Consider the following 141,491-nt stretch of genomic DNA (forward strand, 5'->3'; position numbering starts at 1 on the left):
CGCCTGCCTCTGCCTCCCGAGTGCTGGGATTAAAGGCGTGCGCCACCACCGCCCGGCTTGGTTTGGGTTTTTTAATACTGGTAACATGCGCCTTCCACTCCAAAAGCCAGTCCTCCTGGAATGGAATGTGTAAATCCTCTTTCCTTGCCTGGTCAGTATGCGGGGTGAGGTCATAGGGCCCTCGGCCTCCAGGGAGGACACATCTCTAGCAGCTCTCTGGACAGTGGGGCTGGACTTCTTCTCCATTTATTTTGGAAAACTCAGTTGAGGTCAGCTCTTCTGAGCCAGAGGAAGCTCCTCTTGGCAGTGGGCTGCAGGACGGCATAGCTCTGGGGTGCTGGCTTTGCATCTTGTAACATACAATCTAGAGGTCATTTTTAGTTCCATCCGGATTTGGGTCTTCACGCAGTACTTTAATTCTCGGTGCCCTTTGCTCTCTGGAGATCTCATCTTTCCATGGCTCTGTGCAGGGCTCCACCTAGGGCAGAAGCTCAGCTCTACTGGCCCTAAAGTAGCCAGCTGGTGACTGAGTCAGGGGCCCTGGGAGGAACTTCTGACCCGGTTCCCACCCTACCACCTCCCAGCTTCCCAATGCTGACTTGGCTAATTGAGCTGGAGATCTTGCCAAAAAAAAAAAAAAAAAAAAAAAACAGCCCTGAGGCCTGGGAGCCAAACCCTGGGGCTGCTGGAGGGCCCAGCTGGGTTCAGCTGCTGGGACTGCCGAAAAGAGAAACGGCACCATGGCCTGCGGGTGACTAACAGTGGCTGCTCAGGGTGTCAAGTCAGCTGTCAGGGAAGATGAGGGATCACTTTAGCCTGCGTCCTCAAGACTCTTCCCTGGAGGCTGATAGCCTCACTCACCTTCCAAGCCGGCTGCAGGGGGCCCACTTCTGACTTTGCCAGTGGCTCATGGTGCAGTATTCCCTGAAATCCAACTGCAGGGTAGCCAAGATCAGGTATGGTGGTAGAGCACGTGCTCTAAAAAGAAACTTCTCTCCCTGCAGGGTGGAGAAGCTCACAGGTGGATGAGGAAGGACAGGTTGAACACTTGCAAATTTGACAAGAGCAGGAAAACTGTGGTCTTTGGAGTCTGGAGAGCTACCTCCAAGTCCCAGCTAGCTGGGTGCCCTTCCATTGAGTAGGTAAGCTTCTCCCGACCTCAGGTGGCCTTGTTTCGGAAATGAGGACACCATCTTCGCCACCAGGGGTTACATGGACAAGTCAGCAACCCAATTTTTAACCCAACATCGGACAAGTTATCCTTGGCTGACTCACACACACAGCAGATCCTGCCTGCTAGGTGCTGGTCTGTGCAGAACTCGCCTCTTTTAAGAAAAACAAACAAACAAACAAATGGTGAAGAAATAATACATTTGCTTTCTTTCTTCCTTCCCTCTTTTTTTTTTTTTTTTTTTTTTTGAGATAGGCTCTTGTTAAAAGCGCAGTATAGCCTGAACAATCACTTCTCCTGCCTCTGTCTCCCAGCTGATCCCAGGGACGGCCTTTACCCCCAACAAACATGATCATTGTTAGACTGCTGTGGATTAGTGTTCTTGTTGCTATGACAAATGCCTACTAAGAAGTGACCCGCCCCCCAGGAGGAAGGCTTTACTGGCTCATAGTTCGAGGACCGTGTTCATCATTATCAGGGAAGGTCTGGAGGAGGACGGAGCTCCAGGCTGAGGTAACAGGAAGTCGAGGTTCCTTGATCACATCTCTGGGGACACGACAGGCAGTGAGCAGGGCTACAGACCTCACTGTTAGCCCCCTAGGGATCCTCTTTCTGCACCCAGACTCCAACTCCTTAAAGGTTCTATAACTTCCCCAAACAATGTCACCAGCTGGGGACCAAATGTTCAAACATGGGAACCTGCAAAGGACACTTTGCATTTAAGTCATAGCACACTCCTCTCCCGGGGACCTTTTGTCCTCAAGTCTGGGGCCACCAGCAGTGATGACGGTGGCTTTCTCCGGACATACTCCTGGGTAGCCCTGCTACAGGCCTGGCCTGCAGGGCCCCACCCTAGCACACATGGAGATGTTTTCTGTCCTAATCTAATTAATTTCCACACCCATGTGGCAGTGAGTTCTAACTCTCTGGGAGTTCCCCAGCCCCCTGGAGAGCCTGCTCTCTCAGTGAGGATAGGGCAGCTGAGGTGGGGTGGGAGACCTCCATATTGTCTGATGTGATACACGTTTGCCGAGAACCTCCTGTGTGCCAAGACTTGAGGAAACTAAATGTGAGCAAAGAACAGGCTTTGCCCTGAAGAAATGTATAGGAGATGGGGTGGTGAGATGGCTCAGTGAACAAAGGAGCTTGCTGCTAAGACTGAAAACCTGAGTTCAGTCCCCAGGACCCACAGTGGGAAAGGAGAGAACTGACTTCCACACGTTGTCCTCTACGGATGTACTCTGGCACCCCTCCCATACATAAAGAACTGTAAAATCATAATAAAGATAATGTGTAAGAGAGGGAGCAGCCTGGGAATGGCACAGGGCTTGCCTAGTGTGTGCAAGGCTCTGGGTTCTTTCTGCATGGCTAAAGGATACAAAAAAAAAAATACAAAAAAAAAAAACAAAAAACAAAAAACAACGGATTAAAGAAGCATATACTGATGCAACCACAGCAATAAAACAGAACAGAAACGTGTGAGGGAGGCGGGTGTGGGGCTCTGCTTGTAGTTCCCGCTTCCCAGGAAGCTGAGGCTGGAGGATCTCTGATGTCCAGGAGTCTACAAGCCAGCCTAGAAAAGAAGGGAAGAGGGAAGAAAAGTACAAGAAGTTCTTTAAGTTTCTTTAAGTTCTGAAATCCTAGGCTGAACTAGCAAGATCTTAAACTCACTGCCGACCGACCCCGACCACCGCGCTGGGAATCACTGTCTCAAAAACAGTCAAACCAAGAAGGCTTCAACAAGAAGTGTTTGTCTCTCCAGACCGTAATAGGAACCTCTTAACGTTCAGTGGGCTTAAGAAACAAAGTAGCAATCGTCCATGGGCTTAAGAAACAAAGTAGCAATCGTCCAGGCACACCAAACGTTCGGAAAGCCTCGGTCAGGGTTCAGCCTCAAGTGTAGGACACAGAGGTGAAATGAGACCCGTGGTTTGCGTTTGGTACAAGGAGGGGCTGGAGTGATGGCTCAGGTGTTAGGAGCACTAGTTGGTCTTCCAGAGGACTCAAGTTCGAGTCCCAGCACCCACATGGTGGCTTACAAATGACTGTAATTCTAGTCTCAGGAGATCCAATCCATCACATGTGGTGTGCAGACACACACGCAGACAAAACACCAATACTCGTAGGAAAAAATGAAAAAAAAAATTCAGTACAAGACGCTCAAGCTAGCGGTTTTGGAGGAGCATGGAATGGCATATTGTGGGGGGGGAGTGGGGGTGGTCTGTTCCTGGGAGGACTTCCTAGGAAATGAAGCCTATGAAAGAGGACCCTAGCCACGGGAAAAGGCACCCCAGGTGGAAGGAAGGCCCCGGGGAACTGCATCATGACTCAGATGGCATGATGAGAATGAGCATGACCGAAAGCATGACCTCACCACTGTAGAGGTGACCTTACTCACCCCCTGCTGTCCCCAGTGAAGCTGGGATGCAGAGGCTGGAAGGACAGCCCAACACTACCTAACTGCTTAGAAGCAGCTTTGACTGGAACGCGGCCTCCTCATGCCCTGCAGGACTTTTCCATGTTGGGAAAATGTTAGGTATCATATACAAATATAAGGCTATCTGCCTCGTGCTAGGTCCCAAGTCATTAGACCTGTGTTCCTCCTATGTAAACTGGGAGCAGAGTGGGAAGGACTAACGTCTACTGGGGACAGTACTTTACAAGGTGCCAGGCACATAGTAGGTGCTCACTAAACATTCCTGTCCTCTAAAATGGCGGGGTGTTGGGTAGAGTCGCTTGCTTCTCAAAGCACGCACAGATGACAGCTGGGGACCTCTGACGTTGGAGATGAGGTTTTGCGAACGCGCTGACCAAATTTGAAAGCAAAAAATTTCCAGGTATCTGTGTGACTCAGCTTGACAGGGCAGTTCATCCTGGAAATGACCGCATGTCACCTCCAGCCAGACTGCCCCCGAGTGGTTGCCCCTTGGGTGGTTACCACAAGGAGGGCTTCTCAGTCATTCAGGGCTTTCAGTTTCTAAGACAGAAGGCGATGCTGAGACCCCAGTGTCGTTCCGTCTGATAGCTTCTGCTCCCTGGTTCTCACAGAGCTTCTGGACTGATGGCTAGTGGGACTCCGTTTTCTGCCCCCCCTTTTCTTCCTTCAAAAATGTATTTATTTATTTATTTACTTATTTACTTATTTATTTATTTATTTATTTATTTATTTATTTATTTATTTATTTATTTTTTGACAAGATCTCACTCTGTGGCCCTGGCCAACCTGGCCTCTAGAGCAAGTTCCTGGCCTTGAACTCACAGAGACCAGCCTGCCTCTGATCCCCAAGTATTGACATTAAATGTGTCCACCGGCGTGCCTGGCCTCTGTCCTTTCTCGACAGCGGGTGACATTTCTAGTCTCATCTCCACAAAGCTCTGGGTTCCATGTCACGCGCCTTATAAAATGACCATGGTGGTACACTCCTATAATCCCAGTATTTGGGACAAGGAAGCAGGAGGATCAGAAGTTCAAAAAGTCATCCTTGGACAAATAAGGCGTTCAAGGCTAGCCTGGGTTACGTAAGACCCTATCTCAAACAGAGCAAAAGAAAACAATACTTTAGGTCAAGGCCTGAGGCTACAGCTTCTGGTATGAGTGCTTGCCTAGCATTCATGAGGCCCTGGGTTCAACCTCTACACTGCAAAACCAAGACAAGTGGATTTTTTTTTTTTTTTTTTTGTGCTGCCTTGGAAAGTGTGAACAACGATTTTTAAGGAATTATTTGGGTGTTGCCAAATACGTGGTGTTTTGTTTTGCTATCGTGTTTTGAAATTTTTAGTTGTGTGTATATGCGCTCCTGTGTGGCCATGTGGAGGCCAGAAGTCGACCTCTGGGGTCCTTCATGAAGAGCCCTTCACCTTGATTTTCGAGGTAGAATCTCTCACTGGTGCTTGCTGATTGGGCTAGGTTGGTTACTCAGGGAACTTCCGGTCTCTGCTTCTTCCACCTTGGAAGTACAAAGAGATTTACAAGCCATCACCACTGTGCCCAGCCTGTTCACGTGGGTGTGGAGATCAAACTCAGGTTCTTACGCCTGTGTGGCAGGCATCTTCCTGGGTGAGCCATTCCCCAGCCCTGATTCTGTTTTTAAAGGAGGCAGAGGCGTTGTTTGCTAGCTATGGATGCTGAATGAGGGATGATGTGTGGGATTTGCTTTAAATAACCTGGGTGTGGAGGGAGGGCTAGAACTGATGTAATACTGGCCAGTAGAGCCGGACAAGGAGAAAAGACTCGTGCCATTCTACCTTCATTTACCTCAGTTTGCGTATCTGAGTAGTAAAGCACATGGGTCACTAAGAAACCATCCCCTCTCCCACTGAGCCTGGTCACTACTGCATCTGGCGCAGGGCTGTTATTCTGTGACTAAGAGGGGACAAGCCTGAAGATGAGACTAAGCACTGAGTATGGCGTGTGGAAGGAGAGTTGAAAAATATAATATAGAAGTGATATATATATATATATTTGTGCATCCACATGAAATCTAGGCTGAGCATTTGGGGGGGGGCACTTGGCATTTGTCCTTCTGAGTCTGGTTTATTTCCCTTTCTATGGTGATCTCCAGTTCCTTCAGTTTTCCTGCAAATGACATAAGTCCTTTCTTCTTGGTGGCTGAATGAACCTCCATGGTGTATATGGACCACATTTTTTTTCTTTTCATTAATCTGCTGGTGGACAAGTAGGCTGATTCCACAATGAGTGAATCATTTTTAGGTGGCAGATTCATCAGGTCAGGAACTGGCTTGCTTTTAGATTTTTGTGTGTTTGTTTGTGTATTGTGTGTGTGTATGTGTGGGGTGCATGTTCCGGCGCACTTGGGAACAACTTCCCGACTTCTGCCATGGGGATTCTGGAAACTGAACTTAGGTTGTCAGGTTTGGGGGCAAATGCCTTCACCTGGCTCCTCATCTTACCAGCTTGGGATTCCTTTTTATGAGATGAGATTTAACGTTAGAAAAAAATTATTTGGCTACAGGTACCCTAATTGTTCTAAAAAAAAAAAAAAAAAAAAAGAGCAATATGGAGGCCTGACCCTTCTTAGCTGCGGGGTACCACATGACATCTGAAAGGGCACCAGGGCTTGGAGAAAAGCTTGTGGGAAACAGACAGACTCTCTAGGGCTCCAGGAAGCATGAGAAGGCTCTGTTTTTTTTTTTTTTTTTTTTGCTTTATTGCTGTCCACTGGCCTCTGGGGAGGAGGATGCCCACATCCCAATCACAGACCTTACAGTTTCTGAGGCGGAAATCACAGACCCAGAGCCGGGAAGGACAGCTGTCCGTTCCTGGCCTCCCGCCCACGGGGACAAGGAGACTTCCTTTCTCTGAGCCCCTCAACACGGAGCGGCCGCGCCATGCAACGATCACACACAGGGCGCAAACAGCGTTGTTTCTAACTGACCTCATGGCCCAGCTGCTCTGGGGGGGATGTCCTCCGTTCTGTAATGCAAGACAAGTCACTGTGGTTAGCTGAACCCAGCCGGGTCGCCTAGATACGGACATTAGACAGTTGCCAAAAATGTGCGGAGGAAACGCTGGGGAGAACAAGGGGGAGGATGTGGAAAAAGGCCACGAGGCACGATTCTCTCTGTGTCCTCTGGATGCTCATGGAGTTCTGCCTGGGGCCTCTGGGGCTCAGCTGTGCTCCAGGCCAGGCCTTGGAGATTGGGATGGCTGAGGTCCGGTAGCCAGGATGAGTGGCAGGTCACAAGACTACGTTTATTCTTGGTCCTCATCGGCTCCAATTTTTTAAGGCCTTGTTTAGTAGAGCTGTAATCCTTAAATTTGAACAGATATCAGAATCTCCCATAGGGCACTAGCGGCTGGGCCCACTCTCTCAGTTTCTGATCCAGCAGGTCTAGGGTGGGGCCTGAGAATCTGTATTCTAACCAAGCACAGGAGCGTGCTGATTCTGCCAGTAAGGTTCCTTATTTGACAACCACTGGCTTTAAACCCTGTAAGACCCTGGTTCTCCGGGAGAGGGAGGAGAAATTTCCAACTCTTCACTCTTTTCACTTCGGCTGAATCAACCATAAGTGGCTCAAAGTGGTCCTGGGTAGGAGCTGAGGACTCACATTATGTTTGGTGTGTTAAATTTTTCTGTAGTGCTGGGCACTGAACCAGGCTCTCATGAATGCTAAGCAGTCTACTCCTGAGCTACAATCTCAGCCCAGTGGGGCAGGAGGATGCTCGAAAGGCACTGGACAAGGAGCCCAGAGAATTAGAGGGATAGATGCTCTGAGTGACCTCACTGTGTGGTCTTGAAAAGTTACCTGTCCTCTTGTGGGCCTCAATGTGTGCCCCTGTAAAAGAAGCAATCGACACTTTTCTGTATGTATTATTGTCTTCATTAGGGTTACTGCTGCTGTAATGAAACAATGTGCCCCAAGCAAAGAGTTATTTGGCTCCATCCCTGAAGGAAGCCAAGACAGGAACTCAAGCAAGACAGGAACCTGGAGGCAGGAGCTGATGCAGAGGCCATGGAGGGGTGCTGCTTACTGGCTTGCTCCACATCGGCTTGCTCAGCCTGCTTTCTTGTAGAACCCAGGACCACCAGCCCAGGGATGGTCCCACTCATAATGGGCTGGGCCCTCCCCATCAATCACTAATTAAGAAAATGCTCCACAGGCTTGCCTGCAGACCGAACTTACGGAGGCATTTTCTTAGTCAAGGTTTCTTCCTCTCAGATGACTCTAGTTTGTGTCAATTTGACATCAATCTAGTCAGCACAACTATTTTGAAAACTAAAAAGGAACACAGAGAGGCCGCATCTTATGGGGGAGAGTGTGCTTGCAAGCCTGGTACATGGGATACTACCTGGGCGTGGATGTTTGCCAGCTGTAGGTTCTGGTCTGAGCTGCCTGACCTGGCAGAGCTCTTAAGAGATGGAGGAAGGCGTGTCAAGTGTTAGCTCTGATGACTACGTCTATTTTCAACATCTTTTAAGATTAGGAAGCCAGGAAGATCTCTCTTCTTCCCCATCCCTGTCCCAGTGTGGAGCCTGGAGACCTTCAGGGCAGACTCAGAGTTCCCATGCATGTCTCGAGTTTTCCCCTGGAATGATTGATTGTTCTGGGAAACACCCGAACCCTCGGAGTCTCCACGGATGAATCCTTCTCTGACTCCCATTCATTTGATTATTTCGTATTTGTGAGGGCCTACTATGTGTCCAGCATGGGGACTGAGGACACAGGAGCTTAAAAAGCCCTTCCAGGTCCCTGCTTCCTATGGAAGATGGGAGAAAAAAGATGCTGCTGATCTCAAAATCACACAAGATGGCATCAGAAGGCAGTCAGAACTGGCTAGAAGAAAGAAGGTAGATCTCCCAGAGCAGAGGGAGGAGAAGCCTTGCAGAGGTCCTGAGGCCGGATGAGCATGGTGCCTGCAGGGAGCTAGGCTGGTGGAGGGCTGTGGAGGCAGGAGGATGCCGAACAAAGGGTCTGTCCTTTATCCTAGGACTGATGAAGGCTTTGGAAGTCTGACAGCAGAGAGAGCCATGAGATGCAAGGGGTTATCTCTTCTGGATATAGCTGGAGAAGATTCCAGGGACCAGAGAGGAGATCTGTTAGAAACACAGCATGGTGCTGTTCAGGAAGAGAGTGCTGTGGTCTGAGTGCTGTGGGTATGAGTGTGTCTTAGAAAGAAGACATCGTATTTGGAAGATTTTTTAGAGTCTGCTCCATGAATGTAGAGGTGACCTGGGAACCCAGCTGCCCGGTGTCCTAATTGCCCAGGTGGATAGTGGCGGTTTGCCCTGAGCCCTGGTGGGACTCTCCCGCTCTCTTGAGAATTTCAGGACCACTGGTTGTGCTAAGGATTTTAAGATGAGAACCCTCTTTCTGTGTTTTGGGGTTTTCACCTCCTCCAGGTGGTCATGAGACATGTCATGTCTATAATAGCAGCCGACACTCAGCAAACCACAGCCACCTGCTGGACATATTCTGTGACAGCATTGCCTCTTTCCTCAAACTCACACCCTTGGGGGCCATCAGGCACTCCCTAAGGCAAAGACATGTTGCATCTCAACCTTGAGACAGATACCTAAGCTGCACCCCGGACCACAAGCAGGAGGGAAGGAAGTGGTACTTGGCGGAGGCATCAGGGACCTTGGTTGTCTAGCAGTAAAAATAGAGGGGAATTATTGAGCTGGAGACTGGCCCCTGTAGACCCTAACCTCTGGGATTTTGGGTGCTCGGAGGAGCTCAGGCTGGAGGTCGAGCACATCCTTCAGTCCACTCCGTGGCTCTTCCTCACACTGGCTGCAGTGTAACTTCTCAGAACCACACCACCACCCCCTTCCTCTCTCCTTCTGGGTGACTAGATCTTGGCATCTAGCTAATGCCGCCTTCCTTCCGGGTGGGGCACTCACTTCAGGCAGGTTGGTCCACCCCCACCCCCACCCCGCCCCCTCTCTGCGCCCAGTCCCACTCCCAGCCAGGATGCGTCCTTCCCTCCATCTGGCTTTCCCTATCTTTCCCCAGGTCCCTTCTCCTCCCAGATATCCCCTTGTCCTTGCTTGCCACTCTGCTCCTCTATCCACTGCCATTTCTCCGGCCTTCGCTCACCTGGCTCACAGCTTACCGGAACATGAGCCATCCCTTCTGACTGGTCCCTGGTGACAAATGACACCTTCGAGCATCTTCCTCCCTGGAACCTTGCACTGAGCATTGGATAAGTGTGGGAAGGCCACTGCCCAGAGAGGGCCACCCACCCTCCCCAGCAACCCACTCTCCCCTGCACAGAGTCCCGAGGCATCAGCTGGGGAAACCCAGAACTTGCCTTCGGAGGAGGGTCTCCAGGCTACGGCAGTGGGTTTCTTCACATGGCCCTGTCCGTGTGCAGAAGCAGGGCTACCCGGCCGCCTCCTCACCTTTTTTTGTCCCCATCACCCTCTCCCTAACAAAAGCCTTTCTCAGTGGAAAAGGGCCTGGTCACATAATCCTTGGCCAACACAAGCAACCATTGTAGCCTTAGGGAAAGGGGGTGGGGGCAGAGAAGTACGATGAGGTTTTGATTTCTCTTTGCCAAAGCTGGCTCCAGGGAAGGCCCCAGCCCACAGCTCATGACTCAGACTTTGGGGCCCGCAGCTGCAGTTTGTACCTCTTGACTTTTGCTCTGCTGGGGGGGCAGACAGGAAAGAGGAAGCTGAGCGGGACCACGGTGCTTGAGCTTTCCAAAAGAGTCTTCTCTGGGATGGCTTCTCCCATAGGGAGCAACGTGAACGATCCTTAGGTCGCTTTGTCCCATCTGCTCCCCACTTTACAGCTTGGAAGACTGAGGCCCTGGGAAGGCAAGCCATTCTCTTAGGATCGTTGAGTAGATTTGCAGAGATCTGGAGCTGAACCTTTGCAGTCTATAGCCTGGTCATCTCTTTACCCCTCCTTCAAGCCTGACCCACTTCTGCCCCATCAACTTCACACAGCCCCCCTGCCCTGTCTTGACCTCACTAGTCTTAAAGAGAAAGAAACGAGGCACATTCGATTCATGTGGTGGTTGGTGCGGTTTATAACTGAGTGCTTCAGTGTCTCTTGGACTATAACGGGTATCAGCGCTCCGAGCTGACTTCAGAAATGAGCTGGCCTCCCCAAACCTCAGCGTCATTTCAAAGCCAGAGCCACAGCTCTAAACACAACAAGAAAACAATAACAATAGCGAAACCAGCCGGATCCTCCTTCCTCTAAGTCTCCACCTGTGAGTCGTTTGAATTATCGTCTAATTTCAAATGACTAGGAACACACTTGTAAAAGTGAAGCAAGAGCATGGGATTTTCTGTTGGGCTGTGGGCTCTGACGGTGCAACTGGTCTCAACAAGTCTGCTGTGCCTGCAACACACACACGCTCTGTTCTTTGCGCTGCAGGCTACCGTGTGCGGGTCCTGTGCCCAGGGGGGACATGCTGGGCACTCATCGTTTATTGTGTGTCTTTTGTGTGCTGTGGTTAACGGTTATGGCACAGGTGAGGAAACTGAGCTCAGCGCTGGGATTTCCTTCTGGGCAGTCGGGCTGTATGGCCCTGAAGGGCCCCCCTCTTCTTCACCTCCCTGTGCCCTGCTCTTGATTAGGACACAGGACAGCGGAAGTACTCTAGGGTCCATGGCGCTGTCATCTGCAGAGTGGGAAGATGTGAGGGGTCAGGAGCTAGCAGGGCATCCTGGGATGGGGGCTCTTCATCCTCACCCTCAAAGTGCGGTGCCCCCCCCCCCCCCCGCCAAGAGCGATGGCTCTGGAGCAGTCACGGAGCCCGCAAAGGGGGGCGGAGCGGCTATGGGAAGCTGTGCAGGCCGTCGCTCCGGAAAGCTCTGGCGTCTGAAGGGACGATCGCTCCGTGCGCCAGGAGCCCCCGCGCGGGCTCCGCGTGGCACTTCCGATCCGGGCCGCACGCCGTGGCTCGCCAGGCCCGCCCCCGCCCCCAGCGCCCGCGCCCCCCGCCCGAGCCTCGCGGCCCGCCCTGCCCGTGTACCCGCCCCGCGCGCCCCTAGCCGGTCTCGCCGAGTCCGGGCGGGCGGCTCGGGACAGCGCGGGCGGCCAGAGCGGCTGCAGCTGGAGCCAGCAGTGCGGGCGCCGTGCCGTGGGGTAGCCGGGATCGGGCCGGCAGGAGGCGGAGGCTGCCGGCTTGTCTGCGATCCGGCAGTCCGGGGACTCGGGTGTCTGCCCGTCCCCGTCCCCCCGCGCGGCCACATGGCTCGGCTCTGCGCGCTGCTGCCCTGCCTGCTGCCCTGGTACTGCACGCTCTGCGCCGCCGCGGGCAGTCAGACCCCAGGTGCGTGCGGGCCGGTCGCGCGGGGACGTGGGGTCTCTGGGGGTGCGAACAGCCAGAGTGGCCCCAGGTTGCAGGAGCCAGCCTGGCAGGGTTCGGAGAGGGGTGGAAGGCGGCGTGCCTGGTGCAGGCTTGAGTTGCTTGGCTTTGGCTGCTTTTAGTGATTTCTGTCCCTTTCTGTCACTGGCGGGGATTGGGAACACGAGTCTCTTCCGGTGAGAAAGAGTCACAGTGAGCCCACCTTCCCCCCTTCTCTCCCTCCACTTCTCTTGATCTTTTAATGCCTTGTCTCCAACTTGGGTGGCACTTGTGGAATTGTGTGCATGTGCGTGTCTGAATGTGCATGTCTGGTTGTCCCACACGGAATCCGGCTAGCAGGTGACTGCTTCCCATAGCAGAAAACTGTGGGCACTGTTGCTTCTGACCAAAAAAAGAGGTTCTTCCCCTATTTCCCTCCAAGCCCCCCACAAAGCATCCCCAGACACTGCAGATTGTCTCCCCGGCACAGACCAGAGACACACCACATACATCTTACAATATGGGTACCCTTCCGGTGCTTTGGGGCATACAGAAGAGGTTGTCATTTCCAGGCAGGGTTCATGTGCCCAAGGGGGGGCCCCTTTTGCACATTCTTGGGTTCCTTGGCTATCACAGCTAAAAGATAAAAGGGGCACAATGCCCACATGCAATTGCCTGGGGGATTTGAAAGGCGCATCCGTCTGTCTCCTGGGTGTGTTTGATCAGTGCTGTGAGCTGGGGAGGCGAGGGATAGGATTATGGAGAAGTGGACATTCCTTCCAACTTGTATCCATGAATCACCGGCCCGGGAGCCAGTGAGCTGTCATTCCTGCCTGGCTGTGCACAGGGATAGAGCTGTGTGAGGATGGGGCCCACTGACTGGCAAGTGGCCTGCAGCATGAGGCCATGACCTCACACTTCAGTCAGCCCAAGTGGGCAGGTCACCCCCTGTGTCTCTTTTTATTTTGGAAGCTCTATATTTATCCTGCTTGGGGCTGGGCAGTGGAGAAGTCTCGCAGCCACTCTGCTGCTTTAAAAAGTTTCCTCTCTAACCTCGGAAAAATATATAACGGTGCATTCCCTCGCTCCCTTCCCCAGCCCCTCCTTTCTCTGTGTCAAGGGCCAGGATCCCCTCCCCACCCCCCGGGGGTTCCTAGGTGTGTTTGTTTTGGCAGCTGCCTTCTTGGGAGCTTGGCAAGGCCCCTGCCCCAGGCTGGTGACTTCAGTACAGTGGGGGAGTTGAGGCAGATCTGGAATTTCAGCCCTTTCTAAGCCGTGCTCAAGGTTGGAAGGCTTGTTGCTATGGTGACGGGACTCTGTTTGACATCATTTGTTTACGTCTGCTAAATATAAAAAAGACCGGACAGCGACGGAGAGAATGGACGTTCACAAATTTATGTCTACCTGGATGCCATTGGACTGAGCACAGGGTGACTGTGCAGGCTTAGGAAGCAATGGGGAGATAATGAATGAACTTGGGCTAAGGGATCTGTGATAAGTGATGCTCTGCGCTGCCTGTCCATCTCCCCCAGCTCCCCGACAGGGGATGCCCAGATTCCTCTTACCTTAGTACAGTGAAGTGACTCTGTGTGTTTACCTCCAACAGACCTGCACCTCTCTGGGAAACTCCGTGACTATGTCGTGACTGTGCCCTGCAGCACGGATTTTCGGGGACGCTTCTTGTCCCATGTGGTTTCTGCCCCCACGGCACCCTCTTCGCATAGCCACCTCCGGGTGGTTCGCAGCCCCCCGAGACTGGAAAGAGAGACTCTGCGGCCTGGTGGCCCAAGGCACCCCTTCCTCTATTTCAATGTGACCGTCTTTGGGAAGCTGCTTCACCTGAGCCTTCAGCCCAACCGGAGGTTGGTGGCCCCAGGGGCCCCCGTGGAATGGCAGGAGGACTTTCGGGAACTCTTCCGACAACCCTTGCAGCGGGAGTGTGTGTACACCGGACGTGTCACCGGAATGCCTGGGGCAGCTGTTGCCATCAGCAACTGTGATGGATTGGTAAGGGACAAGGTCTTCCCTCCTGTCCGGCATCCAGTCCCTTTCACAGCCCCCAGTCCCCGCCCCACCCCCGTAGGTTTGGGGTTTCTGAGGACATGGTACACAATGTCAGTGGCCTGACTGTCTTCCAGACGGGCATTGTCATTCTCTTACTGGCTGCCAGACTCTGCCAAGTGTGAGGTGGCCATAGTGGGACCTTTCTAATGCTTTCATTCACCAGGAAACTACCCATAAGCTACCTGCTGGGATCTCTGGACCCAGACTAAAACAGGGCTAGGAAGGTATGGTCTAGGGCAGCGGTTCTCAACCTGTGGATGGTGACCTCTTTGGGGGTCGAATGACCCTTTCACAGGGGTCACCTAAGACTATCTGCATGTCAGATATTTAAATTATGGTTGATAACAGCAGAAAAATTACACTTATGAAGTAATGAAATGAAAATAATTTTATGGTTGGGGGGGCGTCACCACAACATGAGGAACTGTATTAAGGGTCACAGCTTAGGAAGGTTGAGGACCACTTGTGGAGTATGCCAGTGGCTGCACTGGAAAGCTGTGCAGATTTGGATGAGCTAATCTGTCTTCTTTCCTCATGCTTAAAATGGAGACCCACTTATTTATTTACTTATTGAGACAAGGTCTTGCCATGTAGCCCTCCAACTTGAGGACCCCCTCCCCGCCTCTGCCGCTTGGCACTGAGATTATAGACTGGAGCCCCTACACCCTAGCGGGCTTTGTTTACCTAGTCTGCACATAGTTCCTATTCTAGATGCTGGGGCTGCAACCTGGTCCCTGCCCCTTACTAAACTGATGTGATACTAGTACTGTGTGACCTCGCTTCCCAGCCAGGATCAGACAGCAGGAGTCACCCTGTGCCTGTGTCACGTGGCACATCTTTCTTTTCTTCCCCATGTCTCCTCTCTAAGCTCCCTGCTTTTCATGGACTCTTCCGCATGGTCCCTCATCCCCCAGATGGTGGGGATATTCTATACTTTACTGTTCATCTCTCTCTCTCTCTCTCTCTCTCTCTCTCTCTCTCTCTCTCTCTCCCCACAATCACACCCCCCCCACATACATGTAGTGTATATGGTCACCGGCTGCCTGACCAGTGAAGCCCTGGGATTCAGGGTACCACCACGCCTGACTTTCACATAGGTACCGGGGGTCAGAACTTCAACCCTCCTGCTTACATAGTAAACACTTTCTCACTGAGCCATCCTCCTAACCTCTGGGCTTTGACTACTTTTGCCCCCCTTTCTCCAAACAATTTTCATGCTACCATAGGCAATAGGGTCACCAATAAGATGGGGAGTTGAATGCCCTGTCTTCAGAGATACAGTGTCTCCCTCTCCAGGGTGGGACCCAGGATCTGTATTGTCGACCAGACTCTCCAAGTGATCTGGGGCGAGGTTATCCATAGGTTGATTTTGAGAAACTTGGGTTGTAGGGGTCAGTGGGAGAGACGTAGGAGCTTGCCCAGATAACGGTGGGTACTGAGTCTGTGTGTCTGCCCACCTGGACTGAGGCATGGGGAGATGCTCCATCTGTGCATTTTGGGCCTCAGCTAAGGTATGAAGGGGGTGAGTAGCACCATTCAGACCTCCTCAGAAACTGTTCTTGTCACTGAACCAGTTCATCGGTCTGCTGACAAGTGGTTATCTGCCAGATCTGCAGGGGCCAGGGCCACATGGCCCTGACATAGGACTTAGTGGGGTGTGCCTTACATGGCCACACGGTGCAGTGTGCTTAATGACATGTGTGCCTGGTGGCTGGGGCTGGTGGATGGTAGGGTTGATGGGTGGGCCCGGAGCTGAACATGCCTGGCATGGTGTTGCTCATTGCTGTGGCTTCTGTGTAAATAGTCTCCTTAGCCATGTTACCTTGGAGAAGTTGTTTTCTGTGTCTAAGATTTACACTTAATTTTTTAAAATTACCTTTATTTATTTGCTGTGTCCATCCCCAACGACATGCATGATATATTGTATCCCAGGTGCCCACTGGGCCGGATGGTAGAGTGGGTGATGAGGGTCACTGCCTCTGGTGTAGGTCACGGGTCAAATGAGGATGGAGCCCCTGCTTAGACGGTCTTTTCACAACAGCAATGAAGTTGGCTGTGGGTCTGTCCACAGAGAGGGTTTTTCCTACAACAAAAGGAGCGTTAGATCCGGAGGGTCAAACTCAGGATGGGTCTTGCTGTCCTCTGAATCTTCAGTCTAGCCCAGGCCTTGCACAGTTCTGGTCTTGTGCTCCAGTTAAGGGTGGGGAGGAATCCGCTATGGGTTTCTAGAGTCTGGCTTTGAACACTCCAGCCAGGCCTGCCCTGCCTGGGTCATAAAATACTAAGGCTGAGCTGAACAGGGCTTAGGAGAGGAGGCACCATTGCCTCAGAGCTGTCCAAACATCACCAACAGGAGTGCATGTGCTGGGCTCTTGATGGCAGAGTGAAGGACTGACTCGGGAAGGGATGTAGAAGGCTCAGCCTGCCTCCTGGGGAGTGCTTCCTCGGAAGCCGGCAGCCTGGGACACTTTCAAGCCCAAGGGTCAAGATTGGGAATGATTCCAGGTGACTGCAAGTGACCCAGTATGTTGCTTATCATGACTACCGATGCTCTGTATCTGGAGGAACATGGGATTGGGTAGAGGCCAATTCTCTGTGGGTGCTGGAGGGGCTGTGGGATTCAGAATGGGGGTGTGTGTGTCTCTGCTTCTTGGTCAGGGCTGTGTCCTCACTGGATCTACTCAGAACCCAGACTATCAGCTGAGTCCTGGGCCTCAAGGCCATGTGCCGGGCTGGTGAGGGAACTGACTTACACAGTGCCCCCCTCTGCCTTCCGTGCCTCTGTGAGCCAAGGTCTGTGCGGAAGTGGCCACACGTGTAAGATTTGTCACATCTGGTTCTGTTTTCCCGCTCTGCAACCGCTGCATTTTTAGGGGCACAGGGTGGGGTTGGGGGGCCCCCCTGAAGGCGGCAGGATCCAACCCTCCTTGTTCTCCGACCCTTAGGTCCCAGCAACCTCTGAACTAGAGTCCTTTCGCCTTTAAATCGGGGCTGCAGTGGGCGGGGAGATGGCTTAGTCTCTGGTTAGGGGCTTGCTGGGCAAACATCTGGACCTGAGTTTGGATTCTTAGTGTCTCCCTAAAAAGCTGGGTGTCATAGTGCACACCTGTGACCCTAGTGCCGGGGAGGTCAAGACAGGAGATGCCTGACTGAGGAGCAGGCTTAGTGAGACGCTGTCTTGAGAGAGTGATGAACAATTAAAAAAGACGCCAGCCTGCACATACATGTATGTATCTGTGATATATACATCACACACACCACACATACCCACACATATACCACACACACACACCACACAGATATACCACACACCCGCACATATACCACACACACACCACACACATATACCACACCCACACATACACCACACACACACACACACCACACATACCTACACCCACACAAACACCACACACACACACACACACACACACACCACACACATATACACACACCACACACCCATACCACACACCACATACACATACATTACACACACACACACACCACACATACCCCCACATACACCACAATACACACATATACCACATACACACATACACCACACACACACCACACACATATACCACACACCACACATAACACACCACACACACACACCACACACATATACCACACACCACACATAACACACCACACACACACTACACACACCACACACACACATATACACACACCACACACACATACACACACACCACACACCCATACCACACACCACATACACACACACACACACACACACACCACACACACACACACACACACACACACACACACACACACACACACACGCGCGCGCACACACACTGCCACAGTGGCATGCACTCTGGGGAGAAGAAAGGGCTGAGACGTGAATGCTGCTGCTGTGGGCACATAACTATGCCTATCTGGAGAAGCAGGACGTCACGAAAGCTGTACCTTTCACAATGCACTTACACATGTGTGGACTGTATTTAATCACATAATTATGGAAAGTACCTGGCCTACAGAAAGGCCTGGAAAGGTCTTGCTGGCAGCCATCGTGAGATGGGAAGTGTAGTCTTTTCAACTCTGGTGCCGATGGGCTGTGTGACTTGGACCTTTAGTAAGTTTCTAATGGTCCCTGGATTTAGGGTCCTCATCATGTGAGTTTATGGTGGGTCTTGAAGGTGGGGCTCAGTCCAGTGGTTTATTTTCGTGGCCACCTAGACCACCTGGCTCCTCAGGCTAGCTGGGCCCTCCACCCACCCACACCGTGGTAGCTTTGTGGGGTTGGGGGTGGTATGAGCGATGCTTGCCCAGCTCGAGGGAGCACGATTATGACACCACTCAGACACTTTCCCAGGCAAGGGAGCATTCCAAGGTGCGGCACTGTTAACAGTCCGGGGGGCCTTGCACAGAGCCAGGCTCCGGCCAGGTTCTGGGGTTTCAGAGTTGATGCTTGACGTTCTAGTACACCGTTTAAAACAAACTGCGCTCAGCCCCAGGGACTGCACTGGGAAGGAGGGGTGCAGAGGTACAGGGGCTCGGGGGATTGGAACACGTTTCAAAGGGTGAATGGCAGGCATCGCGCAAGGGAAACAGAGACAGGAAGGAAGGAGGGCCAACAAGGGCCAGGGAGTTGCTACCAGCCCTTTTATAAGGTGGCTAATCTAAAAGTCCCCTTTCTGAGGACTCCATCCTCACGACTTCATCACATACTAAAGGCCCCACCTTTTAGACAGTCACATTTATGACTAGATTTCAACACTCAGGTACTGAAGGATCTTCAGCCCGCACTAGTAGGCTGCGCAGTGTGTATTTGGAATGAGGAACTGGTCTACTTGGGGTGAACTTCCAGCTCTGCCCTGTGCATGCGCTGCGACCCTGGCCAACTCCCTAACCTATCTCTTCCCCAGTCTTCTTATCTCGAAAGCAGAGGTCATCATAGCTTCCATTACTTCCTAGACTTGTCAGTGTGCAAAGGGCCCCTCACAGACCTGTCAGCAATGACCGTCTGCTGGTGTATCCTCGTCATCTGCGTTTCCTAGTCTGAGTTGGTGGCAGGCAGGATGATGAAGTCAAGGGCATCTTATTTGTCTGAAGGCCACCCAGGGGTCTGCGGGCTTCATCTGGTAGTCAGAGCCCACACTGATCTAACCTCACCCAGGCCCTCTCCTGGTGGTCCTTATTCTGACTGTCTCCTGGGCCTTCTCTTGAGGCTGCCGGGTGGGCTGGCTGGAAGGTCCCCTCTGGCCTCTTCCTCATACCAGCGTGGTGCTGGCTATAAGTTACATGGCCTGAGTTCTCCTCCCTCTGTGGCCTCTCTTCCTCCAGCAGACAGCCTGGCTCTTTCCCCACAGTCTCCAGGCAGCGTTCCAAGATGGGGAAGGCAGAAGCCATAGGGCCTCTTAAGGTCCAGCCTTGGAAGCTTTGTGATGTTCTTTGTATTGGCCAAGCCACACTATAAAGCTAGGGGAGATTTTCCCAGGCAAGGACATGGACTCTGTCTCTCAAAGGGATGAGTGGCAATGTTTCCCTGCAAAGAATGTACACACAGGGACAGGATTGAGGACATTGTCATCTTTGCAAATTCTCCTCCACACAGAGGGACTTGACCTCTCTAAGCCCATTTCTGCACCTATAAAGTGATGTCCTTACCTTCTTTGTTTTTGAGATAAAGTCTTATATAATCCAAGCTAGCCTCAAACTTGCTATGTAGCTGAAGATGAACTTGTGGTTCTTCTGCCTCCATCTCCTGAGAGCTGGGATTCAGGCGTGTACCCCCGTGCCCTGTATGTGGTGCTAGGGAAGGAACCCAGGGCGCCACACTTGCTAGGTAAGCATTCTACCGACTGAGTTACATACACCCCCAACTACGTTGTAGTTTTGTTGATTGGAAATGATGCACTTGGCACTGAAAAGCTCTTGTTGCTCCTCCAAGACCTAAGTTGGATTCCCAGCACCCACACTGGGTGGCTCTCAACAGCCTGTGACTCCAGTCCCAGGGAGTTTGGCGCCCTCTTCTGGCCTCCTAGGGCACCTGCACACATGTGTCACACACACACACACACACACACACACACACACACACACACACACACACACACACCCAGGCACACACGATCTTTTTAAAATGCTGCAGTTAAGTTGTTGCTCAAAGTTGGGGACAGTGAATGGGAACTTGAATGAGCAAGGACAGAGTGGTGAGGTGTGCAGCAGGTTCCCTTATAGACTCCAGGATGTCCTGTCTGCTCCAAGTCTGACCTCCTGCTCCTGGGAGGGCTCTTTCCTGTTGCTTCTGTTTTGGACTACTTGGTCTGTGTGAGTGGAGCAGCCCGGCTTCTGGGACTTTCCAGCCCTTGAGGAAAAGTCAATATCACAGTCTTGCTGTCCTGGTCTCCCCACAGCCCTGCCTTGCTGTCAGTCCTGGGTTAATAACCTATTTATGATATGGAATAAAAGCTAGACATCACCTCACTGCTGTTGCTCACTCTCCTCCCAGCGAGGCTTGGTTTGATTTTCCTTCCTCAGCTGTGTCTCCAGGCTGGCTAGAGGGAGGGGTGGCTGGGGCTGGTGGAAGGCTGGACTTGCCTGCCTATCTGCCTCCTGGTCTCCATGGGAGAGACCCGGGTGGGCTCCCAGTGAGTGCCTGCAGGAGCTCCTCCAGCTCGGCAGTGGAAAGTTCTTAAGTTCCTGCCAGCTCCCTGGCATGGGGTTAGCAGCACGTGGGCCTTGCCCTGCCTTCAAAGCCCTAAAACTGCCACCGATGTCCACATGACGTCTCAGCCCTGGCAGGTCAGGAGTGGCTGTGACAACTACTCCTGTGTCTGAAGATGGCCCTGTCACAACCATTCCTGTAGTAGGTCTCAGCTCAGAACAGTCCCTGTCCTTGGAGAAAGTATGTCTGGAAGAGGCTCTGGAGCCTCAGTGCCCCTCTATTTCCTAGCTAAGAAGGCCAAGGCCCAGGGATGGGAGGAGACTCAGGGTACATATGGAAGTGACTGTCCCCTCAGGGAGATGCCAAGGCACCTCCCACAATCCCTCAGCCCCTCCTGACTCAATGGAAAAGGATAAAGTTCACATGAGTGGTGACTCAAGGCCAGAGATGGCCAGTGAGATGGTAGCCATGGTAACAGCTTCAGGATGCGGGATACTGAAAGCCACAGGGCTGTCCTCGGGACTCCTGGACTTGGCTGGGTCCTAAAGGAGGTTTATTAAAGGCTCCTGATCCAAGGGGTGGACTTGCCCGCTTCTGCATAGCATTGTCTTCCTTAGAACTCGGAGGCCAACAAGGAAAAGTGAGTGGGCTTTCGCTCCAATGAAACTTTCTCGTTTTTCAGCCTCAAATCACCATGGCTGCTCTCCTATCCGTTTTCAGATCTTGGAGTGGGTGGGCTGCTGTGAAATGCTCACTGCATGCCATAGAACACAGCAAGCCTCGTGGTCTGCTTAGCTTCCAGTGACATGGTGCTAGGGAGCTGTAGATAGGCTGGCTTGAGACAGAGGTCTATGGGTGAGAGCATCCATCAGGATACAAGCTGCTTCCAGAGCTACTGGCCTGGAGATGTGGAAGCTACTGGGTCCCCGTAGTTCCCCATGGCCACTGTTGTGAGAAAGCAGATTTGTTGTTATTATTTAAAGTTTAATTTTATGTGTGTGAGTGTTCTGTCTTCACGTATGTCTGTGTACCATATGTGTGCCTGAGGAGGTCAGAAGAGAGTGTCTGATCCCTAGGAACCAGAGTTACAGATGCTTGTGGACCACCATATGGATGCTGGGAACTGAACCTGGGTCCTCTGCAAGAGTTCTCACCCATAGAGTCATCTCTCCAGCCTCAAAACCAGATCTCTTATAAGGGCCACAGTCCAACCTCAGCGGGCTTGGTGGTCCATGCCTGTAATTTCAGCTCCCTGGGAAGCTCAGCCAGGAGGATTGCTTCAAGTTTGATGTCAGTCTGGGTTATCTAGTGAGTGTCAGGCTACCTAAGCTACACCGTGAGACCCTGTCTTATTTAAAAAGAAACAAATAAAAGCCTGTCTGAGTTCAAGGCCAGCCTGGGCTACTTAGTGAGATCCTATCCCAAAATTTAAATAAATCAAAAAAGGGCTAGGGATGTAGCCCAGTGATAGACTTCTTGCCTAGCATCCACAGGGCCCCAGGTCCAATTTCTCAGTGCCACAAATAAAATTTTAATCTCCAATGGCCTTTAGACTTGTTTTATATCATCTACCACTGTCTCCTTTGGAATGCTATAGTTCTACGGATGTGTTTGTTGTCTGTCTCCAGCTCAGTGAAGTGGTAGCTCAGTGTGAAGATGAAGTGCGTGCGTGCGTGTGTGTGTGTGTGTGTGTGTGTGTGTGTGTGTGTGTGTGTGCGCGCGCATGCATTGTATTGGGAGTATTTAGAATGGACCCTCTCTGATGAATGATTAGACAAGTAAATGAATGAATGAATGGATGCGTGGATGAGGGAATGAATGATATTGCAGATGAAGAGGCCTTATGGCTGCGGCACGGAAATGTGTGCCGCTGGTAACTAATAGACACAGTGACAAGGTGTCAGAAGCCTGGCAATATGGAGCATTCCAGTGGTGCAGTCCCCACGGGGGCGGGGGGGGGGGCTTTATTTGTATTTTGTCTGCTCTTGCACCTCTGTAAAGGAAACTGGTATTTCTGAGAGGGTCGGTGTGTTGTTAGGGCCACTGAGCTGGAACCCGTTGACATGGGATTTGGGTGTGTGACGTGCCCCACTTCCTCTTCTCCTGTGCTTCCCTGTCTGGCACAGGAACCTTCTTCTCCTAGGCTGCCACAGAGCTCATCCGTCACTTGCCGCAGACCGACCCTGTATCAGAGTCCGAGATGGACATTTATTTACGCTTGTGACCTAACGCTGGGGAGAGAGGTGGCTTACAGCCGAGGCAGGACCTTCTGGGCTCTCTCTTGGCCGGCTCTCCCAGGCTAAGGGGGCCGTCTATACGCTTTCCCTGGAGCTTCCCCAAGTGCTCTGGTTGGCATCTGAGCCGCAGGGTGCAGACTGCGGGGCCTCCGTGCAAGGAGCTGTTCTCAGTTCAAGGCTTGGCAGGCACTCTGCCTTCTGGCACTCAAGGCCTGCTTCCTGTCTCCTCGTCCTGAAGCCACAGCCGCTGCCAGGACTGGGAGCCAAGCAAGGGGCCAGGCAGAGCTCCCAGCCCGATCATGGTGGGCTGTGGCGATGATGGAGTGGGATAGGGGAGCCTTGGAGCCGTGTGGCTTCTGGGCATAGGAAAATGAAAACATGGGTGGCTTCAGCCCCCCAGGGGGAAGTGCTCGGACTCTGGACGGGTCCCAGGGCATGGTTTGCAGAGGAAGGGGGAGGCTCAGGACACCTTTTGGTGTGAGCCCAGCCCCGCCACCTACATCACGACCCCTCCCTCCGGAGAGGGGATGAGGTGGAAGAAAAACAGCCACCCTTCCTTTAAGTGTGTTTACCAAGCTGTTAATGACATAAACCAACTGTGTTCTGGTTGGCAACAGAGGACAGTTAATTATCACCACCTCTGTCATTGTCCTCCTTATCATCATCACCATCAAACCCACGGAGGGACTTGGACTTACCGGCACTGTGGACGTCCCCACCTTGGGTAACCACTGACATCCCTTACTTGCCATTGGCTACTGCAGATCATAACCCCTTGGCCACTTCCTGGACCTCAAGACCCTCATGGTCTTTGGGGGCAGTTTTGGACAGGGTTTTGTTTTTTTGTTTTTGTTTTTTTTCCCCCAAAAACAGGGTTTCTCTGTGTAGCTTTGCGCCTTTCCTGGATCTTGCTCTGTAGACCAGGCTGGCCTCGAACTCACAGAGGTCCACCTGCTCCTGCCTCCCAAGTGCTAGGATTAAAGGCTTGAGCCACCACCGGCCTGCCTGGCCAGTTATTTTTCACTCGCAGAGGCATTGTCTTTGTGGGGAGGAGGGAGTGAGGTCCTTGTGGGGAGGAGGGAGTGAGGTCCTGAGATGGCTGAGGCACTGATAGAGTGATCTCGAGAATCCTTGGTCACTCCCTACAAGGGTGGGGATGCTCCCAATGCCAGAGGCATGCAGAACCACCCTGGCTTGGCTTAACCCCACTCAGGGCAAGCACAGATGGTCCCCTGGAGTTTCTATTTCCCGTCCGTTTTCTGCATTTATTCTGGCTACCCCCATGCTGACCTGCTCATCTTGTGAAAAAGACCTGGAATGCCTCAGTCATCCCTTTGAGGACCGTCCCATGGACCAGGAACCTTCAGTTTGGGTGTGTAATTCTTGGCCCTGACCATGTGTGTGGGAATCACCTGGGTAGCTTTTAGGGCATATGATGTCCGAGCCCTTCCAACTGAGGTATGATGTCATGGGTCTGGGGTGTGGCCTGGGCGGCAGTAGATCTGCAAATTCCTGGGATGATTGAAATGAGCATCCAGGAGGGAGGACAGTTGTCCTAGCCATGTATTTGACAGAGAAATGAGGGTCAGGTCGTGGAGGATCAGGAAGGCTGGGCCCAGGAAGGAAAGAAAATAAACCCCCACCCTGCTGACGTCAGACCCGGGGAGGTATTCTCCTGTCCCTCCTTCATTTGATCTCCCCAACCCTTTGGCTTCAAATGTGGAAATCGAGGCTTGGAGAGGACCTGTGCCACCTAGCACTGTAGGGTCTCCGATGCGTCACTTCCCCGTGGAGCCTTACCACCACTTGGCAGGAAAGTCCCATGGCAGAGGAGGAGGAGTCCATTGTTATTGGTGCTATGGTCAGAATCTAGAATGTGCCCCTAAACGCTCTGGTGTTAAGGTCTGGTCACCAACTTGTGCTGCTCCTGGGAGGTGGAGGATCCTTTGGGAGGTACAGACTCATGGGAGTTAGGTCATCGAAGGCAAGCCCTTGGAGGGCATATGGAGCCCCCAACTGCTTCCTGGCTACCATGAGATAGAGCGACTTTGCTGTACCATAGGTCCTCTGCCATGCTGCCCTCTGCTGCCACAGACTCAAAAATAGTAGCTCCAAACCACCATGGATTGATACCATGGGCCAGATAGATTTTCCTCCTGCTGAACTTGATTTTCTCAGACATTTTGTCACAGCCACGAAAAGCTGGTGAACACAGTCTCCTTTTTCAAACTGCTTTAGGGGAAGGGAGTTGTAGACATCTGTGTAGAACAGGATTGCCTTTTGAGATAAGGGAACCATAGAAAAGTAGAAAACAGAAACAACAAACAAAAAGAGTATTTTAAAGAGAAAGAAATCACACCTGAGTAAAGTTGCCCTCTGCCAGCCTCCTATTCTTGGCAGGGACTTTTCCTACCCAGTGGGATTTTTTTTTCTCCCTCTTCTTGGGAATGTCTTCCCAATTACAGGCAGAGGATCTGAGCAGGTAAATCCAGTTATGGCAGAGCCAGGAGTCAGAGACAAACCTTTCTGGGGTTCAAGGACGGTGCTCCCATCTCAGCCCACCATCCCCTTTCTGAGCCCCCAGGCTCTAAAACTGGTTCTCAACCTGTGGTTTGTGGTCCTTTGTGGGGGTGTCAATGACCCTTTTGCAGGGATCTCCCAAGGCCATCAGGAAACACAGATATTTATATTGTGGTGCATAATAATAGCAGACTACAGTTATGAAATAGCAACGAACGTAATTTTATGGTTGTGGGTCACTACAAAAAATATGTGGGGCCGGGCGGTGGTGGCGCACGCCTTTAATCCCAGCACTCGGGAGGCAGAGCCAGGTGGATCTCTGTGAGTTCGAGGCCAGCCTGGACTACCAAGTGAATCCCAGGAAAGGCGCAAAGCTACACAGAGAAACCCTGTCTCGAAAAAACAAAAAAAAAACAAAACAAAACAAAAAAAAATATGTGGAACTGTATTAAAGGGTCACAGCATTAGGAGGTTGAGGACCACTGCTCTGAAACATAGTTTTGAGTGGTGTTAATGGCAACAACAGCAACTATAGCTGCCACACATCTGTCACTGGAAGGCAGAAATGATGTCTGGCATATGTATTACCTCTTTACCAGAGAAGTGCACAGAACGTCACCTTAGCCAAGATTACCTGTGAACAGCAAAGCCAAGATTTGAATCGGGGAATCACTGAACTTAGGGTCCCTGCATTTCCCCATATCACCCACAATATTGCTGCAGATAGGCTAGGTTTAGCCCCTCTCAGAGTCTGCAGAGGTCATGACCCTGAACACAGAGACTCAGTGGTCATCCTGTCCCAGGCACTGGCCCCAGCTGACTCCTGATGTTTCTTCCAGCCTGTGTCCGGTCCTGGGAGTCCTCCTGCTGCTGGGTTGGGGTGTAGTAAAGCCCACCCATTGGGGACAAGGCTGGCTTTTTCAGCCCCATCCTGTAAGGGTTCCATGCATCAGCCCCGTCTGAATCAGCCTGCAGACTTTCCTGGGCTCAGGCCGAGGCCTTGGCTGCCCTTGCCTCTAGCAGATCTCCCGGAGTTGGGGCCTCACATCAGGTTTGAGTTTGCAACATCCCTGGGCTTTTCATCTGAGCCGTACTGACTCACACTTCAAGGAAGCAGGCAGCTTGGTGCTGCGCGTGTGTGTCTCGGTCTCCCTGAGCACGCAGCCGCCTTACTGAGATGTGATTCATGCACCATGGAGTTTACCCGTTCAAAGCACACAGTTCAGTGGATTTTATTTTTCTCTTCTCTCTCTCTCTCTCTCTCTCCCCCCCCCCCCTCTCTCTCTCTCTCTCTCTCTCTCTCTCTCTCTCTCTCTCTCTCTCAGTTTGGTTTTTCAAGACAGGGTTTCTCTGTGTAGCTCTAACTGCTATGGAACTTGTTCTATAGACCAGGCTGGCCTCGAACTTAGAGATTTGCTTGCCTCTGTCTCCCAAGTGCTGGGTTTAAGTGTGCCACCACACCGAGCTTTCAGTGGGTTTTCTTTAGACAGGGATGCATAACTGTCTCCATATTCAACACAAAGTTTTCGTCAGCTCGTAGAGAAGTGGATATCCCTTACCTCTCGCCCAGTCAAATCCCTCCTCCCTGCAGCCACTCACGTGCTTTCTCCACACATTTCCCCACTCCCTTTCCTGGAAAGGTGCTCACAGGCCTGTCATCTTTTGTGTCTGGCTTCTTTCACTTGGCACAGTGCTTTTTCAGGCTCATCTGCTCTGTGGCGTGTGTCGGCACTTTATTCATTTTTATGGCCAGGTAATACTCCGTTGTGTGGATATGTCATAGGTCGATGGTCGGCATCTGGGCTACTTGCACTTTTCGATGGCTATGAACAATGCTTCTATAAGCGCTGGGATTCGGTGCGTTTCTGGTTTGCTATGACGAAGCGTCTGACAGGGTTTAAGAAGAGGTACAGTCCTTCATGGCGGGGGAGGCATGGTGGTGGGAGTGTGAGGCGGGCCGCCACTCTGCATCTTTGTTCAGGCAGCAGAGAGAGGTGAGCGCTGCTGCTCGCGTCCCCCGTTTTTCCCTTCTTACTGGGGCCGTGAGGTGATGCTGCCCACATTCAGGATGGGTCTCCCTTCCTCAGTTAGGCCTATCTGGAAATGCCTTCCCAGACACGTTAAGAAGTGTGTCTCCTAGGTGGTTCTCGATCCAACCAAGTTCCCAATGAAGGTTAGCAGTCCACGGACAAGTTTTTTTTTTTTTGTGTGTGTGTGGACGTATTTTTGTTTGTCTTGGGTCTGTACCTAGGAGGGGACTTTCTGGATGCTGTATTAAAGCTGTTTAATCGTGTGAGGAGCTGCCAGACCGCTTTCCAGCGGCTGTACGTTCTACGTTCCCACCAGCAGTGTGCAATGGCTCCAGTTTTCCCTCCTTCTTGCCAACACTTGTTATTATCTTACGTTGATTCTAGCCAACCTAGTGGGTGTGAAGCTGCATTTCATTGTGGTTTGGATTTGAGGTCCCCCGCTGACTAATGACCCTGGGCACCTTCTCATTGGCCATTTAAATATAATCCTTGGAGAAATGGCTACTCAGATCCTTTGCCTATTTTTAAATTGGGTTGTTTGTCTTAATTATCAAGTTGTAAAAGTTATATCATCCAGATATAAGTTCGTTAAGACTAGTAGAGGCTTGTCTCCCCCTACCCTACCCCCTTCACGGCTCCCCATCATGCCTGTGCACAGAGGAGCCCTGACAGGATCTCTGCCCTAAGGTGGTGGATGGCACTTCTCTCATGTCATATCAGAGACAGTAGCCTAGCATGGCTCCTCAGGACCTGGGCCCTAATGGACCCTTGGATGCTGCATGCAGTTGAACTGACTGCAGGGTTAGGGTATCAGAAGTTGCAGGTCTTGAGTCCTGGACTACCTTGATTTCTGCCCCCCGCCCCAGAAATGGGTAAAATAAAGAAGAGAGAGCAGGTCTGGACACAGCCTAGAGTTCTCTGAAGTTTGCCTGCCTGGGGGAAATCTGGGTCTCTATCTATCCAGGGGGTTGTTGGGTAAACATGAAAAGAATACACATATGTATAAGGAAGGAGTTGGGATGGTTGGTATGATCAGGGATTATCTGCCAGCAGGAGGTCTTCTAAGCCAGGATCAGGGATAAGCTTAGAAAGAGAATGTGACCAGAGGAGACCAGGCCAGGGCAAGGAAGGGACAGCCAGCTTTGGCTACAGGGTAGTCACAGGTGAGCACCTTTCAGGAAGTGCTAGCTCCGGAAGCCCATTTGTGTGGGTAGAGGGAGGCAGGGAGATGGTTAGGCCGCTCTTTCCCACAAGGCTGGAGCAATGGCTGGGTAGGGAGGGGAGGTACTTGAAAGGGCTGGAGTGTTGAGGGCAACACTCCTCGAGCCGAGGAGTCTGCTCATGCCAAAGAGACCGCCATGCTTGCAGGAGCCGAGTCTGGCCCTTTTCACCTGAGAACGTATTTCCCAGGCCTTCCTGTGGCCACCCTGGAGGTTTGTCTGCTGTCTCAAGGTCGCCTTACCTCTAGATCTCCATGCACATACATACAAAGGCACACTTATGAACTAATTTCCAAATAATTTTGCTTCTGTTGTCTACTAAGATGTCTGGGACTTTGTCCTGACAGTAGACTGCTACCAGTCATGAACTGAGCTTGCTCACTTAGGTCCATAGCAGGTCACAGGTGATTTCTTTTCCTTCTTTCTTTTCTTTCTTTCTTTTTTATTTTTCCAAAGACATGTTTCTCTGTGTAACAACTGCCTGTCCTGGAACTCACTTTGTAGACCAGGCTGGCCTCGAACTCACAGAGATCTGCCTATCTCTGCCTTCCCCAGTGTGGGTATCAAAGGCGTGCGCCACCACCGCCCGGCTTTACACGAGGTGATTTCTAAGCCTTACTCCCCTCCTCAGTTGTCACGTGACTACTTCTTCAGGTGCTCTGGGATTCACGCTGACATTGAGAGTTCTTCCCCACCTGGGCAACTGGGGCAAACCTCAGCACGGCCTGGAGGCCTCTGGGTAGAGACAGAAAAAGCCGTTGCCTTCGCCACTGAAGGGATGTCACTGGAAAAATCCAAGTAGAACCTCTGCCCCGACTAGCGTACACCTCTCAGGAAGGACACTTGAGAATTAGCCACATTAAAGGGAGTTTGGTGCAAGGCTAGGGTGGCCCGGCCTTCCCTGGAGGGTTTCCATCCTGAGCGGGCGACGGGCTGAGGGCCCACCTGGTATGTGGCTCTGCTAGACGTAACCAAGGATTCATTCTCTGTTTTGTTTTTTGTTGTGTGAGGAACCATTTTTTTTCGTGTACATTTCCTCCTTATGTACTCTTTGTGACAGAATAAGCAATGGGTGGGAATCGATAGGGCCGACGCTGATTTTTCCAGCCTTCCACAAATAATTTTTCCCCCTCTTCTCCTTGATGTTCTATCCAGAAATTTGATTTGATTTTAGTACTTTAAAATTAGCTACCACTTTTCAGAAATATAAACATCTCATAAACTGAGAGACGGGGTGATTTAGTGAGGAGGCAGGGTGCCAGGAAGCTCTGCTTGCCAGGCTGTCTGCCTTGCGTGGTGCCTGGCTTCCTGGCCAGGGCAGTGGTTCCAGGGAACTTGCGCCAAATCTCCCTGTGTGTAAAGGAGGAGAACAGAGCTGGTGGGGAAGGGTCAGCGTTGGTGCTGCCCGGGTGGCTCACACCCTAGAGGTAGGTCTCCATGAAGGTTAGGAATAGCTGGAGCCATTGACAGCCTTGCCTCCTCATCCTCTCTCCAAGAGAAGGGTCTCTGAGGCTCGGGGAGAGCCCACATCTGGCCCAGGCCTAGGCATCATACCCCAAATGGGATAAGAACCATCTTTGGAGAGGCTCTGCTCTTGATCTCTGGGGACCAATGAGACCCATCGTCACAAGGTGTGTGCCCCTCGTTACGGGGTCCAGCTCTTTCGTCCTACTTAGTAAATTGGTTTGGGAGACACTCTTCAGCTCGGCCCTGGGGCAAGGCCTGAGGTCAGGAGCCGGAGCCGGCGGGACTGAGGAGTCGGAGGTGATGGAGAGCTGCGGGTGTGGTAGGAAGGTTAGTGTGGGCTGAGGATCCTTTCTGGTTGAGATGGGAAGTCACCTGGGGAGTGGGAGGGCACTGCTCCCTTTATGAACCTTGAGTCTCCTCTGCTGTCACACTCGTGGTGGGAGGTGTCCATGGCAACAACTGTCCAGAAGTGACATTGAGCAGTCTTGTTCTGAAAGGCCAGATCCCAACAGAAGCCAAGAAAACCCCAGGTGGGACTAGGAAAGGACCCCAAGGGCAGATCCCAGCCCAGACGAGCCAAGGTTATATGGTGTATCAGTTACAGACCACACAGACCTGGGCTCCTGTTCAATACCTCACTGGGTAGCTTGAACATGTTGTTTTACTTTCTGAATGTCTAAAACTTATTTATGAAATGAGTCTAGTATGAGGAGAGTGCCTTCATATAGGGCTGTGAAGGTGAAAAGGCATAAGACAATATAAGGTGTAGGGACTTTTTCCCCCCCATTTTTATGAGATGAATTTTCTCTGTGTAACAGCTCTAGCTGTCCTGGAACTTACTTTGTAGATGAGGCTGGCACCGAACTCATAGAGATCCACCTGCCTCTGCCTCCCGGGTGCTAAGATTAAAGGTGTGTGCCACCAAGCCAGGTTGTCTTAGGGTTTATATTGCTGTGAAGAGACACCATGACCACGGCAACTCTTTTTTGTTTTTGTTTTTTGAGACAGGGTTTCTCTGTGTAGCTTTGGAGCCTTTCCTGGAACTCACTCTGTAGACCAGGCTGGCCTCGAACTCACAGAGATCCGCCAGCCTCTGCCTCCTGAGTGCTGGGATTAAAGGTGTGCGCCACCACTGCCCAGCCCCTGTGGCAACTCTTTTTTTTTTTTTTTTTTTTTTTTTTTTGGTTTTTCGAGACAGGGTTTCTCTGCGTAGCTTTGCGCCTTTCCTGGAGCTCATTTGGTAGCCCAGGCTGGCCTCGAACTCACAGAGATCCGCCTGGCTCTGCCTCCCGAGTGCTGGGATTAAAGGCGTGAGCCACCACCGCCCGGCCCCTGTGGCAACTCTTATAAGGAAAACATTTAACTGGGGTGGTCCACTTACAGTTTCAGAAGTTCAGGCCATTTTCATCATGGAGGGGAGCATGGAGGTATGTAGGCAGAAACATTGCTGCCTACATCTTGGTCAGAAGGCAACAGGAAGTGGACTGAGACACTGGGCGGTATCTTGAGCATAGGAAACCTCAAAGTCCACCCTCACAGTGACACACTTCCTCCAACAAGGCCATACCTAGTCCAACAAAGCCATACCTCCTAAGAGTGACACTCCTTATGAACTTACGGGGGCCAATTACATTCAAACAACCACACTGACTTACTGGTACTACTTTTTAATAATAACAGATAATAAGGCAGTTTATAAAGCATAGAGCATAGGGATGTATTCTAGTTTCCTTTCTGTTGCTGTGATAAAAACACTCTGATCAAAAGCAACTTAGGGGATAAAAGGGTTCATTTGGCTTACAATGTGAGGTCACAGTCTTTCGCTGAGGGGAATCAGGGCCAGATCTTGAAGGTAGAAACTGTGGAAGAATATTGTTTGCTGGCTTGCTCAGGAGTATGCTTAGCTAGCTTTCTTATACAGCCTAGGACCACCAGCCTAGGGGATGCTGCCACCCAGAGGGAGCTGCACCCTCCTCTGACAATTAACAATCAAGGCAATCTCTCACAAGCATGTTTTTAGACCAACCTGATAAAGACAGTCACAGAGCTGAGACACCCTTCTTGGTGACTGTAGGCTGTTGTCAAGTCGATATGTGTGGAGCACCCCTATAGAGACTTTCATGCATCATGAGAGAGGAAGGTTTTTGTCACTGGAGACACCCAAGCATAAGTTAGAGGCCCCCTAGCTGGTTTTGTTATTAAGTTAGGAACTCTCAATCTGGAGCTTAAACATGTGGTCAGTGACTGTGGGCTGAGCAGTCATGATGGCATCCAGATCATTCTAGAACCTGCCTCTCTGCTCTGAGCCACGTGGAACCACGTGGAACCAACCACATGGAACCACGAGGCAGGAGGTGTCAACGTTTGAAAACTTTGCTTTGTGCAATTGGTTAAACAAGTCGCAGAATAGAAGAGAGGATCTGGGCCACAAGGGCCAAGGCATGAGAAAGGTGGGTGGAATCTTCTGCCTACTGGTCTAGGGAATTCTGTTCTGCCAGGCTGCTTTAAGAAGCGTGAGGGCTGAGATGGCACAGACCACCCGCCCTGGGCAAGCCTCGTTGTATGGACCTTGGCCTGCAGGATAGACCGGCGAAGGGATGGTTTCTTTGCTTGCACCAGGAACGGCTCCTCTCTAGTGGATGGGACATAGGAAGGAGTATGGAAAGTGGTGGTGGGCTGGCCTGGTCTTTCTCATTAGTCCTGTCAAGGCTGCCCAGCTGCAATAGCTTTGAGGCATGTCCTTGCTTGAGGCCACCAGCTGTCCCTTCAACCCTGCATCTTTCATGTGCCCTGGGTTTCTGCAGATATACAGTGGTAGAGGCCCTTGAGTTTGGCCATTGTCTTAGAGTTTCTATTGCTGTGAAGAGACACCATGACCACAGAAACTCTTACAGAGGAAAACGTTTAATGGAGTGGCCTACAATCTCAGAGGTTTAGTCCATTATCATCATGGTGGGACATGGAGGCGTGCAGGCAGACATGGTGCTGGGGCTGAGAGTCCTTACATCTTGACTTGCGGGCAACAGGAAGTGGTCTAAGACACTAGGCTGTATCTTAAACATAGGAGACCTCAAAGCCCGCCCCCACAGTGACGCACTTCCTCCAACAAGGCCACACCTCCCAATAGTGCCGCTCCCTTTGGGGGCCATTTTCTTTCAAACCACCGCAGCCATTATTCCTTAGCCTTGCTCAGCCTCTGCCTGCGATCCTCAGTGCCTCTCTGGTCTATGGCACAGTCCATGCCTCCATACACTGCCCAAGGTCCCCATCCACCTGGCATGCCCTATCCATCTTGGGTGGCTTGGGTCTTTGACTACCCTACCACTTTCCTCCTCTCGTACTTTCATCTCCCTCCATCGAGCTGTGGGGTCTAGCCCAGGCAGCCTGTCTCAAGGTGCCTGATTGACAGCTGGGGTCACCATAGCTCTCCTCAGACTGCATACAGGCCTTTGAGGGAGGTCGCATTGTCTAATGGCAGAGTGGAGATGTGCTGCCAACATGGGAGAGAATGGCGCTGGTGCCAGGAAGCCGAGGGCACTTGAGCCCCTTCCTGCTGGTCTCTCTTCTTGCCAGTATTTCCATGGGGCCAACACAGGCCGCTTCGGGCAGCGGTGTCAGGTTGTGTGTTTAGCTCTTGTAACTAGGTGCCTGGTGCACACCTATCCCTCAGGGCCGCACCTGCCCTGGTGCTGGGCAGGGTAGGACATTCCTCATCCTTGGCTCCTTCCCAGAGCCAGAGGCTGAGCCTTATTTACCAGTTTCCCAGAGCGAGTGGTAGGTGCTGAGTCTTTTGAAGGAATGCTAATGCTGGCATTGCGTGCGTGCGTGCGTGCGTGCGTGCGTGCGTGCGTGCGTGCGTGCGTGCGTGTGTGTGTGTGTGTGTGTGTTACAAGCATGTGCAGATGTGCACGAGCCATAGTGTGCATGCAATCAGAGAACAAGCTTGGGTCCAGTCCTCTTCTTCTTCCACCTTGATTTAAACAGGATCTCTTGTTCACGGGGCTTATGTCAGGCTGGCTGAGATTTTCCTGCCTCAGCCTCCAGTCCCCCACCCAGGCGTGCTGAGACGATGGGGGTAGCCTGTGCTACTGGGTCTAGCTTCTATGTGGGTTCTGAGAATCTGAATGCAGGTGGTCGGGCTTGTGTAGCAAGTGTTTTACACTGTGCCTTCCCAGCCGGAGAATTCTGTCCCTGACATTCTAACAAAAGCATCAAGATTTTCTCAGACCATCCCATGGCCTGGTAAAATGGAGCCTTGGGGAGGCCACACACCATCACAGTGCCACCATTTTCCCCTGGAGCATTCCCTCGGCCTCCCGAATGGGTCTGTAACGAGGTGTGAAGGCGACCATCTTGGTCCTGACCGTCTTGGTTTTCTGCTTCACTAACAAATGGGAAGGGCCTGATGCTGCAGGGGCAGGCGCACTGGAGCCTTGGAAGGACTTCCCTGAGACACAGCTCCCCCAGACAGGCCGAGCTGGGGAGGTGGGCAGAATTGAAGGTCGTGCAGTGGCTGCTTTAAGGAGGGGATCTCTGGTTCAAATGGAGAAGTCCCGTCAGCTTATAGAAATGTGCCTTTGAGCACGGCTTTGTGTTCACAGCTGGGCTCCTGGTGTCTGGGATGCTGAAGGCTTTCAGTAGGTATCTGTTAGAACAAGTGAATGAATTCAACAAATACTTATTTATTAAACATTATCTGCTATATTCCGTGTACCGTGGTAGGTGGGTGGGCCTACTTTATAGAGATGACGTGGGTGCGTCTATATACATTTGCAGGCACATGCATATTAACACACGTCTCTTTATATGCTTTATTGGCTTCTTTCATTATGGTCTTGGTTGGTGGCTAATAATACATTTTTCTGGGTTTGGCCAAGGTTAGATTTTTGTGTTTTGATTTCCAAGGCCAGCTCTTGATTTTATTTTATTATTTTATTTTTTTAGGCAATATTTTGATGTGGACAGAATGTGAGATTGAAAGGGGAGCCTGCCCCCTTGGTACACCATCCTGGCTAGGTTCCTGTGGGGCCCCTAGCCTCTATTCCCCCCCCCTCCACCCCTCCCACCCTAACCCCGGCTGTACCATGCATGTATGCTTTAGGTCTGAAACAATAACCTTTTGTCCTGGAGCAGGGTCCACACCTATCCAAGGGCTGATTTCCCTTTGGTTCTGGGGTTTTCCCTCTTGCCTTTAGGGGGAGCAGCATACTGTCAGAATGTTGTGCCTGACTGTGTGCGCCCCACTTACCTTGAAAGGTAAAAATAGAACTCTTAGTTCACAGGAAGCCTCAAATGACCAGCACAAGCAATGCAGGTCCCTCAGTGCTTAAAATGGGGGTCCTCCCCCTCCCATGATCGGCCTCCCTCCCTCCCCTGCGCTTCCCTGTCATAGGACGTCCAGGAGTCCCAGGGCTTCCCAGGCTCTGGAGGAAGAGCCTTCACATGTGCCTGTTTTGTGTCCCACGTTCTCACCTCTTCTGTCTCTCACCTTGCCCCTGCTCTCCCTGGCCCGCAGGCTGGCCTCATCCGCACAGACAGCTCCGACTACTTCATCGAGCCTCTGGAGAGAGGGCAGCAGGCCAAGGAGGCCGGCGGAAGGACACACGTGGTATACCGCCGGGAAGCGGTCCAGCAGCAGTGGGCAGAGCCTCATGGGGACCTTCACAATGAAGGTAGGCTATGGGAGGGGGCCCCAGGAGGCACATTTGTCCCTATCTTTGGGGGTGGGTCACTTCCGGTTTAAGCTCTTAGTACCTGCCCTCAGTCTTCTCGTTTGTGAAATGGGCCTGGGCGATGAGGAGCGGCCAAGCCCTAGTGGGTCGAAGGGGCTGCTAGAACTGGCCAACACCAGGTGCTAGAGAGAGCCACTTGGGTCTAGAGCAGGGGTCCTCAGGATCCCAGCATCTCCGAGGATGCTCCGTGTTGCCGATGAAAGCTGAAGCAGAAGGTTGAATGGCCATTGGTTCTTTCTCCCTTGAAAATCAACCCCACTGTGTGGGAGCCACAAGAAGATCCTTACAGTCCTTGCCGGTCAGTTCCTGGTGTCTGGAGCAGCGGGGATAGCTTTGTGTCCAGTGCGCCTCTTTGAATTCTTGCTCTGTGACCCTAGGCAAGTGCTTTACGGTCTCAGAGCCTCGTTGTCCCAATGAGTGAGGTGAAATCAACCAGTGCCACCTGCGGAGGCTGTTCCGGTGTGTTGCTGAGTGCACACTAAAGTCTGCACAAAGCCGGGCAAACGGCAGGCCCTTGAGAAATGGTGGGGTCTCACCGTAGTCAGTGGAGTGGCCATCGGCAAGCTCGGGTAGGAACCCCTTAAAAAGCAGGCGCCAACTGGCTCCCTGGTGAACAGTACTTGGTCACCGTTGTTGAGAGAAGGATGTAAGGAATGTGACAGGTGCTGTTCTCTTGACAACTTCACAGTGAGGCTTCGGCTTTGTCATGGAGTTCCTTTGGCTGAGGAACAGTGCGGAGGGCTGGATGAATCTGGTCTTGAGTGGCCACACCCTCATGCCAGGGTCCCGTGGGGTGGGGCCTCGTGTGAAGGAATGCCCAGAGACCAGCTGTTCCGTAGGCAGTGGCTTCTCCGAGGTTCCAGCTGTTCTCCAAGCGTTACTTGTAAGAACTGCAGGCCTGCAGGTGGGAACGAGGAGCTGGTGGACGCTCTGACCAGTGTGAGTGAGGCTGGGGTGGGCACAGTACCTCCTCTCTAAAGAGAACATTAAATCATACTTGGGATTTTTTTTTTCTTTCCCAATTCTGAACCAAAAGGCCATAGATCTGTCTTTGAAGAGAGGCTTGGCGAAGCCTAGCTCCTCTCCATTAGCCTGACCCCAGCCTCCTTAGTAGCCACGCAGATGGCGGCCCCAAGGCCAAGCTTGCAGAGTTGAGGTATCAGCCCAGGGAGCTGTGTCCGGTGTCCTGGACCACAAGCTACTTGGGTGAACCCCCAGTGTGCCAGCCAATGGTCAGGACCTGGCCACCCAAGGCCTTGGGTCAGTGACCAGGGATGATAGAGCACTTTATTGGGCACCTGTGACTCTGAAGCACGTGATAGGAACACTTCTTGTGAGAAGATCCCAGATGTGCCTGTCCCCTTGTGACAGGCAAGCCGAAGGCTTCTCTTAGGCCTGCTTCCTGGGTGGCCTGTGGGGAATCAGCTCTGAGCCTGGCAGAGGCGCCCCCCCCAGCTTGAGCCACCCCGTATCTGCCTGGCACCCCATTCTGTGTGGGGGCTCCTCTCCTACCCACTCCCAGTCAGCACTGCTTCCCACAGGTCCATCTTCTGCAGAGGGTGGGGTTCCTGAGGGACAGACCCCAAGGTTTCCTCATCTTTGTATCACTCCTATGGACTCTTATCTCTGTCTGTGTGTTCGGGGTGTCCAGCTGTCCCGGAGGAAGACAGACAGGAGGCCTGAGGGGCTTTATCGGGTGGGCCTGTTACTCAAGCTGTTTCTGGAGGGGCAGACCAGCTCCGAGCTTCTCTGTAAAGGGGTATAGTGTTCACCCATGAACTTGGAGTGGAGGGTACTCTTCCTCTAGGGTCTCAGGGTGTGACCTTGGCTGCAGCTTCTTGAAGAGGGTATGTGTGCAGCATTCACATTCCTGTGCACCTACACACTGTTACTGTATACATACACAAACATGTCCTCATGTACCCCCATACTCACCTCTGTACGCTCACACGTTCTTACACACTAGAACACCCACCAGAGTAGCATCTCCCCTCATATGAACCAGCACACGTTCATGCTTACACATGTAAATACCTCTTCCACTCTGAAGCCGTGCGCCCACACTTCTTCATCCAATGCACAGGTCCTCACACTTTTCGCCCACTGACACTTGAGACTTGTGTCCCCCAAGAATTGCTAAGCAATGCTCTCTTCCAGGGCATGGTCCAGCCGCAACTGCCCGCCTTCAGAGTTGTGGTGTTGAAAACCACGAGCTAACACTGAGATGCTGGAAAGTAAAAATTTCATCATGGCTGGGTCATATTTTCAGTCTCCCATAGTAAAAAAATGAAAACAGCCCAGGTGAAATGCATAGCCTCTTTATACCAAGTGAGCAAGTGCTTGAAAGTAGAATTTTGCACTTATTATTTTTTTTTGTGATCACAGGAAAGATACGTGTTAGGGGTTTATGGTCAGACAGTTAACATACCACAAAACATCTTATGATCAGTCATTTCTCAGAACAATGGAAACAATTTACAATGTGTAATTCACAAGTTTATTGATTAGTCACAAGAACTTGTCAAACAAGTTGACCTCTAGCGAGGGACATGACCAGAGTCTAACATTGCTTAACTAAAAAGAAAATGGAGTCAGCTGTCCCTTACCATTCAGAAGTCTGAACTGCCTAGGCCAGGCTGTTGGGGTACGCTCCTATGTCTGGCTGCACCTGAATGCCCAGCTCCCTGCTCGTCCCCTAACACTGCGCTCATTTTCAGCCCTGGCCTGCCCCGTGCCTGCTTCCTTCCTCCCACATACTTTGTGAGAGGCAACTGGATGTAAACCAGCATATACTGCTATGGCAGAGCTCAGGGCCTCGGCCATAGGCATATGTATGTCCATGTGTGCCCATGTGCGTGCTCTGCTTATGTGTGCATGAGTGGGTACTTGTGGGAGTGTGTGCATGTGACTGTCTTCCTTGAGTGTGCTTTACCTTATTATTTTTTTTTTCCGGAGCTGAGGACCGAACTCAGGGTCTTGCCTTGCACTTGCTAGGCAAGCGCTCTACCACTGAGCTAAGTCCCCAACCCTGTGCTTTCCCTTATATACCGAGGCAGGCTCTTTCACTTGGATCTGGAGCTCAAGGATTTGGGGAGTCTAGCTAGCTAGCCTGTTCTGAGAAGAGTCTGACTCTGCCTCCCACATGTTAAGACTACAAAGCAGGCAGCCACACACCCTCAGTATTTATCGGGGGGCCAGGGATCCAACTTTGGGGCCACACATTCGTGTAGAAGCCCTTTCCCAGCTGCGCCATCTCCTCGGCTCTCAAACTCATCATCTAAAATACAGAACGGTGTGGCTTTACGCTGTCTTCACCATGTGTACAACCAAGACCCTTGTTTAATTCCAAAACATCCCTGTCACTCCCTTTAAAATCTCCCGCCCTCCCCACAATGAGGGTGGATTCCTCAGAACAAGGCCTGTGGGATGCCTTCCCTTTAGCGTTCAGGCTTCACATTGCAGCGGTCTTAGCATGTCACTCATTTTCATGACGCAGTCGTGTTTTCTGGCTTATGCCCACACGCCTGTGTCCGCACACCTTTGGGGCTGCTGTGACGGGGCTGGTCTGAACACGTGCATGCGGTTCTCTGTGAATACAGCTGGCTTTGGGTGTGGTCTGCGAATGGAATCCGTGGGTCCCTCTAGGTTTCAGGGGTTGGAGATCGTTGATGGTTTTGGGAAGCTGTACATTTTCCGTTCATTTGGAGCTTCTTGGGTGGGCTCCCTCATAGCTTTCCGCTCTGGCTCGCTGTGCCTGGAGGGTCATGAAGAAGAGGGTATGACTGAGGTCCCTATGACACCCCCATTGACATAAGACTCCCCTTTTCTCATATCCTGAGAGGGAAATTTGGGTGGTCCCAGACTGGGTGTGGTAATAAGGGAGGGGAGAGAAACTCAGGATTATAGTTTGGGCTCCTGCCGTTGATTTGCTGTGTGACCTAGGGTGAGTTAGGAAACCTTTCTGAGCCTCCCTTTAGCAGACATGGAGGAAAGGGCTCCAGGGTTGTTGAGTATCTGAGTGCTGCTCACACATGCTGGGGTGACTGTTGCTCCCCTCTCTTGGAGAGAGTCCTTGCTCCTTACCCCTGCCTGTCTCCACCGCCCCCCCCCCCCGGGGGGGGGTGTTCCTCCCTTCTCCCAGTGACCTGCCTGAGCTACTGGAATCATTGTTGGGCTTAGATGCCGGGCTGCTGGGAATCTTCACTGTTTTGGAATTTGGAGCATTTCCAATTTGGGATTTTTGGATCAGGGCTGCTCAGCTGTCCCAGTGTATGTGAGTTCCAAGGTCTAAAAATGCTGGTCTGAAGTACTTTGGATAAGAAGCCCTCTCATGGGGGCTGGAGAGATGGCTCAGCGGTTAGGAACACTGGCTGTTCTTCCAGAGGTCCTGAGTTCAATTCCCAGCAACCACATGGTGGCTCACAACCATCTGTAAGGAGATCTGGTGCCCTCTTCTGGCCTGCAAGGATACATGCAGACATTACACTGTAAAATCAATCAATCAATCAATCAATCAATCAATCAATCAATCAATCTTAAAAAAAGAAGCCCTCTCATACTGTATGTTGGCAGCACCCCATTTCTGTTACCCAAACTAAACTGTAGACTCAAGTGCAGCCCCTCCCCATTATCACCCAAATACCGTTTGTCCGTCTGTCTCCCCATCTGGCAGCCGTTAGCAGGGTGATTGTGGGGTCTTTTTTTTTTTTTTTTTTAAAGATGTATTTATTTATTATGCATACAATATTCTGCCTGCATGTGTTCCTGCAGGCCAGAAGAGGGCACCAGATCTCATTACAGATGGTTGTGAGCCACCATGTGGTTGCTGGGAATTGAACTCAGGACCTCTGGAAGAACAGTCAGTGCTCTTAACCTCTGAGCCATCTCTCCAGCCCGATTGTGGGGTCTTTATGCCCCCAGCTCTGGGCCCACTCTAGTGGATTTCAGGTAAGCGGGTTCTTTTGTGTTTCGAGGAACGGTCTGAGGGGCTGGGGATACAGCTTCACGAGAAGAGCGCTTGCCTAGCGGTCAGGGAGCCCCGGGGTCACCAAGCTGCCTCTCATGAAATGGTCTGGTGGCACATGCTTGTCATCTCAGGAAGTGGAGGCAGGAGAATCAGAAGTTCAAGGTCATCTTCAGCCCAGACTGGTCTACAGGAGGTCTACAGGTGGTGGAGGTGCACGCCTTTCATCCTAGCACTCAGCGGGCAGAGGCAGACAAATCTCTGAGTTCAAGGCCAGCCTGGTCTACAGAGTGAGTTCCAGGATGGCCAGGGCTACAGGTTTCGAGAAAAAAACCAAAAAGAACCAAAAAAAGAAGAAGAAAAAAGAAAGACCGATTCTACATGTGTCTACAGTCTCCTACTCTTTCTATCTGGTTCCAGCCTTTGGCCTGGGTGACCTTCCCAACGTGCTGAATCTGGTTGGGGACCAGCTGGGTGACACCGAGCGGAAGCGGCGACATGCCAAGCCTGGCAGTTACAGCATCGAGGTGCTGCTGGCCGTAGATGACTCGGTGGTTCGCTTCCATGGCAAGGAGCACACGCAGAACTACGTCCTCACGCTCATGAACATCGTGAGTGCCCCTGTGGCCCGGGTGGCGTGGGTGAGTGGGTGGGTGGGTGGGTGGGCAGCTCCCAGTGCTGATGTCTCAGGCCTGGAGCTCCTCAGAGAGGGTGTGGGGGAGTGAACACTTGTAACTTAGCAGAGGGAAGTGTGAGTGCTGCCAGTCTGGCTGGCCACCGCCTGGTGGCTTCTTCTAGCCTAGTAGGTGGCTGGAGACACATAAACTAATTCCGGGAAGAGGAAGTGAGGATGGCCATGGGTGTGGACGCACCTACCTCCTCGGAGTATTGACTGCTTAACCCAAGACTAGAAATTGGCAGGTCCAGCTAGGACCACATACATGGCGGGGTGTGGTAGGGTATGTAGGGGGGACCAGCTGTAACTTGCTCGTCTCTTGTGGGGTGGGGAATCTAAGTGCTACTGTGTCCACTCAAAGCCTGGCCTCTGATGGTGGCCTTAGGCCAGGTGGTGTCCCGTGACTGGTGACCCAGGTGTGTGGGTGTAGGGGGTGGGGGGGTTGGAAGAGGATTTCTTCTCTCCCTTCTTATGTCCCATGTCTGAGACAGATTAGCAAGAGGAAGTAGTTTACCAGATCCTCCGATGTGGGGTAGGGGTGTTATTTTGAGTAACTCAGATGAGTAAGTTACTTAAAGGAGTGGCCTAGTCTGGAAATTTTGCTTAGGTCAAACAGGTTCTGTTAAAATTATATTGTGTGTGTGCACACGTGTGCGCGCGAGTGTGCGTGTGCGTGTGTGTGTGTGTGTGTGTGTGTGTGTGTGTGTGTGTGTGTGTGTGTGTGTTACAGAGGGCCTGTGAGGGTCAGAAGACAATCTATGGGGGGTTGGTTTTTCCCCTTCCGCCATGCTGGTTTCAGAGATTGAACTTAGGTCTTCGTGCTTGGCAGCAAGTGCCTTGGCCTGCTGAGCCAGGATCTCTCAGACCCTCAGATGGCTTCTTAAAGGGAGGAGAGCAAATGGAGATGAGGAAGTTTGTGCTTGGTGCTCAGTCAGGCCCCCGGTTCTGTCTTCATGGTGTGAAGTTTTCCAAGGGGATTTTCTGTGGCCCCATCTCCTGGAAATTGCTGCTGTTTCAGTAAGGGAAGTTCCAGAGGTTTCTTGCTGTATCTGTTCAAATGTTTTCATCTTAAAGTATTCCGACCACTCTGGGGTTCCCAGTGGGTCCCCAAGGTCCAAGAGCTGCTCCCAGGACATGCAAGTATGTCCTGGAAGGGCCTTTGAACCTCTGCTGGGTCACCGAGTCATTGCTTAGGGTGGTACCCATGGGTGTGGGTTCTGGGATATGAGAGGTGGGCTTAAATGACCAGGGGATGGAAACTGGGAGGCTCAGGGCTGATGGGTGATGGGAGGATGAGAGGATGGACAGGAACTTGGCACCAGCTGGATCTGGGGCTTCCCTTGAAAACAGGAAAGGGTCATGCATATTTGTTGTTGTTTTACATGTATTTATCTTCTTTTATGTGTCTGGGCATTTGGCCTGCATGTATGTACGTGTACCACACGTATGCCCGGTGCCCTAGAAGTTCAGAAGAGGGCGTTGGGTCCCCTGGGACTGGAGTTATGGATGGTTGTGAGCCACCAACTCAATGGGTGCTGGGAACCGAACCTGGGTCCTCTGTAAGAGCAACAAGTATTCTTGACCTATGAACCATCTCTCTAACCCCTGTTTTTAATTAATTAATGTGAGATTGGGTTTCCTTTGTGTAACAACACTAGCTGTCCTGGAACTCACTCTGTAGACCAAGCTGTCCTGGAACTCGCTCTGTAGACCAGGCTGTCCTGGAACTCTCTCTGTAGACCAGGCTGTCCTGGAACTCTCTCTGTAGACCAGGCTGTCCTGGAACTCGGTCTGTAGACCAGGCTGTCCTGGAACTCGCTCTGTAGACCCAGCTGCATGCCCAACTTAGCCCCCGTTGTTTGGAGAGCCGCTCTTGCTAATCAGCTCAAGCTGGTGTTTCTTTTTTCTTCCTTTTCCTTTTTGTTGTCCTGGGGAATTGATCCTAGAGCTTTGTGCAGAGCTCTGACCCCAGCTCCTTGCTTTTGACTTTTCATTTTGAGACAGGCTCTTGCTAAGTTGCCCAGGTTGGCCTTGAACTCACTCCTGAGTGCTAAGATTAGGGCCTGGGCAATCATCACACCTCATCCAAGGTGAGGAAGAGATCCTTGGATGAATCATGAAGAGGCCGTTCCTTTCTAAGGGCAGAGCACTTCTGAAACTTGATCAGAGAGTGTCATCTGGTAAACCCTTTGGAAGGTTTCAGAAGGATCCTTCTGGTTCAGAAGGATGTGGTAAACTCCTCAGATTGGGAGCTCCAAGGGAATGCCATTGGAGTGGAGGGGAAGGAATGGGAAGTTCTTTCTCAGACCTGGTGGTTAGGTGTGTGGAGGTCAATGTCCCCATACCCTCCTCTCCCAGGCCCTTCTGCACTTCTCCATATTTTACTGTTGGACAAAGCAGGTCTGTGGCCTGCCCTGGTTCTCTTGGCATGTCCAATAACTATGCTCTGATTTTTGATCCTTGACCCCTAACCTGTGGCTTATACCCTTGGCCAGGAATCATTGTTAGCTCTGAGGGACTTCTTTGAAGACTGCTATGTGGGTAGCCTGGGTTTATTCTTTTTTCCTTCTTTTTCTCTCTCTTTCCCCCCCTTCCTCCTTCTATCCCCTCCCCCCTGTTTGGCTTATCTATTTTTGAGATGGTGTTTTTCTGTGTATCCTTGAACTTGGTATATGGTCCAGGCTGGCTTTGAACTCGTGATCCTCCTGCCACCTTCTCCCAAGTGCTGGAATTACAGGGATGGGCCACTGTGTCCAACCTGGGTTCAACACCATGGGCTGGGCTGCTTGCTCACTGCTGCCTCGCCACATGGATAGGAAACACAGGGCCTGGGATGGTGCAGCTGAGGCCATGCTTCCCATGGAACCCAGCTTCCCGAGCAGGGATGCTCATGGTACACACACACAGGCTATGGCTTAAGGGATGGCCATACATACCTGCCACTGCCATCAGGCAAGCTGGTTGTGTGGGGCTGTGACTTAGCCGAACAGAGGATGGGCAGCCAGACTTCCTGCCCCTGGAGGTGAGCAGATGGGCAGCAGACAGCCTTACCCTCCCGTGGGACCCCCAGCTCATCCTCTTCATTGTGTGAGGCTTTTATTTGGTTGGGATGCCGGAAGCATGGGCACCCCTGGGGAGACTTCATGAATCCAGGTACACGGGTGTTGTTTTACTTTTGCGGTGAAGCTCTGCCTACCCGAGCAGCCTTGTCTCTGCCAGGGCTGGCCTGGTGGGAGCGTGGAAGATAATCTGGTTGCCAGGATGGATGCTTTTATTGTGCTAGTGCATGGGGGCTGGGGTGGAGTCGGGGGAGAGTCGGAGCAGATTCAGAGAGTGAAGCAGTCACCATCATCCAAGGAGATCCTGTCCCCAGAGCAATCAAGCCTGCACAGAGGGTGGCGGGCCACTCATGCCAAGCCTAGCCTGCTTTCGGGTTAATTCTGCACTCACGGGGGTTGTTAGAAAGATCCACAGCTATGGGTGATGGACAGGGCCTGCCTGCCTCTTTATTCTTCTGTCTTCTGATCGTAGGCTTTGGATGCCTGATCTTTCTCTGTGCCTTAGTTTACCCATTTCCCTGGCCCCTGTCCTTAGGGCTTCTTCAAATCTCAGTGCTAGGGAACGCTTTGATCCCTGAAACATAACGAGCAGTTATTTTCAGGATGTAGCGTGCACCTGCCGGGAGCCTGTCAGCAGAGCCAGACTCTGGTTCTCAAGGCTTCAGTCTGGCTGCACAGCAGAGCCTCAGTGCTCTGGGATGGTCAGGACCATTGAGGACAGTGCAGAGGGGGCTTAGAGGACACAGAGGCCCAAGAGGCAGGCTCACCTGCCCCACGCAGCAACAGCCTGAGCATTTTATAGCTGGCTTGTTGGCCCCCTACCTGTAGCCGTAGGAGGCCACATCCATTAATTACCTCTAGGGCTTGGAGGAGTTAAGCAACCAGCTCAGAATCTATACAGCAACTAAGTGCCAGAGATAGGCTTCAGACTGAGACCTGTCTGATTCCAAAGTGTGTTTCCTACCCAGCGCTGCTGCCCTTGCAGAACCTGACACACACACACACACACACACACACACACACACACACACACCACTGCCTTGAAATGGGTTTGCTTTTAACTTTTAGCAAAAACAAAACAAAAACAAAAACAACCAAATTTAAAAAACAAAACAAAACACAGTGGGTTTGGGGAGATATAAAGAAAATGAAAGGGACAGAAGAGAAGGAGCAGGCAGCTTCTGGCTGTATTTCTTTGTTATGACAACCGAAGGAGGTGGGATGCTGCTGGCATCTCATGAGTAGAGACCAGGAGAGACCCTGAGGATCTATCGTACAGTGCATGAGGCAGGTCCCTGACCAGTGTCAAGTTGTCCACGGTGGCGGGTGAAGCCCCTGCTCTAAGCTACACAGGTATGGACGTTTTCTAAGCCTTCCCACCCTGAGAGGAAACAACTGTCACCTCAAGAGAAAGCACAATAAAGATGCTGCCCCCCAGCACGGGACTCATGCTCCCCAGCACAGGACTCATGCCCCTCCCCCAGCACAACTCATGTCCTCTGCCAGCACAAGACTATGTCAGCAATGAGTGAAGAGGACACTGCTGTCCCCAGAGCACTTTCACACATAGCATTCCACTTTATCAACCGCAGAGGAGACTCCCGACATTCTATTTCTGGGGTGACGTAATGGGCTCCCAAAGTAGAAGGTTGTTTTAAAACTAACAGATGCCATCGACTAAGCCCAGGCTCCCGAACTGGACATCTGTCCCTCTTCGTCCTCCACACCGCAGAGAGGCACAGTGGCTTCCCAAAGCTGAGTTCAGGAGGCAGGAAGTGTGGAGCTCCAGGCCTGCCAGGTCTCCTCGTGCCTCCGTTTATACGCAGGCAGGCCGGCCTGGGACATCAAGGCTGCTGTGTTTCCTAAGTAGGTTGCGGGGGGAATAAATGCTGAGCGTTGTGGATTGATGAAAAGGACTCTGTTGGGCTGGGTGGGTCTGTCCCAGTGCTCTCGGAGCCACCCTGCACAAACAACCTGGATCTGAGGTGGACCAAAGAGCCTGATCCCAGGGGAGCTATGCAGGCCAGCCCTTGGGCTCTGGGGAGCCTTGGAGACACCACTTCCCTTAGTGTGTGCCGATTGGCAGGCAGGGGACACCACTCATGGGGAGACCACACCAACCCTTTGAAATAAAAGGTCATGGTCATGAGCTTGGGCCAGGGGACAAGTTAGGAGACTCAGCAGCCTCTTTTCACCTCCTTGCTGGTGACTGGAGGTAGGGTTTGTTGATGTGGCCCATGAGGAAGTGTGGCGCCTTGGCAAGGTGTGCTCTGAGGGGACAAGCTTTTGGCTCCAGGCCGGGCAACTATGTGGGTCAGGCTGAGCACCAGGGAAACAGACTGATACTGGGGAATCGTGTGTTGAAATCTGGCCTGGGCTACCTAGTGAAACCCTGCCCCTGCCCTCCTCATAGGGAAATGAAAGAAAAGGGAAAAATATATCTGCTACACCCAAATTGATCGACGGTCTCTAAAGTTCCAGGGTAGTTCTCCACAAAACCATCAAAGCCACCAAAAGCCAGGAAGGGCTAAGAAACTGTGGCCAATGTGTGACCTGGTGCATTATTCTATCCTAGATGAGGTCATCCCCCGCCCCCCGCCCCTCCCCCCCCCCCCCCCCCCCCGCCCTCCCTCCTCCCCTGCAAAATAGGATGTTAGAGGGAAACTGGAGGACCAGAGTGGTAGATGTACAGACTTGAGTCAATAATTGCCAAGTGTAGGCTGGCTCATCCTGACAGCTTGAACCATCCTTACACAAGATGCCAGTAGTGGCAACAGATGGGTACAGGGTACATGGGATGTCCCCGCTACCCTGGCAAACCTAAAGCTTCTCTATACGGGGAGATTCCTTACAAGTTGAGTATCTCCTCTCTGGAACGCTTGGGACCAGAGCGTTTGGGGTTTGGAATGTTTGCAGGTCATCCGCAGCAATCTTGGGGAGAGGATTCAAGTTGAAACTTGAAGTTCACATGTGTTTCATGTTCACCTTAGATACACAGCTGGAGGGTAATTTTACGTGTTATTTTTAGTGCACCTGAATTTTTGACAGTGACCCATCACAAGCCCAGGTGTGGAATTTTCCACTTAGAGTGTTACTCTGGCACTCAGAAAAACAACAACAACAAAAACCTAAAAATTTGAGCCCATTTCCAGATTTAGGATGGTCAACCCGTAATTCAAAAGAAAACAGGCCTATAACATCTACACAACACTTCCTGCCTCCTGAACTCAGCTTTTGGATCCCACTGTGCAGGCAGGCAAACAGGCCTTCCTCTGCTGTCTGGGAGGGTTGCTGGGATTCAGGGAGGGAGGTGATGCAGGGAAGAGCCTCACAGGCCGGGTCAGCACTCAGTGGTACTTGGTACCTTTGCCTCGGTGTGAGCACAGGTGGCCGTAGACTCCAGGGTCTTGCCTCTTGGCACTGTCCTGACTCCTATCTCCTGAAACCTGCCTGAGCCCTCTGACAGAGGTGGACAGTCTGTCCTGTGGCTCCTCTGAGCATCGTCCCTCAGGAGAGAGGGAGTGCGGATTGCTGGCCACTGTGCTCTCTGCCGCTCTCCGTCCTAGCTGCCGAGGAGAGGCTGGACTTGGTGTGGAACACGAGGCAAGACTGCCCACAGCCCTCTCATGTTCTCCTGGGGATCTGGTTTACCCCTCCAGCCACAGACTGAAGCTGGGGCTCTCCTACCTCTCAGGCTCAGAGTCTGAAATGTATAGTTCTCATACCGCAGGGCTGTAGGGGCCTGATACCCCCAGGGTTACAGGGTGATGGGGAGGTGGTGGTGGGGGGGTCTTTGCTACTGCTTGGGTGGCCGCGTTGCTCTCCACTGGGCTGGGAAACCCAGCCCCAGCCGCTTTTGCAACCTGGGCAGTCTTCTGTGATCGAGAAGTCAGGCTGTGTGTTTTGGGAAGCAGGAGTTGTTCGGGAGAAGGTTCCAGGAAGCTCAGAGGGTCCTGGCTCAGTGTCCCCTTCCCCGGTGGCCTCTGTTTCACCCCTCCCTGTCACCGAGGATGCTTTCTCCCCACATCTGTCCCTCTGAAGCCTGCTGTGTTCAGGGCTCAGGTGCATGGCGCTCCCATGGTTTCCCCATCACATCTCCACGAATTGCAGCTCATGTCAGTGGGACTGCCCAATCGTTGGGCAACAGGGTTTCTATACAAACACTCCCTCCCAGAAGCCATATTTCTGAAAGGAGGCCTGAGGAGACACAGCTGGAGAGGCTGTGTGCTGCTGCCACATCTGTGGCCCCGGCCAGGACCACAGTTCCGCTTCCATCTGTCTCCTCCTGGTGATACCCTCCGCTGGCTCAGAGCTTCAGTGCCGGGAAAGGGCTGACTTCGTCCTCTGAGCTCTCCTCTTTTGTACTGGGCTGTGGGAACTACTCATTGTCACCCAGAAACTGGACAGTCCTGAGTGTAAATAGGGGCCGCAGAGTCACGGAGATCTGTTTAAATCCCAGCTTCCCACTTCCCAGATGGGGGACCTCGGACAGTTACTTAGCCTCACAGAATCTTGCACCTCCTCCCTCTCTCCTCCCTTCCTCTCCCTCTTTTCTGTCCTTCGACAAGATCTTATGACATAGCTAAGGATGCCCTTGAACCTCTCTGATCTTCCTGCCTCAGCCTCCTAAGAGCTGAGAGCACCAGGGCGCTCTCCACGCCCCGTTTACTCGGTCCTTGTGCGGACTCTGCAAGTACTCTACCGCGGAAGCTCTATCCCCAGCCCCTGGGAAGCTTGTATTCTTTGTAGGCGCTGGGGAGAAATGGTCGGTGGGTAAGAATGCTTGCTGTTGCAAGGGTCTTAGTTCAGGCTTTCTTTGGCTGTGACAAAACGCTGACCGAGAGCAACTTGCAGAGGGTTAGAGTGTAGTTCATCTTAGACTTCCACATCACAGTCTGTCATCAAAGTCAGCCAGGGTGGCCGGGACCGCGGAGGCAGGAGCTGAAGCAGAGGCCACGGAGGAGCACTGTTTAGCGGCTTGCTCTCCATTGCTTGCTCAACCTGTTGATGTACTCTTGGATCACTTGCCTGGAGGTGGCAGCTTCCACAGTGGGCTGGGCTCTCCCACGTCAATCAATAATTAAGAAAATGCCCCCATAGGTCGGGTTGGCGCACTTTCTCAGTTGAGGTTCTCTCTTTCCAAACAACCATAGCCTGTGTCAAAGTGACCTAAAAACTAGCCATTACCGCAAGCATGAGGACCTGAGTTCAAATCCCCGGTACCCGCATAAAAAGCTGGGCGTGGTCTTTAACCTCAGTACTATGGGAATCAGAGACAGGAGGATCACTGGGCCTCGCTGGCTGGCCACCCAGTTTCCAGTTCAGTGAGGGACCCTGTCTCGTGGGAATAAAGTGGACAGTGACAAAGCTGGACATCCAGTGTCCTTTTCTAGCATGAGCATGTACACTTGCACATGGGGCGCGCGCGCGCACACGCGCGCGCACACACACACACACACACACACACACACACACACACACACAGAAGAAATGAAAGAATGAATGAAAGAAAGAGAATCTTGTTTTCTTGCTTCTAAGAGTGGAAGAGTCCCGTTCTCTAAGGTGGTCAGGAGGTGGAGGAGGAAGCCTGGGACGGAGCCTGGCACACAGCGGTTATCTGGGGGCAGCAGCTCGCCCCTCCGGCCCCAGCACTCCCCACCTGCGCCCTCCCTTGTGCTGTGCGGTCTCCCTTCCGCCAGCACTCCGACCTTTGCTTGTTTTTCTCGCACACACCCAGTGGCTATCTCGGGCCAATAGGTGATGTCACACCCTCACCTAGGAGTCCTGGCAAAGGTGGCCTTGAACTTGGCTTAGAGGTGAGAGGCCAGGAAACCAGATGCACTGTTCTTCCGGCCCTGTGGGTGTGTCCTGTGGCCATTCTGTGTCCAACCGTGGGAAGCCATTTCTGACTGCTCCCTGGCCACCCCTCTCCACAGCTGTGGAGGTTGAGGGTGCCCGGCCAGGCCCTGGGTGTGCAGCCAGGGTGGAGCTTGTCAGAGGACCTCTGTGAGCGTGTCCTAGGGAGGATAGGTTCCTGGGGCTGCCAGGTGGCCACACCCCTCTGTCTGGGGCACCGTGTGCAGGGGCAGTTTCTGCCAATATGGTGGCCCTATCCAGTCACTTCTCTGGCCCATGTAAAGCATTGAGATAGTTCCAGCCAGATCGACCCTGAGCTCCCGACTCCAGGGCCAGGGCTGGCAGGGGTATTTGAGATGAACATGCCAGGGCCCAGAGGACTGGAACAGGGAGCTTGAGAGGGCAGGGCCTATCCTGTCTGCCAGTGTCCTCGGCTGGATGGCAATTGGAACAAAGGTCGTTGAAAACCTTGATGAGGCGGCTGGAGAGATGGTCCAGTGGTTAAGAGCACTGGCTGATCTTCTAGAGGTTCCTGAGTTCAATTCCCAGCGCCCAGATGGCAGCTCACAACTGTCTGTAACTCTAGTTCCAGGGGATCTGACATCTTAATATCAATGTACATAAAATAAAGTTAAATAAATTATATATATATATTATATATATTATATATATATATATGCATAATGAGTAGATTTGGTCGGCTGAGCAAGTGACCGAAATCAGTACAGTGGTCCCTCTGTCCTAATGGGATCGGTTCTAAGACCCTGCCCTGAGTCCCCAAATCTGTAGATGCTCAAGTCTCCTTTGTAACCTATACAACCTCCTGACTGCCACCCTCTCTCCTTCTGTGTTTCCTGTCCTGACCCCCTCTCCCCTCCTTCCTCTCCCTTCCTCTCCCCGCTCCCAGGGCTGGATTTTTGTCCTGGTTAAGTTTTTCTCAACTTGACAGAAGTTATTTGGGTAAGGGGAGCCTCAGTTGAGAAAACGCCTCCTTCAGATTGACTGTAAGCGAGTGTGTAGGACATTTTCCTGGTTAATTATTGATGTGGGAGGGCCCAGCCCACTGTGGGAGGGACCACCTCTGGGCAGGTGGTCCTGAGTGCTGTAAGAAAGCAGGCTGAGGAAATCATGAGGATCAAGCTGGTAAGCAGTGTTCCTCCATGGCTTCTACTGCAGTTCCTGCCTTGAGTTCCTGCCGGGACTTCCTTTCGTGATGGCCTGTGATTGGGCTTGTAACCTGAAATAAACCCTTTCCTCCCAAGTTGCTTTTCCTCATGTTTTTTTTATTATATCATCATCATCATCATCATCATCATCACAGCAGTAGAAAGCAAACCAGGAGAGGCTTGAACCAGGGCCTTCCATGTGCTAGGCAAGCATTCCACCCCTGAGCTGCAAAGCCCTCAGCCCTGTGATTCACAGCATCTCAGGATGACTTTGATTGAATTTTTATTGAAGATTTACTTTTTTTTATTAACAATTTTTTTTATTCATTGTACATACCAAAGATCTCCCTCTTCCTTCCTCCTGCCCCTCCAGCCTCCCCCTCCCAACCCCCCCCCCTCTATTCCCTCCTACAAGAAGGTAAGGCCTCCCATGGGGAGGTACATTTAGTAGAGGCAGTTCCGAGCCCCTCCTCCCCCTGCCTCAAGGCTTAAGTTTACTTTTATGTCCGGTGTGCAGGGTGTTTTGCCTGTGCGGCTGCGTACTGCATACATGCAGTACCGATGGAGACCAGCAGAGGGAGTCAGATCCCTTGGAACTGGAGTTACAGATGGTTGTGAGTTGCTTTGTGTGGATGCTGGGACTTGAACCCAGGTTCTCTGACTGAGCCTCCAGCGCTCTTAGCCACTGAGTCATCTCTCCAGCCCTCTAGATAACTCTAAAAAATGGATGCAATGTAAGCGCTGTGCACAAAGCTGCTAGACTGTATTGGTTAGGAGCAGTCAATGGCAGGGGAAAAACGGAACAAAAACATGTGTTTCATATAAACAGTTTTCCCTCCGATTTTCAGTGAACAGTCGGTTAGACCTGCAGGTGCAAAGTCTTCCAACCCAGAGGCCTGGCTGCCACATGCAGGATTCAGACAGTGTTTTCAACAACCCGTATAACTAGAGGACACATGGACGAAGACAATTACCCAGGAGGGAGTCCCTCCAGATGTCCAGAACCCAGGATATATCCCCGCTTAAATGTCCCAGCTGTCTCTCCCTTTTTTCCTTGGGACAGCTGTGGAGTGTGCGTCCCTGACATGATTGAATGGTGTGCGCCTCTCCTGTGTCCCTTGGCTCATCTGAGAGTCCACAAACTGTACTGCCCCAGCCCTGTGTAGAAGAAAGGCTGTGTCCTGGTGCTGGAGGGGCTGAAAAGTCAGGTCGAGAGTCACTTCTCACGGGGTTGCGGAGGTGGCTCCGTGATTAAGAGCACTGGCTGCTCTTCCAGAGGACCTGGGTTTGATTTCCAGCACCCACACGACAGCTCACAGCTGTCTGTCATCTCAGTCCCAGAGGATACAACGCTCTCTTTGCCCTCTGTGTGCAACAGGTATGCACTTGCCGTACAGACGTACATGCAGGCTCATACGTACAAAAAAGATCGCTTCTCTGCAGGTGGCTATCAGGCATCAGTAAAATATCGTAAGGTTGGCATTCTGTGGGTGCCGGGGTACGACTGACGGGAACTGCAGTCCTCCTAGGGTAAGTCTCAGGCATGCGGGTTAAGGAAGCGCCCACCGTTACACAGTGAAACACTTTCTATGAAGCCTTTGCCCAGGAAGATGGGAGGAAACCCTGTGTGCTGGGCCTCTCCATCATGTCTTGCGGTGGGGATTGGCAGGGTCTCTTTGTCCACAGCAGGCTCTGGGCTTTGGTCTCGGTACTCAGTTGGATCCTAGTGCTAGACTTTGGTCTTAGTACTCAGTTGGATCCAGACACAGGCGCCAGGAAAGCGGATGGCGGAAGCCCAAAACTGGCTGATCTGAGGTCTGCACATTCATCTACAGGGGCCACTGCCAGCTCTGGGCACCGGGAGGATGGGCAGGGGCTGGGCTCTGTGGTGTAGGCAGCTTCTAATTCGTGGCTCTGGGCCCACAGCCTGGTTTCATCCTTTGCTGGCCCGCCAGGTCTCCAGTTTCCCTCCTTGTAGGACTCACGTGTGGCGTTAAAAAGATGATTCCTCTCTGTTTGGTGGACAGCCACCCCCGCACGGCCTGTAGGTTAGTTACTTCCCCTATGCATGAGAAGGAAAGTTGCTAAATGGCACAGGAGACAGAAATGGTGAGACAAGGGCATGCGTGAAACCATCCAGCTCCCATGAAGCCTGGCGGCAGGAGTCGGAAGTCACCACTGTGTGTCATTGACGGCGCCTGTGGGCTTGTGTCTCATGCGTGGTTAGCAGCCATTGTTATTTCCATTCTGTAGGAAAAGGAGTTTCGTGCTGTGCCCCAAGCCAGCCAGGTGTTTAAAACAAAACAGCTAAGGGGGCTGGAGGGATGGCTCAGCAGTTACAGCTGCCTTTCCAGAGGGCCAGGGTTCGACTCCCAGCACAGGCCTCTCACAACCATCTGTCACTCCAGTCCCAGGGGGTCCGACACCCTCTTCTGGCCTCTGTGGGAACTGCATGCCCTCGGTACACAGGCATCCAGGCAGGCAAAACACTCATTACATAAAATTAACAACAACAACAACAACAACAAAAAAGCAGAGCTGAGATTTGAACCCAGGACTCCAAGCAGCTGCTTTATTATTGCCTACCTTGACTGGCTGAAGAAACCATTTCTTCCTAAGACTCTCGCCTGCTATCTGGGATGTTAGTCACATCAATGATGGCGTAGTCGATGCAGATACCAGGAATCACAGTTAAAGGTACAGAACGTTTTCCACAAACGCAGCAAACAGTGTGTTTAGTGTAAACTAGCACACAGGCATGCACGTGTGACAGGAAGTTTGTTAACTGTGGCCATTATATAGTTGGTTGCTAAGTGATTTAATTGTGTGTGTGTGTGTGTGTGTGTGTGTGTGTGTGTGTATGTGTGTATTTACAGTGAAATATTTTGTTTGGTTTTTAAGCCTTTAAAAAAGCCTTTGTGTGTGAGTGTGTGGTGTGGTGTGGTTCATGTGTATGGTGTGCGTGTGTATGTGTGTGTGTGTGTGTGTGTGTGTGTGTGTGTGTGTGTGTGTGTATGCAGGTGTGTAGGTGTGTGCATGGCACAGTGTATGTGCAGAGATCAGACAGCAATTTGGGGTATTGGTTTCTGTCTTGCTTGAGTCAGGGTCTTTTTCATCAGTCATTGCTGCCAACACCAGGCTGGCTGGTCCGCAAGCTTGTGGGATTCTTCGGTCTCCATCTCCCATCTCCCTATAGGAACACTGGGGGGTGGGGGTGGGGGGTGTGGACTGTTTCATCCTGCTTTTACTCAGATCCCCAGCCCCTAAAAAGGCCATTTAAAGCAAAGAAATCTGGAGTGTCTAACCCAGTGTCCTGGGCTAACTCAGGAGGTGGACAGCCTCAGGAGATGGTGAACGTCCCATCCTTGGGAGTAGACAAACAGGCTGTATCCTTCTCTGTCCAGGCTTCCAGACCGGGACTGGGTTTCTGGATGCAGCCTGTGGGGGACTCCTCAGTCTCCCAGACCCTGGACCTGTGAGACGAAAGGATTGTTCTGAGCTGAGCTCCTCCTCTCGATGGAGACTAAGAACATCTTGTTCAGACGTAGATCTGACTGGGGAGAACTGGGGTGTGAAGACGGTTTCTAACATGCTCCTGGGTGATGCTGTCGCTGCCCACCCGAAGGCTCTTGGGCACTGCCCTATTCTGGGGATTTACCGTGGGGAAGGGTCCGTGTCTGGGGCTCCACTGTGCTGGCACCACCGAGTAATGCCATTCCAGCGATAATTGGAAAGTGCTTAGAGATGTTACGACAGGGATCTTCAAAGGGGGGACCCTTGAGTCGGGTGACCTCTCTGGAAAGACTCTTCAGAGAGGGACAGAAGAGCATCTTGGTCAGCCCCTAAGCTTGAAGCCGTCCCTTTCCCCACAGACTCGGGCTATGTGGAAAGAGCTCGGAGTTGGGATTCAGGGTCTGGGATTTGAAGCCCAGCCACGTGTCCTTGGGCAAGTCATCACCTCTTAGCCTCAGTTTCTTTACTGGGTAAAGTAGGAAGGAAACGGCCTGCTGGGTAAGGTCACGGAGGTGTGGTGAAACTGCCGTATGGTAGAGCCTGGCCCGACGTGTGGCACGCAGCAGGCACCCTCAGGGAAAACTGCCAGCTTTTCACTCTGTACTCTCCTTGTAGGTGGATGAGATTTACCATGATGAGTCACTGGGGGCCCACGTGAACATCGCTCTCGTCCGCTTGATCATGGTGGGCTACCGACAGGTGAGCCCCCGCGGACGGGGGCAGGGGGTGGTGGCGGTGGGGGGGGGGTGGCGGACAAGCCGGAGAGTTACCTATCAAATCCCTCTCCTAAAGGAGTCTGTTGGGAAAGTGAGGTCTGGGTGTGGAGCAGTGATGGAGACAAGTCCCGTCACTGTTGAACTTGCAGACTCTGACCTCTGCAGCCTTAAACCTAATGCTCCCTAATGGGGGTGACGGTCACACTTTCCTCACAGGCTACCATAGAGACTGGATGAGGGAGGGGAGTGTTCAGTGCAGTTGACCGTCTTGCAGGTTGAGGAGAATGGAAATAGTCTGCACCAAGTCTCTAGTGGCATGGGTACGGGACAGCGTAGGGGGGGACTCTGTGCCAGCAGCAGCCGGGTGTGGACAGCTGGTGATCTCTAGGAGAGGCGCTGCCGTAACCTGTCCACTGTCGGCACCTTCCTGGTCCCTGCAGTCCCTGAGCCTGATCGAGCGGGGGAACCCAGCCCGCAGCCTGGAGCAGGTGTGTCGCTGGGCACACTCCCAGCAGCGCCAGGACCCGAGCCACACTGAACACCATGACCACGTCATCTTCCTCACCCGCCAGAACTTCGGTCCGTCAGGTATGCAAGGGACTGTACTTAATGGCCAGATGTGAGCAGCCTGCAGGCCAGAGGTAGGTGGAGAGTCAGGGTTGGAGACCTGGAGAGCAATGTGATGTCTGTGGGGCTCACCCCAGGGAAGAAGCGGGGACAGGACCTAGATGGACAGAGGGGTAAGCCTTGGAACTTAAGGACTGTGGCCAGAGAATGTACCATGCTTCGGTGGCCACTGTCTGAGTCCTGCCTGGAGCCTACCTCTGCTGGTTGAAGCCCCCAGTTGCTTGAAGACCTTAGAGACCTAAGCCATGCTTCCGCTTACACCACACTGTGAGCACTTGGGGAGACTGTTTGGCTGTAGGAAAGGAAACCTATGCCCCATGCCACCTCATGGAACCAGGAGCTCTTTAGCTTCTGGATTCGCCCAAGTTGCAAATAGGGGGGAAATGTAATATTCACATTCTCCATCTGCCTTCTGCTCACTGGGTAGAGGGCAGTGCAGAAGTCCATGGCAGTATTGACAACCGTAAGCATCTATATACATGCCACTTTGAATATGGGGAAACTGAGGCACAGGGTGGTGAAGAGACTTACCTGTGCCTCTTACCAGCAAGAGACACACTGAGGCCACATTGGTTCTCTAGATCTCACGTTGAGCGCTTTTGGGGTGTTTTTCTAGTTTAATGGTGGAAATGAGTCAGCTAGCTTGCCTACCCAAGGGCTCCTTTGTCTGGACCACCAGGTTCCAAATGTGTCTAGACGCAGATGTGTGCATCCACATGCACAGACACGTGCACATCCACAGAGACACTGTACACATATGTGCACTTACACTCAGACACCCAGACATGTACACCTGGACAAGACACAGGCACATGTGTGTGGAACGGCGTGTCGTGTCGCGCTAACCCCAGAGCGGCAGGCTGAGAGGCTCCATGCCGTTTCAAACTGCGCCACTGCCCCATGCTCCCCAAACCCTGTCAAAATGGAAGGTGGGATCGGGACAACTGTAAGTCAGGAGAGCACCCTAGTCACGGCAGGCCTGGGTGAGGAGCCCTTCCCATCCACACCTCCATCTCCAGATTGTGCCAGCCTCCACTCCTGCTGCAGATGGGGGTCTGTTTTGGTTGTTTATTTACCACCTGGGATGGACTGCATGGTCCCTTGCAAGCTCAGCTGAGGCTTAACCACTGAGCCCCAGACCTCAGCCCTAGAGGCGTTCCTGAAGGAAGACCCTTGGCTTACAAGCCTTTGTACACAGTGGTGCCTACTAAGAGTGTTGCTGCCTGCTCTGTTCCCATGTGGCCCATCCATACCTTTGCCTGCGTCTCCCCAAACTAGGGAGAGTTATCTTGCCTGTTCTCCAGCTTGGTGGCCCTCAGAAGTCACTCCCTTGGCCTCTTTCCCTGGACCCGGCAAATCTTCCAGGGGGCCATTCCTTTCCTTTCCTTCACCTAGAACTCTCAGTCCTTGATCCGTGGTCCTCAGGCACATCTGTACTCAATTCTCATCTCCCTGCTGAGTCAGACCCTCCTTAATGATGGGGTGTGTTGGGAGTAGGGGCTATTCTTCTCTGTTTTCCTCATGGTGTCTGCAGAGAATTATTTCTTCTTGTTCTTGTTCTTGTTCTTGTTCTTGTTCTTGTTCTTGTTCTTGTTCTTGTTCTTGTTCTTGTTCTTGTTCTTGTTCTTGTTCTTGTTCTTCTTCTTCTTCTTCTTGTTCTTCTTCTTCTTGTTCTTCTTCTTGTTCTTCTTCTTGTTCTTCTTCTTGTTCTTCTTCTTGTTCTTCTTCTTCTCCTTCTCCTCCTCCTCCTCCTCCTCCTCCTCCTCCTTCTTCTTCTTCTCCATCTCCTCCTCCTTCTCCTTCTCCTCCTCCTCCTTCTCCTTCTTCCTCTTCTTCCTCTTCTTTTTCCTCGTCTTCTCCTACTCTTTCTTCCTCTTCTTCTCTTCTTCCTCCTCCTCTCTCCTCTCCACCCCCTCTCCTAGCTCCTCCTCCTTCTCTTCTCCCTCCCTTCCTTGGTTGCTGTTGTTAATATGTGTCTCTCTGTCTTGTCCAGGCTGGTCTCAAAACTCCGGGACTCATGTGGCCTTCCAGTCTCAAGAACAGCTGGGGCTATAGGCAGGAGCCACTGGACCTGGCTTCCCCACAGTACTCAGCACAGGGCCATCCCTGACCTCCACATAGAGTGTTCTGAGCTTGTTTGTTGAGTGACTCACAGAATTAAAGTATGTACAGGCATGGGTCTCACCAGGAAGTTTCACTTATGCAGAGGAGTTGCTAGCTAAAGCTGTAGGCCAAGAGCAAGTCCTGATACTGGGACATGGTGGCAACAGGCCCATGTTTGTTCTCTGGGAAGAGGTTCTTGAGAACCTTTCTTCTCCAGGAACCTCCGGCACCCACCAGGTTGGGATGTCTCTGCATTGCTCAGGCTGGGCACACAGGGTCAGCACAGCCCACCTCACCTGCCTGTGACCTCTCTCCTCTTCCCTGGCAGGGTATGCACCTGTCACTGGCATGTGCCACCCCCTAAGAAGCTGCGCCCTCAACCACGAGGATGGCTTCTCTTCAGCTTTTGTGGTGGCGCATGAGACCGGTCATGTGTAAGTAGCTCTGGGAGGGTGGGTGAGTGAGCGGCTCTCTGGCTATGGGCTGAGTATTGAGCTCAGAGGGGGGTCTGAGGGTAAAAAGCCAACATCAGGTTCCGTCACTGACACATGATAGCTACCAGCTGCCCGTGGCAGGAGGTAATGCCCGTGGCTGTGGGGACCACATGTGCCCTGGCTTTTGTCAGGCTGGAGGCAGAATGCCTGTCATAGGTGGACCTGCTGTCTGGGTGGACTCTATCCTTGCTGTTTCTCCACTCTGTCTTTACCCCAGCAGCCTTTAGAGACCAGTTCCAGCTCACCTTGCCCTCTGAGGGACTGGCCCCAGCCCACCATAAACAGGCACACTTAGAGCCCAGGCAGTAAGCCAGTTGGGGCTGGCAGCCAGTCCTGTGGACTCGGATGCTGTTTAGAACACATTCGCTCACTCCCTTGCCAGCATTTAGTTTGTTCTTTTTTGTTTGTGTGTTTGTTTTTCGAGATAAGGTCTCATATAGCCCAAACTAGTCTCAAACTAGCTGAGGGTTGTCCTTGAACTCTGGACTCTCCTGCTTCAGATTACCCACATTCTGGGATTGTAGTCGGGTGCCACCTCCCCTGGCCTCATTCACTATTTCTTGAGCACCTACCATGTGCTGGGGTTTCGACTTGCTGTAAAGGGCAGGAGATGCCCACTCTTTCCTACGTAGAGGCCCCTCCTTGTCAAGGTCAAGCTTACAGGTCTATGCCATGTCCATCTAGTGGCTAAGGGCCAATGAAGTCACTGACAGTATATAAGAAAGATGGCTCAATGGTTAAGAGCACTGGCTAATCTTCCAGAGGTCCTGAGTTCAATTCCCAGCAACCATATGGTGGCTCACAACCATCTGTAATGAGATCTGGTGCCCTCTTCTGGCCTATAGGCATAAATGCAGGCAGAACACTATACATTAATAAATAAACAAACAAACAAACAAAAAAGAAATTAGGAGTATTGGGCTCTGGTCTTGAATATCAGTTTAAAGGGCAAATTTTTAAGTTTAAACTTTCATGGCTGCCTACTATGTACAGAACCATACACAGAGGGAGGGGTGGTCAGGTTTTTTGTTTGTTTGTTTGTTTGTTTCAGACAGGGTCTCATTATGTAGTCTGGCTAGCCTGGAACTCACTATGTAGATCGGACTGGCCTTGAACTCATAGAGATCTGCCTGCCTCTGCCTTTCAAGTGGTAGATTAAAGGCATGCGCCACCCCCACCCATCCATCTATCAAGGAGGGTTTTAAGAAGTCCACACACTGAGGGATTCCATGAGTGAGGCCAACTAGTTAGAACTTAATGAGGCTGGTCCTTGCGTGAGGAAGCCTTTCAGGGGGTGATACAAGAGCTGCTGATAGCAGGACCGAGTGGCCCTTGCTTTGGAGATCAAGTCATGGATGTGGCAGCTGGAACTAATGTTGTACAACAGAAGCCCCCACAGGGACCTTCTACCAATCAGGCAATGGGCCCCGGGGATGGGCCTACCAGCTTGGTGCCAGCCACATGGCGGCGGGAGTGGGGGGGGGGGCTGGGTGCAGGAGGAACAGAATGCACACCCTTCCCAGTCCTGTCTGTGGGCTGGGTGTGTCCAGGGGCCTGGATAAGCCTGGGAACGTTGAGAAGAGTGGGACAAGGAAGGTGAGTGGCCCTTAGTGTCCCAGCTGGGCCATCTTCAAGAGCTGGGAGGCTGTGGACAGGGTCTGAGGGAGGGGTGGGTCTCCAGCGGGGAGGAGAGGAACAGAGGCATGGTCAGGAAGCGGAGGCTAGCAGGCCCAGTCTGAATTCCTGGTCCAGGTGGTGTCTGCTCTTTGGGACCCATCGGCCTGCAGGCACAGGGTCAGGACCCACACGGTGACTGTCGCTTGCCCTCTAGGCTTGGCATGGAGCACGATGGCCAGGGGAACGGCTGTGACGACGAGACCAGCCTGGGCAGCGTCATGGCGCCCCTGGTGCAGGCTGCCTTCCACCGTTTCCATTGGTCCCGCTGCAGCAAGCTGGAGCTCAGCCGCTACCTCCCGTAGGTTACCTCCGGGGTAGGGATGGGTGGGCAAGCCCAGGTGACACAGCCTGAACTCTGTCCCGCCCTCACCCCACCTGCCTGGCCTGGTCTTTCTGTGCCCCTTCCAGCCCCCATCGCCCCACGTTAGCACCACAGGTGGGTTAGGGAGCCTCCCACCGCAGTGAGACCGAGGGACCGAAAGCGTGCAAGTCCTAGTAAAAGCCAGGGTTGCCTACCCTACCCGGGTGCTAACTAGAGTTCTCTGTGGGCGAATCTGTGTTCATTAAGCGTGAAGATGACGCCATGCTGCAGATAGAGCTAGAGCGGTTCAGTTCCCCAGGGCCCTAGAGACAGGGATGTGGGGAGGGCATGAGGACACGTAGGACAAGTGTTCCAAGCAGACAGAGACACTAGTCACTGACCTTCCATAGCAGCTGGCTGGCATTGCCCACCCACCATACCTTCTGTGACTCAGGCAGTGTGCCCTCAAAGGGTCCACAAGTCCGCTCCAAATCTTATCCACAGTGCAAGCCAACACCACAAGCCGACTCTCAGATGTGTCTATGAGGCCATAGTCACCAGGGAACATAACCCTGGCCCTACCCTGAAGGACGGGACAAGGGATGACCCTTGAATCTGGAGGTCAACTTGACCCACCCTGAGTTCTTTAGCCAGGCCTTCCCTTCCTTGGTGCCCATGCCCTGGGAATCCTCCTGCTAGACAGTCATAGAGGAAGAGGGAGGCTGTGACATCCCATCCTCCCTGAAAGAGACAGCGGGGGCCCAGGACAGTGGACACAAGTTCCTGTAGGCCTTCCTTGCCAGTTGAAAAGCCCCAACCTGGGAAGGGAAGGCTTGGGATTTCTAGCCTTCAGGCTGGCTCATTTTCCCTGTTCCCACTGCAGTTCCTACGACTGCCTCCTCGATGACCCCTTTGAGCGATCCTGGCCCCAGCCCCCTGAACTGCCTGGGATCGACTACTCCATGGATGAACAGTGCCGTTTCGACTTTGGCACTGGGTACCACACCTGTTTGGCTGTGAGTAGGCTGGGTGCCAGGCTAGTATGACCCAGGCCATTGCTTTACAGGATTGCAGGCTTGGCTCCAGCACAGTGGGAAGAGGTGGGGGGCAGGGTGTAGACTCTACCCAGTCCTACCTTCAAGCCCTATAGACAGAGAGGCCTGGGCACAGAGGCAAGGGGAGCAAGCAGCCATTGATGCCCTGGCTGGTCTTGGTCCCTTGGGTCTACCTGTGAGGTAGCCCAGGTGTCAGGCCAGGGGCTGGGACAAGAAGAGTTCCCCACCTCTGGACACTGTGGTGGGGCGTGGTGGCCTGTCTCCTTAGCCCTGTGTCTGCAAGCCACCTTCCCATGGGGGCATACCCATGTCTGCATCTTAGACCAAAGAACATAGCCCTCTCAGCTCCTACTCTTCAGGACAGGGCGAGCCTTAAGGCTGGAGGTCAGCTTGACCTACGCTGAAGAGACTCACACCAGAGGGCATTTCAGGATAGGGACATGTACAGAATAGGCTTCTGTGACCCTAGTGCTTTGTGTCTACACCCAGAGAATGAAGCCCCCCCTCTTCCTCCGTTCTGCAGGAGAGGCGGCTCCGTGTAGCCTTGAACCCTTGCCTGGTGATTCTCCCCACTCTCTGGCCCACGCTGGGACATGTAGCTTGACACAGTACTGCCTTGGGGCTGGAGAGCAGGGTGTGAACGCCAGTGCCTACGTGCTGTCTTTGTGGGATGCCTGTCTGCCTTAGGGGAGCCGCTAAGAAAGCAGTGATGAAATTGGGGGTATCCTTCCAGTGTGGAGCACAAGATGACTGACCTCTGACCTCCCTGGGTGTCCATATTAGAAGGAGATGGGGAAATTTCAACTTCATGCGGGTCCCCTCAAGATCCGCCACACTCCACAAGGATCAGGGGCATCCTGGGCCCAGACCTCTGTGGAGTCGCCACGTGGCTTCTGTGAAGGTCGGCGAGAGGACAAAGCATGTGCACCGTGAAGGAGCCCTTTTCAGACTACAGGGGGGCGGGCACAGAGGAGGCCCAGGAGCCATTGGCATTTAGGGTTGAGTGGATTTTCAGAGTATAGGAGGTTCTGGCTACCTCGTAGCGTCTCCGGTCCCAGCATCCACCATGCCTTCCTTTTTCTCTGTCACTACCTACCTCATTCCCCTGCCTCACACAGTTCAGGACCTTCGAGCCGTGCAGGCAGCTGTGGTGCAGCCATCCCGACAACCCATACTTCTGCAAGACCAAGAAGGGGCCCCCATTGGATGGGACGGAGTGCGCACCAGGCAAGGTACCTGCCTGGGTGGGGCTGTGTGGAGGAAGTAGCCCTCCTAATGCGGAGACCATCCATCCCTGGCATGGGTGTAAGTGCCAGGGCCCTGCTTCTATGTGTCGTGGATGGTACCCACGCCTAGAGTCTTCTCATGACCCCCACGCTTCCGCATTGCTCTTTGTCACGTGGTCTCTATGGTCAACCTGGGGTAGCCTGGTCACTTGAGCTACAGCAGGCTTGAGATGACCAAACCCCAGATGGGTTAAGGAAAGAGTCAGGCCACAAGGTGAGTGGCTAATGGAGAGGGATAAAGGGGGGACTCCAGCTGTCCTACCTCCTCCCGCGCTCCCTGGCTGCCTCTTCCTCACACCACATCTCTCTTTCTCCTCTTCTGCAATCTGCCCTTCACGTGTTTGCTTCCATGAGCCTGTACGATGCAGAGAATTCCCTGGCCAGTCTGAGAGCCCCAAGCAGCCCTATTTTAAGTCCCATATCCTTCTCGGTCCCAGTCCTGCATGTGGTTAGCCGGTGGGTCTCCACCTTGGCTACATGTTGCAGTCCCCTAAAGAGCTTTAAAAATCCTACTCCCGGACTAGGAGGTGACCACAGAGGGGTACAGAGAAGTTTTGGGGGCGGTGGTGAAACTGTTCTAAAGTTCGGCTGTGGTGAAGGATGTGCACCTATGGATTATGAAGTCGTTGAATTGTACACTCAAACTGAGTGGGTGGGGTGTAATCCTGTGGGGTGCAATCCTGTGGGGTGTAAGTCACCCCTCACTCTAAACATCTCAGGACCCTAAAAGGTTGACTGAACTGTTCAGGTGAAGCTCAGATGTCTAGGTTTTTTTAAGTCCCACCAGGGGACTCCAAGATGAGCAGTTCATCTCTTGAGAGGCATCCAGAAAATGCTGCATTTTTCCCAATACCCCGTGATAAAATGGAAGAGCGTCACCTTAGGTCTTGTCTGAGTATCCAGCCCTGTGCCTGCAGTTCTTAGAGCAGTTTAACCAGTGAGCAAACCGAGGTCCAGTAAAGTGAAGAGGCCTCACACGTCTGGTAACAGCTGAGCTGGGATTCAAACCCGGGCTCTTCAGATTCTCTGCATCTATCCCTTGGCTACAGGCCACAGACTTGGCTCATGCATGTTTATGGTCCCTGCGGGGCGTGTGGGGGGGAACATTTCAGGGTACAGGTGAGCTTCAGACAGGATGAGACAGTTACCTTTCCTTCCCTCTCAGCCCCGCCCACACCGGACAGGGTGATGCATGAATTAGCTAGTGGCCCATTCACTGTCTTCACAAATCTCATTGAGGAATGAATGTTGGCTGTTTCTGGAGGGCTGTGTGTGCTGCTGTTGACTGCGCGGTGCTGTTACCAGCAGGGCACTGAAGGAAGATGGCTTTTGTCTGAGGTGGCTCAGCTACCTATATTTCAGTAGGACTGGGATCCTGTCCAGTTCATTCCCCAGGCTAATCTGTAAATGGCTCTCTCTTTCTGGGTTTGCCGTGGTCTCTATCAGCTGTGCTGCAACCCTTATTTCAGGCTCCACTGTGGTGGCCCGAGGTGACCACGTGCCCTCTGCTCTACCCCAGTGGTGCTTCAAAGGTCACTGTATCTGGAAGTCACCAGAGCAAACCTACGGCCAGGATGGAGGCTGGAGTTCCTGGACCAAGTTTGGTTCATGTTCTCGGTCATGCGGAGGTGGAGTGAGATCCCGAAGCCGGAGCTGCGACAACCCTCCGTGAGTGCAGTGGCCTGGGTTGAGGTGGGCAGGGCAGGAGATACCACCTGCCCAGATGGCTGCTCATCATCCTAGCACTTGAGAGATGGGGATGCTGGGAAGACCAGCCAGAATCAGCGAGCTCCAGTTTCAACATGAGATCCCATCTCAATGAATAAAGTGGAAAATAAGGCAGATGCCCAATGTCAACACACACACACACACACACACACACACACACACACACACACACACGTATACATCCATATACTTGTAACCATGCATACACACATGCACACCACACACTCGGGTACATGCAGAAAGAGAAAAAAAAGAAAAGAAATAGTGGTTATGGGTGATGCACTGTTTACCTACAAGGATTGGCAGCTCACCGCCACCCAAGCAACCAGTGTCTGCTAACCATGCCGACCTTATAGGAAGGATAATCAACATGGTCTACCTTGCAATTCTCCTCTATTGCACCACAGCCAAGGTGGTAGGACGGCATGGTGGCGTCTACTCTGATAAACTGCCTTGTGTTTGCCACAAGTTATCCCCTTGATCAGAGCTACCGTTTATTAAGGTTCCTGTAGTAATAGCTTTTTGTCTTACACGGCTTAAATGGAATAATATGTGTGCTCATCACTGGAGCGAGGAGGGTTAAGTACTCCACAGGCAATGGCTGCTGTGATTAGGAAGTGTTCTGAGCACTGTATACAGGATGCTATGTGCTCACGTGGTAAGCCTGGAGTTCTCCTAGTGTATCTGAGCAGGGCCGAGTCTCCGTTTTGTTACAACAGGAGGTGAGTTATGATGGCCCCATGTTTCAAGGGGGGAAATCAAGGCACAGCAAAGTCAAGTGAGTGAACCAAGGCCACAGGGTCGGGACTAGGATATCAGCTCTTCTGGTTCAAAATCCAAGTCTCTTTGGTAAGCTCCTTTGGCTGCTATGAATCGGAAGTAGATGGGGAGAACTCCTTGTCCTGACTGAGTGTCTACACAGTCTGCAGTAAGGACTGGAGGGATTAAAAGAATAAGGAAGGCTGATGACTGACTGGTGGAAAGGGCTAGCCAGCCCCTGTGTCTGTCTGTCATTCTGTCACCCGTAGCCCCCCCACCCCCCGCCTCCTCCCCCTGCAGGGAGATAGGAGCTAGCTCTCTTCCTGCAGGTAAAATAGTCAGGGAGGAAAAGGATCTGGAGAGGCCAGTGTTGTAGCTCACTTGGTGGAGTACTTGGCCAGCGTGCGGCCCTGGGTTCAATCCCTAGCATCACATAAATTGGGTATGATGCAAACACCTGTAATCCCAACACTCAGGAGGTGGCGGCTAGACGATCCAAAGGTCAAAGCCATCCTCAGCTACATAGTTCAAGCCAGCCCGAGTTATAGGAGACCCTGTCTCAGAAAGAAAAGAAAGAAAGGAGGATAAAGTCAGTTCAGAAGGCCCCGAGGTCAGCAGACCCAACACTGCAGGTCACCGCTGAGCTGATAAGTCACTGGAGGTCTCCCGCAGCAGCTACAGTAGGACTGAGCTGTCCCAGGTCTCATGTAGGAAGCTTCCTTCTTCCCAGCCTTCCCGGCCAGCCGGATCACCTGGTCTCTCTGCCACTGCAGTCCAGCCTACGGAGGCCGCCCATGCACAGGGCCCATGTTTGAGTACCAGATCTGCAACAGTGAGGACTGTCCTGGGCCCTATGAGGACTTCCGGGCCCAGCAGTGTGCCAAGCGCAACTCCTACTATATCCACCAGAATGCCAAGCACAGCTGGCTGCCCTACGAGCCTGAGGACGGTGAGTGGCCCTGCCCTGCCCGGCTCTTTGCCCGTTCCCATTTTCCCACCTCTGGAGGCATGAGGACCTGGGGTTGCCACAGGGAGCTGGTGGGCAGACTCACCCAAGTCCTTTGGGTAGGCCTGTGTGTCCCATACTTCTGGAGTCACCATCACCATTGAGGCCATCCCCGGTTGGTGCACATATAAGGCAAGCAGCTTGCGGAGGCGGGGACTTCTCTCCAGGGATGCTGATAGCGGGTGTCCTTCAGATGTTTTTCATTCCCTGTATAAAAAGGCATCTGCCCTAGAAAAGAGATGACAGAGAACATTTAAGTTAGCCAGATGTGGTGGTGGCACACCTTTAATCTTAGCATTCAGGAGGCAGAGACAGGGAGGGAGGGAGGGAGGGAGGGAGGGAGGGAGGGAGGGAGGGAGGGAGGGAGGGAGGGAGGGGGAGAGAGAGAGAGAGAATGAGAATGAAGCACAGGCTTAGTTCACTTCTTGGAGTTTAGGAGTGTAGTACCCAGTGTTCAACCCACTACAGGCCACGCGTCTAGGTGTCATGGGTCAGGCATCCCGTTGGCAGTTGCTGAAGGTCATTTGAAAGGCAGGAGGGTGGGAACCTGGGGGATCCTCATGTTCCTCCACCCCAGGCTGCCCTAGGTAGACACAGGCCTTAGGACTTGCAAGGTCTGATGCTAGGACCACACTGAGGCCAACACCAGTCATTTCATGCATGCCCAGTGAGAGCTCCTCCTGCAGCATTAGACCAGGAATGGCCAGGCTGCCTGGCTCTTGTGGCCTGAGGCTGGCAGGGCTTTGCTGCTGCGGTGATTTCCACCTATTGGGCCCCAGGCAGCTCCTGTGAGAACAGTGGCTTCCCAAGTCCAAATTGATCTCAGCACCCTGAGCTCCCGGGCTCCAGCTTACGGCAGATTCCTCAGGTTGCAAGGGACTTTCTGAAGTCTTGCCAGTCCCAGACTTCCCAGCAGTATCCCTTGCAGGAGTGGGCAAGAGCTTCCTTCTGCTTGGATTCCTCCCACTCTGGGGAGCTCACCACTCCTTAGCCTCTGTTAGCTGCCCAGACACCTGGCTGCTGGGTCCACTGGAAGGACCCTGCTTTCTCATCTGGAGGCAAAGCTCTCAGACTCAGACCCCATCAGGAATCTGACTCTCAAGCAGGCTTTCTAAAGTGGCCTTAGACGTTGTAACTTCAAACTGGAGTCCTGTGTGAGGGAAGCAAGAAGTGACCTGGTGCCTCGGGAGCTTGGAGAGAGGAGCAGACACTGCAGGGCTCCTCAGGATGGGCTTCGGCAAGGGCTGGCTTTGAATGCCTTGCAGGTCCACTGGGAAGGCAAAGAAGCAGAGAGGCCTGGGCAGGCAGGGCAAGAAGGTCAAGGGACAGCTGGACCTCAGGCTTTCCCAGGACTTCAGACCAATTCCAGGAAGTGAGCTAAGCCCCCAACCTCACTTTTTCTAAGAAACACAGCGAGTGTTTATATGTTCTCTGCAGCTTCCTTTTTAGGACATGATCAGCCGGGAGAGAGAAGGGAACATTTCGTTTTGGGACATACAGTTCTCCTACGGGTGTGTCCAGCTGCGAGACCCAAGTGACTTCGCAGTTAGAAACTTGGCTGAACCATTCCATGGGTGGCCTTAAGCAATTTACTCAGCCTCTGGTCCTGTGTTTCCTCTGTGGTGGTAGAGCCTGGGCTGGGGTGTGGCTCAGTGGCAGAGCACTTGCCTAGCATGCATGAGACCCTAGGTTTGATTCCCAGTACCGGTCAGAGGAGGAAAAAAAAAAAGAGCCGAGAAGGTAATCTAGTTGTAAAGTGTTTGCCTTGCAAATATGTGAAGTTGAGTGATTCCATATTAAAAAAGATAAGTCTGGGGCTCAGAGGTTAAGAACACCGACTGCCCTTCCAGAGGACTCAGGTTTGATTCCCAGCACCACATGGTGGCTGACATCAGTCTGTAACTCCAGTTCCAGCGGGATCTGATGCCCTTTTCTGGCCTCCATGGGCACTGCACACACATGGTGTACAGATATACATGCAGGCAAAATACCTATATACATAAAAAATTAAAAATAAGCCTTTAAATTTGTTTAAAACAGATCAATCTAGGCACAATGGCATATACTTGTAATCCCATCACAAGGGAGACAGAGAAAGTTGAGTCTCTGGGATTTACTAGCCAGCTAGCACACTCCAGATCCAATGAGAGACCCTGCCTCAAAGAACAAGGTGGGGACTAGGAAGTTACTCCGTAAATAAAGGGCTCATAATCATGAGGACCTGAGTTTGAATCCCCGGGACCCACATAAAAGCTGGGCACAGTGGCACACATCTATCTATAATCCCAGTACTGGTGGGGATGGGCAGGGACAGACCGATCCCAGCCAAATCAGTGAAGCCAGGGTTCCATGACAGTGAACCACCCTCTGCCTCTCAATATTAGATGGTGAATGACTGAGGAAGACACCTGATGCCCATCCATCTCTGACCTCCACATACTTATACATTCATACATGTGCATACAACACACATACATACATACAAACCCAAAGTGATAGCTCCTGAGCAAACACTAAGGTTGTGTTCTAGTGTGTGTGTGTGTGTGTGGGGGGGGTAACTAAGTTGTCCATGCTCTTCTAAGTAACCCCTCACTGATGTTCACATAAGTGACCCTAATTAAACTCATTGGGTCACTAAAAAAGTAAGTGTACATCCCATAATGCTAGAACCTTCCTCACTCGGATGTTGAAATGAGATGAATCAAGTCATCATGACAAGAATTTACTATTTTTCTCAAAGGTGTGAAAGGGCTTTGGGAGGATCTGGTATCCGGTGAGCATCTGCTAGGTTGGTGCATATATACATACGTGTGTGTGTGTGTGTGTGTGTGTGTGTGTGTGTGTGTGTGTGTGACTTATTTTTAGTTGTGTGTGCACACACTCATGAGAGCAAATGTGCTTGCAAGGTACCCACAGAGACCAGAAGGTGTCACATCCCCTGGAGCTCGGATCACAGCTGGTTGTTAGCAGCCCCTCCTGGGTGCTGAGACTTGAACTCAGGTCCACTGGAAGAGCAGCAAGCATTCTTAACCACTGAGCTGTTTCTCTAGCCCTAGGTGTTGGCTTATGATTGGTAGTTTGTCGATCGGTTTTTCTCGGTCAACCTGATAACACATTTTAACTGATCGGCGGGCGGCCATGAAAATAAGGGAACTGAGGCTCAAAGTCTGGAGACCTTTGTCTCAGGTCACAAGACCAATCCATAAATGCCACAGCAAGGCTCTTAAACCCATTCCCCAGTCAGAGCTCCTACCACTGCCCGGGAGCTTAGCCCTGGACTCCTTGGCTGAACCAGATGCTGATGGCGTCCTGAACCAGTGGGGCTTAGCAGTGTCTGTCTCCTCACAGATGCCCAGAAATGCGAGCTCATTTGCCAGTCTGCAGACACTGGAGATGTGGTATTTATGAACCAAGTGGTCCACGATGGAACGCGCTGCAGCTACCGGGACCCTTACAGTGTCTGTGCTCGCGGCGAGTGTGTGGTGGGTACCCCCGCGGGCTGGTTTATGCTCTGCTGGCTCACCACGGGGCCTGGAGGGCTGGCTGCCCTGCCATGTTTTGGTTCCCCGGATGTTAGGTGTGGCTCACCTGCCACACCTAAGGACGGCTAGGGCTGCTGCCGAGGGGTCCCTTTCTGTCCTACACCATTAGGCAAAAGAGGTGATTTGAGACCTCGTTAATTACCACACTGGGTGAAGACTTCACCTGGGTCACAGGGTGAATTTGGGGGGAGTTCTCATGGGCCGGGGCCAGGGGTCTCAGGAGGGAGCCAGGGGGCCTGCGAGGTGGAGGCAGGGGAGCCTCCTCCTCCTGACCTCACCTCCACCCCCAGCCCTTTGGTTGTGACAAAGAAGTGGGGTCCATGAAGGCGGATGACAAGTGCGGCGTCTGCGGTGGGGACAACTCTCACTGCAGGACCGTGAAGGGGACGCTGGGGAAGGCCTCCAAGCAGGCGGGTAAGCATGGCTGGCTCCTTGACCAGCGCTGGGGAGGGGAGGGTTCTGGAACCTGTCTGCTGACCTTCTCAGGCTGCATGTGGTTGGTCCCTTCTCTTCTGGCATGCTAGCATTGACTCAGAGCCCAGGAGCTCAAAAAGCTTTTTTTCCTATTTATTTATTTATTTATTTATTTATTTATTTATTTATTTATTTATTTATTTATTTATTCATTCATTATTATTTATTTATTATTCATTCATTCATTTATTATTATTTATTTATTTACCTATTTATCTGTTTATCTACTTATTTATTTATTGGTTAGGCAACATGGGAGGACATATACTCAGCCTGTTATGATTTATTATGTGTGCATTTGGTCGGGGGGGGGGGGGGAGAACGGACCCCAAGGGTATCCCGCCAGTGCAGCGAAACATGCACGCCAGTGATACACAACCCAGACTGCACCCACATGGAGAGTTTATTATAATAGAGAGATAAAGAGGCAGAGAGGCAGAAAGAGGGAGACAGACAGAGAAAGGAGGGGGTGGGAAATAGATGGAGTTTTCCCTTTAAAAGAGACTTTTTACGTCAGGACACAGGGTGGCGCCAAGGGGCGGGATCAGATTGTTAACACAGCCATCTCTTTGACCCTGGGCCTTTTGGTGGGAGTGAGGAGTCAGACAGTACTAATGGCATGGCCATGCCTGGACTGCTTATTTTCTATTCTCATTTGAAAAACAAATTCTGGGACGTCGTTTTCTGCTTTGAGTTTCTGGTACCCTGAGTTCTGTCATTTCCACCTCCATCCTTAGCAAACTCTCTCGAGAAGAGGACCGGTACTCCTGTACAGGTCTGAGTGGAGTCAGTCTGGTCCTCTTGGAGGAGTTTACAGCTTTGCCTCGCCCTTTGAAGCAGGGGAAGGCTGGTGACCAAGAGAGGCTTGTTTCCAAGCTTTGGGTCGGCCCGAGAGAGCCATGTAGGGTCTTCACGGCTGATGTCATCTACATCCCTGCAGTCGCTTAGGGAGCCAAGAGGGGGAGGGAGGATTAGAAAAGAAAGCAGAAAAGGAGGCTGTGAATGGGAAATAAAAAGCAACTTACCTGTGCGGACATCAGTGCACACAGGAGTGACCCCTAGAGGGCGCTTGGAGCCACAGCATCTTATGTGCCCTCCCCTAATTTCTAGCCAAGGATGTTTCCTTGTTCTGAAAGTTTCTACGACTGAGAAGTTCTAGTGTTCCCGGTGGTGTGGGGTGAGGTGGGCGGGGTGTCGAGCAGAGAGCCCCCCTCTCAGGACTCTCTTTGCTTTTCTGGATGCCCCTGGGTGGCAGCCGCTCTCAAACAGGTCCAGATCCCGGCAGGTGCCAGGCACATTCAGATCGAGTTGCTGGAGAAGGCACCCCACCGCATTGGTGAGTGCCGTGTATGGGGGAGGATCGGGCGGGTCCCAGAGAGCAGGTGGGACCTCACAGACTTAGATAAAGGCAGACAACCCTTTTTAATTCTTAAATCGATGCCGAATGGATCAACTGTCCCATAGCTCAAATTCCTGAAGGTCTAAAGGGGAATGCAGTAGACACGCCCATTCCTCAGGGCTGGCTTCTTCCCACTAAGAACAACTACTGTTCGAATTTCTTATGTGAGCAGACAGCTTCTAAAGAAAAGTCAGGTTCACAGAAGGGCTCAGGCAACTCCCAATTCATGGCACACCACCGAGAATGTAAGGGTGAGAAGCAACAGTTGTTACGGGATCTCAGTTCTGTGGCCATGGCCATGGCTGACTCAGCTGGGTGGTTCATCTACTGGGTGCCTGAACCCCAACAGGTAAACACTGGCAGCTGGTGGGTCGGTTGGGAGATACTTGGCCTAGGAAGTGTGGAGATAGTATTGGCAGTCGGCTGAGCCAGGACTGACCCCCAACAAGCAAATCCGGGCATAGTCATTGGATATTTGTCCCGTGGCCATCTGCAGTAGCAAGAGAAGGGGGGGGGCGGGGGCTCCCAGGGTGGTAGCGCTCTGCAAGCCTCCACATTGTTTCCTAACGCTGCATTGACCCAAGTCATGTGGCCAAGGTCCTGGGTTCAGTGGTTAGGAACACACTTCGTGTTTCCTCATGGAGGAAGTGGTAAGTCACAGGGTTAGGAGGAGTGGACAACCATTTCTGCCGTCCACCCTATGGGCCCGGTGTCCCTATTCTAATGCTGTTTAAACAGTTACTAGACAAGGTGTAATGGTTACACCAACCCGAAGCCAAGACACATTGAAGATTGGATCCCCAGAGGCTGGGAGGATGGCTCAGTGGGCAGAGTGTTTGTCATGTGCACACGAGGTCCTGGGCAGTAGCTGTGTGTGCCTGTAATCATCGCATTCGAGCAGTCGGCGCCAAAGATCCTTGGAGCCGGACCCAGCTGAATTTCTGAGCCTCGTGCTCAGTTAGAGACCCTGTCTCAAAAATAAGTAAATACATAAATATGGTAGAGTGACTGAGGAAGACTGTGATGAAGATTCCTGGCCTCCACGTTACACCACACACATATACACATATACACAGACATGTACATATGTGGAAAACGTGTGCATGTACACACACACACACACACACACACACACACACACACACACACACACACAAATTAGAACCCCCAAACAGATTAAACTTTAAAAGTCAAGGCCAGACTTAGTGGTGGTAGTGATGCACACCTTTTATCCCAATACCCGGAAGACAGAAGCAGATGGATCTCTGTGAGTTCAAGGCCAGCCTGGTTTACATAGCAAATTCCAGGCTAGCCAGGGGTACATAGTGAGACCCTCTCCCAAAATAAAATAAAATAAAATAAACATTCAAGTTAAGAGCCATTAAGATGGCTCCATAGGTAAAGGCTCTTGCCACGCAAGCTGAATGACCACAATTTGATCCCTGGAAACCATGCTAAGAGATGGAAGAAAACTGACTCCACAAAGTTGTCCTTTAACCCCAACCCATAGGTCATCACGCATGCTCCCCTCACCAATAATAATAAATAAACATTTTTTTTCAAATTTTAAAGTTCCTGTTAAGACATTAATGCAATATGAAAGATGTTTTTATTATTTGGTTTGCTTTGGTTTTTACTGAAATGAAATTGGCAGTCAAAAAAATAAGCATATCCAAAAGAGATTCCTCTATAAAATCATCCCATAGATCCGCGGTGGTAGGGCCTGTGTGTGGGAGAGGTGGGATGAATGCTTAGTGTGCTGGGGTTCTTTTGGGGTGGCGGACGTCTTCTGAGCTTACACAGTGATGATGATTGAGTGTGCTAAACCACCCCTGGGTTGCACACTTTAATAGGGTGAATTACACGGTGTGGGTTGCATCTCGCTTGCAAACCCAAGAGCTCAGTTTGGAACCCAGCCTGGCAGCTGTGGGCAGCAGCTGCTTCTGCTTCAGGGGGTGCCTGTGTTTTCCAATGTCAGTCTCTTCTCAGACCCCCTTGTGGAGAGTATGTAGGCTACAGTATCTCTGTGGCATGTCCCAGAGGCCTTTTCAGCCTCTTCGGCTACCAAGTCGTGCCGCTTTCCACTTATCCATCACAAACACTAACATGAAATGCCAAGTTTCTTGGCAAGCTCGGCTATCACAAAAATGTTTCCAATCATCGTTTTAGATTATTATTGGTAATATGAGACGCTTCAAGCTTCCTGGAGCTGTCTCTTTCTAGCGCAGCTGCGGTGGCTCCCACTCTTCGGCCTTGAGGGCACCTGAAAGGCCATAACTCATCCACGCAGTGACCACAGGGAAACTGAGGCCTGGGGTCCATTCAGGGCCTTCTCTGGGCTCTTAGTCACTCATGGGGGATGAGGCAGAAGTATCCTGGGTCCTAATCTCCCAACACTAGCATCATGCCTTTGTCGTTTCTATGGCAACAGTGGCAGCAACTGGTACCCATCACAGGTTACAGAGTCTGTTACATACATGAGTTCCTTTCATTGCCTGGGATGGTGTGTGTGTGTGTGTGTGTGTGTGTGTGTGTGTGTGTGTGTTGGGGACTATTGTAAGATCTACCTGGGCCAGCAACCCTGGGTGCTGGCTACAGTGATCAGTCCCACTTTCGAGAAGGGAAAACTGAGGCTGCCCAGGGACAAAGGGACTTCCCTGTGACTAGCTTCCTCTCCTGTGCTCTGGGCTTTGCTATAGGGACAGCAGCATCCCTGAGGGCTGGGCTTTTGGAAGAAGGTTAAACTGAGTCATAACTACAGGTGGCCATTCGTCAGTGTGGAAGAAGAGAGGGGGTGATACAGGATGGGTGGTGTACATCTGGGCCCAGAGGCAGGACAGGTTTGCAGAGGGCTTCTAGGTGGTCCTGATGGGAGAGCTCAGGGGGAGAAGTAGATGAGGAACCCGAGGAGGGGCCTCCTGGGAAAGCCTTGAATGTCAGAGTCATGGGCCTCTGTAGAGGGGAATAGAAAACTCTGCCCCTCTCCCCTGGCCAGCGGTGAAGAACCACGTGACCGGAAACTTCATCCTCAGCCCCAAGGGCAAGGAGGCCTTTACCAGGACCTTCAATGCACTGGGCCTGGAGTGGGAGCACGCAGCAGAGGACACCAAGGACAGCCTGAAGACCAGTGGGCCCCTGCCTGAAGCCATCGACGTCCTGGTGAGCCTCCTTGCCTGCGGTGGCCTTTCCTGTCCTTTGTGGCCACTTTCTGGTCCGTACATTTTAAAATGGCCTCCCCCAGGTGTGTGGGAGGCCGAATGCAGCGGTTATGTGTTCCTTTGCATGGGGTGAGAAGTGGGGTCTGGAAGGGCGCTCTGTGAAGCTAGGGCTAGTTCCTGTGTCCTCACAGTATCCCTCAGCATCCACGTGCACTGTGGCATGGTAATAGATGTGTGAGGACTAAGGTGGTTTTTGGACCTTTACGGCAGCTGGCCTGAAGGGACTGTGGTAGTGCCAGCCTCTGAGAAGGGGACAGGGCCCTTATCCTAACTGAGGTCCATTGCTGCCCATACTCCCTAGGCCAGGGCTCATGGAGCAGGAATTGGTAATTCCTCAGACTGGTTTACAAAAGCTTTGTGCCCTTGTCATCAGCCTGACCTGACAACAGGGGCCTTGGATGGGCTGTGTTCCTGGTATTGCCCTCACTGGTCAGTGGTGTTCTGGAGGGCAAATTCTGAGGCTGCTGGTGTGAGAGTTCCCTCTAACACATCCTTTCCATTCACCTTGTGTTTGTGGCCATCCTTGTGTGTGTCTGGAGCCAGCTGATGTTTGCTCAGGGTACAAATAGTCTCAACAATGATGCTGAGTCAACACAACCTTCACATAGAAAAGGTTGAGGTCCTACCTCGTGCCATATACAAACAACTCAAGGTAGATGAAAGGCCCAAATGGAAGAGTGGTAGTCTGATGCCGGGTGGCGGCGGCGGCGGCGGTGGCGCACGCCTTTAATCCCAGTACTTGGGAGGCAGAGGCAGGAGGATCTCTGTGAGTTTAAGGCCAGCCTGGTCTACAGAGTGAGTTCCAGGATGGGCTTCAAAACTACACAGAGAAACTCTGTCTCAAAAAACAAAACAAAACAAAAAAGAGTGGTAGCCTGTAACACTTAGAAGGAAATGGGTAAAATTTCACGACCCTCTGTTCTTCAGTAACGAGACAAGCAACAAAAGGAATAGATGTACAACATTAGACTTCATCAACCTGGGAACATTTGTGCATTAAAGGACATTGTCCAGTTGTAAGAAGAAAGGCCATCAAGATGGTTCCTGCTTCAGGGCACTTGGTGCCAATGCCAAGCCTGACCTCAGTGTCCAGAGTTCACATGGTGGAGGGAGAGAACTCACTTCCTCAGCTTGTCCTCTGACTTTCATACTCACACCAGGGCATTCACCCCTTCCCCAGTCCTGCCCTCAAATAATTAAAAAAAAAAGTAAGTAAAAATGATCAGGCATGGTGGCACACATCTATAATCCCAGCACTTGGGAGGTGGGTTACATGAGTCTTTGTCAGAAGAAGAAGAAGAAGAAGAAGAAGAAGAAGAAGAAGAAGAAGAAGAAGAAGAAGAAGAAGAAGAAGAAGAGAGGAAGGGAAAGGGGGAGATGTCGCTCAGTTGGTAGAAAGCTTGCCTAGAGTACAGGGGTGAACCTCCATGCCTGGTCTATGGTACTGAGGATGGAGCCTGGTCTACATAATGAGTTCAAGGCCAATGTGGGCAATGTGAGACCCAAGAAGAAGGCGGGGGTGGGGTGGGGAGGGGGGAGTGCGGGGAGCTGTGGAGAGGAGGAGGAGGAAAGAGGGAAAGTTAAAAAGGTTGCTCACTGTCCCCATTACTCATCTGTCATGTGGCTGCATGTGTGGGGAGAGATCTACCCCCACCCCACTCCCCTGCCTCAGGTGGGAGAGCTGGCCCTGGCATCATAAGAGGGAGAGAGCTGTCCCTGTCCCTCATCAGCTGCAGCACTTGGGAGCATGGCCCCTACACCTCAATTGAGCAACACAGTAGAGCTGGCCATGAAGGTGTAGGTGTGGGAGAGCCGACCCTGAGGATGTAAAAGCTGAAGAACTGGCCCCGCCCCTTGCTCATCTCTACAAGGGGTGAACTCGCCAGGACAATGCTGGTGAGTTCACCCTGGTGAAGACACGGGAGAGATGTCGGGCTAACCAACCTTGCAACTACCCAGGCCCAGAACCAGGATTATATATTGGCTCACCCCAGCATCCACCCCACCTGTGATCTGCTGGAGCACAGGTGTGGGGGGGGGGTGCGGGGAGCGTGGCTCCTACAGACCCAGGGCTATAGGATCTACATGACACAGGGCAGCAACAGGACGTCCAGGAAGAGTCCCAGTGAGGACCCAGTGTCAATACCATAGCAGAGACCAGGCAGGGGCCTCAAACCCAACCAAGATTCTTTGCAATTAACAACGCCTGCATGTAAAGATGTATGGATAAAGGGGTTTGCTGCGTGATTTACTGTGTCACACTGTAGCTTCCATGACGAGATTTTCCCTCTCTTCCTTTTTTTTTTTTTTAAATTTTATTTTGGGGTGGGAGAGGTTGCAGGGGCAGAGGGCAGATTCGAGGGGGTGGGAGATGGGTGGGATTGGGATGTATGATGTGAAAGACACAAAGAATAAATTTTTTAAAAAAGTTAAAAAAAAAAAAAGTTGCTCACTGGCAGCCTGCTCAAGTCAGACAGTTTGGATACCAAAGACTTGGGCCTAGGGTCTTCCTCTCCTCTGGATGCAGGTCTATGGGGGAGAGAACGGCTCATGGCCTGGTCCTGGCTGCTCTTGGGTTTGATGCATAGCAGGTGTTTATTCCAGGGAATGGGAGTTTGTGAATGTCCTGCCTACCCCCAGCTAAGTACTGAACAATCGCTGGGCTGCACACTTGAATAGGGTGGATTACATGCTGTGGACTGTGTCTCAATTACAACCCACGAGCTCACTTCGGAACCCGGTGGCTGTGGGCAGTGGCTGTTTCTGCTCCAGGTGGTGGCTATGATTCCCCGCCCCCCTCCTCTGTCAATCTGTGTTTAGACTCCCTCATGGGGAGGGTTTGTAGGCTACAGTATCACCGAGACATGTCTCAGGCCCTCTGCCCAGTCCCCAGCGTATTCCTGACCCCCTTGGACCCCACTGGACCTGCTTCTGTCTCGGGCCCTGCACTGCCTCCTTCTTGTCTTCCCCTCAGGTGCTACCTCCGGCGCAGGGTAAGCCCCGAGGTAGCCTGGCCTACAAGTACGTCATCCACGAGGACCTGCTGCCCCTCATCGGCAGCAACAACGTGCTCCTGGAAGAGACGGACACCTATGAGTGGGCTCTCAAGAGCTGGTCCCCTTGCAGCAAGGCCTGTGGAGGAGGTATCCGCTGTTGGGGGTCCTACAGTTCCTTGTGGGGGAGAACAGACCAGAGACTCTGGGTGGGGGAGTCAGGAAGAAGCGTCTCCTTTTGAGGTGGGTTCTTGTCTCAGTGTCTCCTTGATGATCTCCCATGCCTGGAAACCATTCTGAGCTGGGCATTGGGTGGAACCGGGGCTTCCAAGAGCTGGCTGCAGGGCAGGTTGTCTGTTCAGCTGTCTGAAGCCACTTCGCCCTTCACCAGGGCTGGCAGAAGGAAGAGTCTTATAGAAAGTTACTTGTGGCCGAGCAGTGGTGGCACACGCCTTTAATCTCAGCACTCGGGAGGCAGAGGCAGGCGGATCTCTGTGAGTTCCAGGCTAGCCTGGTCTACAGGCGAGATCCAGGAAAGGCGCCAAAGCTACATAGAGAAAAACAAAAACAAAACAAAACAAAACAAAAAGTCACTTGTATAGGACAGAGTGCTGGGACAAGGAGGGAAAGAGGCTCTCTAAAAAGTAGCCCCCTGAGGACAAGAACAGGTCAGGAGGTCTGGACAGAAGGCCTCCAGCTGGCCCACAGCAGCCCGACCTTTGCAGGAATCCAGTTCACTAAATATGGCTGCCGGCGCCGCCGGGACCACCACATGGTGCAACGGCACCTGTGTGACCACAAAAAGAGGCCCAAGCCTATTCGACGGCGATGTAACCACCACCCGTGTCCCCAGCCCACGTGAGTGTTCGGATCCCTGCCTCTCTCCACCCTGGCCCACGAGGACGGTAGCTGGAGTTGCTACGCCAGCACTTTCTCACGCACAAAGCCTGCAACCAGATCCTTGGGGGGCACATGGCTGGCACTGTGGCCACCCTCCATGGCCAGCCATCCCTGTTGGGTTTCATCACTGCCAATCTCCACTGCCCCAAAGAGGAAGGCACCCCATCTGGTTTGCCCCAACTAGTATTCTTTCAATGATAGAGCCCGAGTTTGTCTTGGGGAGGCAGGGGGTTCCTATCTTGGGCAAGAATGCTATCTACCGCCTTTTCCCTACCTGGTCTCTGGGGGTCCAGCCCCCCACCATGGCTAATCCCTGGTTAAGATTCCCTAGCCTGAGGAACAGGCTGTTCAGAGCCCAAGGTTATGTTCTTAGGATTATTCAGAAGAGTGTGAAGGGAGGTTCTTGAGCTGGGCTTAAGAACTCCAGGTTGCTCCCCTCAGCCTGGGGCGGTGCTGCCCGGGGACCCCCAGAGAGGTGGGGGTAGCTGCTTGGCAGGAAACTGCAAAGGGTCTTCTTCACATTCTTGCTTCCCTGGGAGTGTCCCCTGGCTGGGGACAGGGGTACCCTGAGCCTGGGGGATCTCCAGAGCTGGGCATGTGATGGGGCCGGGATGGGAACTGATAGCCAGCACTGGTCCACTGTGATCCCCTGGTGCACACTCAGGCCAGGACAGAGTGTCACCCCCGTCTGTGCCCCTGCCCCCGTTAGTTTATGCTGTCATCCATAGGACTTCCTACAACTGGGATCATGAGGCGTGCATGCAGGACTAACTGTCTAGGATTCGGGGTGAGGGTGGGGCTATTCCCCAACCAATCTGAGGGTTTGCTGGGGGATTTTCTTTCTTCCCCCTGCCTCTCCCCCCTTCTTTTTCCCTCCCCTTCCTCTTCAACTCTCTCCTTTCCCATCTCTGGTGTGTGTGTGTGTGTGTGTGTGTGTGTGTGTGTGTGTGTGTGTGGCCAGCTTCCAACTCTCAGCCATCCTCCTGCTTCAGCCTACCAAGTGCTGAGATTACAGGCATATGGCACCACACCTGGCAGGATTTGTCCTTTAAAGAGAAGGGTTGACTTTGAGAATGTGCCTCCCCCCTCCCCCCAGTTAGCTAAAAGACAAGGAGTGGGGGGCCCCTTCCCTTTACCCCTGGAATGCCTACACTGCTACCTAACTCATCCCTGGCTCTGCTGCTGAGAAGTTTGCAGACCCCTCCCCCACCCCCGCTGTAGAACTGAGGGTGCTGAAGTCCCGCGGGTGCTGAGAGCAAGCCTGGTCACACTCTTGTCCCCACCAGAGGGGTCGGCCACAAGAAGGGTGGCTGTGGTGTGTTTGCGGGCACCCTGGAGTCTCAGCATCCGGTACAGTTCCTTCATATGGTAGCTCTGAACTCTTTATGGCGTGCTAGAGCAAACGCGATGAAAAGATGGGGGGAAACTGAGGCTCGGTGGAGTTCATGGCCGCCCAAGGACACTTGAGGGGCCAGGATTTAAATAGGTACCTTTCCCTTACCCAAGGAGACAGCAAGCGAGACTAGCGACCTCCCCGGGGCCGGCTAACGAGGCAGCAGCCTTCCGAAGCAGGTGCCTTCTCTGGTGGGATGCAGCACCAAGGGCAAGCGTCCCTGTGCTCCAGCCTCCCTCCACCTCTGTCCTGTCTGTCTCCAGGTGGGTGGCCGAAGAGTGGGGCGCCTGCAGCCGGAGCTGCGGGAAGCTGGGGCTGCAGACCCGGGGAGTACAGTGCCTACTGCCCCTCTCCAACGGCACCCGCAAGGCCATGCCAGCCAAGGCTTGCCTAGGTAACCGGCCAGAGGCCAAGAGGCCATGCCTCCGTGTGCCCTGCCCAGCCCAGTGGCGGACGGGAGCCTGGTCCCAGGTGAGTGATCCTAGCAGAGCGGGTGGAAGCATGTGGGACAGACGTGGGTGTGGCGAGGGGAGGAGTCTGAGTTCCGATACACCCGTGGGCGGAGTTTTCGGGCCCACCGTTGAGCTGACATTTCTCAGATGGAAGGAGAGCAGCCCTCAGGCACGCTGTGCATGATGGTTCTTCATGGAAACTCCTGCCTCCATTCTCACCTCTTCACGCCCCCCGTGTCAGAGAGGAACAAATTAAGGCACATCCTTACATTCCAGAGATATTTACTGAGCAGCAACTGTATGCCAGATGTTATTCAGGGGAGGCTGGAAGCCCAGTATTACTGGACAGGCAGGCCTCTCACCCTCATGGAGCTTTCAGATCAGTGAGGGAACAAACAAGGCAGTGACAGGTGTTACACACCACAGCCGGACCTGCAAGGGTTACAGAGGATGTGACAGGCACACGGGAGGAGGAGCTATGCATTCCCTGGTTCCCTTTGGTTCCGTGACACTTGGGTCTTGATCAACGGTCACAGGTCCCAGTCCAAGTTCCTCCCCATCCTGCTAGGAGAGGCTGTAGGAGGTACCTAGAGTGGCCCAGTCACACTGGGTGATAGGACTTTCCCAGGGACCCTGCCCCCCCCCCCAGTGCCCCTCAGTCCGTTTATCACAGTCAGGAGTGTGTCAAATACAAGGAAAGGAGGTGGGTGGCATTGATACACACACAGAGGTCCGTTTGCCTTCTCTCCTCGAGTGATGCTTCTCCTGGGAGGAAGACCCCGAGGACACACCCTTGTAAATCAGTGTTGGATAAAAGGATCCCCCAACATTATTGAAGGTCTGGCCCCCAACCCTCCTGGTTCACAGAGTTGGAGACGGAGCCAGCATGGCAGCCAGTGCCACAATCCAGGCTCCTGCAAGCCCCAGGTCATGTCACGTGGTTAAGTCAGAGTTAGAGGAGCCCGCCCGAGTGAAACATAAAATAGGTGAGAACCGGGCATAGAGCGGAGCCGGCGAACACAGGTTGCGGTGGATGGAATCGGGGGTCCCAGAAGACCTCTCCTGAGTCGTGTTCACAGTTCAAGTTGTGGAAAGAGCTGGGGAATCCCAAGCTTGGGGAGCGCTCTTCATCCTGGCTCAGGAGGACCTGACGGTGGCAGGGTCCTGGTGAGGCCACAGGCCTTGCGCGCGCCCATCTGATCCAGTGAAGGCAAAGCAACCTTCTTGCTACTTTCTGTCGCCGAGTTCACTGCCCCCTCTTCTCTCTCCCCTCCCCACCCGCCCCTGGCACTGTGGCGCCTGGCCTTCCTGCTCCGGTACAGTGCTCTGCCACCTGTGGAGAGGGCATCCAGCAGCGGCAGGTGGTGTGCCGGAACATCTCCAATGCCCTCGGGCAGTGCGAGGGAGTCAAGCCAGACACCGTGCAGGTCTGCAGCCTGCCTGCCTGTGGAGGTGAGCAGATAGGATGCGGGAGGCCCAGCCCAATCCTCTGGCCGTGACCACGCAGCAGCAGCAGCCCGTATCCTGGCCCTTTGAAAGTCTAAAGACGGGTTGAGCATCCCCAATCCAAAGTCCAAAATGCTTCCCGATCCAGAACTTTTGGAGCGCGGGCCGGCATGCAGCCGCAGATGGACGATTCCATTCCTGACTGCATAGGATATTGTTGCCATCAAAATAGAATACCCAGTTAGCCAGCATCCTTGAGGGTAAAAAAGACCTTCCCAGCCCCTTCTACTTTGATATACAAACCTCATTTCACTTCCCGAATCATTTAAAACGTTGTACAAAATTCCCTGCACACTTTATGTGTAAGAAACAAATGGGGCCATCAAGATGGCTCAGCGGAGAAGGGCACTTGCTACCAAACCTGATGACCGAGTTCAGTCTCCTTGGAGATTCTCCCTCCACATGGTGGAAGTAGAGAACTGACCGTCCAAGCTGTTCTCTGACCTCTGCACATGCTTGGGGCACACATACCCATGCTTGTACACACACACACCAAAATATAAATACATGAACAAAAAAAGAAAGAAAGGAACCCATGCACCCATGTTTAGACGTGGGTCTCATCTCCAAGAGTCCTCATCAAGTCTGTAGAAGTATTCCAAATCCCAGGAGAAATTATTAGGATTGGAGTGCTTCTGGTCCCAAGCATTCTGGATAAGAGATGCCCACCGGTGTGTGCATACTACAGCTCTGTCTCTGTTCACAGGACCTCTCCAGAACTCTACAGTGAAGGCTGAGGTCCAGGACCCTGTGACCAGAGTGGGACACTGGGAACCCCAATCCAGACCCCTGATCCCCATGAACAGGACTTCAACAAGTAAGCATAGCTGTGGGCCCTTCCCCTCCCCTAACCTTGCAGGGTTTGGAGCCTGACAATGGAACAGACCTAATGCCTACCTGCCTGGGTGGCCTCAGAGAGTATGAATGATGCCAGTCTGGTCCATGTCCTCTTCCATGATTGTAGTTGGAACTTTTCCTGTGTCCTGCCTGGTCCTGCAGCCGCTCAGACCCAAGCAAACATACAGAGGCTTATATTATTTTCAAACTATGGCCGTGGCAGGCTTCTTGCTAGCTAGCTCTCATATCTTAAATTAACCCATTTCTATAAATCTATACCTTGCCACGTGGCTTGTGGCTTACCGGTACTTTACATCTTGCTTCTCCTGGTGGCAGCTAGCAGCATCTCTTCATTCTCCTTTCACTCTTGGATTTTCCCACCTGGCTCCATCCTGCCCTGCCACAGGCCAATGCAGCTTTATTTGTCAACCAATCAGAGCAACACATATTCACAGCACACATTCACAGACATCCCGCAGCACACGAGTCCCATTAACCCTGAGAGCTTGGGTTCTAAGTTTGGTGTTATTCCCATGGTGGCCAAACTTGATCCAGACTGACAAGAAATCACCTAGGCTTTTCTGCTGCAGAGACATTGCCATGCTTGGTGACAAGGTACTGTCCCACCGTTGTGAGGGCATCCTATTTTAGAAATCCACAAAGCATGCCCCAGAGTTCTGAATTCTAAAGCCTGTCTGCATCCACCCTTTGGGGATCTGCAGCCATAGATACAAACTGCCTTCCCCAGGGCAGCTGAGAGAATGAACCATGGGAGTGAGCATCCTCCGATACTGCAGGAAGCTCATCACAGGGGTAGCAATTCATTCCCTCCTGTGGTCTCTCCTTTATGTCTCTGTGAACAAGGACTTGCCCTGTGCCTGCTGTACTACACTTCCTCCCTAGGTTACCAGAGTCCTCTCTCGGCTCCCTTCAACCGGGGTCGGGCAGATGAGCTGTAGAAAGAGCAGAATTCAATTCTAGTTAAAGATTTGACCTTTTTGTCCCTCCATCCTCCCCAACCACCCCGTACTCACTCACTCACTCTCTCTCTCTCTCTCTCTCTCTCTCTCTCTCTCTCTCTCTCTCTCTCTCTCTCTCTCTCTCTCACACACACACACACACACACACACACACACACACACACACACACACACAGAGGCAAATTTTTCAAAGCAGAAACTGATTCGGACTCTGGAGCTTTGGCGCCATCTAGAGGCCACTGGCTTCCATTGTCTCTGCTCCAGAGCCTGCTCTTGATCCCAGCAGTCCTGAGCACCAATTAGTACAAAGCTGCGCTCTTGCCATCACGTTTTTTCTCTAAAGAGCTGTGCCTGGACCAATCCTAGCAGCATTTTGGAACACCTCAGCCACAATGTTCTTGCTTGAGATTTAGTGGTAGGGGGTTAATGCTCCACTTGTACCCCGACAAGTGGCTGGAGACTGATCTACAGGTTACAGGTAAACTCACTTGACATTCGCCTGACCATTGGCTGCAGGGATCATTGGGTGGCTAGGGGAGGCAGGGGCTCCAGCTTCCTCTAGATTCACATTTGGTGGAGTCTAGACTTTCAGGCCCCAGCCCTGACTCCCCAGGCAGAGCTTCCTGATGAAGACAATGTATAACCGAGTATATGGTTGAACCAGACAGAGCCATAGTTCTTGGGTTTCCCCACGCCCTGGAAGTTGTTGGAGGATTTGTTAAAACAGTGCTGCCCTACCCCAGAGGTTCTGGTGCAGTAGGTCTGCAAAGAACCTGACAATTAGCCTCACCATCAAAGTTCCAGTGATGCTGATGCCAGGGGTGGGGGGGGCCTTTTAGTTTTTCTTCCCTGTGGAAGGGTTCTGTCCTCTTGGGTGGAACTATGACCCCTCTGGAATGAGCTATGTAGCGATTCCAGCCAGGGCAGAAGAAGGAGGAAGGATTGCTGGTGGAGCAAGTCATCGTGTCCTCTTCTGATGGGCATCCCTCTGCCTCGGTGTTTGTGCAGTGGAGCCCTGTGTGGGAGACAGGTCCGTCTTCTGCCAGATGAAGGTACTGGACCGCTACTGCTCCATCCCTGGCTATCACCGCTTGTGCTGTGAGTCTTGCACCAAGAAGGCCTCAGGTCCCAGTGCCAGCCTGGACCCACCCCCTGCCTCCTCCACTCCTGGGAGTCTCCTGCCAGAACCCGAGGCCACCCAGGAGGATGTGGAGTCTACAAGGGAGCCAACCAGAGTGGAAGACCATGGGCAAAGCCACCCCACACAGCTGCCAGGGCTGGCGGACAGTCTCTCCTCAGGGACTCGGCATCCCTTCACCCCTCAGATGCTAAGTCCTAGAGCACTGGAGGGCAATTCTCCTGCCACCCCACCACCTTCGGGCTGGACCCAAGCAGCTGTGCCAGCCTCTGAGGGTCCAGGACAGTCCACAGAGGAACCAGGACACGGGGTCACCAGCCTTCCTGTTACCTCCCCAGTGACTTGAACCCATCCCTCAGGTCACGTTTACACTCTGCACCCGGTCCCAAGTGACCTTGGCTCAGAGGACACAGACACAGGAGACAGGAAGTAGGCACAGGCTTCCTTTTAAATTATTTGCCCTCTTGTTCTGTTTGGGGCTGTGATGCTCTTGACCCCATGAACAGGGTTGGGGGAAGAGAGAGATCAGGGATTGCCCTAACCGGAAATACCTCAGCCAGAAGAGCTTGGGCTCCACTTCCAAGTAGCTCCTGAGGTCTGGTTCCTCCAGGCTCAGTAAAGCCCCTTCCCACAGCCACTGGGGAGGGTGGGGGTGGGGGAGCTGAAGCTCATGCAGGGGCCTGTCCGAGATGCTTGCTTGTCCTTGACTTCTGACTGCCAGGGAGACCTGCACAGCACCCCTCCCTCCAAAGGCAAAGCAGGGCCCGGGGATGTGGGGTTGCTCAAAGGCAGGCAGGGGAAAGGAATTCTTCTCAGGCGTGGCCCTTGTCAGCTGAGGGCTGCTCATAACTCCAGGACACTTTTGCTGGCTGTGGGGTCACTTTTGTGACTCACTGTCCCTTGTAGATGTCACTGCTGGTGACTCCAGGTTATAGACTGACCTCCCAATCTTTTTTTTTTTTTTTTTTTTGCTTTTGTATTTTTGAGACAGGGTGTCTCTGTGTAGCCCTAGCTGTCCTGGATCTCACTTTGTAGACCAGGCTGGCCTCAAACTCACAGAGATCCGCCTGCTTCTGCCTCCCGAGTGCTGGGATTAAAGGCATACGCCACCACCGCCTGGCTCTGACCTCCCAATCATACACCCAAGCCACCAGAGAAAGAGGCCTGGATATATAACTTCAACATCCAGGAGTTTCCCAACTAGGGCTTGACCCCTGGTTGGACCAGGAAATGCAACTTCAGTCACCCCTAGGGCTCGAAGGAGGCCCAGCCTGAAAGGTGACCACCAGGTGATACCAGAGAGATGTCATTTCCCAGACTGTACCCCTCAGTTGTCACTCTCTGCTGAGGGCTGCTTCTGCTAGAGTTGGGGGTCTTCCCTTCTGGCCCCAGGTGGCATAGAGTGTGTGATGCTCAGAAGGTCAGGCTGGTGGGTCACAAGGCCTAGAGCCCACTCAGCTGGACCCTGTGGCTGGCCTGGGCAGGATGCCAGCTGCTGCTCCTGGATTGGGGTAGGGAGGACACACGGAGCCCAGCTCACCTCCCATGGCCCTCAGGCTCTCAGGAAATGGTCTAGCTCCTCACTTGGCAGGGTCAGTGACAGCGGTGCTTATCTGTCCACCTTCCTCAGATGGAGGAAGGGAAGCCTTAGGCCCCCGGCCTGCAAGCTTCGTGGGAAGCTTTTCCCGTGACTGCTCCCCGCTTGGCAGGTGGCTGGGACTACGCTGAGTCGGTCCCGTGTGGACCAGCCTGGAGATTCTGATTTTTAAAGTGTTACTTATTTATTAACATTGCCCTCGGTGTTTTGTTTTGGACTCCAAAAGCGGTGCTCCGTGTATGTGTGTGTGTGTGTGTGTGTGTGTGTGTGTGTGTGTGTGTGTGTGTGTGGGCACCCAGCAGCTGTAAGATGGTTGCAGGTGAGAACAAATTAGGAAGTGCCACCAAAGGTGCTGACTGGCTCTGGGCAAGCTGCCACGCCAAGGATGGAGACGCCTGGGCGGGTATCTTTGGGGCCCACGGTAGGATGATTTTTAATAATCAGACCTTTGCAACCCTACAAGGGGTGGGTTCCTTGGAAGGTGATGATGAAACAGTGTTTCCCTGGAAGGATCAAAGCAGGAGCTGGGTGCCAAGCAGGAGGAAGGGTAGTGGCATCTTATTGGACAAGAAGGGCTGGTGTGCAACTCACTGTGGGATTTTTAAAGTACCAGTCCGTTGGATTGGATACGGTTCAGTTGGTAGAGTGCTTGCCTGGCATGCGGGAGTCCCTGGGTCCCCAGCACTGCAGAGGTTGGGGGACGGGGAGAAAGAACCCGTCTGTACCTCAGCTTCTGTTAGTAGGGTGCTTTCGTAGTCGCGTGTCTGAGACCCCGGGTTTAATCCCAAGCACTTCTAAGAGAGAGAAGTGCTTGGGTTGTGGGGGAGGGATGGATGATGGAAGAATAATCCATGTCTTACATTGTGTCTGTGTCAGACATCAATAATCTGTTTCTACACTGGCTCTTCCCTGACATTTGTGGGACCTTGGCCAAGACTATACAGACCCCCCCCCACACACACACACATACACACCCCTCCAACCTAGAGTACCTGTCTTTTTTCTGCCAACTTGCAAGGATTTCTCATGCCTGTTCAAACAGTGCAGGCTTCACAGCCAAGCTCTGTCTCCACTGATGGACAGAATGCCTGCTCCTGAGAGCTGCCTCTTTGTGGACAGCCACATGGGCCTGGGAGTGCACACCTCAGAGGCCTGACCTAGGGAGATGGTGTTAGAGGCCCCAGCTCGGGCTTATTGAACAAGGCAGAGAGACATGTAGAACACATGATGCGTGTCCCCAGCCTGTGCTCATATCAGACATTACCAATCCATCGCTGCACTTTTACTCTGAATTGCTCTGGGCAGTGGCCAGTGGGTCTGTCTAAATGTTATACAACATGAGAAGCCTTTGCTCAATGAACATCTGGGTTCCAGGGCCCAAGCAAGGAAGAGGGGCCCAGAAACCAGTCCAAGGGACCTCCAGGGCACCACATATCCTTGGGGCCCACAGAGTCCAGTCTGGGCATGAGGCCTCACCAAGGAGTCCTGAGGTCTAGCATTCCTGGGGTCCCTGAGCCCATCTGTACATATGGACAGGGAATGGGCTGCGGGTGTGACTCAGATGGTAGCATGCTTGCCTGGCATGCTGGCAAGTTTCTGTCAACTTGACACAAACCTAGACATATGTAGGTAAAAGGAATCTGGGTTGAGGAATTGTCTCCATCAGATTGGCCTGTGGGCATGTCTGTGGAGTCAATTTTTTGATTAATGATAGGAGAAGGCCCAGCCCGCTGTGGACAGTTCCACCCCTGAGCGGTGGTTCTGGGTGGTGTAAGAAAGCTGAATAAGTCCGAAAAACACTTTCCTCCATGGTTCCTGCCTCTGCTTTTATTTGAGTTCCTGCCTGACTTCCCCGGGTGATTGACTGCGATCAGGGCATGTAAGCCAAATAAACCCTTTCATCCCCAAGTGGCTTTGGGTCAGTGTTTTATAGGAACAACAAAAAAAAAAAAAACAAAAAAAACTAATACATCTAGCAGTCAGGAGACCCTGGGTTCCATCTCCGGCATCACATAACCGAGATGCGGTAGTACATGCCTGTGATCCCAATACTTTGGGACGTGGAATCAGGAGGATCCAAAATTTAAAGTCATCCAAAGCTATAGGGTTCAAGGCCAGCCTGGGATACAAGAGACCCTACCCCAGAAAGAGATGAAGTGGGGGGTGGTGGGGTGGGGATGGAGGGTGGGGAGATGTGTGGTGGGGGAGCACACTAATCTTGACTCCCTTGCAAACAGCATGACTGAAAAGTGGGCCTATGATAAAGGCCTAACAGGGGTGTCGCTGAGCTTCCTACTGTGTGGCTATGACCATAGCTTCCCTTCCTGGGGCCTTAGCTACTGCACACTAGGCGACTGAGCTGAAGACCTGCCGGGCAGTGGCGCAGCCAAGAGATTTGGGAAGCACCTGGGAACGGCTCCCAGCCCGGAGGCTGCGGGTGCGTGAAGGGATCCTTGAACACGGGGTGTGAGAGGGCTGAGTTCTCCAGAGTGGACAGCCAGGGCCCATAGCAGAGCTGAGGAGGGCTCTTGAACTCCAGGCAAAACCATGAAAACAAGGGTGAGAGCTTTTTGCTAAGAATAAGAACCAGGTGTTCCCAGAGTGTCCAGAGCAGCCTCAGCTCTGGTGGTGCAGGTTCAAAACAAGTACTTCAGCCCTCTCCGGGCCTCAGTTGCTTTCTGATCTGTGTGCTGATGAGAAGCATGGGCCACTAGCGCCTGTTAAATGCAGCATCCTGCTTAGCACGTTCTATGGATTATCTGAGTCTTCATGGTAAGATCAGGGCTGTTATTATGCACACGTGTAGGGGGCTCATAAGACAACCTCAGCTGTCAGTCCTAGGCTTCCGCCTTAGAGAGAGACCCTTGCTACCCACCACTTTGTGTATCAGGATAGCTAGCCCATGAGCTTCTAGGCATCTCCTGTCTCTCTCGCCCATCTCAACAAAGAAGTGCCAGGATCACAGATGTTCACTGCTGTGCCTAGCTTTTCGGTGGGTCCTGAGTATCCAAACCCAGGTCACTGAACCATCCCCCAAGCCCACCCATGGTTTCTTTAAGCACCTTACCTAATTGTGACAAGAGTATCTACCTCCTAAAAGTTCTGTGTAGATTAAATATTTAAGAATCGAAGATGAAACCGGACTTGGTGGTGCATGCCGCTAGTCCCAGGACACAGGAAATGGAATCAGAAGGATTGAGAGTTCAACAACATGCTCCGGTAGTACATACTGAGTTTGAAGCCAGACTATGGGACAGGCTTCCCTGCCATTGATGAAAATGTTTCCCTTTCTCATCCATTGACATGGAACAGGGAGGCAGATGGGGAGCTGATTGTTGAGCAAGCAGACTGGGTGAGAGAAACAGGAACTGGAACATTCCTATGTATGTCCACAGAGCTGTCTTCAGTCTTCAATGTAACACTATCTCACCATCTCTTTCGATCAGTACTCTCCAAGATGATCAGAATGTTCTAGTAGCAGAATAGGTGAACTTCGGTGATGCAGAGAGACAGTTTGTTTAGAGTAGGTGAGACTTTTAAATTTACATTATTTTTTTTTCATTTCATATTCTTCCCAAGTCCTTCCAGATCCTCTCCCCCTCCCTACCCAGTTTTTTTTATTTTTAAAAGCTTTTATTACATTTTATTCACTCTGTGTGTGTGTGTATGTGTGTATGTGTGTGTGTGTGTGTGTGTGTGTGTGTGTGTGAGAGAGAGAGAGAGAGAGAGAGAGAGAGAGAGAGAGAGAGAGAGAGAGAGAGAGAGAGAGAGTTTGAGGACACATGCTAGGACACAGTTATGGGAGTCAGAGAACTCACAAGGAGTCTGTTCTCCTTCTACCATGTAGGTCCTCGGGAATCTAACTCAGGTCGCTAGGCTTGGCAGCAAATGCCCTTACCCACAGAGCTATCTTGCCAGCCCCAGAATTTACTTTCATGTACGGGAGAAACTTTTATAAACAATACACATAACCACAATGTGGAGAGACTATTGCTTGGAACAGGATTACATCTAGGAATAGAATGGATAAATGTAAACAAATATTAGGACTAGAACAGGCGATCAGCAGTTGTAACAAAATTCACAGTGGGGAGGTAGGCATGGCTCATATTTAGGAATGAAGGGGCTCATCAGGAACTAAGAACAGGACTCTGGTGATAAAGATTCTAATTCTAGAACCTTCTCTCTAGCATATTACATATCTTTAGGTTAGTTCTGGGTTCTTTTGTTGACATGTGACATAGAAATCTATTGCTGTAGCCATGATGCTTATTCCCAGAGAATCATTATACACAATGGGTAGAAGTAGTCTGACATTGTGCATCAAGGAATAAATATACCAACAGTGTGGTCTCGGGGCAGGACAGGGAATGTAACTCAGGGATGGAATGTACCAGGCTTTTTCTTTTGGGCCACCAGCCATCTCCCAAATCATGACACAGAATTATTAGTTTTGAATGCTCGGCCTAGATTAGGCTCATTTCTGGCTAATTTTTAACTTAAATTAGCCTGTTTCTCTTTAGCTACCTTTTGCCTCAGGGTTTTTTACTTTTCTTTCCTTCTGTGTATCTTCCTTTCACTGCTTCTCCTGTCTGGGGCCGCCTGGCTTCTTGCTCTAGGCCTGTTCCTCTCTTCCTCCCTCATCCTCTTCTTCTCCTGAGCTGTGATTTCCCCCTCCTATTTATTCTCTCTGCCCGCCAGCCCCACCTCCTCTCCTGCCTAACTATTGGACGGTCAGCTTTTTATCAGACCAATCAGGTGCCTTAGGCAGGCAAGGTGAAACAAACGCAACACATCGTTACAATATTAAATACACGTCCTTACATGTTAAAAAATGCAGCATAAACAAATATAACACACCTTTATACAGTTAAAGTAATATTCTGCCACATAAACAAATGTGATATATCTTTGCTTGGTGAAATTAACATTCCACAACAGTAGAGCACTTTTCTAGCAATACACACACACACACACACACACACACACACAAACACAAACCCCAAATACATGATCTATCCATGCAGTGGCATATTATTTAGCCTTCAGAAAGGTAGGAAATCCTGACATGCTACATGGATGAACCTCAAAAAGTATTGTTACGTGGAGTAAGCCATCACGAAGAGGTGCTCTAAATGAGGCATCCAGAGCCACCAAACCCTCAGAAACAAAACAAGGAAGAAAGAGGGAAGGAGAGTTCCTGTTTAATGGCAGCAGAAGTTTGTTCTTTGCACAAGGAACCACTCTGGGAGAGGATGAGGAAGATTCCAGAGTGGCTGGAACATTATTGATGCTTCTGAGCTTGCTCTTAAACACGGTGAGGTTTTATGTAACAAATAAGCATAAAAGTTAACACTTGGGGTGTTTTTTTTTTTTGGTTTTTGTTTTTGTTTTTGTTTTTTTGTTTTTGTTTTCTAGACAGGGTTTCTCTGTGTTGCAGCCCTGGCTGTCCTGGAACTCACTCTGTAGACCAGGCTGATCTCAAACTCAGAGATCCACCTGCCTCTGCCTCCCAGGTGCTGGGATTAAAGGTGTGCGCCACCAGCACCCGGCCACGCTTGGTATTTTAATGCCTCACGTATGGGAATGAATGTGGGATAATCAAGGACATAAAGAGGCTGTGCCCAGCACTTTGTCTCCATGGAGTGCTGATGGCCAACGATAGACAGCATCCTGTGAAGTTCAGGGGTCAGCATCCTGTGATCTTCATGGGCCAGCACAAAATCTTCCCAAGGACGGCTTCTGCTTGGCCCAATGCTTGTCTTCCCCATTAGCCATTTCTGTGCTCTGGTTAGACAGAGCTGGGCTTTCTGCAAACCTTGGAAGAGGAGGAGTGGACATCCCAGGTCGTCGCCCCCCACCCTCCAAATGGCTGAACCCATTTAACTCCAAGTGATTAAATTACAAGGGGCTCCTACCTCAAGATGAACCCATTGATGGATTCCAGTTGTTGGGAGGTGATGGGAACTTTTGGAGTTGGGGTGGGAACTTGAGGACTAGCTGGAGGGAAGTGCCCAGTGGGGGAGTATGTCCCCAGAGACTACATCTGGTCCTAGACTCCTCTCTCTTCTCCCTGCTTCTTGGCTGCAGTGAGCAGCTGCCTCTACCCCATACTCCTCTTCACCATGACACTTGGTCATCATGACGTTCTGCCTCTCAGTACTATAGCAGGGTAGCCACTGGCCAGGGACTGAACCGTGAACCAAAATGAATGAGAATCCACAATGACAGGTAATCACCCCACAGCAATACACCTTGAGAAATTAAAGAAGGGCCCACCATAGGGCCAGGGTTTTCATGCCGGCTGTGGTTTATTTTTGAAGCAGGTCTAGGATTCTTTTCCTATGTGGATATTTTAGAGGGCACTGTTAGCGAAGGTAGGTGATGGTATTATGTCCCCTGCGCTATGAACAGACCTTCAGTGGGGCTCGGACCTTGATGAAACTGTGTAGTCTGAGCTAGAGAGTTTGACTGCTCCATCCATAAAACCAGGTGGCAGGAGACTGTGACACAGGTCACGACTTGTTTGACTCTCACAGATGTTATGCCAAACAAAACAAACCTGCCACAAAGAGACAAAGAGGGTTCTTCTGGTAGACACCTAGGAACTGTTCCACTCTCAGACACAGAAAATCGGAGGGTGGTTTCCAGCAGTCGAGAAGAGGGAAATGGGGGCTTACTGTTTTGTGGGTGCTATGGTTTGAATGTTTCTCTCCTCCCCCCCCAAAAAAAAACCTAATATGTTGGAAAGTGGTAGTATTAGGTACTGTCTCCAGGGTGGCTGGTAGTATTAAGAAACTGGAACTTGGCCAGGTATGGTGGCTCACATTTTGTAATCCCGGCACTTGAGAGGCTGAAGCAAGAGGATTTTAAGTTCAAGGCCTGTCTGGGCTAAATGGTGAGTCCCTGGCTCAATTTGAAAACGTAGACCTTCGGAAAGGATTGGCTCATAAGGGTTCTGACTCCATGAATAGGCACCCTTACAAAAGAGCTCACCTTTTAAAGACTTATAAAAGACTGTCTTCCCATTTTGCTGTGCCTGGCATACAGAAGATACCATCTATGAGTGATAGGTTCTCATCAGACCCCAAACCTACCCGAGCCTTGACCTTGGGCGTTTTGACCTCCAGAGCTTCAGTTGTCTGTGAATTACACAATCCAGGGTATTTTTGTGGTGGTAGTAGTTCAACCAGACAAAACAAAGACCTTAGGTACAGAGTCTCACTTCTGCAAGACAGAATAGCTTCAACGACGGATGGAGTGATGGTCCCACAATGGAGGGACCACTACCCTTCCGTCTCAGTCAGTGTGCTGTTGCTGTGAGGAAACACCATGACCACAGCAACTCTTATTCAAGAAAGCATTTAGTTAGGGCTGGCTTACTGGTTTAGCCCATCATCACGGCGGGAAGCATGGCGGCACACAGCCAGACATGGTGCTGGAGAGGTAGCTGAGAGTTCTACACCTGGATCCACAGGCCGCAGGGTGAGAGACAGACACTGGGTCTGGCATAGGCTTTTCAAACCTCAGAGCCCACCCCCAGTGACACACTTCCTCCAACAAGGCCACACCTCCTAATCCGTTCGAATAGTGCCACTCCCTAAGCATCTACCTATGTGAGCCTATGAGGGCCATTCTTATTCAAACCACACCTTCTGGGTGGCTAAGATGGTAACTTGCCTGGTATATTTGACCTTATTTTCCAAAGATGGATGAGGTAAATGTGGAAGCAACTAGTGACCGGGTGACAATAAAGCCAGAGAGGCAGTGACAGGCACAGCTGTCACTTATGTTGCCCTTGGGGGAAAAATATAAACCAATAGGATGGCTAAGGACCTTAAGAATGGGTGCTTTAATATTGAAAGCAGCAGCCAGGCATGGTGGCCGTGATAGTTGATGTTAGTTGTCAGTTTGACAGGATCTAGAAACAGCGGTTCTCAACCTTCCTACTGCTGCGACCCCTTAATACCATTCCCCACATTGTGGTGACCCCTCCCCCCAACCATAAAGTTACTTTCGATGCTACTTCATCAATGTAATTTTGCTACTGCTATGAAAATGTAAATATCTGATACATGGCCTCCTAGAGGGGTCGTGACCCAGAGGTTGAGGACCTCTGATCTAGACTCCCCCCCCTCCCCGCCCCCCTACAAGACAGGCCTCTGAGCATGCCGGCAGGAGAGTAGCTTGATTACATTAACTGAAGTGAAGACCCTTGCTGACTGTGAATGGTACCCCGGGCTTTCTCCATGGGAGGGCGTTCTACTCTTCTAGAGAAAAGCATCTAAACACAGACACTCCTGTGGGAGGGTAGAACTGTCCTCATCCAGGGGAGGCAGCACTTTATTTAGTAGAGTGTGGCTGGAGACCAGGGGCTGGTGTTGACATAGTGAGACAGGAGCCCCACCCTTCATAAGCTTAGAAGCTGCCTTTGAGCTAGGCAGACGACTCCATGCTCTGGAGTGCTTCTCTGTGCTTCTCAGCTCTCGGCCTTTGTCTTGGTCGTTTTCTCCTCCGAGTCCTCATCGGAATGCACGCGGAGGACTTGGGCTTTGCCCACGAACTCTGGAGGACGGGAGAGGCAGTGGCAAGAGACCGGAGAGCAGATAGGGAGGTAGGCCAGCTTTGCCTTCGGTTCAGTGGGGGAACTGAACCATACCGCTCCCCGGTCCTTTCTTATCTGGATACCAAACCCAAGTCAAGCACCTCCTGCATGCTAGACAGTCTGCTGGGCCCTTGGGAGGGCCACACAGCCTGACAAGGGAGAATCCTGGCCACTGTTGACAAGCATTCTCTCCCCTCCAGCTGCGCACCCCCCCCCCCACGGTCTAAGATACCATGCCCACTGCAGGGGCCTCCTCTCTGGGCTCCTTTGTCCCTTCTTGCCAATACCACCTCCATCCATGCCATGTATAGTGACCACGGGGACATACCACATCCTGCTCATAACCTCCAGAGTGTCCTACACTCTTCAAAAGGCTGGTCCTGTCTTGTCTTACCTCATACTGCTACCCCCCACCCAGAGGGCCCGAATACCCTGGCCAGTGTGTTCTTCCATCAGTATACTAGGCTATGGGAGCTCTACTTGAAGACTCTCCCTGGGCATTCCCAGGTGGAAGCTTCTGTGGCTCAGGATAGGGAGCGCCCCACCCCTGCCCACCCCCACCCCCCAAAATTAACTTGCTGTCCTCCTGTGGGTTCTGTCCTTTGTATACACTTCCTCTCTAAGATGTAAGCCCGATGACATAGGAACTTGTCCCAATTCCTCCCAAGGAACTTATCCCAATTCTTCCCTCGTGACTCCCCAGAGCCCGACACATAGTAAGTACACAATAAATGTTTGCTGCATGAAGAAGCGACCCAGCTTCCTTGGGCAGGAATCCAGCCAGAGCTGGCCTCCGTGTGCCTGCAGAATCAATAATTCCCTATGAGGTCTCTTACCTGGTTTTTCTGCCTTGGATAAAGGTGGTGTCTTTGTCTTCTTCAGGGACGGACTATAAACAAATACAAAAGACAGGCTTGGGAGGCCAAGTCGAAAGGTGGTAGGTTGGTTAGGCGTTGGGAGGTTGGCATAGGTGTGGTCAACCACCAACTCCCAGAAGAGGCGAGACACCCGCTCCTGAAGAGCTGGTGTAGGACTGTCCTCAGATGGACCCAGACAGTCTCCCTGCACCTCCAAAGCAGGAACCAGACAGCTCTGATTCTTTGTCTGCTGTAGCCATGGGAACCAAGATCCTCTTGTCTGGGATAGCCAGGGCTGAGGCCTTTCTCACAGCTCCTTGCCTGTCAAGCTGGTTCTGGACAAGGGACTAGGGATCTTCTACCTTGTGTGATCTGTAAGCTACTGTTGCCCTTCACACCCCCCCCCCTTATTTCCCCTCCAGCTCCGGCAGGAAGCTTTAGAGAGGGGTGAAGAGGCTGGCGTGGGGTCTCTCGTCTGAGCCCAGTAATGATAACCTCTCTGTTGAGCTCTTCTTCACTGGCACGTTTATTATGTTGCCGCACTAGGAAATGAACCCAAGGCCTGGACAACTGTCTACCAATGAACCCCAAGCCCTTGGTCTTCCTTTCTTCTCTCAAAAAAGTAAAAGAAAACCAACTCTAGGGCTGGAGCAAGAACCTATGATGCCCGAGGGCTGAAGTTGGAGCTCGGTTGGTAGAAGGGTTGCCTACCATGGGTGAAGCTCTGGGTTCCAGCCTCAGCACTGGTTAAACAGGATATGGTGGTATACACCTGTAATCCCAGCACTCAGGAGGCAGAGGCAAGAGGGTTGAGGTCATCTTCAGATACAAAGCAGGCTTGAGGCCAGCCTGATCCACAAAGCAACCACCCACCAAAATATGCCTCCTCCAAACCTAAGGCACTTCCTCAACCATGCCCCAGTACCCCAAAATTTAGTTCCTACAGTCTGCTCATTCCTGGCCACCAGGCCTGGGCGCCTCCCACCTCCTGAGAAGACCTTTTCCCAGCCTTTCAACTTTTCGGTTTCCAGTCCTCAGTGTACCGCTGGGGAGATGGCTAAGCACTTGAGGCATTGGCTGTGCAAGCGTGTGAGATCCTGCACCCACACGCATGTTCTCCACCCTACTCCTGGAAACAGGATCTCTCAACTGCCTCCAAAGCACACCGATACACCTAGTCTAGCGTTCTTCAAGGATCCCGCCTTCCTTTCCCAAGGCTGTAGTGCTGGAACTACAGGGGGTCACTCAGCCAGGGAAGGCAGATGCTGACCACCAGGGCGTGGTTCTGGGAACAGAAGGGCCCTGAGCCCACCTGTAGGTTGTCTGTTGCGTCTCTTGAGGTTCTTGAAGCTCTTGGAGTTGACTCAAGAGATTTTCTTCTGGGAGGGAAGGGAGGGGCTGGGGGATTAACTGAGCCACAGCTGTCTGCAGAAGTCCCAGGGCCAGGTCTTTCTCTGAAAGCAGCAGAGGGCATGTATGTCCTCAGCCCTGCCCCTTTCCTGCCTCATGCAGCTAGTCCCAACCCTGGTGAAGGACAGCTTCCTCTAATCATCCTACACTTCCTCATAGGTTCCCCAGTGCCAAGGAAGGTCCCCCCCAGTGCTTGTAGCTCTGTGTGCAGAGCCCTCCGCCCTACGTCACTCTCTCCCACCAGAAAAGCCCGTATACACTTTGGTTGTGGCCCCTTCCACCTGCTCCCACCTCCCTTCCTCGCTACTCCAGGGCCACATTTGGAAATCTCCTGGGATTTACCCTCCTCCCCCACCCCTCCAATGCCTCCTTCCTCCAGTGAGCTTAGTCCCTGGGGATTCAGCCTCTCCCCCTCCCCTCACTGTTCCAAAGCGGATGTGTAACTTTGAGCTCTGTGTACCAAGCCTGTGTGTTCTTGAATTTACATCATCATGCATGTTTCCTACAGCAGCTAAGGAGGGGCTGGGTCTGCTAGGGACAGTCTTTGGCTGTTTTCCTCGCCCAGACACCTATGCCTGAGGTCAGTACTCAAGAGGGGTCCCCTCTGAGGAACAGAGCCACAGGAATGCTGCCGAGAAGTGGGGGATGAGGGAGGGGTGGTGCTAGGAAGCCTTTGGGGTGCTTTGGGACTCCCAAGAGTGACATCTGTCCTGCGGGATCAGGAACAAGGGCAAGATCTTGGCGGCACACACATACACCCCATATAGAGAGGGCCACATTATGGTGTGTCCTCACCCTTTGGTGGAGCGTAGAGCAGCCAGAACTGGATAGCGTGTAGGGAATCTGTTTGTAGAATCTGACAAAGAAGTTCCAAGATCTGTGGGAAAGAGGACAGGTCATGGTCAGTGGGGGGTCCCTGTCATACTCTATCTAGCACACAGAAGTTCCGGCAAATGTGGGTTCAGGGAACAGCAGCCTCCTCCCCTTGACGTGGGGTCCCTGGGTCACATGCTTGGCTAAACTGACTCCCCCTAAAGGTTCACCCATGGGACCTAACACTTGGAGGAGGGGGGGGGGACTTTTTTCTCACAATTGTCCTTAGGATTCCTGCTGGGTGGGTAAAGAATGTGAGGCCTTGAGAAAGGAAGGCATCAGCGGGGGATTAGGACAGAATAAAGCCTCCGATATCAGACCGGTTAGACCTCTCAGCCCCATAGTCTCCATTGGGCTGGTTGGAACCTAGGGCCCCTCACTGGGACCGCAAAATCAGAGCTGGCCAGTCATCTCCTCAGAGACGCACCGAATCCTGCATGCTGGTATCTTTTGGGTGGTGATTTGGGGTACCCCACGGGCCTCCCCACCCAGGAGCTCCAAGAATCTGGAGTTGTTAGCCAGGAGGTCGGGGATTCGCTGTAGGCCGCCTGCTGGCCAGAGTGGGCGGTTTCTGCCAAGTGCCTAGTGAGGGGCTCCATCCAGTGAAGTAGCCTGGATTCTTGGCTCCTAGCTGCCTCCTCAGCCAGTGGCTTCCCCTGTCTCCTCCAGTCAAGCAGCCGCAGTATAGGGTCCATCTGTGTCCTGGATGTGCTCTGGGGGACTTCCTAGGCCAGGTTGCAGGTGGTGGCTGTAGCTATGGAAGGCTGGAGGGGGGACCCGCCGTGGGAGGTGGAGCTCTGGGAGTCCTAGGAAAGTAGGGTTCCCTTAGCCCTTTCCAATCAGCCTTCCCAAGGACCTGGAGGGGCCTATCAGACCCTGGCAGGCCCACCTTATCCTCGGTGGAATAGGAACTGGATTGGGCTTCTCCCTCAGGCCGGTACCTGCTAGATGCCCACCCTAGTCTCCCTGCTTACAGTACCTACCCTGAAACTGGCCTTTGGGCCCTTCCTTCCCCATTCTTCCAATGCTCCTTACCTGCCCTGGGACCCCTCCCCACGGGACCTGAGAACCTAACTCCAGATGCGGTGAGGTTGCCCTATGGTGGAGAAAGTACCAATTCTAGCCCGGCTAGGCTAGTCATCCGTTGTGGGACACAGCCACAGAACATCACCCTCCCCCCGCCCCAAAAGCCTAAACCTCTTCATCTGTTGAATGGGGATCCTGAGAATCTGTCTGGTCTACCCATGTTGCTGGACCCCACCGTTCAGCAAGAGGTGTCGACACTTTGGCTCTGGGGGGCACTCATGCATTTTTTCCCCACAGGGATCGCCAATGGCCCTCATCCCCTGTCACACGGTGGGGGCTCATTTCAAGCCTTGAGGAGGAAAGGAGCATAGGAAGCCGAGTCCAGGCTAGCCTTGCAGGCTGTGGCTTGAGAATGCTCTGGGCAGGCCCGTCCCTCCCAGCTTCTCGGTCCCTGCGCAGCTTTCTCAGAACAGTGGATGTTGACGCTGGAAAGGCGCTTCTCCCAAATTGCCCAGTGACCCCTGAGAGAAGACTTACGCAGAGAGGGTCAGGATGATAACCGGTTGTCTAGAGGCAGAGAAACTCAGAGCCCAGGACACTGACTCCTGGGGCATGGTCTTTGTGGTCTTACAGTCTTAGGGGGCAGTGTCTCTGGAGAAGCCACCCTAAGGCAGGCCAGAAGGCTGGCTTGGAAGGCCTGGGAACCTAGAGGCTGAGACCACTGCAGCCCCTGCCTCCTGAGTGGGGCTTACCAGCAGGTCCTGGTCCTGCAGAATGGAGGCTTGGACTCCTCCATCTCTGCCAGAAGAGTGGCCCCGCTGCCCCTGGTGGCCACGGCGGCTGAGGGCTTGGCTGGAAGCTGGAATAAGCCTACCGGTCTCAGCTGAGTACTTTGCCCCCTGCTCCCTCAGAGGAGGCTCTTCCTTCTGCTGGAAGGAAGGTGATAAGACAGTCTAGGGGCTGGGGAGAGTGGGAGAAGGCAGGGGGAAGAGGTGAAGTAGAGGCCAGGCCACACCAGATACTGCCTCCCCCAAATCCCAGCAGGGACCTGGGAGGGCTGTCAAGCCAGCTCCACCCTGTCCACCCTGTCCCAGGTCCTCCTTCATTGGCCCTCCTGCATCCTAACTCAGCATCCCAGGGTTGAACGCAGATGCCCCTGGTGGTCTTCATTGTCCTCCAGAGGCAGATCCTCTTCCAAACACCAGAGGTATGGAAGTAGTGTCCTGTGCCAAGGCCCCTGTGTCGACCCTGATTCCTACCTCCACTGCTCCTATGTCTGAGGTCTATTCTTTTTTTTTTTTTTTTAAAGATTTATTAATTTATTATGTATACAGTATTCTTCCTGCATGTGTCCCTGCAGGCCAGAAGAGGGCACCAGATCTCATTATAAGTGGTTGTGAGCCACCATGTGGTTGCTGGGAATTGAACTCAGGACCTCTGGAAGAGCAGTCGGTGCTCTTAACCACTGAGCAGTCTCTCCAGCCCTGAGGTCTGTTCTTCACAGCTTAACATCCTTTATTCTCCATGCCCTGCCTCTGTGCTTGTGTGTGCATGTGTTTTTGCATTTTCATGTGTATACAGGTGCACATGTGTGCTCAAGTGTGAATGTGTGTGCAGAGAGGGCAGAGGTCAACCTCAAGAGTCATTCCTCATCCTTCCCCCCACCCAAACAAGGTCCCTCACTAACCTCGAAATCGCTTGTCTCTGCTTCCCTAGAGTAAAGATTACAAGCATGCATCACTATGCTAGACTTTTTTTTTTTAAGATTCATTTAGGAGTGTTTGCCTGCACGTATGGATGTGTGTAGTGTCCTTTGTTGATGCCCTGGAACTGGAATTACAAATGGTTGTGAGCCACCGTGTGCATTCTAGAAACTGAATCAGGATCCTTGGTAAGAGCAGACAGCACTCTTAAGTGGCTGGAGAGCCATCTCTCCAGCACACCCCCACCTTCAGGCTTTTTAAACATGAGTTTTGAGGAGTGAACTCAGGTCTTCAGACTTGTAAGGCAAGTGCTCTCTACATAGACCTGGCTGTGTTATAACTCACTATGTAGACCAGGCTGGTTTCAAACTCACAAACTCACAGATTTGAGTACCTCTATCTCCTGAGAGATTAAGTGTAATAAGTGTGTGCTCCGCCATGCTTATAAGGTAAGTACCTCTCTCTCTCTCTCTCTCTCTCTCTCTCTCTCTCTCTCTCTCTCTCTCTCCCTCTCTCCTTCCTTCCTTCGATCCTTCTTCTTCTTCCTCCTTCTTCTTTTCCTTCTTTTTCTTCCTCTTCCTCTTCCTCCTTTTCCTCTTCTTCCTCCTTCCTCCTCCTCCTCTTCTTCCTTCTCTCTCTCTCTCTCTCTCTCTCTCTCTCTCTCTCTCTCTCTCTCTCTCTCTCCTCTTTCCATTTCTTTTTTTGTCAAGTGATTTCTGAATGAGCTGCTTTCCCAGCCTTTGACACCCTTTCTCTGCCTCGGGAGATCTCTGGGGACAGGGCAGGCTTAGAGTCTCCTGTCCATGTAATTCCAGCTAAAGCATGTACCTCCACTGTTTTTTTTTTCCCCCGGGGGGTGGGTGGTGGTTTTGTTTTTACTTTGCTTTTATTTAGTTTGAGACAAAACCTCAATAAGCAGCACCGACAGGCCTGGAACCTGCTGTGTGAAGCAGGCTAGCCATAAACTTGCAGTCATCCTCCTGCCTCTGTCTCCCTAATGCTTAGATTAGAGATGTCATCACCATAGCCATTTTCCTCCACATTTTCAAGAAAACAAGCCCTGGACACTTAGCTGAGTTATCCTGAGCACCCTAATGAGCAAACAGGGACTGGAAGCCATGTTCCCACCTCTACACCTGGATTACCCCAAACATACTCCATTACAAACGTCTGTCCCCAGACCACCTGCCTTTGCCACTTTGTCCCTGAAGGGCACCTGGGAGCTCATCCCCATTCTGTCTGAAAACCTCCAATGATTCTCCACTCCCGATGAAGTTGAATGCTAACCTGTGTGGGGAAGTCAGGAAGAAATTCTTCCTCCCCGCATTCAAAGTCGGCTTCCTCCTCACCTCTCCATCACTACCCACTTCTACCCTGTGCTCCAGGCTCTGTTCTTTGAACATGTCCTAAAGTGGGCCAGAGGGCCTCTGCTCAGACGTCTTCCCCATAAGCAGCTATGGATGACCCTAGAGGGTGCTTTGGGGGGGACCCGTCTTGGATTTCTCTGCTAGGTGTGGTTGTGTGTTTCTCTGACCTTCACTGTCACCGCCGTCCCTGAGGAGGCCCCCTCCCATGCCCGCAGCAGAGCTTTGGAGGGACTCACGAAGGCTTTCTTTCCAGGCTCGATCCTTTGCTCGGCACCAGGCTCATTGGTCCTTGGCTCGATCTCCTTAGTAAATGCTCGGGAAGCTAGGTCCTTTAGATTCTTCTGCCAGGTGTCTGAGAGGACAGGACAAGATCTTGGAGGCCCTATTGGCCCTCTCTGTGTCGCCAGGACTGGGATGGAGGGAAAGGTTCTAGGCGGAAGTGCCCCCTCCATTTGGCAAGCCTTTTTGCCCGGGGAGAAGCATTAGAAACCACATGGGAAAAGGATTGCTGATGTTGACAGCCTCCCTGAGTCCCCTCTGGGGGATGCTGGAGGACGTTAGGCTACTGGGTCTAAATGCAAGCGGTTTGATCTGGCTTCCCTTCCCTTTTAGATGCCCAGAGCCAACACCGAGATTCCGGAAAGATGCCATGCCTGTTATTAAGACGTTGAACCACTCTCTCGACAGGTATAGTGTTCCACAGACAGCCCTCACACGTCTCTGTCCTGCACTGGCTGTTACCCTGTCTGACAGGATTTCTACCACACCCCATTCTCCTGACTCTCCCAAACCCTAGCAGCAGAAAAGCAGGGCTTGACCTCCCAAGTCCCTCCTCCACTGCAGCGGGAGGTCCCGATAAACTGAGTGCACATGTCACTCTCATCTCTAGCTCCAAGTCACATGACTGTGTCCAAAATAGCTGACTCCTGCTCTTTGTTACAATCCAAGCACGTGCACCTTTTGAGGATTAGGGTCTGGGGGAATAACACATGAGATTGGTTCAGGAAATGAGGGGAAAGGGGGAACCCCGATTGAAGAGCATTGGACCTTTCCTTCTCAGGCCCCTGCCCAACCACACACTTTGGGAGAGGTTATGAGCCCCCAGGTAGAAGGGTGTGGCCAAAGTACCCACCAGAAGAAAGCTGGGGGTTCCGATTGGACTGTGGGTCCCCAATGGGGTCAGAGATGGTGGGCATCGCCATCAGACAACCGGATAAGAGCGCAGACTGAGTCAAGGGTGCCAAAGAGAACTCGTCCCTGACCACGCAGACGGGCTTCCCGGTGAAATCTGCAAAGAAGACGAGATCTGTGGTTTGGGAGGCCTGGTAGACACCCAGGAGCTCCAGGGGGCTGGAAAGAGGTGGTGAGGGGCAGGGAGCCCTTCAGGTCCTCCTCTTCCTGTTACCACAAGCTCATATCATCAGAGTCAAGAACCTAGACCAGCAACCACTGCCACTCTACTCATGGGCACCGCCCACGGAGTCACCAGTGAGTTGGGCAGAGGTAAGACAGAGTCACACCTTCGTGAGACCTCCTGAGGTCCTTCTGGCTTCCTGTGACAGGTCAATGAATTGTAGGTGGATTAAAGACGATGACTATGAGGACCAGGGAGACAGTTCAGTTGGTAAGTGCTTTGCTTGAAAACAAGAGGATTTGAGTTCAATACCTAGACTCATGTGTAAAATCTCAGGCCATGAGGATCTGAGTTTGAGTCCCCAGGACCCACATAAAAGTCAGATGAGGGGCTGGAGAAATGGTTCAGCGGTTAAGAGCACTGGCTGTTCTTCCTGAGGTCCTGAGTTCAATTCCCAGCAACCACATGGTGGCTCACAACCATCCATAATGAGATCTGGTGCCCTCTTCTGGCCTGTAAGCATGCATGTAGGCAGAACACTGTAGACATAACAAATAAATAAATAAATCTTTAAAAAAAAAAAGTCAGATGAGCAGTGTGAGCATCTGTAATCTAGTGTAGGGGGAGAGGGAGGTAGAGAGAGAGTATCCAGGAAGCTTGCTGGCCAGCTAGCCTGGCTTAGAGAGTGGAAAAACAAAGATACTCTGTATCAAACAAGCTGGAAGGCAAGGACTGGCCCCTGAGGCTTGTCCTCTGACCTTCACACACGTACCTTGGCATAGGTACATGCACATTCATAGACGGGAATGCACATACACACATATACACACAAAGCCAAGACATGTGTGCGCACCTATGTGTGTGTGTGTGTGTGTGTCTGTCTGTGTCTGTGTGTCTACTCATGTATGTTCATGTGTGTGCAGGTGAGGCCAGATAACAACCTTGGCTGCTCCCCAGGCACCATCGACCTTGTTTTAGCTGAGATAGTCTTCATTGGCCAGCAGCTCACCCATCAACCTTGTTTTTAGCTGACACAGAGCCTTCATTGGCCAGTAGCATACCCTGCTGCTGAGGATGGCGGGTCCCTGAGCACTAGGGATCCTCCCGTCTCCACTTCTCCAGTGCTCAGATTGCAAGCGTAGGCCACCACGCTTGGCTAGGCCTTTGCTGCTTTGGTCCCAGGATCCTCACTCTACTGGCTTCTCCGGGCTCTTTGGCTTCTCCTCATCTTCTCTAATGTGGCCTAATCTTCTCAACCTCTTAATCCAAAGCTCTGCTTTCGTGTCTTCACAGTGCGTTGTTTCTTCTCAAGTGGCTCTCACAGTGGTATCTCCCCAGCCTGTTCCCGGCTGTTTCCTCCACCCGTGGCCCCTCCTCACCTCTATCCCCTCCTCCGCTGACCCTTGATGGCGTCTTGGAACTCTGGTTCTCTAGTTGCTCAAGCCGACCATTAAGGGATGGCGTCCATGCCTCTCTGCCCCATACTCCACCTTCAGCCAATGGTCAAGTCCTAGACTTGTACCTCTAGACTAGAGCTCTAGAATCTTCTTCCATCAAGGCCAGCAGGACCTTGCTCAAATACCTCTGACGGCCACTTCTGCGCTATCACCCTCCCCACGGCCCCACTTGATTCAGTGAAGTGATTACTATCATGAATTTCAGACAGAATCTCACTCGGTGGCTCAGGCTAGGCAGGACCTCTTAGGTAGATCAGGGTGGCCTTAAACTTGTGGCGATCCTTCTGCCTCTGCATTCCAAATGCCAGGGTTATAGGCGTACACGCCGTGTCAAGCTGAAGCGCCTTGAGACAGTACCAGCAGCCTGCAGGGTCCACCTGACCCAACTCCAGTGCCTCTCTGAAACATCTGTCTCTTCCCTTCCACTTCTGACCCTGCTGCAGACACCCCAGGGGCTCTCCTGCTGTACCTCCAACAGAGCCGGGGCCCTTGTGTCTGTCTGCAGGACATCCTAGTGCTGGATTGATTTGTGCTCATGGCTCCCACCCTGACTTCCTTTAGGCTTTCTCAGTATCGTGTTATTGACTAGGACTCTGGCCCCAGACCTTTGGAAAGTGGCTGTTTCCTCCCTGCCACCTGGCAGTGACATCTACTCTATGTCTCCTCCTTCCCAGCTAGCTGGGTGTCAGCTCCAGGACAGACGGGACGGTAGTCTGTTCTGCCTACTGTCATGTCCTCGGAGTCCAGACAAGGGTCCTCCTCTAGCTCATACCCTGTAAATGCTGCCGATGGGTGGGTGGGTGGGTGGATGGGTGGCCAAAGGGACGGAGCAGCATGAGTTGGAGGTCAGAGCAGAGTTCTGAGGTGGGACGTGCATCCCTTTCTCTGACTCAGAGGGAGGGAGATTCTGGAGGGAACCTCTGATGTTGTCCCATCGTCCCCCCACCCCACCCCCCACGCCCCACCCCTCACCCCACCCCCACGCCCGCAGGCAGCCTCCACATTCCTCCAAGCCTCCAGCCCTTGGGATGCCCAGCAGGCCCCAATGCTCTCTAGGCTCTGCCAGGAAAGGGGTAAGAACGCATGCCTCTATACCAGATCTCATGGAGACCCACTTCTGCAGGGCCCGAGAGCCAGATCCTGCCCACTTGGCCCTACCTTGGATGTGGGTCACACGCTGTGGTTGGGGGTGGTGTCGAGAGAAGAAGGAATGGTGGCTGAGGCGTCCAAAGCGATAGGCGCTGGGCGTTTGGGGCTTGGGGATCTTCAGCTCCTCTTGGATCAACTCAAAATCCACGATGCCTGGGACCATAGGCTCTTTCTGGAACCCAGCATCCCCGTGGCTCCTTGAAAAGTGCTCTGGCTTCTTCTCGGGCTCTGGCTTTGGACTGAAAGGGATGGTTAAAGAGAGCTGAACGGTGTTTTCCTCTGGCTCACCAGGCCTCAGGACTCAAGGGCCTATCATGGAGCCCAAGTCCCAGAGGCCGAAATCTGCCTTCATGGCACCCGCACCACCCTATGGCCCCCAAAGCTTGGTTCCCCCAGAATCCTTCCCCAGTGATGCCATCCGGTCCCAGTGAGCCTCTGTCTTCCTAAGATGCCTTGGTAGGGAGCTGGGGTTCATCTGTCACAGAGCAGATGGAACCTCCCAGGATCCCCGCTTTCTTCCTGAGACCACATCTAAAACCAGAAAGAGAAGCCTCAGACCCACCTAGTCACCACACCCCTAGGATGAACCAAAAGCCCCTTAGATATATATATATATATATGCTCTGGGAACAGAGGCTGGCCCTATTAGAGGCCTCTCCCCAAACCAAAGTTTTGGCAACCCCAAGAGGCCAGCTTGGGGAGGCTGTCACCCTCCCCTGTGCCGTTCTTATCTTAGACTCAGCCCCCAGGGGTCAGAACTAGAGCCAAGGCCAGGGCAGTCCCAGCGAGTCCTGTCACCCCGTGGTCCCTCCCAGAAGACACGGAGCCGACACCACAGACGCAGCGAGAGAAGCGTCCCGCTCTTGTCTTGTTGGCCTAGGCTGGAGACCAGGTGTCTCAGGTTCCCAGCACCCCCCCCCTCCCCAGGATCAGATGATGCTTAGTCTCTGTCCCTGAAGGCGAGGAGGAGGTCAGCCTAGGTCCAAAGGTATCCCAGGAGGGCCTGCTGCACCACCTGCCTGGTGGCTTTCTGCACTTCCCTCTCCTGATGGCCCTGGCTGCAGGGAGGTCCCTTGGTCCAGCGGAGGTGGGCTGGGAATACGCTAAGCAAGGCATGCCTCCCCTGATTCCTGGGAGGATGTTGCTGGGAGGGCCCCTGAGTATCCTGTTCCAGTCTCCTTTCAGCTCTAGGCCATCTGGGATTTAAGGAAATAAAAGCAAACGTCTCTGAAAGGGCAGTTAGTAGACTCCTCGACCCCCAAATCAGGGAAGTCACTGGAAACTCTGAGCACCTGCGCTCCAGTCCTGCCTCCTCCTAGCATGCATTTTAGAGTCCTGTGCAAACTCAGGCCGTGGTGCATGGCATTCCAAGGTGTGTGTGTGTGGGGGGGGGCGCCTTTCCTGGAACTTGGACCCCAGTTTACCAAGTTCCTCCAAGGCTACCTCTGTCTTCTATCCTGCCTCATCTCCCCTTTGGGCGCCCCTCCCCCACCCCTTCCTGGCCCGTGCGCATTCAGGGCCTCACCTCTCTAGCAGGTGCTCGGCCAACTGGGTTTTCACCTCCGTGTTCATCACAGGGTCTGCGATGAGAGATATATATTAGGCTAGAATCCTAATGCCAGGGTCCTCGATGGGTGGCACAGCTCTGGTGGCCTGGTGGCCTGGTGGCGGGTGCATAAACTGGAACAGACTGTCTGAGGGGAGAAGGGGACAGCATGTGGTAAAACTGGACGTAAGAAAAACTCCTGCAGCTGTGCAGCATGGTTTATCTGTGAGAGCAGTGCTATTTGGAGGGTCCAAAGCAGCGGGGGTGGGGTGGGAGGTGGGGAGGGAAACAATGGCATCACATATATCTGGAAACATGAGTAAGCCTGGGCTATATTCAGACCATGGAGCTTTTAGATTGCTGTGAGAAGCAATGAACCATAGTGACGGATAAATCTTAAACATAGTGCTTAACATGGCTTAGAAAAACCATATAGGGCAATGGTTCTCAACCTGTGGGTCCCAACCCCTTTGGGGGTCAAAGGACCCTTTCACAGGGGTCGCATATCAGATATTTACATATGATTTATAATAGTAGCATAATTACAGTTATGAAGTAGCAACAAAATAATTTTATGGTGGGGGGGTCCCCACAGCGTGAGGGTCTGTATTAAAGGGTCGCAGCATTAGGAAGGTTGGGAACCACTGATACAGGGTCTCACTATTGTAGCCCTAGTTGGCCTAGAACTCGATCTGTAGGCCAGGCCAGCCTTGGCCTCAAACTCACAGAGAGTGAGTTTGATCCATCTGCCTCTGACTCCAGAGTGCTGGAATGAAAGGCGTCCCCCGCACCCCGCCCCCAACGCCCAGCTTGGAAATACTTTTGAAAAGTCAAAGTTCACAGGGCCAGCGAGATGGCCCAGCAGGTTGAGGCAAGTGTCACCAAGCCTGAGTTTAATCCCTGCAACCCACGCGATGGAAGAAGAAAACCAACCAACGCCTACAGTGGAGGAGGCTGCTAAATGCCTCTACGCTCGCACGCACGCATGCACACACACACACACACCTGTACATACCATTTCTTGGCAAACAGAATTATCACAAACATGAGGCCAGACAATAAAACAACTAAGGAAATTCCCCTAGTGGCCCTTTTGAGTAGGACAAAGAGGAGAGGGGTACACAGGAGATGTGTGGATGGTACATTTACTACAGTTCAGTACACTAGTAAGTAAGCCAATTAAAGGAAATGGATGAGAGGTGACCGATGTCAAAACCAGGCATTGTGATTAAGCCGGGCGGTGGTGGCACACACCTTTAATCCCAGCACTCGGGAGGCAGAGGCAGGTGGATCTCTGTGAGTTTGAGGCCAGCCTGGGCTACAGAGCGAGTTACAGGCGCTAAAGCTACACAGACAAACCTTGTCTGAGAAAAAAAAAAATGTGATTCAGTCTACAAACCCAACACAAGTGTAAGGGACAGAACAGAGTGCATTCTGAGGAAGACCCTCGGGATCACAGATCTGCAAGGTTCTCTGTGAGGCCTCAGTACCACCTCCATCTGGTTAGTATATGAAGGTTTTGCCTCATTTGAGGCTGCGCAGGCAAGGACTAGCTAGCATCTAGCATCTGACCTACGGGCTCCTGACCTTTTGTCTAAAAACAGTGAGCAGGGCTCCCTCTTCAGGAAGCTTCAGGCAGGTATCATCGATGGCAAGGGCTGGGTTCTCCTAGTGCTTAGATGCTTCATGCTTGAAGACAGGGCATCTGGAAGTCCCTCTTCCACCTGCCTACGGGAAAAGGTGCTCTTTAGAGTGGAAACTCTCCAATGATTTTTGACCATCACAACATCAAGAAATCCATTTTTTCCTCAGGTCTCAGTATGTGTTAACGTGTGTGCGTGCGCGCAATGGACATGAGAGTACTCTGAAGCAGTATCTACACATGTGATGTGCATGGATACTTGTGTCTTGTGGGTGTTTTTTGTTTGTTTTTGTTTTTGTTTTTGCTTTATGAGTGTTAGACATGACCCACTGAACAGCTCCAATGAGCTTATGAATCATCACCCCACACTAGAGGGGTCAGTAGGGACCTAGCAGGAGAGACAGGTGAGGTCACCATAGCCCATCCCTGCCCTCCCCTGCCTCTGACCATGGGCTCCTTGAGAGTCAGGTACAAGAGATCTGAAGAGAGCCACCAACCCAACCACAGGATGCCCTCTTACCCCCGCCCCCCATTCCTTTGTCGTCACCTGGAGCCAGAGTCTATTTCATTTCCTGCCCTCCAGAGGACTTACCGGGAAGATGTCCACTACAGCATATGAGCAGAAGCCCCTGGTGCCTGACCAGGATGGAGAAGAAGACTAATCAAGGGTAAGGCTTGTCGGAACTGTGCGCAAACCTTTGTGACTGCTGAGCCCAGTGGTTGCTAGGTTACCCCTTCCCCACAACTCCAGAACATAGCCCCCAGCACCTTCCCCGCCCCCATGCAGTTCATCTTTCCCCTTCCTGGGAGGTAGACAGCTCAACAGAGGACTTTCTCTCGTCTCCTGAAACTCCTCCTCTGCTTCCTAGCCAAGCACTTCCCCTGGGGACCCAGACAAGAAGGTTGACTACCTGGTCCAACCAGCCAGTAGCAGACTGAGGATTCCGGTTAGGCTGGATTCTGGTCTTGCCAGGGTGACACAGCCGGATGCTACTGTGCGGCGGTCTGCGGCTGTGAGCTTTGCTTCTTGGGATCAGTATGAAGCGGAGTTGGTTACCTCTTAGGTAGAGGAGAGGAGAACACGCCAGACCTGGAGGGTCCCTGTGGCTTCACTTGGAGGAGTGGCAGGGAGGGAGGATTTTGGTTTTCAGTTAGTTCAGCGGCCTGCGCTCTCTGGGATGTTCAAATCCCCTTCTGCCATTTCCTGGGAGGTGAGCCCAGACAATTAACCCAATGTCCTTGAGACTCAGTCCCTGTGGCTCTGAAACAGAGATGGGATTCCCATTTACTGCCCCTTGGAGACTGCGTTTACACACATGCAAGGGCTTTTAGCACCGGATGTGGCATCCCATCTGATCTCTTACTATTACTGTCTAGTCTAGGGGGCGGGGTGAAAGGAATGCCCTTGCCTATATCTGGGCTTGTTCTGAAGAAAAAAGGAACCGATGAGAGTGAAGTGCCTGACTAAAGGCATGCAGGAGATGCTCAAAACGGGGTGGGGGGAGTAAGGGTGGGGAGGTAGGGGTGGGGTGGAGGGGGGGCCTGGGAAGGTGACTTGGTCGTCAAAGTGTTCATCTTGCAAGCTTGAGGACTTGCAACACCCAGAACCCACATGTTAAAAAGGCGGGGAAGGGGCTGGAGAGATGGGTGCTCTTCCGGAGGACCTGGGTTCAATTCCCAGCAAGCACAACTGTCTGTAACTCCTGCTCCAGGGGATCCAACACCCTCTCACAGACCTATATGCAGGCAAAAAACCAGCGCACATAAAGTAAAAATAAGTTATTTAAAAAGAAAAAAATAGGCAGCAGTGGCACATGCCTTTAATCTAGCACTTGCGAGGCAGAGGCAGGTGGATCTCTGTGAGTTTGAGGCCAGCCTGGACTATAGAGTAAGTTCCAGGACAGCCAGGGCCTCACAGAGAAACCCTGTGGGGGGAAAAAGCCTTAGTGTCACATCTGCAATCCCAGCACCAGGTAGACATATTTAGGTGGCTTCCTGGTACTCGTGGGCTGTAAGCATAGTATACTGGCAAGTTTTTTGACACAAGCTAGAGTCATTGGAGAGGAGAGAGCCTCAGTTGAGAAAAGACCTCCTTAAGATTGGGCTGTAGGCTAGACTGTAGGGCATTTTCTTAGTTAGTGATTGATGGAGGAAGGCCCAGCCCCTTGTTGGTGGTATCATCCCTGGGCTGGTGGTCCTGGGTTCTATAAGAAAGCAGGCTGAGCAAGCCAGGGGGAGCAAGGCAGTAAGCAGCACCTGTGGTGGTAATCTAATTGTATTGAAATATTATTTTGATTTGTACTGAAATATTAATTTGATTGTATGTTAATAAATAAAGTTGTCGGGGGGTCAGAGCTATTAGAGCCATAGCAAGAGTGTGGCGGTGGTGGCACACGCCTTTAATCCCATAGATATCTGTGTGTTCAGGGTCAGAGCTATTAGAGCCATAGCAAGAGTGTGGCGGTGGTGGCACACGCCTTTAATCCCATAAGATCTCTGTGTGTTCAGGGATACAGCCAGCATTGGAGACATATGCCTTTAAGACCTAGGGGGCTGTACATTCAGACAGTGACGAGGCAGTCATGTGTTTGGGTTTACAACCAATGAGAAGGCAGAACAACATACTTTAAAAATACGAACGGACAGGAAGTAGGTCTCTTTTCGCGAAGCTGGGACAGCAGGAGGAAGGGTGAGATTTTAGCTCTGAGCTCTGACCTCTCGGCTTTCTCTTTTACATTGTTTCTGTGTTTCTTATTTAATAAGACGGTTGGTTACATCAACATCTGGCGCCCAACGTGACAAGAATCCATTAAAAACTGCTTGGCTTGGCGGCAGGTCCGCTTTCCCGCAAGGGCGGCAGGCGGCCCGCGGCGGCGGCGGCGGCGGCGGCAGCGGCGGCACACGGCGGCCGGCGGCGATCGGCTTCTTAGTCCGAGCTGCTGGCGTCCTAGTCCGGGTAGCAACTTCTAGCCCGGGCCTAGGTCTGTGAGCAGCTTGCCTAAAGCCGGTGCTACAAACAACTCAGACCTGCCCTGCCGAACAGGGCCCTGCCTGTAAACGCACGTGGTCGGAGCTTAAGGAAGCCAGACCCTAGCCTTGACTCGGCACAAGAGGGAACACGTGGCTGCATTTAAGCTTTAGCCGGCTGCGCTTTCTTGTGCGTTCTCTCTTCTCTCTCTCTCTCTCTCTCTCTCTCTCTCTCTCTCTCTCTCTCTCTCTCTGGATTTACACCTGGGACACTAGGTGGCTGCTTTGAAAATCCCCTCGGATTTCTACTGTTCTACGCAGATTTGGTAAGTCATAATATATCAGATATTTTAAAGGAAACTATCTAAAAGAGAATTTTTTTCCACATTAAAAAACAAATGGGTTTTATGTGTACATTGGAAGAAAATTGGTTTTTGTTCGAAATTTTAGGCAGTCTGGCAATGGAACAACTATATAATATTAGTATTGGTGGAATTATGCACCTCATCACTATAATAATCCACATTTTAATATTTAAAAAGATAGTCAATTTAAGTGCCAGGATAACAGCGTTAGAAGAACTTGTTAAACCTGTAAAAATTCAGACAGAAGAAATTAACAGTGAAGTTGTTTCAAGTCGGGATCATAAGGTTGCAGAAAGAAAGCCTGTTTTCACACAGTCACCCTTAATTTATCCTGTAACAGTACAGCAGATGCCTGATCAAATGGCTACACAAAATACTTGGGCTCCAATTGAAATGTTGGATTTAAAAAGGTTTAAGGAGGCAATAGTATCTTATGGCATGCATTCCCCATATGTAAAGCAAATGTTAAACACTTGGTCAACATATAATAGGATAGTACCACAGGACTGGCGGGACCTCGCACAAGGTGTTCTGGAACCCAGCCAGAGACTTCAATTTCTGACTTGGTTTAAGGAGGAGGCTAAAAACATAGAAAAACAATGGAGGGATAAAGGAGTACAAGTTTGCCAGGATCAGCTTATGGGCGAAGGCCAATATGCTTCAGCACAAGCACAATGTTTATATGATGTCCAAACCCTAATTTTATGTCGAACGGCAGCCTTGAATGCATGGGACAAAGTTGAGGAACCAGGAAAAAAATCTGAGTCATTTACAAAGGTGAAGCAAGGCCCAAAAGAGTCTTTTACAGATTTTTTACAAAGACTGGCTTCAGCAGTAAAGAGAACGGTCTCGGATTCAGAAGCTGGTAAGGCAATAATTGAATCTTTGGCCTTTGAGAATGCGAATGCAGCATGCAAAAGAATAATCAGGCCATTAAGGGCAAGATCTGCACCTATGGAAGATTGGATTAGAGAAACAATTAATGTTGAAGCTGATGAGCATGATGATACATGGGTAGGAGAAGTAATTTCAAAAGGTTTGAGGAGTGTTAGATGTTTTGGATGTGGAAAGCAAGGACATTTGAAAAGGGACTGTAGACAGGTCATTTCCAGAAACAATGTTTCTTCAAGGAACAATGGCAACAGAATGCCCCTTCCTTCTGGAGTATGCAGAAGGTGTGGTAAGGGAAAACACTGGACCAACGAATGTAGATCAACAAAGGACAGACAGGGTAATCCTTTGCCTCAGTCTTCGGGAAACTCCCAGAGGGGCCTCAGGCAGGCCCCCAGTGCAAATCCAGTTCAAACCTTTCCGGCAGCCATAGAGGAAATGCCTGCTCTGGAGAGCGATTAAATAACCAAATGCCTATTGGAATAAATCATGCTGGTCAGAATGATGAAACAGAGAGAATAGAAAATTCAGGAGAAAACATAAAGAAAATTTTTTGGCAAACTTCTATTAATGAACAAAGACCAAAATTAACGATAAAAATAAATGGTGTTTTGTTGTCTGGTCTGGTAGACACAGGTGCGGACGTTACCATAATTGCACCAGAATTTTGGCATCCAACTTGGCCTCTTCAGGAGGTAAACGTTCAACTGTTAGGAATTGGGACATTATCTCAGGTGAAACAGAGTGCAAGATGGCTCGAATGTATAGGTCCAGAAGGACAGAGAGGAAAATTAAAACCATATGTGGCTAACATAACTATGAACCTGTGGGGTCGAGACTTGTTGCAACAATGGAATACTCAGATTAACATCCCTCCAATCTCAGAAACAAATCATAAACTAGCACATGTTACTGAGAGAAATATTAGAAGATATTGTTCTAATGAGTGGTCACCAGCCATCCATATTATACAAGAACAGGGCACAATAACTGATGATCTTCCAAAGACACCAACAGCTCTACCTTTAAAATGGTTAACAGACAAGCCTGTATGGGTCCAGCAATGGCCTTTAACAACAGAGAAACTCCAGGCTTTAGAAGAGCTGGTAGAAGAACAGTTAAATGCTCAGCATATTGAAGAATCAACCAGCCCTTGGAATTCTCCTGTATTTGTTATTAAAAAGAAATCTGGTAAATGGAGAATGGTAACAGACCTTAGGGCAATTAACAAAGTAATTCAGCCAATGGGTTCTCTACAATCTGGGATGCCTTTGCCTACTCTGTTACCAAAAGGATGGCCTCTCATAGTTATTGATTTAAAAGACTGTTTCTTTTCAATACCCTTACAAGAAAAAGACAGAGAAAGATTTGCTTTTACAGTGCCTACTTATAATAATTCTCAACCGGTTAAAAGATTTCAATGGAGGGTCCTCCCACAGGGAATGTTGAATAGCCCAACTCTGTGCCAATATTTTGTACAACAGCCATTGGAAGTGATACGTAAAAAATTTCCTAAATCTATAATTTATCATTATATGGACGATATTTTACTAGCTGACTCAAATGCAGATACTTTAGAAATAATGTTTGAAGAAGTAAAGAAAATTTTGCCTCGCTGGGGATTACAAATTGCTCCTGAAAAGATACAAAGAGGAGATTCTATTAATTATTTAGGATATAAAATAGAGCTACAAAAAATTAGACCCCAAAAGGTGCAAATTCGGAGAGATAGACTACAGACTCTTAATGACTTTCAAAGATTATTTGGAGATATTTCTCATCTACGAACTATTGTTGGAGTAAAAAATGATGAACTGACTAATTTGTTCAAAACCTTAGAAGGTGACAAGGACTTAAATAGTCCAAGAGAATTATCACCTGAAGCTGAGAAAGAATTAGCATTGGTAGAAAAGAAAGTGCATGAAGGACACGTGAATCGTATTGATCCAAAGCTGGATTGCATTTTGGTTATCTTACCTTCTAGGCGTTCTCCTACTGGAATATTAATGCAGAGGGAAGATATTATATTGGAATGGATATTTTTACCAAATAAACCAAATAAAAAATTAAAAACTTATGTGGAAAAAATCTCTGACTTGATTTACAAAGGAAAAATGAGACTTCGTCAATTAGCAGGCATAGACCCAGCAGAAATTGTCGTACCATTAACTAAGGAGGACATTGAAAAATTATGGACAGAAAGTGAACCTTGGCAAAGAGCTTGCAGTAATTTTTTGGGAGAAATTAACAGCAAATATCCCAAAAGCAATAGAATTGATCTTATAAAGAGAGCTGAATGGATCTTGCCTCGAATTGTACGGCAAAAACCCATATCTGGAGTTCGTACATTTTATACAGATGCCAACAAAGAAGGAAAGGCAGGTTACAAATCAGAAAATTTAAGTAAAGTGGTTCAAAGTCCGTATAATTCAGTGCAAAAATCAGAATTGTATGCTATTCTGTTGGTATTAATGGATTTTTCAGAACCTCTCAACATAGTAACTGACTCTCAGTATGCTGAAAGAGTGGTGTTACATATTGAGACTGCAGAATTTATCCCTGATGCTTCAGAATTAACTTCACTATTTATTCAATTACAAGATACAATCAGGAAAAGGAGTCATCCTTTATATATAACTCACATTCGATCCCATACTGGTCTGCCAGGCCCTCTAGCACAAGGCAATGAAGAGATTGATAAATTATTGATAGGAAATGTGCTGGAGGCCTCAGAATTTCATAAAAAACATCACGTTAATAGTAAAGGTTTAAAAAAGGATTTTTCCATAACCTGGCAACAAGCCAAGGAAATAATAAAGAAATGTCCTACTTGTTCCTTCTACAATCAGACGCCATTACCAGCAGGATGTAACCCAAAGGGTACTCAGAGAAATGAAATCTGGCAGATGGACGTGTTTCACTTTGCAGAATTTGGAAAATTGAAATATGTACACCACACTATCGATACTTATTCAGGATTTCAATGGGCAACTGCTTTGAGTTCTGAAAAAGCTGATTCTGTAATCACTCATTTGCTAGAAGTTATGGCCATCATGGGTATACCTGCACAAATCAAAACTGACAATGCTCCATCATATGTCTCTGTTAAAATGAAACAGTTTTTTGCTTATTACAATATAAAGCATATTACAGGCATACCACATAATCCTACAGGTCAAGCAGTTATAGAAAGATCAAACAGAACTCTAAAGGATATGCTAAATAAACAGAAATGGGTAACAAAAACCCCCAGAAATAGACTGCATAATGCTCTTCTAACTTTGAATTTTCTGAATGCCAATGAGAAAGGAACAACAGCTGCAGAGAGACATTGGATAATAGAAAAAACTACAGAATTAAATCAGCCTATATACTTTAAGGATGTGCTGACCTCAGAATGGAAACCAGGGTATGTATTACATTGGGGACGTGGTTTTGCTTTTGTTTCTACAGGAGAAGATAAGCTGTGGGTACCATCAAAATTGATAAAGGTTCGATTTGAACAAGAGAGACCTCTTAATTAGAGGAGGTGATAGTTCATCAACCAGCATGAACATCCAATTTAAACTAACTTGTATCAATAAAACATGCCTTTTCATTTCATCAGATAATAACTTGCCAAAAAGGAACGTCCCCAAAATTAGTCTTGGGGAAAGGTTTTTGTTTTTGTCTTTTAGGAGAATGAAGGTTAAGGAATCTGAAGAACACTGGACAAATGAGACAACTGAAGAAAAGGGACAAATCATCTATCCCAAGAAACAGAGTGAAACGGTGTATGGGTATATATTATCTAAAAAAATTTTATGTCTTCCTAAATGTTTGTTTCTGCTTTTCTCTAAAGATTTAACACTCTTGGTTTTCTAATAGTCCCAGTTCAATTAAAATTTAAAGCTGACTTTGGAGTTGGAGAATGGCTCTCTCCTTCTTTAAAATCAAGCATGTTGTTAAAAGGAAAATGCAAACTCCCTGTATCATGCCAGAATAAGAGCCATCTTCTGCTATGGTACAGGACAAAAGCAAAATTAATTAAGGGACTATTCTATTACTAATCTCAACTCTTTGATTCTATTCTGATTCTTTAAACTTTTCTCAAAGTATAAATTTTATATCAAAATTTACAAGATTAATATATATATATATACATTTTAAACTTTGTTAAGATATGAATGGTCACATAGAGTACTAACTAATTCTAGAAAAAAGGCTAGCTGCATATATATGTTTTTGTGTTCGAGTCTCTTATCAGTTTTCTGCAGGAAATCACGGCCAGGCCTAATATCAACTGAAGTCTCCAGAAAGAAGATGGGGCCCCACAACAACAACAATTCCACGTGGACAATAATAATATCATTAAGCTGACAAACATCATCCACAGATCAGCTTTGAACTACAAGGTGCTCAGAGCAATTTTGAGATGACTAGCTGAGATGATCCAGTCTCAAAGACTACTTGAATAAGGACTTGAGATAAACCCTGAACTTTGGCATTATACACAGACTGGATAGTGAAGGATATAGTTACCTCTCTTAGAATTTGACAATTAACCTAAAATTTTTCTTTCAGGATAAAGAAAACTTCGCCCATACCCAGCAGGAAGCAATTTTAAGAATACGACGCCCACATTCCCAAAGAGGTGGTGTGGGGCGGGTGGTTTTTTGGTCTTTTTAATGGGTTCTGGGTCTGGGATAATTTTCAGTATTTAGGGGGGTTGGTTACAAGTTATTGTCAAGGGTTAGGAAAAAGGCTAAGCAAAGGAGATTAGATTTAAGGTTCTTGTTTAAAAAAAAAAAAAGAAAGAAAGAAAGAAAGAAAGAAAGAAAGAAAGAAAGAAAGAAAGAAAGAAAGAAAGAAAGAAGAAAGAAGGAAAGAAAGAAAGAAAGAAAGAAAAAAAAGAAAGAAAAGAGAAAGACAATTACTAGTTTTAAATACTTTACATTGGATTGAATTGTTTTATATTGTACACAAATTTGAAACTGATATTGTTAGAAAATGCTATATGTATATTTCTAATTGTATTTATTCCATCCATTTAACAATGTAATGCAAATTTCTGATCCTTGAATGTTATTATTATCAACTATTAGGATATAAAGAAATGAAAGCTAGTAGTTAGACATTATCATAGAACTTGTAGTCATATTAGATATGTTTTAAAAATTGAGCAGAGATGTTTTAGACAGGTCATCTTCAAACCCTTCAGAGATCTACAGAATATGGCATTTAAAATGTTTTAATAACTTAGAAAATTTTTCTTTTTTGAGACATGTCGGCTCCTGGCAGTACCAATCTACTTGAGAGAAAATATGGGCATTGAAGAAACTGCATATGGAGTCAACTTTCATGCTGGCAAAAGTTAGCCACTGGACAACAAAGTATCCTTGAATCTACAGGACAAAATGGACAGACAGATCACGAAACAAGGGACTACTGATTCTTGCCAAAACAAGTGTGGTTATGGCTTTATCAAAAGGCATCTTCTGAGGCCAGGACAATATGGCCCCATCCCTGAAGTGGCCTTCGCATCCGGAAAAGGTACGGTGCCCTTTTCTTCGAAGGCAGCTTAACAGGCAGAGGGCCAATGGATTCTGTTGTACAATGGAACAGCAGCTGAAAGCTCATGCCTCTCAAAAGTAGACTGGCATTTAATAGAGGGATGTGGAGAAGAAGGGGATGCTGAGATGAAGCCATATATACACAGCCAAGAAGAATGGACAGCTGAATTAAAAAACTGTCAACAATTTCCAGAATTTAAAATCCTGAATCATGACAGGACACTAGTGGAATTCAGGTGTTTCTGGTACCTGGACTGCTCTCACCCAATGTGAGGTTGAACTGTTGACCTTGTGTACATCCTACTTCACAAATGAGTCTGTCAGATACACTAAGCCTATAGGCTGAAGATGATGCCCCAACACTGCGGAGAAACCTCAGGTGACTGCCCAGGCAGCTGGCTGTTTCTGTCAACTCACAAAATTTTTTTGGAAGTTGCTTGCATGCACTTCCTGTTTTTATTTTTGTTAGCTACTATTATTCCCTTCTTGGGTCTCTGAGGGAGTTGAAGATTAGTTAGTTATGGTTGAAGATTAGTTAGTTATAGTTGAAAATTAATTAGGATAGAAAGTGCATTAGATACATCTTGGATTTACCAAAATAGGATAGATAATGGAATTATTTTCTCTGATTTGTCAAATACCTGTTTAGGTATTTATTACTTGTATATATTGTATATAGTTATTGTACTTTTGTATATAGTTTTTCTTTTGTTAGTCATAACCTTTTGCTTTTTTTCTTTTTATTAAAATAGAAAAGGGGAAATGTGGTGGTAATCTAATTGTATTGAAATATTATTTTGATTTGTACTGAAATATTAATTTGATTGTATGTTAATAAATAAAGTTGTCGGGGGGTCAGAGCTATTAGAGCCATAGCAAGAGTGTGGCGGTGGTGGCACACGCCTTTAATCCCATAGATATCTGTGTGTTCAGGGTCAGAGCTATTAGAGCCATAGCAAGAGTGTGGCGGTGGTGGCACACGCCTTTAATCCCATAAGATCTCTGTGTGTTCAGGGATACAGCCAGCATTGGAGACATATGCCTTTAAGACCTAGGGGGCTGTACATTCAGACAGTGACGAGGCAGTCATGTGTTTGGGTTTACAACCAATGAGAAGGCAGAACAACATACTTTAAAAATACGAACGGACAGGAAGTAGGTCTCTTTTCGCGAAGCTGGGACAGCAGGAGGAAGGGTGAGATTTTAGCTCTGAGCTCTGACCTCTCGGCTTTCTCTTTTACATTGTTTCTGTGTTTCTTATTTAATAAGACGGTTGGTTACATCAACAAGCACCCCTCCATGGCCTCTGCATCCGCTCCTGCCTCTGGGATCCTGCCCTGTGTGAGTTCCTGTCCTGACCTCCTTCAGTGATGAACGTTGAAATAGAAGTGTGAGCCCTTTCCTCCTCCAGTTGCTTTGGTTAAGGTGTTTCATCACAGCAATTGTGACCCAGCTAGGACACCTAGCCTCCTTGGTGAGTTCTAGGTTAGTGAGAGAGCCTGTCTCAAAACAACAACAACAACAACAACAACAACGTGGATGAGGCCTGGGGAATGCTGCTTAAGGTTGCTCTCTGACCTTCACACGCTCACATTTGTTCGCCAGTAGCTGCACGCACATGTGTACACACAAAACAGATGTCCAGAAGGACAATGATGACCACCATTATGGGTCACTAAATGGAAGGAGGGTCTACAGTAGGGTGACTCCTTTGTCCCTGACTACCTTCTGTGATTGATTCACTTGATTCCTCTGAAGTTCGACCTGGATACTGTTAAGTGGGAGCAAGGTCAATCCTTGGTCCCGGGGCTATTATGGGCTGGGAGGCATGTGTATAGACTGTAAGCCAAGAAGGCTTGAGAAAGCTGCTGGAAGCTAGCCCAAGGACTAAGCTGATTTTCGAAACCGATGGCGTGGCTTTAGGTCAGGGTTGGCTCCTGTCAGTGTCCTGAGGCATCTGTGGGTAAACCCCGGGGAGTGAGCGGATTGAAATGGATAGCTGTGGGCAAACCTAAGTTCCTCAGGGCTTTGCCCCTCCCTGCTGAGGGGGGACTCCAGCCACTGCTGAGGAGGGCAGCCTCTGGCTTGGCCCTTGCTTCAGAGGTTTCTCCACTCCCATGAAGTGGAGAACATTCTCTCTCTGAGAAGGAACTTTTTCTGGGCCTGTCTCTGCAGAGTTCAGGTGACCCTTTGGAAACCAGCTTACAAGTCCTTCTTGCATGTCCTACTGTTTTTAAAAGCGGGCTTTCTTCCCATGACCAGCCCCTTCCTGCAGCTTCCAGCACTCGGGGGCGGGGGGGGGGGGGGGGGGGGGGATTTCTCACCAAGTCTGCTGACACAGCTAAGGGGAAACTCCCCTCCCACCCTCCCCACGAGTTCCATTTAACGCTTCCATTGTGTACAGAGCTGCTACAGGTCTGTGTGCACGGTACCGGTACCGCTGGGCTTGGGAAGGCAAGGGTAGCTTAAATGTCTTAAGTACCGGTTTTCAGAGGAGCTGGAGAACCCTCAGACCCTCCGCTGAGTAGTGTCAGAAAGAACATGGTCAGGGCGGGGCTGCATTTGGTATTTGGAGCCTGAGACAGGTGGATTACCTCTAGCTCAAGGCCAGCCTGGGCTAAACAGAGAGATCCTATCTAGAACCAAGGAGAGAGAGAGAGAGAGAGAGAGAGAGAGAGAGAGAGAGAGAGAGAGAGAGAGAGAGAGAGAGAGAGAGAGAAGGAGGAGGAGGAGGAGGAGGAGGAGGAGGAGGAGGAGGAGGAGGAGGAGGAGGAGGAAACAGAAATCTACAAATCTACCTGGGAGTGGTCTGAGGGAGAGTCCTCCGCCTCAAGCTCTCAGAAAAGGAGAAATAATGCCAGACTTGGCAGAAGACACAGAACAAGAGAGGTACACATGTCAAGAGGAAGATCACTTAGTCCCTGTCCTAGTCAAATAATTATGAATTCATATCGAGACAGAAGGCACAGAGGTTAGTGCCTTCTATCAATTTAGAGGCCTGTTATTGATTTTGCCTGTAAGTAGCATGTCTTCCTGGCAGTAATTTCACAACAAGCTCCCCCACCATGAAAAACTTCGGCAGGCTTCTTGTGTGCCAAGGACTGTGACAGCCCTTCCAGACGTTATAGCTCATTTAGCCCTCGACCCCAGGAACCTTGTGACCAGGGAGATCTGTGTGTTGTAAATGTCTCTCATCTGTGGCTTCGAGCTCTGATTCATTGGTTTTCTGCTCTCTTCCTTGCTGGGGATTGAACTTGGGGCCCTGAATTGTCTGTGTAACTTTTCTAGAGAAAAGGTTCCCAAAGTAGCTTAGGTTGGCCTTGAACATGAGTCTTCTGGCTCAACTCTGAGTGTTGACATTACAGGCATATACCACATGCCAGCTCTAACATAATCCTCTGATAAAGATAAATTCCTAATTTCACCATAGTCCGGTTATCAATCTTATCCTTAATGGCTTGCCTACCTGGAGCTATGAAGATATTCTCCATACTATTTTCTAGAACATTGGTTTATCTTTGAAATTTGAATCTGTGGTCAACTGGAGACATGTTTTGTGTATGGCACAGGATAGTGGTAAAGATACGTTTTCCAAATAAATGCTTACTTGAGCTGGGTGCTTCATGCCTGTAATTGTAGCATTTAGGAGACAGTAGGATTGCTTTGAGCTCAGTTAGCCTGGGCTATGGAGTGATGCTCTTTCAAGAAGAAACAAAGGTGGTGCAGTGGGTGATGTCGCTTGCCACCAAACCTGATGACCGAAGTTCAATTTCCAGGACCTACGGGGTTAAGGAGAGAACTGACTCCTGCGAGCTATCCTTGGATCTAGACACACAGACACACACTCACTCTCACACATATATACACACACTCATGCATATACACTCACACGTACACACTCACATACACACTCACATACACACTCTCACACATATATGTACACACACATATATACACACACACACACACTTACGCATACACACTCTCACATACATACTCTCACACATATATGTGCACACACATATATACACACACATGCACACAAACTCTCACACACACACCGCACATACACTCTCACACAATACACACTCACACACAAATGAAAATTTAAAAGCAACAACAACAAAGCATCCTTTCTTCTGAATCTGTCTCTCAACTTCCTGTTTGTGGAATTGTTACACCAAGGCTGCACTTTCCTAGTCTCTGCCGCTCTTAGATGCATCCTCCCCTCCCTCCTCCCTCCACCCTGCTCCCCCACCCTGCTCCCTCCTCCCCTCCCTCCTCCCTTCCTTCCTCTCCTCCTCCTCCCTTCCTTCCTCCCCTCCCTCCTCCCCTCCCTCCTCTCCTCCCTCCTCCCTTCCTTCCTCCCCTCCCTCCTCCCCTCCCTCCTCTCCTCCCTCCTCCCTTCCTTCCTCCCCTCCCTCCTCCCCTCCCTCCTCCCTGCTCCCTCCTCCCCTCCCTCCTCCCCGCTCCCTCCTCCCCTCCCTCCTCCCCTCCCTCCTCTCCTTCCTTCTCCCCTCCCTCCTCTCCTTCCTTCTCCCTCCTCCCTTCCTTCCTCCCTTCCCTCCTCTCCTCCCTCCTCCCTTCCTTCCTCCCTTCCCTCCTCCCTGCTCCCTCCTCCCCTCCCTCCTCGCTGCTCCCTGCTCTCTTCCCTGTCTCTTTTCCTCCCTCCTCCCTTCCCTCCTCCCCTCCCTCCTCCCTGCTCCCTCCTCCCTTCTCTCCTCGCTGCTCCCTGCTCTCTTCCCTGTCTCTTTTCCTCCCTCCTCCCTTCCCTCCTCCCCTCCCTCCTCCCTGCTCCCTTCTTTCCTCCTCTCCTCCCTCCTCCCCTCCCTCCTCCCCTCCCTCCTCCCTTCCTTCCTCCTCTCCCTCCTCCCCTCCCTCCTCTCCTCCCTCCTCCCTTCCTTCCTCCCCTCCCTCCTCCCCTCCCTCCTCCCTTCCTTCCTCCCCTCCCTCCTCCCTGCTCCCTCCTCCCCTCCCTCCTCGCTGCTCCCTGCTCTCTTCCCTGTCTCTTTTCCTCCCTGCTCTCCTCTCTTTTGCTCTTTCTTTTCTTCCTTTTTTATTTTTATTTGTTTGTTTGTTTGTTTGTTTATTGGTGCTAGCCAAGCGCTGTCTCACCAGGCTACGTTTGCGGCCCTTGCTCTAATTTGTATTTTGAGACAAGGTCTTACTAGCTTGTCCAGGCTGGCCCTGAACTCTCTACCCTCTGCCTCAGGCTGGGATTAGAGCCTTGCAGCCCCAAGCGCAGTTTAAAGCCATCTTGATACCTAGTAGTCTAAGACTTCAGCTCTGGGTTTTTGTTTGTTTGTTTCTTTGTTTTGCTGTGTTTTATTTTGAAGATTGATTGATTTTTATTTAACTATAAGGGTGTTTTGCCTGCATGTGTGTCTGCATATCACATGTGTGCCTGGTGCTCTCAGAGGTCAGAAGAGGGCAGTGGATACCCTGGAACTGAAGTTTCAAGTGGTTGTGTATGGGTGCTGGGAATTGAACCCGGGTCTCTTGCAATAGCAAGTAAGTACCCTTAACCACTGAGCCACTTCCCCTGGATTTTAAGATTTCCTTGGCTATTCTTATTCTTTTGCCTTTTCTGTATCAAGTTAGATTCCTCTTATCACTGTCTACAGAAGCTTTTCTGGAATTTAGTAGGAATCTGTCCCTGGTCTCTGAGCAAAATTGTGATCTTTAGTGTATTGACTCTTTCAGTCCTCGAAGATGCTGATGCCTCTCCATCTATTTGTTGGTTGGCGTTGGATGTTTGTTTGGTTTTGGTTTTGAGTTTGTGCGCATGGATTTAGACAGATTCTCACTGTGTAGCTCTGGCTGGCCTCAACTCACAGATAGCTGCCTGCCAGGAAGCAGAGAGTGACCAATGTCACTGCCTAGCTCTGTGTCCCCTTTCCACGTGGGAAGGCATAGCAGAGTGGTGGCGTTGATTTTCATGGCTGCAAATACATCCTGACAGAACGGCAGTTTAAAATCATTATTGGGGGCGGGAGGATGGGGAGATGGTCAGTGGACCCAAGTGTGATTCCCAGCACCCCAGGCTGCTCACACTTGTGTAGTTCCTGCCTCAGGGGGCTCTAATGCCTCTGGCCATCGAGGGAATCTGTACACACCCATCCTCCATATGCATAGTAAAAAATAAACAAGTGCTAACAATTGATTCTTTTTAAGTATACAGTACAGAGTCTAAGGGATTAGAAATAGGTCACTTCATGTGTTTGGCCTGTAAACAAGGTCAAGGGCTTGTCTTCATGAGGGAGACTCACCTACAAGCATACGAACCTGTTATTACCTGTGACCCTGGTGAAGGAGTTTGCCCAGGGACACCACCTTAAAGAACTTCCTAATTTCTTTCTCTTCAAGCTGGACTTCCCCTGGTAGTCATCTCCTTCATCTCAGCCATGGTGGCCTGAGTGCCCGTGGACACCCCACGAATCGTCTTGGCAGCAATAGAGGAGGTAGCATGAGCCGATGGAACAGGGTTTGGAACACAGCACAAGGCACCATGCTGTACAATGTCAGGTTTTCCAGGAGGGCCATGGGCCCTTAGGTTGTACTTTCAAGGGTACCCATTTTTTTTCCAGGCAGGATTTTTCCTGGGTAGCCTGTTCTGAAATTCACTCTGTAGACCTTGCCGGCCTCGAACTCACAGAGAATCCTCTGCCTCTGCCTCTGCCTCCTGAGTGCTGGATTGAAGGTGTGCGCCGCCGCCACCACCACCCGGCCTCAAGTGCAAGCTCCTGAACTATGCTTTTAGTTTTCCTTGCTTTCTTATGGAACTTATTTATTTATTTATTATTTATTCCTTCCTCTTTCTTTGCCTACTTTTTGATTTGTTTGTGTTTTTAGAGACAAGTTCTCGATATGTAGTCTAGATTGACCACAAATCCATGATCCTCCTGCATCAGATTTCTGAGCGGCGGATGACAGATGTGTGCTACCCACTCAGCTGTTGGCCCCTCTTAATTACCCACATCATCCTGCTCTCTCTTTGGATTTACATTTCTGGGTGTTTTTTTGTTTTGTTTGTTTGTTTTGGTTGGTTGGTTGGTTTTGGTTTTTCGAGACAGGGTTTCTCTATGTAGCTTTGCGCCTTTCCTGGGACTCACTTGGTAGCCCAGGCTGGCCTCGAACTCACAGAGATCCACCTGCCTCTGCCTCCCGAGTGCTGGGATTAAGGCGTGCGCTCACCACTGCCCCAGCTTCATTTCTGGGTTTTATAGTTTGTTGAGAAGACTAAATTATTAATAATTATTGTTGGTATTTAGTTGATTAAAAGTTTCATCTCTTTATGGCCATCATAGCCTCATCACATAAATCTGTCCCCAATTTACAGGAACCAAATGCTACTTGAGCGTAGCTTTTACTCTGCCCTATTCAGTGAGTCAAACTGCGTATATTTTTCATATGGCCGAGTGCTGTATTTCTGTGACCTTTGTCATGTCTTTCTGATATGGAAATATAGATTTAACTACCTCTCTTGGATATGAACAGTCTCTTTCCTCCTTTGTATATCTCTGTGTTCCTGCTGTAAACTCATACTTTGGACTCTTCTCTGGCTACACTGTACACTAGTGAGGGCTTACCTGTTTTGGGAACTCGGAGAGGGCAGCTCCACTTTTGACTCATTATGCTTTAGTGGGCTCTCCTCAAACTCCACGAGAGGGTCCATAGAACAGATGGAAAACCCGGCTTCAGAGACACCTGGGTCACCATTCTGTACCTCTGTAGCTATGGATACACTGTGGCAGCTTCTGGGCCTCTGTTTCTTCAGCTACAAAAGAAAGACAATGATTCTGCTCATCCTGTGGGGCTGTTTGGGTGATTGTATAAGAAGATCACGTCCATATGATCAGCCAGCCCGAGCCTACTGTTTATAAAAAAGAAAGCCGCTATTTGGAGAATAGCTGCTGTATTTTGATGTTATTCTCTATGAGTGTGTGTGCACATGCATGGTGTGTGTGTGTGTGTGTGTGTGTGTGTGTGTGTGTGTGTGTGTTAGGGGATATGTAGTCAGAGGACGACTTCAAAGGAGTCGGGTCTATCCTCTTACCTTTCATGGACTCTGAGGTATCAGACTTGAGGTAAACAGTGTCTTTACCCACTGAGCCATCTTGCTGTCCATAGTTACCCCTTTCTAAGGATACCAGACCATTTGGAGCCAGGCACCCAGCCTGTCCTGGGACTACAGCTATGTCTACAATGATTTCATTTTATTTTTCTCTTTTCTTTTTTTTTAATTTATCATTTTTTTATGTGCGTTGGTGTTTTGCCTGCATGCATGTCTGTGTGAGGGTGGTCAGATCCCCTAGAACTGAAGTTACAGACAGTTGTGAGCCACCATGTGGGTGCTGGCAACTGATCCCAGGCCCTCTGGAAGAGCAATCGGTGCTCTTAACCACTGAGCCATCTCTCCAGCCCCATGATTTCATTCCGGTAGTTACAGTCTGGGGGCCTGAGAATTAGGTGTTCCACCCAGGGATTGTTCAGGGCCATAATTCACCCCTGACAGAGATGGTCATGGTCTCAGCCCAGATGCCACCCTGTTGGGTACTATTGTGCTGACTTATGAGAAACCATAAAAACCCCAAATCTGATGGTTAAGGGAGATGCCCCACTTCTGCTGCATAAGTTACAGGTATAGCCCATTAGGGATGCAGAGATAGCCCAGCTGGTAAAGAACTTGCTGCGTAGGTCTGACCTGACTGTACCCACATGCCCCTTGTCTCCCAGGCCGTGTGCTTTCTGCTTCATCTGGATTCTGGCCAGTGTCACTGAGTTGCTCTGGTGAAGGCTGGCTGCTCTGAGATCTTGAGTCTGTGCCTGACTCTTGGCGCATGCCCTGGCACGTTACCTGTGCCCTTTCATCCTGAGGTCTGTGATAGCCTTTCAGTGGAGTTGGGAAGAAAGAGGGGTGTGTGGCCGCGGCCCACCTGTCACCTCTGGGCTGACCAGCTTGGTTACCTGTCATCTGAGCAGGACGCTCAGCGCCGGGGCTGACACGTGTGACCTAGTCTAAGCCAACTCGGAGAAGGGTCAATGAACTGGAGGAGCAGGCACAGGAGACAGAAGGCACCTGAACTCTCTAGAAAGTCCAAGGCCAGGCACGAACAAGCTTCCTTTTCAACTGAAACATCTTTTCTCTGGCCTTCACCCTGGTTCTCTGCTCACATTTTTCTTAGTGCCCAGTGGTCCTCATAAGTATATGCACCTCTTCTCTGCAAGCGTGTAAGCAAGCACCAGGAAGTGAAAGGCTCCCTCTGTCTTGTTTGTCCCCCAGCATGGGACCTTGATAGGTGTGGTAGCTACGTGGGTGTATTTGTTCTGTGCTCATCTTTCTAGTCCCTGCTACGCACCTGGCGCTCAGTATCATCACATGAAAGAATGAGCGGATGAATCAATCAATCAATCGTTCAATCAGTTCAATCAATCAGTTTCAGGTATTTATCCAATCCATTTATCTACTTCTTTGCCTGGATCCCTGCCTGATTCTTGATGATCTCATATAGTCTTTAGTAACTCTGTACTGCCCAAGCTTGCCTAGAAGTTTATGGTGTAATTCTGTTGACTGGAAAGTTCTTAATACTAGCCGAAATATGTTTTTCTAGAGACTTCCAATGCATGTCTTTTTTTTTTCTTTTGCTGTGATCACCCTTCAGATATTTGAAAATGGTTCTTATGGCCACCCCCTCTCCAGGATAGCTCCAGAATCATTTATGAGCTACATCGTAAAACAGGCTAAAGAGTCTACAAAGGTGAAGGACTTAATGGGCAGGAGAGATGCTCAGTGATTAAGAACACCGGCTACACTAGCAGAGGACCCGGGTTGAGTTCCTAGCACTCACGCCACCTGGTGCACAAACGTCTGTACCTCCAGTCCCAGGAGACCCGACAGCTTCCTCTGGTCTCCACAAGTGTTTCACATGGTGATGCATAGACATACACGGAGGGGTGCAGCCTGAGGGTGAGGAGGACATAGGCGAGAAGGTAAACTGAGGCAGAGGCCGATTATAAGGGCCTTAAGTACTAAGTCCAAGAACGGCTTCAGTTAACCAGGCTCTGGATTGTGTTTTTCTTTTGGGTATCTTCTCCAGATATGGTGGGCTTAGCTGGTAGACCCGTACCACCTTCTAACAGAAGATTACTGCCCTGGCGTACCATGTACTGAGTTCTTACCACCCAAGAGCTTTCCACATGACCTGAGGGAAGGCCCAGGCCACCTCTATTGACCCTCACTGATGCATGTCCTGTGACTGATTCTCTGCCAACAGGCCTTGGGCTTTGGTTTGTTTTTACGGTTGTAATGTTGCGTCCAGAGACATTGGGCAATTCCCCACAGGGCCTTCTCCTCTCAACCAGAAACTCTGTAAGGCTTCCCTGGGGTCAGCAGGAAGGCTTTGTTGCTATAAACAGTTCGTTTGAAAGGACTGGGGTGATTTTTGTGTGTGTGTGTGTGTGTGGGAGGGACTTGTGTGGCTTCATAAAAGAAACCGGTTTAAACTGACTCTAAGATGGTATAATAGTGAGGAATCCTAGATGTCTGAGTAGACAGCCTGTAGACATGACCGACATTTAAAATGCTCCAATGAGTGGACCTTTAAAATATGTCTGAGCAAGTAGTTTTCTCTCAGTGTCCCTTGTAACGCTGCTTCCTGTTTATACTCAGTAGTTTAGAATAGCAGTCCCTTCAAGCTGACCCGCAAAGGCTAGCTTTAGGCTGTTTGTCCACCAGGAATCAGGTAGGCAATGGTTACAGCAGGGCTCTGAACACCTCCCCACCCAGTGTCCCCACTGATACTCAATGGGAACAAGAGGCCATTTTGTGCCGAGAATGGCCCTGGTACTTGTCCTATCTCCTCTGCCAGCCTCTTGAGGGTCATCTTGTCCCATCTGCTGCCTTGACAGTACCCCCACAGGCTGGGAAACTTATAACAATCAGAAATGGATTGGCTCATGACCCTGGAGGCTGGAAGTCCAAGATCCAGGGGCCGGCATCTACTGAGGGCCTTGTGATGCTGCCATACCCCAGCGGAAGGGCAGAGAGAGACAGAGAGAGCAGAAGGTGGAACTTGATGCTACTGACATTAGGAATTCAGTCAAGAGGTCAGTGCTTCTTAAACCCTCCCCCCGGCCCCCCCCCCCAATACTTTCATTGAGGACATTTACAACACCTGATCTTTGGGGGGCATGCATCTCTAAACATGCAGGGCATGTTAAGTTGGACAACCTGAATATCTAGGTCTATTCGTTTGCTAAGTAGGGTGTTAGGATAAAATACCGCTGTGAATAACAGAAATTTATTGTCTCACAGTACTTGAGGCTAGAGGTCTGAGGCCAAGCTGCTGGGAAAGGTGGGTACTTCCGAAGGCTGTCTCTTCTTACCTCCTGATGATTGGCTGGTGAAAGTCATCACTTGCATCCCACATCCATCCAAATTTCTCCTTTTTAAATTTTTCTTTTAAAAAAATTATTTCCTGGCATGGTGGTGTGTGCCTTTGATCCCGGCACTCAGAAGGCAGATCTCTATGAGTTCAAGGCTAGCCTAGTCTACACAGAGAGTTCCAGGACAGCCAGGGCTACACAGAGAAACTCTCTCTCTCTCTCTCTCTCTCTCTCTCTCTCTCTCTCTCTCTCTCTCTCTCTCACACACACACACACACACACACACACACAGAGGATTATTGTGTGTGCACATGTGTGGTATGTGTGTGTGTTAGGGGATAGGGTACATGTAGTCAGAGGACGACTTCAAAGAGTCGGGTCTATCCTTTTACCTTTACACGGACTCTGAGGTATCAGACTTGAGTAACAAGTGTCTTTAGCACTGAGCCATCTTACTGTCCACAGTTACTCCTTTCTAAGGATACCAGACATTTGGGGCTAGGCACCCAGCCTGTCCTGGGACTACAATTATCTCTACAATGATTTCACTTTTTCTTTCTTTTTTCTTTTACTTATTTATTTATTATTATTATTTATGTTCGTTGGTGTTTTCCTGCATGTATGTCTATGTGAGGGTGTCAGATCCCCTAGAACTGAAGTTACAGACAGTTGTGAGCCACCATGTGGGTGTTGGCAATTGATCCCGGGTCCTCTGGAAGAGCAATCAGTGCTCTTAACCACTGAGCCATCTCTCCAGCCCCACGATTTCATTCCGGTAGTTAGAATCTGGGAACCTGAGAATTAGGTGTTCCACCCAGGGATTGTCAGGGCCATAATTCATCCCTGACAGAGATGGTCATGGTATCAGCCCAGATACCACCCTGTTGGGTACTATTGTGCTGATTTATGAGAAACCATAAAACCCCAAATCTGATGGTTAAGGGAGATGCCCCACTTCTGCTGCATAAGTTACAGGTATAGCCCATTAGGGATGCCGAGATAGCCCAGCTGGTAAAGAACTTGCTGCATAGGCCTGACCTGACTAGTACAGTACTTGCCTATTATGTCTGAGGCTTTGGACTGGATTGTCAGCACTGCCAAAAATAAAATAATAAAATAAAATGATAATTATCTCAAGATAAATAATATAGATTAGGAAATGAAACTGAGAGAATTTATGGAGGGAAATAGGGTTTTTGTTTTGCCTTGGAAACTGTTAAAGTTGCGGGTCAGAGACCTCTTTCATTAAGCTCCACTCTCTCTATTCCAGTACTCTACCTCACTGCTGTCTTTCCCAGGGCCCCAGCACCCTCTAAGGCATCCTAGAAACACTTGTTTATTATGCTTATCTGTCCCCTCCCACGAGATCAGGATCACTGTTTTGCTCAGTGAGATACTCCACACCCAAGGCACTATGCCTAGCATTTTAATAGTTGAATGAGTGGATGATGGAGCCTATGGCCTACATTCCCAGATGGCAGGTCATGTGGCCTACCTGGAGCAGCTGAAGGCAGGCACATTGACCATACATGGCCCTATACATCTGTGGCTGCTGACCAGCACGCCAGACCCTTGTCTCCGGCTACACTGGCTTTTCTGCCCTGACCAGTGGCCGAACAAGTGCACTTTGCTCAGCCAGAGCCTCTTCTGCCTGCCTCTGCCTGGCTAATCCTCAGGTCTGTGGGCTCAGCCGAGACTGTCTAGGATCCCTCTGTTTAGGTCAATGCCACTCAACAAGGAAAGGAACTCACTTTAGACTTAAAACAAAACAAAACAAAACAAAAAAACCCTCTGGAGAAAATTCTTCACATTCAGTTTTATGGTGTGTGTGTGTGTGTGTGTGTGTGTGTGTGTGTGTGTGTGTGTGTTCATGTAGAGACCAGGGGTCAACCTTGAGTGTCTTCCTCAATTGTTCTCTACCTTATTCTTTGAGGTAGGGTCTCTTATTGAACCTGGAGCTCATTGATTCACCCACACCAGCTGGCCAGTAAGGTTCAGGAATCCTCTGTCTCGGCCCCTCCCCCTAGTAGAGGATTATAGGCATGCACTACTGTGTCCAGCTTTTTTTTTTTTTTTTTTTAGTATTTAATTTATAAAAAAAAAAATGTGTACGGATGTTTTGGCTGCCTATGTGTCTGTGTACTGTATGAATGCTTGTCCTCTATGGAGGCCAGCAGAGAGTGTTGCATCCCCTGGACCTGGAGTTGGGAGTGGTTGTGAGCTGCCATACAGGTGCTGGAGATCGATCCTGGGTCCTCTGGAAGACATCAGGTACTCTCAAGCTCACATCATCTCTCTGGTCTGTGTCCAGTGTTTTTTTTGTTTGTTTGTTTGTTTGTTTTGTTTTGTTTTGTTTCTGGTTTTGGTTTTTCAAGACAGGGTTTCTCTGTGTAGTTTTGATGCCTTGCCTGGCTGGCCTCGAACTCACAGAGATCTGCCTGGCTCTGCCTCCCAAGTGCTGAGATTAAAGGCGTGCACCACCACCTGGTTATGTGTCCAGCGTTTTTATAGGTATTCTGGGGGCTCAAAGAGTCAGGCCCTCATGTTTTCATGATAAGTACTTTACCCACTGAGCCATCTTCCCAGGCATTTTTTAAAAATTTTATTTATTTTTTCCAAGACAGAGTTTCTTTGTGTAGCCCTGGCTGCCCTGGAACTAGCTCTGTAGACCAGGCTGGCCTGGAACTCACAAAAATCTTCCTGCCTCTGCCTCCTGAGTGCTGGGATTAAAGGTGTGTGCCACCACCGCCTGGCCTTTTATTGTTTTACAGACAGGGTCTCACTATGGAGCCCTGGCTAGCCTGGAACTTGCTGCCCAGACCAGGCTGGCCTTGAACTTGCTTTGGTTCCTCCACCTCCACCCAAATGCTCTCAGCCTTTGTGTTCAGTCTTCAAAGACGTTAAAAGACTTTTCATCACCACATATGATGGGTGACTGTAGACTCTGACCTCTGAACTGGAGACTTGGGTACAGCCTTGCTTTCCCTGAGTCCAGCCCCTCTGAGTCACCCTGGAAACTGGTCCTACAGGGGAATACCAGGAGGAACTGTGTGCCTAGGTTTGCAATGACTTTACTGGTCCTCTGTTTACCCAGGATTTAGATTACCCGAGGCTGTCTGTGCTAACAAGGCAGGGAGCCAGCCTGGCCTCCCAGGGCATCTGGCCTTATTGCTCATCCTCCCAGCAGGACCAGGACAAATGCTTCTCCCACAAATGACTGCATGACCAACAGCCCTTCCTAGGACCCTGGAGTTACCCAACAGAGAGCTCTGGGAAGTGAAACCCAAGTAGGCCGTAGAGAATTCTAGACCACAGACATGGAGAGTAGTTCCCCCTCTCTACACAATCGTTATGATACTTAGTTTTCCTTAGTGGGAGTGGAAAGAGTAAGACAGGGTCTCACAGTGCCACTCAAGCCTTCAATGGGAGATCCTCCTGCCTCAGCTTTCCAAATGCTCGGATTACAGGCTTACACCAGCACACTCAGTTTGGAGATGAGGAAATTTAGACAGAGGGTAAGCGGTACATGTAAAGCCATATCGCACATATTCTCCAAGAGAAACACAAGAAACAACTATTTTCTGGGTCTGGGTTCTGAGGTTAAATATCTGGAATCCTGAGTTCAGTCTTGGCTAGCTGTAGCACCAAGGCCTAGGAAGAGATAAAGCCAAATTTACCAGCTTTTACTCAGAAGTGGGCCAAATGTGCATGGCCAAGGGTTCCCGTCTCCATTCACGCTATTTGTAGGAGAATCTCAACGAGTGGACTTTGAAAAGCTCTTTGGCTTCCATACTCCGCTGATGCAATAAACCAGATCAGGCCGAATTCAAGTCCAAGTTTTAATCTGAGCAAAGCATTCCCCGGTGGTTTCAGGGGGAGAGGGGAAACCATCAGGCAAGTCTATGGGCTGGACCTTAAATACCCTGTAGAGGTGGTCTTGAGGAGGTCTGGGGGAAGAGCGGCCCCTTGGTGTGCTTTCTGAGGGGCGGGGTCTGGAATGGGGGTGTGGCAGAGCGGCGCTTCCCAACAACGGTCACCTGTAACTCCAGTTCCAGGGGATCAGATGCTCTGTTTTGGCTTCTGCGGCCACTGCACACACATGGTGTACAGACAGACATGTAGGCTTCCTCTTTAGCATCCTGGAAATGAGAAAACTTGTGATTACAATTACAGAAGTGGTTCCTTTGGAGCTCAGTCACAGAACAGAGCCCCTCATGCTGAAGACCTGTGCATCATTCATTCTGCCAGACCATTCTAAGGCACAGGATCCAAATTTAAGCTTCACTTCACATATGAAAAGCAGTGCTCTGTTCCTGTTCATTGTTTTTTTTGAAACAGTCCATAATGTGCAGTTCAGGCTGGCTTGGAACTTATTATGTGACCAAGATGGGCCTCAAACTTGTGAGCCTCCTGCCTCAACCTCCTAAGTGCTGAGATTACAAGGGTATAATATCACGCTCAGCAGTGGTATTTTACTTTTTGGGGGAGCGGGGGCTGGTTTGATTCTTTACTCTTCTAGGAAGGGATACAATTACAGCGTTGCAAGCTGGTGTTTGAAATTTTCTCAGCTCTTATTTTTCAAAGATTTACTTGTGTGTGTGTGTGTGATATGTGGTGTGTGTGTGTGTGTGTGTGTGTATGTGTGTGTGTGTGTTGTGTATATATACACACAAAGGTGCATGTAGGTGCCTGCAAAGGCCAGAAGAGGGCATCCGATCTGCTGGAGTTGGAGTTAGAGTTGTGAGCTGTCTATCTGACATGGATGCTGGAGCTCCAACTCCTGTCCTCTGAAAGAGCGGCAAGTGCTCTTAGCCACTGAGCCCTTTCTCCAGCCCAAGGAACTGTCTCTTCTGGAGTGCTGGAAAATGACATGTCCTATGACAAGACAACTCACATAGTAACTGAGTCACCAAGACACCGCCTCTGTCTGGCCTGCATGTGTGGCTCTCCCCTTTGGGACGATATTTGTGGTATGGGTTCTGTGACAATCCTCCTGTGGCTTTTATTGCTTCGGCACGCTGAGTGCTTTGAACAAAAGAACCAAGGCGCTTCTGACCTCCTGCTCCTGCCTCCAACCCTCCTTCTCTTCAGAAGTACAGGGAGGGGCTTTCCCTGAAGGTTCCTTATCTTCCTGGAGATCCAAGGAAAGACTCAACTGTCACATGCTTCTCCCTCCCCAGCAACCTCAGCACCTAGGGCAGATTACCAGGAGGGGGGAGAGACTGGAGGTTAGTGTCGCAGGCTTTGTCACCTGTTCTAAATGGCCTCCCCAGGCAACTTTTATTACCCGCGGGACCTTTTAGGTGCTTCCCAAGACAGCCTTCCTTGACCGCGTTCCCTGACTTCTGCCTTAACAAGCATTGCCCCAACATCTTCACCAGACACCCAAAGCTTCCGTCCCTCTCTGTAGCTCAGGATGCTAGGCCAATGCCAATCATCCAGATCCCTTCAAGGCTTATATTTGTGGGGCTTCTGCTTGGAATCCCTTGGTGTAATCGTATGGTTTCTCTCCTGTTCGTCTGCCTACCATCAGCTCATTTCATAGATGCATCATTGAACCATCAGGAGGATGACACAGGATCCTTTCCTCTGAGGTTTGTAGGAAGTTGATTCTGAGGGGCTGGTGAGATGGCTCAGCAGTTAAGGGTGCCCACTGCCCAAGTTCAATACTTGGGACACACATGAGTGGAAGGGGAGAACTTATTCCTGGAAGTTGTCCCCTGTACTCCACACACACACACACACACACACACACACACACACACACACATCACGGCATGCAGCTTCCCCTGCAAAAATGTATCCATAAGCACAAAACATTTTTAATGTGCTTTTGGAGTTAGAAAAATGAAAGTATCGGATCCCATAGGGTTAGGGACTTACTAATCTGTGAGGAGCAAACCTGTACTCAGACAAGCCTCCCAAGGCCCAGAGGGGGGCTGGTGGGAGGGACCAGTCAGCTTGCTGAGATAAGGTCCGGAAGGAATGAAGGTCAGACCTAACACAGCAAGCTGGACCGAGCTTGGCTCATCCTAGAACTCTGACAGGGACCTGGCTGTGGCGGAAGCAGGTGGAGTGACGATGCGTAAATGTCACCTGGAGAGACAGGCCCAGAGTGGGTGCTGCGCACAGCTGTGACAATAGCCCCGGGAGCGATGTTCTACACTCTCATTTGAGAGTCATGGAAGCCCAGCTCAGACAGAACAACTTGCCTGCTCCTTACTCCATCGGACCTATCGGACAGCCCCTGCATTGCTGAGAAAAGAACTCTGATAAGACAGAAACAAAGAGAAAAACTCAATGCTTTCCAAAGACGCCATGGAATCAGACATGATGCTACGCATATGTGACCCCAGCACTCTGGAGTGGGAGGCAGGAGGATCAAGAATTTAAGGCCATCCTCAGCTACATAGAGAATTTAAGACCAGCCTGGACAACATGTGACCCTATCTACAAAAGCAAAACAAAGACACACACACCCTAAAACTAAAGTAAGCAGCTTGGGAATATAGCTCAGTTGGCAGAATGCTTGTGCCTTGGGTGCGATTCTTAGTACTCTATAACTGAGCCTGGTGTCCAACACCTATAATGCCAGCACTTGGGAGGGGGAAGGAGGGAGAGATCAATCAGTTCAAGGTCATCTTTGACCACCTAGTGAGTTTGAAGCCAGCTTGGGATAGATGAGACCCTGTGGTGATATAGTGTGTACCCTAATAAACTTGTCTGAGGATCAAAGGAAAGGGCCACTAGATTAGAGGTGGTGGCACACACCCTTAATCCTATCACTCAGGAGGCAGAGATCTGTCTGGATCTCTGTGAGTTCAAGGCCACACTGGAAACAGCCAGGCAGTGGTGGCACACACCTTTAATTCCAGTACCCGGAAGCACACACGCCTTTAATCCCAGGAAGTGACATGGCTGGGCGGAGAAAGGTATGTAAGATGTGAGAAAACAGGAACTAAAGCAGTTCAGCTGAGACCCTTTCACGTGAGGATTTGTGGAGTTGGTGAGGTGAGGTCGGCTGTGGCTTGCTCCGCTTCTCTGGTCTTTCAGCTTTCACCTGATATCTGGCTCTGGGTTTTTTATTATAAGAACATTTAACATTCGAACAACAAGACCCTGTCTGGAAAACGGTGAAAACAAATGAAATAAGCAGGCAAGTTGGATGAGGCCCATAGCATTGCATGTGTGTGTGTGTGTGTGTGTGTGTGTGTGTGTGTGTGTGTGTGTGTGTGTGTGTTTCAGAGAAGAAATTGTGAAGTCGGTTCTCTCTTCCCACCAAGTGGATTATTTCAGGGATCGAACTCAGGACATTAGGCTTGGCAGCAAGGGTCTTTCCTTTCTGAGCCATCTCACTGGATCCCGCTCTATAACTTTGTCACACCCAAAGACGTTGGACGGAGTTTAAAGGACGTCGCTTGCCCTTTCATCTCAAAGAATAGTGAACCCATTGGCAACAAACACTGCATCCACTCCTCACATCCACCTGGCTGGCAGGCCGGCCATGAGGAAAAGAGGAACTTGCGTGTTGGCAAAGGAGGATGCTGGGTAAGAGTGCAGACATCCAAAGTGAGATCTGTGAAGCTATTGAAGCCGTGTGTCAGGCCACGACATGCAGTTTAACCTGAATGCCTTTTATTGTTCAATTTATTCTTATTATTGGGAAGTCTTAAAATCTCTGTGCTGGGGTAAGGGGTGGGGGAGGGGCTGGCGGACGACCTCCTGGTATGTCTGGAGGACGGCTCATCTGTCTGTAAAGCTGTTTTGTTGTTGGTCCCACTGGCTTCCTTCTGCCAAAGGAAGTTCCTGTTTGTTTGGCTTTTGATAAAGGCACCGTTTTTTGATCTTTTGTCCATAGTCGGCATCTTTGGGCAGGGTGGGACCTCCTTGGAAAATCAGCCTCAGTTTTGTGATGGGTTGGTCACAGTGACTTTGGGGACTGGTACCCAAGACATGACCCTGGAGAGAACAGGGGCCACTCGAGTGCAGTGACACACATTTCTGTGGCTCTAAAGGTGGTAATGACCCCAGCCTGCTGCTGAAGCTGTATGCCTCCTTCTGGCCCCTGTCTAGGCGTGATGGGCTTATGAACCCTTTTTTTTTTTTTTTTTTAGGTGATTTCTGTATGTATTCCCAGCTGTCCTGGAACTCAGTATGTAGACTGGGCTAGCTTTGAACTCACAGAGTTCTGCTTGCCTCTGCCTCCCCAGTGCTGGTATTAAAGGCATGTGCCACCATGCCTAGCTGCTTATGAACTCTTTGTTGGATTCTGCGGGTTACTTTCTTGATTTGTTCAAGGCTCATATTTGGGGGGGATCCTGCCTGGAATCCCATGATACAATCATGTGGCTTTTCTCTTGTATATCTGCCTGCTGTGAAGGTATTTCTACCTTCCCAGATTCCTTTTTAGCAGGGTCTCAGAAGCCACAAATCTCAGATCTCCCCACAGCCCTGTACACACACACACACACACACACACACACACACACACACACACACACACACACCAAAAGCTCCCCAGCTGAGCAAGGAGTATTAGGAATAGAAGTCAGGGCCCAATGTGGTGGTATTTGCTTTTAACTCCAGTACTTGGGAGAAAAGTTTGAAACCAGCCTGGTTACTACATAGCAAGTCCCAGGGCTACACAGTGAGACCCTATCAAGAAGAAAAAGTGTACTGGGCGGTGGTCCTAGCAGTCAAGAGGCAGAGGTAGGTGGATCTCTGTGAGTTCAAGGCCAGCCTGGTCTACAGAGCAAATTCCAGGACATCCAGAGCTACACAGAGAGACCCTGTCTCGAAAAACCAAAAGGAGGAAAAAAGGAGGAGGAGGAGGAAAAGGAGGGGGAGGAGAAGAAGAGGAAGTAGTGTGTGGGGGAGGGGATGTGTGCCTATATATGGAGGAGACAACACCACTTACTGGGCCATGGGTGGCTAACATTGTAAGCAGAACCAGATGTGCTGGTAGTGCTTTTCGCAACTGGTAGGTGCAGGCTCTGCCATGAGATCCTCCCAGCCTACACTGAAGACGCCATCCCAGAGTGGCCTCTTCCTTCCCCAAACCCTCTCGGCACCAGGAGGATGCTCAGCCCCTCACTGGTTCCCCGCTGCCTTTGGTCCCTCTCAGTCCCTGTTTTCTCGGGAGGCACCAAGGGTACCAAAGGACAGTTTGGGGGACCTTAGTTCCCCCTTCACACACATCGACCTCCATACACAATTGCAAACAAGTGCGTCATCATTAGAAGACCAGTTCTCTCTGCAAACGGGGTGAGGGGTGGGCAGGATGAGTTGGTTTTTCTCAGATCTTGTTATGTACAGACCGCCTGGGGAGCTTGCTAAAGGGTAGGTGCTGATTCAGGCCTGATTGGGGGCTCTAAAACCCCCGAGTTTCTAACAAGTTCCCGGAAGATGGCAAAGCTGTTCTTGGGAAATGACAATTTGGGCAGTCCTACCTCTCCCTCACACCAGGCAGCCGAGCTCTCCTGATGCTATTTACAGATTGAAGGACTGGGTGGAAGGAGGAGGGTCCCAGAGCTTTAGGTTTCGATTAGTCTTTCCCCCATCCCATCCCACCTCCCTACCCCCCACCCCCATCTCTCTCTCTCTCTCTCTCTCACACACACACACACACACACACACACACACACACACACACACACACGGGGGTGGAGGTGGGCAAGCCACCTTAGGGGCCCGGCAGGGACTGTGCAGGTGCAAGCCTGCAAGCCTAGACCTGTGTTGTAGTCTCGACTCTGCTGAGAACTGCCAGGAGTTGCACGCTCTCCAGCCCAGTGTGCTGTGTGTGCTCTCTGGAGTCCATCAGACAAATAGCCAAAGGCCCCTCTCACTCCTTGTTTCTAATTAATAAATACGAATAACCAACAAGTCTCCCCCTGGTTCATTTGAAGCCTGAAGCCTTGCCTTGGCAGCCAAACTCCATTTCCCCTCATGTGTCTTTGGAAGATGTCATCTTTTCTGGTCTCTGTGCCCTTGCTCGTCAGCCGCCAGGGAGGGGTTGAAAGTCAAGGGATCTGGACAAGCCAGGACAGAAAATGAGCGTGCACTCGGAGACGCTTAGC

The 141,491-nt window shown here is 50.9% G+C and overlaps 2 protein-coding genes across 13 annotated transcripts; one reads left to right on the forward strand and one right to left on the reverse strand.

Moving 5' to 3' along the window:
* Window positions 1–11,594: 11,594 nt before the first annotated feature.
* Adamts14 (ADAM metallopeptidase with thrombospondin type 1 motif 14) lies at window positions 11,595–87,457 on the forward strand. Of its 2 annotated transcripts, XM_076557184.1 has the most exons (23): window positions 11,595–11,924; window positions 13,546–13,946; window positions 35,636–35,792; window positions 41,236–41,426; window positions 55,701–55,784; window positions 56,242–56,389; window positions 58,860–58,965; window positions 60,857–61,000; window positions 61,887–62,019; window positions 63,177–63,290; window positions 64,864–65,012; window positions 66,605–66,780; window positions 70,186–70,319; window positions 70,670–70,793; window positions 72,109–72,189; window positions 75,248–75,411; window positions 78,150–78,242; window positions 78,445–78,613; window positions 79,189–79,321; window positions 81,020–81,227; window positions 82,531–82,660; window positions 83,421–83,531; window positions 85,540–87,457. In XM_076557184.1, the coding sequence occupies exons 1-23, from the start codon at window positions 11,843–11,845 to the stop codon at window positions 86,013–86,015; spliced, it is 3,708 nt and encodes a 1,235-aa protein (XP_076413299.1). In that variant the 5' UTR covers window positions 11,595–11,842; the 3' UTR covers window positions 86,016–87,457. The 2 variants fall into 2 exon arrangements, with proteins under 2 accessions (XP_076413299.1, XP_006972764.2); XM_006972702.4 differs by lacking the exon at window positions 78,150–78,242 and having other exon boundaries at window positions 11,596–11,924.
* An 8,112-nt stretch (window positions 87,458–95,569) lies between these two features.
* On the reverse strand, window positions 95,570–110,975 carry Tbata (thymus, brain and testes associated). Of its 11 annotated transcripts, none has more exons than XR_006066676.2 (12): window positions 110,848–110,975; window positions 110,201–110,341; window positions 108,593–108,761; window positions 108,087–108,263; window positions 107,077–107,306; window positions 104,240–104,395; window positions 103,344–103,459; window positions 100,790–100,997; window positions 98,934–99,015; window positions 98,041–98,182; window positions 96,708–96,760; window positions 95,570–95,831 (listed from the first exon to the last, which is right to left on the reverse strand). XR_006066676.2 is itself a non-coding variant. In XM_076557186.1 (12 exons), exons 3-12 carry the CDS (start codon window positions 108,637–108,639, stop codon window positions 95,746–95,748), a joined length of 1,263 nt encoding a protein of 420 aa, XP_076413301.1. In that variant the 5' UTR covers window positions 108,640–108,647; window positions 110,201–110,341; window positions 110,848–110,975; the 3' UTR covers window positions 95,570–95,745. The 11 variants fall into 11 exon arrangements, 10 of the variants coding, with proteins under 10 accessions (XP_076413301.1, XP_042122035.1, XP_042122038.1 ...); XM_076557186.1 differs by having other exon boundaries at window positions 100,790–100,963; window positions 108,593–108,647; XM_042266101.2 differs by having other exon boundaries at window positions 100,790–100,966; window positions 108,593–108,647.
* Window positions 110,976–141,491: the final 30,516 nt, after the last annotated feature.

The sequence above is a fragment of the Peromyscus maniculatus genome, chromosome 21 (genome assembly GCF_049852395.1).
Source record: "Peromyscus maniculatus bairdii isolate BWxNUB_F1_BW_parent chromosome 21, HU_Pman_BW_mat_3.1, whole genome shotgun sequence".
Classification (NCBI taxonomy): domain Eukaryota; kingdom Metazoa; phylum Chordata; class Mammalia; order Rodentia; family Cricetidae; genus Peromyscus; species Peromyscus maniculatus.

Excerpts from the sequence above, each read along its gene's own strand:
- Adamts14 (XM_076557184.1), top strand. The coding sequence starts at position 11,843 with ATGGCTCGGCTCTGCGCGCTGCTGCCCTGCCTGCTGCCCTGGTACTGC. Across the intron at positions 72,190-75,247 it reads GAAGGCACCCCACCGCATTG|CGGTGAAGAACCACGTGACC; the intron begins GTGAGTGCCGTG and ends TCCCCTGGCCAG. Across the intron at positions 78,243-78,444 it reads AGTGGCTGTTTCTGCTCCAG|GTGCTACCTCCGGCGCAGGG; the intron begins GTGGTGGCTATG and ends TCTTCCCCTCAG.
- Tbata (XM_042266101.2), bottom strand. The coding sequence starts at position 108,639 with ATGAACACGGAGGTGAAAACCCAGTTGGCCGAGCACCTGCTAGAGAG. Across the intron at positions 103,460-104,239 it reads GAACCCCCAGCTTTCTTCTG|ACACCTGGCAGAAGAATCTA; the intron begins GTGGGTACTTTG and ends CTGTCCTCTCAG. Across the intron at positions 96,761-98,040 it reads ACGCAACAGACAACCTACAG|TCCGTCCCTGAAGAAGACAA; the intron begins GTGGGCTCAGGG and ends ATTTGTTTATAG.